This window comes from Ursus americanus, chromosome 14 (assembly GCF_024610735.1).
Source record: "Ursus americanus isolate L20-20 chromosome 14, mUrsAme1.1.p, whole genome shotgun sequence".
NCBI lineage: Eukaryota > Metazoa > Chordata > Mammalia > Carnivora > Ursidae > Ursus > Ursus americanus.
In genome coordinates, this window is record NC_142140.1 from 55,203,860 (window position 1) to 55,348,038 (window position 144,179).

Consider the following 144,179-nt stretch of genomic DNA (forward strand, 5'->3'; position numbering starts at 1 on the left):
ACATACAATGGGGAAAAGAAAGAATCTTCAATAAATGGTGCTGGAGAAACTGGACAGCTACATGCAAAAGAATAAAACAGGACCAGTTTCTTATATCATACACAAAAATAAACTTAAAATGGACTAAAGACCTAAATGTGAGGCCTGAAACCATAAAACTTCTAGGAAAAAACATAGGGAGTAATTTCTTTGATATTGGCCATAGAAACATTTTTTTTCTAGATATGTCTCCTTTGGCAAGGGAAACAAAAGCAAACATAAACTATTGAGACTACATCAAACTAAAAGCCTTTGCACAGCATAGAAAACCATCAACAAAATGAAAAGGTAACCTACTGAATGGGAGAAGATATTTGTAAATGATAGGTCTATGAAAGGGGTCATATCCAAAATATATAAAGAATTTATGCAACTGAGCACCAAAAAGAAAACAACAAATAATCCAAATAAAAAGGCAGCAGATTCAGGGGCGCCTGGGTGGCACAGCGGTTAAGCGTCTGCCTTCGGCTCAGGGCGTGATCCTGGCGTTATGGGATCGAGCCCCACATCAGGATCCTCCGCTATGAGCCTGCTTCTTCTTCTCCCACTCCCCCTGCTTGTGTTCGCTCTCTCACTGGCTGTCTCTATCTCTGTTGAATAAATAAATAAAATCTTTAAAAAAAGGGCAGCAGATTCATATAGATATTTTCCCAAAAAAAGTCATAGAGATGGCCAACAGACACATGAAAAGATACTCAACATCACTAATCATCAGGGAAATGCAAATCAAAACCACAATGCAATATCATTATCTTGCACCTGTCAGAATGACTAGCATTTCCATGATTCATTAGTTGCGTATAACACCCAGTGCACCATGAAATACGTGCCCTCCTTACTACCCATCACTCTTTACATCAAAAACCAGGGATGTACTGTATGGTGACTAACACAATATAATAAAAAAATATTATTATAATAAAAAAAAAGAATGACTAGCATTAAGAAGACAAGAAACAAGTGTTGACAAAAATGAAGAGAAAAAGGAACTCTCCTGCACTGTTGGTTGGAATACAAATTGGTATAGCCATTGTGGAAAACAGTTTAGAGGTACTTAAAAAATTAGAAATAGAATTACCATATTACCCAGTAATTCCACTAAATACTGGGTATTTACCCACTAATTCAAAAGGATATATGCACTCCTATGTTCTTTGCAGCATTACTTATAGTAGCCAAGATATGGAAACAACACAAGTGTCCATCAGTAGATGAATGGATAAAGATGTAGGGTGAAATATTACCTAGTCAAAAAAAAAGAATGAGATCTTGCCATTTGCAACAATATAGATGATGGACCTAGAGGGTAGAATGCTAAGTGAAATAAGTAAGACAGAGAAAGACAAATACCATATGATTTCACTCATGTAGAATTTAAGAACTAAAACAAATGAACAAACAAAGAAAAAAGAGGCAAACGAACAAACAAAAAAACCCAGACTCTTAAAAACAGAGAACAATCTGATGGTTGCCAGAGAGGAGTGCGCGGGGAGATGGGAGAACTACAGGGGATTAAATACAGTGGTGAGCACAGCGTAATGTATACGAACGTAAAATCATATTGTACACCTGAAACTGATATAACACTGTATGTTAATTATGCTTCAATAAAACAACAACAACAAAAATAAAGGCAACGTCATTAATACAAACCTCTATAGGCCATTGATAGCCACATCATGCTCACTATAGAATTCTCTGGTCACTTAGTCACCCATCAGACCCAGAAATAAGGACAAAGGAGTAGGACGTCGCTGACTTTGGGGCACTAATCAGCCAAGCTAGCAACCACACTGCAAATGATGCATACTTGGCAGCATTTTAAAACATACCTGCACAGGGGAAGGAAGGGAAAACTGAAGTGGGGGAAAGCAGAGAGGGAGACAAGCCAGAGAGACTATAAACTCTGGAAAACAAACTGAGGGTTTCAGAGGGGTGGGGTGGGGGAATTGGGTAGCCGGGTAATGGGTATTAAAGCAGTGCACGAATTGTGATAAGCACTGGGTGTTATACACAACTAATGAATCATTGAACACTACATCAAAAACTAACGATGTGCTATATGGTGGCTAACTGAACACAATAAAAAATATAAATAAATAAATAACACACACACACGCACACACTAAAACATATCTGCATTACCGTGTACATTGCAGCATCCTTTACCATAGCCAGGTATGGAAGCATCCTAAGTGCCTATCGAAGCATGAATGGATAAAGAAGATGTGCCAGAAATATATAGGCATATATATTATCCAGCCTGAAAGAAGACGGACATGTTGTCATTTGTTAATAACATGGATCAATCTGGAGGATGTGATACTAAGTGAAATAAGCCCGACACAGAAGGACGCATATGGCATGATCTCACTTATATGTGGAATCTGAGAAAGCTGAGTACATAGCAGCAGAGGGTAGAATGGTGATTGCCAGGAGCTGGGGGCAGAGAGGGATGTGAACTTCCAGTTGTGCAAGATGAATGAATCTGGGGGATCTGGCATACGGCATGGGGATTAGAGCTAACAATATGGGCTTGTATACCTGAAATATGCTGACAGCGCATCTTCAGTGTTCTTGTCAGAAATAAATGGTAACTATGGGAGGGGATGGGTGTGTTAATCAGCTTGACTGTGGTGACTATTTCACAGTGTCTGCATCTATCAAAACATCACATTGTATACCTTCAATATATACAAATTTATTTGCCGGTCATACCTCAGTAAAGGTTGTTGGGGGGAGAAAAAAATAAATCGAATCAAAACCACATAACTGGTTGTTAAATATTAATGTGTGCAGCTCAGTGTAAGTAAATGAGAGAATGAGTTAACATATAATAGTAAAATAGGAACATTTCAGGTCTACACTTCAGACTTTCAGGATTTGATCTGTGATGTTGAGAAGTTGCTTTTCTTCCTGCTTTTTATGCTATTTCTGCCATGCAGAAATTACTTTGAAGTGGGTTTTCTTATCTCTCCCTTACTGACCCTGACCCTGCCTGTTGCAAGCAGACATAGAAATACCAGCTATCTTATTTCTCAGTTTCTTAGCTTCTAAGGGCTCACTTCTTAGAACTGCTCCCTGTTTGACTCACCTGCTCCCCAGCCCAGATCCCCATTAGAGACGCCCTGCCTCCAGCATCCACTTCTGGCTGGAGAATGGATGATTCTCCCAATAAGTTAAACGAAGTCAATGTCATACTTAAGGGTAGGGATTAAACTTCTTATCTATTTCCTAGATAGTGGATTTGGAGTTCACATCAATATTAGGGAACACTGTGCTATTCCAAGAGGAGCAGCAAGAACCTAGAGATCTCACACATTGTGGCAGGAGGGTGGGGGTTGGGAGGGTTGAGCCACGTGCCCAACCCCACTTGGGTCCCTCTGACCCTCAGCTCTAGCCATTAACCTCCGTGCTATAGAATCACATAATTATTATTCCTTTTTCCTACAATGTGGTTCAGTCTGTCCTCTTTACTCTGTAAGCTGACTTTCTCTAGCTGGTAAATAGGGTCCCTTATGGCCATCTCAATAGGACCTCTGACAAAGACTCTCGCCTTGGACTCTGCTAGACTAGGTTCAACCTTGGCCTTTCCTTTCTATCCTTGTAGAATCCATTTTGAGCAAGAATCTTGCTAAATCAGCTTAGCAAAAGTCCCCCACCCTTGGTATCTGAACACTCTCCGTACCTTACCAGACTGGCTTCTTTCAGTAAGAATTCTCCTGGTTCTGGGGCACCAGCCTACAAAATACAGGGTAAGTCAAGTCATACGGATGATAATAGAGCAAGTAGGGGAGATGGATTTCAGAGAACTAGTAGAAGAAAAGGCTCTTGAAGGATGTAGAAGTTCGTTCTTAACGAAAGCGAATGGGTGAGAGAGGCAGAAAAGAGAAAGAAAGCATACTTTGTGTTGATGGGTGTGTGGGGTGGGGCGGTTACTGACAGCAGTCATTAAGTATCTGCCTTCGGCTCAGGGCATGATCCCGGCGTTCTGGGATCAAGCCCCACATCAGGATCCTCCGCTGGGAGCCTGCTTCTTCCTCTCCCACTCCCCCTGCTTGTGTTCCCTCTCTCGCTGGCTATCTCTCTCTGTCAAATAAATAAATAAAATCTTAAAAAAAAAAGAATTCTCCTGGTTCTGATGTTTCCTCTAGGTGATTTTACATCCCCTGACCCCCACCTTGCTCCCTTGATATAAATCCTCGATATAAATCTTGTCACTGTTCGAATCAGAACTGAGTCCAATCTCCTCCCTGACTCCAAGACCCTATTGTACTGGTCCCTACACCCATCGCGATGTTCCCCCGCTTGAATAAAGCCTGCATTACTGTTCTCTAACAAGTGCCCTTAAATCACATTTCTCTAGGAGTTCGAATAATATTTTTTCTTGAACAGCTGCCAGGTCCATTCTGGTCCCTTAGTTCAAAGGCTTAAGAGAGAAAATCTGGTGGGTTAGAGGACAAGTGAATGAACTGACCCTTCCTGGGTGACCACACTGTTGCAGTCAGTGATGGCCAGTAGGTACAAAGTTATGTGGCACATGGGGTGCGCCTTCTACACCAAAGGCAAAGGTATCATGGAAGACAGCTGACACCCTGGCAATGCTGTCTTCTAATTGTAGACATAGGCGAGGCTTCTGTCTTTTCTACTGAGTGTTTATCTGTATGTATGCATAAATATAGCAAAAATATAAGGAGGCGTGGGGGTGAGAAATGATGACCAAGACAGACAGTAGCAGAGAGTGTAAGAACTTAACCAGGAACAAGAAGGACCAATCAGCAAGTGCATCATAAAACAAGAATATTTATTGAGCACTTACTATGTGCTGGATATTATTCTAAACACCAAGATTACGGTGATGAATAAAACAGACAAAAACCCCTGCCCACGTGGTATGGACACTCCAGTGAGAACACAAGAAGTAAACCAAATAATAAGTAAATGTCTGTGCAACAGTGCTGAGTACATCGAGGCTGATAAAGCCGGGAAAGGTGATAGAGATCGGGGACAGCTTCATTGCCAAGGTGGTGTGTGAAGAGAGTGTAGTGTGTGAAGAGAGACTAATGTCATGCAGACATTAGGGATAAAGAGCACTCTGGGAGGGAACACAAGCTCCCTGCCACTCCTGAGGCAGGAGTGGGCCTCTTCTGTTCTGTGCTGCAATAAAAGAAAACCTTGAGAGCTCCCAGCTTGGAGACCCTTAGTTTTCTTTCCTCTCCTCTGGGGCACTAACCCAAGCATGGGCCCTTCTAAGCAAAAGTGCATGTTGCATAGAAGCAGAAGTGGGTTTTGGTGAATGGCTTCTGCCTCAGTGGGGTGGGAAGTTCCCAGAAAAGAAAAGCTGGGCAGACAACACAAGAGGTATTCCCCACATATACCACCACCTCTGAGTACAGAGTAGGCTCTAAGCAACTACGTTCTGGTCTCTGGTCGATTATTCATTTCCTGGAACAGCTGGTTGATCACAAAGACTTTTCAGCAGTTGCCTGTTCACTATAAACTAATGCCTAGACCAGTGATTCTCAACCTTCCCAGGCGGCAACGTCTGGAGACATTTTTGATTGCTGCAATGGGTGTGTGGGGTGGGGTGGTTACTGACAGCTGGTAGAGGCCAGGGATGCTGTTCAACATCCCACAATGTGCAGGATAGCTGCCTACAACCAAGAATTATCCAGCCCAAAATTCAACAGTGCGGACCTTGAGAAGTAATGCTCTAAGTGGAGGCAAGGAACATTTCACTTACCACCTTTTAAATTTATCATTAAAACATTTATCATTCTGGCCTTCCAGAAGTTTATGATCCAAGCAGGCATGATTTACAAGCACACACATCATGTGTGAAACAGCCTACAAAATACAGGGTAAGTCAAGTCATACGGATGATAATAGAGCAAGTAGGGGAGATGGATTTCTGAGAACTAGTAGAAGAAAAGCCTCTTGAAGGATGTAGAAGTTCGTTCTTAACGAAAGCAAATGGGTGAGAGAGGCAGAAAAGAGAAAGAAAGCATACTTTGTGTTGAGAGGGAGGAAAAACATTGAATAGAGAGGTCCAAACCCGCAGCACCTAGAACATTCGGCTGGTTTATCCTCTTCTGGCAACTGTCTGGGACACAAAAAGAGCAGCAACACTTGTGGGTCTTAAGTGCAAGGATTTGTCAACTGCCCGGGAAGTTTCATTCATGCACATCTTCTGAAACCATGTGAATCTCCCAAAATTTTAACTATTCAAGAGGAATCACATAATTTTAAGGCCAGCAAGTGGAGTGAATCATAGACTGGTTGCATCGTTGCCATGTGGAAGAGACACTTGAGCTGATTAAGCAGTAAAGGGACACAGTTTGGTCCACCACCTAAACATGCACATGAAACCTCTTCAAATGAATCATGGCGACTCTCGGCTGCCATTTTTTCGTTTCCTGATGTTATCATGTAAAATTGGTTTTAAAACACCATCTAGTAACAAAGTTAGCTATGCATTTATTAGTTCCAGTGCTGAAAAACACTCCTAGAATCCAATTACTTTGAAAAAGAAATTAGAAATATTAAAAGAAAACACATAAGGCCAAACAACTACTGTGATCTTCATGCTGTTGGTTTGGGAGCATTTCCACAAAAACACATTCCAGATGACACTAAGAAAACAAAATTAACCCAATAAATGGGTAGGTTTGAAAGTCATCAAGCGAAGAAGACAGTGCTGGTCTCCTGACCACAAGATCCTTCCTGTTGACAACACACTCCTAAGCGGGATTGTGGAATCTTGCATCACAAGAATGCAACCCCCTTTTTTATATTAATTCACAGGGGAATTATTGAATTCTGAAAATGTTGAGTTTGCAAAATCTTCAGGAGCATAAAATGCAACCCAATGCCCAGAGAGAGAAACCTGCTGGGTGAATCTAGACGTCGATCAAAAATCCTGGGCAAGATAGTGATACCTGGAAGAAAATCCCCATATTTCCTTGATTATTAAAAATTATTCTTTGAACATTTAAGGGCACGTGATATACAATACTGGGTATGGGTCTCAGAGGTCTCCCCATGACCCCTTTTTTCCATGGAGCAAGAAGCCAAAATAGAGAAAAGCCTCAGCTGCTTTCAGGAGGAAGATACAGATGGTGGCATTTGTCTGATCCATGTGTGACCACAGGGGGCGCTGTTCAGAAGCAGCTTAGTTTTCCGCTCCTAGCCAAAAGGCAGAGACAGGAGTCTGAGGCTGTGGTTGCATGGAAGCCGCGTCTCTTCTGCGAAAGACTTCTGATGATGTCCCTGGTTCCTCCTATTTGGGGGAGATAATATGTAGAACAAGCTGAAGAGAAATTAACACCTCAGGAAATGACAAGCCAGAATCTCTCTAAGGTCCAAAGCTCAGTAAAGAGATCCTAATCTCTGACTCTAGAGCCTTTCCTCCCCCCAACACCATCTATGATGGTCTTTTTATTTATCTGATCTTTTCACAAACATTTACAGGGTGTTTGTTTACTGTGTGCCAAGCAGCATTCGAAGTTCTTAACACATATGGCCTCGCTTTCTTCTCATGAAGAGACAGATACTATAACCATCCTCATCGTACAGATGAAGTCCTGAGGCTCAGAGACACTAAGTGGTTAGAACAGGCTCATGCAGCCTGGAAGTGGTGGAGTTGGGACTTGAACTCAGGCATGTTGGCTCCTTTCAAACAGTGAGGGATCACTAAATGCTACAGAGGGTCAGTGAAGACTGTAAGGTTGAATATCTGCTTTTTGTTGTTCATTTTTACATATTTAATTTTTCAGAGAGAGAGTGTGAGAGCAAGTTGTGGGAGGGGTACAGAGAGAGGGAGAGAGAGAATCTCAAGCAAATTTCATGCCGAGCATGGAGCCCAACGTGGGGCTTGATCTCACAACCCTGAGATCATGACCTGAGCTGAAACCAAGGGTGTGACGCTACACCAGCTGAGCCACTTAGACACCCTGAGTATGTGCTTTTTGGAATGTAAAGTGTTGTCCAAAGATAAGGGGATAGGATTACTGTTTGGAGCCCTGTATATAGTTGGTTCTGATAATGCGGTGTTCACACAAGTAGTGTTGACGTGGTTCAGAGTAGAGCAAAGTGCTTTCATGTACATTGTTTAGTTCCTCAGTCAATCAGACATTTCAATGACGAATGAATCAAGGCCCAGGGAGGTTAACCTACTTGCCCAGCTGGAACCTGAAAGAATCAAGATTCAAACTCAAATCGGGTGAACCCCAGAGTCCATGCAATGGATTCCACTATGCAACATGTTTTTGGAGACCACATGTGTTGGGACAATTCTTTGACACAGTTCAGGTTGACATATCCTTTGGCTGCTGGCGGTTTCAGCCAAGGGGTGAACAAGTGACATATACTGTTAGGACACAGTCAGCAGCCAGTAAACAGAATTGTCCTCGGTCTGAAAGTGCATGTCCCAGGAAGCTGGTCCCAAAAGTTGTTGACAATCTGGAGTGACAAACAACTCTGGTGACAACCAAGGAAAGCTGTCAACTTTCAGAGGAAAACAGACCTGAGTCTGAACCCCGGTACCCAGCTGAGTAGCTTCGGGCCAACCATGTGGACTTTCCCAGGCTGCATCCTCATCTATAAACAAGGATCTTAGACACTCAACAAGTGAGCATCTTTTGTGGGCCAGGCATTGCCCTAGGTAGAAGGAAAATGATAGTAACCACAGCACTAAAACTTACCGGGGGCAGAGACTGACCAAAGGTAAACACTTTCATTTTTTCAGAGTAAGACAGATATCATACAGAGAGGCACATGATGCAGAGAATTAAAATAGAAGGTGATGATAGATAGTGAAAGACTGTCACCGTGGCCACCTTACTAGAAATAAAAGGCCCTCCACCTCATAAGTCCTGATTTCTCTTTGCTGCTCTGTATTTTTCCATAGCCCACATCACTTTGTGAAATACTGTATAATCCATGTTTGGGAGTTTATTGTTGGCCTCCCCCTACCAGAACATCAGTTCTGTGAGGGCAAGGATTTTTGTCAGTGTATCCTCTGCTGTTTCCCCAGCACCTAAAACAGTGTCTGGCACATACTGAATACTCAGTAAATTTTTGTTAAATGAACATTGTTAAATAAATTTAATTTTTTTGATAAATATCATTTGAATATTCATGGGAAGACTGAAGAGAGAGAGGGAGAGGAAGGAAGGGAGGAAGAAGGAGGACAGGAAGGGAAAGGAAAGGAAGGGAAGGGAAGGAAAGGGAAGGGAGGGGAGGGGAGGGAAGGCAAGGCAAGGCAAGGCAAGGGAAGGCAAGGGAAGGGAAAGGAAAAGGAAAAGGAAAAGACAAAAGAAAAGAGTTCCACTGGTTTTGGTTTCAAAAACCAAAACCACCATCATAATGGAGGAAGTAATGCAATTTCTCTTTTCCTTCAGATCAAGAGACCAGGAAACTCCTGGCAGTACAAGAGGTTGGGTTCAGCCAGTACACGGCATTGCAGAGAAGCTGGTCTTACCATTTTGGTTTGGGTCGTAGAGCGCGTTACTTCAAAACTTTCAGTTTCAACCCCTTTCCAGATTCCACTAAACCACTTCTTGTATTCCATTCGCACCTGAGGAATATAGAGGTTTGTGTCACATCAGGAGCTTGCTTAGGGGGATGGGACCCTGAATAGGAGGCTAGAGATACACATGCCAAGCCCCACAACTATCCTCTCACTGGTTTGCTGTATAGTCTTGGACATCCTTTTGTTGATTCATTCTAAAATTCCACTTCCTCGTTGTAGAAAGGGTATTTACTTAATGTGGGGCATCACAAAGTCTCTATAGAGTCTATAGAGTGGTGGTGGTGATGATGATCCTGACAATGACAAGGAGGAGGAAGGTGAAGATGATGGTGGTGATCATGGAAGTGATGATGGTCATGATGATAATGATGACAGTGCAGGTGATGGTGGTGGTGGTGGTGATTATAACAATGGTCATCATTTCTTGAACACTAGCAATCTCAATACACTTTATTATACACAATTTATAGTATCATCCCTAAATAAACCAAATGACAAAGGTTCTTCTCTTACTCCCAATTAAAGGTAAAGAAGCTTACACTGTTGGAAGTAAATGGACTTGTCCAAGGTCATACAGCCAGCATTCAGCACCTCCTCACTCTCACATCAGAGCCCCGATACTAACCACTATGCTGAACCACTCCTTGTGATTGCATAGATTCCTTCCTGAAACCTGCTTAACATGTTTTAAAAAGACATTTTAAATATGTAATCTTCAACATTATTTCACCAAGGCACTTAGTTGTACTTTATTTCTGGGTATGAAGAGTACCAAGCATTTAGAAGGCACTAGAACATGAAAGAGAAATTAATGAAGTATTATGATGTTCTCTTCGCCACCAGCATCTTAACTGATGGTAGTTCTGCTCAATAGCAAAGGGGGAAAAGCCAGGAAAACTGTTTCCAATCTTCTAAGTGGAGTAAAAATAGAATGATGACCCTTACAAGAATTTAAGAATTTAATGTGTGCCAAGGACTGTGCTAGACATTTATTCTTTTACTTCTCAACCCTGTAAGGCAGATATTTCCACGTACACAGGTGAGAAGATTGAACCTCAGAGAGGATAAGAATGCTGGCCGAGGTCACACAGCAACCTACTTAGTGGATAACCTGACATTAGAGCTATAGTCTTTCTGTTTTGGGAATATTATACCCAATTTTCCAGTGCCCCTCCCTAAAGTTAACTTCACTATAAGAGGCTTATGTATCCTCTTTCTGGTGAACTCAGGTATGGCCAAGCAACTTGCTCCACCCAATGAAAGAGAGCTAATTAAGCTACACTTCCCCAGGATTTCCTTTCTCTTTGCCACAAGAAGTTCTAAATAAGGGCTGCCCTTCAACCTGTATCCCAGAGTAAAGACATTGTAGATCAAGCCACAGCTATGTAGTATGAGCAAGAAATAACCATTATTGTTATGAACCATTGAAATTAGGGGGCAGTGGCTATTTGTTACTGCATCAGAGTCTCCCTTACGCTGACTGATACATGCTCTGCTATGGACTGAAATATGTCTTCTCAAAATTCATATGTTAAAGCGCTAACTTCCCAGTATGACTGTATTTGAAGATATGATGATTTTTATAGATTAAATGAGGTCTATACTTATTTTAAGACACTCCTAATTACAAGCTGACAGTAGTTACCATTTACTGGCATTTAAGTGTATCAGTTACAAGCATTGACTCAAGTCCTACATTTTTAGACAATATATTATTTTAATCCTCATTTTACAGAATTTATCCAGATCGCACAGCAAGGAATTAGTGGAGTTGTAATCCACTGGTCTGTCTGACTCTAGAGCCTGACTTTATCCTGCTTTCCAAAATAAAAAAAAAATTGCAACAAATATAAAAAAGGATAAATATCCCCAAGTATATTAAAAACTCACATAAAAAATAAAATCATAAGACCCCAAGGATAATAAGCAAAGGACATAACATTTCACAACAATGGAACTGTAAATGACTAGAAAACATTTGAAAAGATGTCCAACCTTCAAAAATATCAATTCCAGTTTTATGAACACATCCAAAGGCATATCCTGAAATGAAAATAAAAACATATCCTCCAAAATTAAAAAAAAAAAGATTAAATGGGGTCATAATGGTAGAGCCCTGATCCAATAGGATTAGGGTCCTGATAAGAAGAGGCATAAAAGCTCTCTCTCCTTCTCTCTCCCATGTAAGGGTAGAGCAAGAAGGTGTCCATCTGCAAAAAAGAGCAGGTCTCACCAGAACCCAATCGCACAGGCACCCTGAACTCAGATTTCCAGATGCTAATGAAACCCAGAGCACACAGCATACCAAATCATCACCTAAACCCTTTTACCAGAATGAAGGCAACCCCAAATACAAATATACAAGGTCAGAGAAGGGTGAGAATGGGAACAACCATTCAATAAGACTTTGGGAGTTGGCTGGTGAAGACAAAATAATTGATCTTACCTGGCGATTAAGGAGACAGTGTACCACAAAGAGCAAAACACCCTGCAGGACATTGATGATGGTGAATGTGTATGCAATGACTGATCCAATCACCTTCCCGACCTCTTCAACCATAAAAAGGCCAAGGCCCCAAGAACAGCCCAGGATAAATAGCTGAGCAATGGCTTTAAATGTCATGACTCTGAAAAGGAACAGGAGCTATAATAAGTATCATTCGTTACTACGTGCTGGGGACTGTGCTAAATGCTTGGCCCACATTACCTGATTTTAACTTCACATCTACCTCATGTGTTAAGTGACCTATGCAGTCATACGACTCAAAGATGAAGAAGAATCTATGCTTTCAATGGTTGCTTCTGAGAATAATGCTTTCTCCTATTCTTGGAAGTGATTTATCTGCAAGTCTTTTACCTGGATCTATTGGAAAATGTGTGGAAGTGCCTTCTAGAAATTTGTATTGGAAATGTGTTGATGATGCTATCATGACTTCAGAATATAACATGCTGTTGTGTTTCTTCAAATGACAATTGTGTTTTATAAAACAGAATGGGGTTGTTAGTAGCACCTGTCTGGGAGAGCTGACATGTGTGAGTGTGTGAGTGTGTGTGTGTGTGAGTGTGTGTGTGTGTGTGTGTGTGTGTGTGTGTGTACGCATGCACACAGGGGTGTTAGCCTGCCCTCATCCAACCCATGTAGAGGGATGAAGAAATGCCAAGAAGGGTGAGGCCATGACCCTCCAGGATGGAAAACACTAAGGCGAAGAGATGTCAGATTGGTCTGGTAAGTAGATGAGATCAAAGCCAGGGTCTGAAATTGGAAAGATATTCCTTTAAATTTTTTCTACGTGACTCACCAATACAAGGTTTTTGCTACTTTAGGGTAAAATAAGCACTTGCTCTTCTTATCAATGGGGGATGGTAGTCATGCCCACCACATAGATTGGAGTTATGCGCATTCAGTAAACGAATATTGCTAAATTCCAAATATCTACTAAGTTCCTAGTTAATGTTAGTTGTGCTTTTCATTATTTTTAATCATTTAGTTCAGTACAGTAAGAACTGAGCATCTACAGCCAAGGATAATGGAGTTCCCAGAAGTGGGTGGACTCATGGGGTGGGGGAGGGAAGATAATGTTGATACGCTTGGCATGAATTTCATATGAAGAGTGTGCTACACAAAGGAGCCATTCAATGAATATTTGTCGAATGAAGAGATCAAGGAGTACAGTAAGCTACCTGAAAATTATAATTTTTACTTCTAGAAGTTGTACCTCACACACCCTTTATCCAGTACCATGAAATATTACATCAGATTTTTGTATAGGGTTTTCTTTCCCAGGCACAAAGAAAAGTAGTCCCATAGGAAGAATCTGCAGATACCACTGATTTTGGGACCTTCTTACCTGGTGTCCTGAATGGTGGAAACTTCTTTATTGAGGGATGAAAGTTTGCTTCTCAAAATCCACAGAATTTGGATGTAAAACACCAAGTTTATCTGTGGACACAAAATGAAATATTGACTTGGAATTTTATTTTGAGGCCATGCAATGCAACCTAACTTGAGGTGGACCTAAGTATCTTTTCCCAAAAGATACAGGCTTCATAGGATGCTATGCGCATATGCTCTAGTCTTTGATACAGCACATTGTGTGTATGCATACCTGTGGCACTTGGTGCTTGATAAGGGTGACTATATAATGTATCCTTCAAATCAAGACACCTTGAAAGTGAAAGGTTACTATTAGTGTCTATATCAGGACAATGGATGTGATCAGGAAGTTGCAAGCAAAGAGGAGAACATGTCACTCTGTGCGGAGTAGATACTTGCTAAATAATTGTTGAATGAACAAACATGGGATTTTTAGGATACCCAGGAGAGTTATATTATATCAAAGCAACAAGTGAATCATAATGGAGCAAGAGTAAAACATACGAAGACAGTATTTCCAGGAAGAGGAGTTAATCACATTAGGCTCTATTTTCTTACCTTCACTTCATTTCCATCTCTGCAGAAAGACACACTCCATGCTTGGCCAACCCAGGGCAGCCACACCCATAAATAACAATCACTAGTCACTCACCAAGATAATGACTGCCACTGGCCCCATGAAACTCCAGATGAACCCTTTATCGAGCTTAAGCCAGCAGCTGTTGAGAGAAAAGTATATGCATGAGCTGCCTATTTCTCAGAGGGCAGAGAGCTTGAATTCAGACTCCTGTAGCAAGATCAAACCAGCGCTGGGAACCATTTAGTTCAGAACCTAGATTTTAGATACAATCAGACATGGGTTCTCATCTGATAGAAGCTGTATGCTCAAAGCCTCAGTTTTCTCAAGTGTAAAGTGGGGCAGACAGAAGTATTGAAAAGATGAAATGATTACAGTGGCTATATGCCAAGACTTGAAGTCAGGGAGGGTCAGTCCTCTGACTTTGTTTCTCTCATTCAATATTGTGTTAGCTATTCAGGATCTTTTGCTTCTCTATATAAACATTAGAATCAGTTTATCATTACCTACAAAATAATTTTTTGGGATTGTGATTTCAAAAGCATTGAATCTATACATCAAATTGGGAGGAACTGACTGACTTCTTGACAATATTGAATCTTCCTATCCATGAACATGGTCTATCTCTCCATTTATTTGAATCTTCTTTGATTTCTTTCATCAGACTTTTGCCGTTTTCCTCATATAGATCTTGTAGGAAAGATCTAATGAGATAATGTGTATATAGTTTTTGAGTATGGTTCCTGGCAAAGAGGTAAAGCTCAATAAGTAGTACCCCAAAATAATGACTGCTATCAGAAAGAGAGTAAAAGTAGTTATTTAACTGCAGCAAGAAAACCTACCAACATTAACTAAGCATAGTCCATGTACCAAGTACTCTGTTGCTCAGACACTTTATTATGTCATGCCTTATGTTGGCAAAGAGAGTATAAATTATTCTGAACAACGACCTGGCCACGTAAAACTAGTAAATCTAATAATCAATTGCCAACACTCAGTGAGCAGAAAAGCTCCCATGCTTACGTTCTATTCTAAGTGTTACAAAGGATGGCCCAGAAGCCAAACCCAGTCCACCCCTTGTTTCTGTAAATAAAGTTTTATTGAAACATAGCCGTACCCATCCATTTACATGTGGTCTATGAATTGGCCGCTCTCCCACCACAAGGGCAACATTGAGTAATTGCCACAAAGACCATATGGCCCACAGAGACAGAAGCAGTTAACATTTGGCCCTTTATAGAAAGTTTGCCAACCCCTGATCTATGCTACCATGAGATCTCCGGAATCATTCTGGCAGGACATAGGGTTCTGGCTGGAGACAGGACATCTTTTTTTCCTTCAAGAGAGACTCCTTCATCATGTTGTTTTAGCACATGCACGCCTACTCCCTAACTGAAGCTCCATTGCCAAAATACTAACATCTTCAGCTAACTTTGCAGAGCTTTGCAAACGTCTTCAGTGAGGCAGAAATTCCTTTAGTGGGGAATTCTGACTTACTCTCTTTTTAGCTGAGACCATAAGAAAGTTCCTTAGATGCACTCAGACCAAGATGTCCTGTGTATGAGATGCTGACCCCACAGGATCACAGGGAAGATGAGACATAATATGCACTCTCTCTCATGCACAGAGGTCACAGTTGGGCTTTTCCGGCCCTGAATTTCCTAAGTGTACTTTTTTGTCCTGAGTGTCCTGAAGTTGTATTCAAATTTTTATGTGTAAGTACATTTGTCTGAGAGGTACATTTCCCTATTTGGGGAAATAGGCTCAGGATCTCACCAAAAGTCTCAAAAGGATCCTACCCCACACATGCTGAGAACCATTGTTCTAGGAATTCCTGCTTAAAACGGGACTGGTTTTGTGAAGTATAATTCACAAAAGGAAATGGACTGAAATGGACACCACTTCCACCATAAAGGCACACATCATGCTTACTAAGTATGTGATCCATAGTTTTGGTGTCCTACTATTGCAGACACAGCCACAGTGAGAGCTGGAATCCCATAGCCTAAAGGGTACATGAACTTCTTCTTGAATTTGCCTGAACTGTAGTTGGCCACTTTGAGATTCCTAACGGTGAGGAAGAGATGCAGCCCTTCAAGGAGCATCCAGGTGAAGGAGGCCAGGTAGAGGTAGTGCAGCAGCCCTGCAATGATGGAGCACAGCACCTGGAGGGGAGACAAGAGTGAGGAATGTGGTCTGTACCTCGTCATGTCCTTAGCACTTAGCATTTCCTGGATGTTGGCCTGCATTTTTAATTCTAACACCTGTGACTATATGCCTGGGGGCAACACACTTTTGTGGAGCTTTCACCGACCCCATCCTTACCCCACGTGTGGAGCAGGCCAGTAATGCAGAGGAATGAATGCTCTGGGAACAGTCCTCAGATCCGTGACAGACAAGAGTTGGTAGATGAATAGTCCATGTCCCTTGCCCTTTGGGCAGGTGTGATGCTTAATTTTATGTGTCAACTAGACTGAGCTAAGGAATGCCCGGATAACATGAAAACATCATTTCTGGGTGTGTCTGTGAGGGTGTTTCAGGAAGAGATTAGCATTTGAGTCAGGAGACTGAGTAACGATCACCCTCACCAATGAGGCCGGGCATCATCAATCCACCTGAGGGTCTAAAAAAAACTTATATAGAGGAAGGGAGAATTTGCTCACTCTGCTTGAGCTGGGACATCCAGCTCTCAGACATTGGTGGCTGTGGTTCCAATAAACAAAACAGACTGTTGTATAAAACAGATTTTTTTTTTAAACTGAAACAGAGGGTGGGCCAAAATCAGCATCAGCACTACTCTGCCAACCCTGCCCATTTCCTAATGAGGAAACTGGGGCCCAAAAGGTAAAATCTCACCCAAGATCACATAGCTAGGAAAAATTAAAAATGGATTTGAAATCCAAACTGTCTCCAGAGACTATACTTACTCTTAACCCTAGCAGTGTACTGTCTCCCGGGGCGGGGGGGGAGTAGTGCTTTCATAACCTTCTGGCTGTGAGATCATAGTCTTTTAGGGTCAAAAGGGGCTTTGGAAAACATCTAGTTCCAATTCTTCCTGGATATGCTGATGACTGTGATCATAATGGAGACAAAAGCTAAAGTCATTAGTGTAGCAAAGGCACTGTCCACCCAGAATTCAAAACTCCCTCCACCCCTGATTCCAGACTATAGACCTGTCACTAGGATGGGACTTCCCAGGCAGAGACTACATCTCGCTGCTCCCCTTGCTGTCAGGTGGGACCACTTTACTGACTTATAGCCAGTAGAACGTGAAGGGACATGATGCGCACCACTTTCTAAGATGGCCCATATAAACTTTCCTTTTGGGACTCTGCCATGTTCTTATTTCAGTTAATGAAAATAGAAAGGACTCTTGGATGACCTCAAAAGCTGTGCATACAAGACAGAAGGGCTTCCATCAGCCTGAGGTTGGAGGATAGACACCCTTCAAACCTATTTGTCCACCCTCTACTGATGCAGAAGGGGGAAATTAGCCACTCTTGTGCTTAGTCGATGATATTTTGGAGTTTATTTGTTATAGGAATTATTGTTACCTTACCTAATGCCATCAGTCTGACTCTCAGTAAGCTTGCTAAATGACTTCTCAAAAAGTACAGGTTTTTTTTTAAATGTTTTTTTATTATATTATGTTAGTCACCATACAGTACATCCCTGGTTTCCGATGTAAAGCTCGATGCTTCATTAGTTGCGTATAACACCCAGTGCACCATGCAACATGTGCCCTCCTCACTACCCATCACCAGCCCATCCCATTCCCCCACCCCCACCCCTGAAGCCCTCAGTTTGTTTCTCAGAGTCCATAGTCTCTCATGCTTCATTCCCCCCCATATATACTTATTATATATAGTCTGATTACCCCCCTTTCTTTATCCCTTTCTTCCCCTACCGATCATCCTAGTTCTTATGTTCCATAGATGAGAGAAATCATATGACAGTTGTCTTTCTCTGCTTGACTTATTTCACTTAGCATTATCTCCTCCAGTGCCGTCCATGTTGTAGCAAATGTTGAGAACTCGTTCTTTCTGATAGCTGAGTAATATTCCATTGTATATATGGACCACAACTTCTTAATCCATTCATCTGTTGAAGGGCATCTTGGTTCTTTCCACGATTTGGCTATTGTGGACAACGCTGCTATGAACATTGGGGTGCATATGGCCCTTCTCTTCACTACGTCTGTATCTTTGGGGTAAATACCCAGTAGTGCAATTGCTGGATCATAGGGTAGCTCAATCTCTAACTTTTTAAGGGACCTCCACACTGTTCTCCTGAGTGGCTGCACCAACTTGTATTCCCACCAACAATGTAGGAGGGATCCCCTTTCTCCACATCCTCTCCAGCAATTGTTGTTTCTTGCCTTGTCTATTTTTGCCATTCTAACTGGCGTAAGGTGGTATCTTAGTGTGGTTTTGATTTGAATTTCCCTGATGGCTAATGATTTTGAACATTTTTTCATGTGTCTGGAATTAACTTAACTAGAGACGTAAAGGATCTATATTCTAGAAACTATAAATCACTCTTGAAAGACATTGAGGAAGACACAAAAAGATGGAAAAATATTCCATGCTCATGGATCGGAAGAATTAACATAGTTAAAACGTCCATGCTACCCAGAGCGATCTACACTTTCAATGCTATCCCGATCAAAATACCGATGACATTTTTCAAAGAACTGGAACAAATAGTCCTTAAATTTGTATGGAAACAGAAAAGGCCCTGAATCTCCAAGGAACTGTTGAAAAGGAAAAACAATGCTGGGGGCATCACAATGCCGGATTTTGAGCTGTACTACAAAGCTGTGATCACAAAGACAGCGTGGTACTGGCACAAAAACAGACACATAGACCGATGGAACAGAAGAGAGAACCCAGAAATGGACCCTCGGCTCTTTGGGCAACTAATCTTTGATAAAGCAGGAAAAAACATCCGGTGGAAAAAAGACAGTCTCTTCAATAAATGGTGCTGGGAAAATTGGACAGCTACATGCAAAAGAATGAAGCTTGACCACTCTCTCACACCATACACAAAGATAAACTCCAAATGGACGAAAGACCTTGATGTGAGAGAGGAATCCATCAAAATCCTAGAGGAGAACACAGGCAGCAACCTCTACGACATCGGCCAAAGCAACCTTTTTCATGACACAGCTCCAAAGGCAAGAGAAACGAAAGTACAGGTTTTATTCAGAGTTACAGCTGAGGAGAGTTGAAATGGAAACTTGCTTTTTCCCCCTAACACCATCACTTCTGACTCTATTTTTTAATTTTTTTATTTGTTTAAAAAGATTTTAAGTTAAATTTAATTTACTTAATATATAGTGCATTATTAGTTTCAGGGGTAGAATTTGGTGATTCATCAGTTGCATATAACACCCAGTGCTCATTACATCAAGTGCCCTCCTTAATGCCCATCACCCAATTACCCCGTTCCCCCACCCACCTCCCCTCCATTAACCCTCAATTTGTTTCCTATAGTTAAGAGTCTCTTGGGGTGCTGAGTGGCTCAGTTGATTGAGCAATCAACTCTTGGTTTCAGCTCAGGTCATGATGTCAGGATTGTGGGATCAAACCCCGAGTTGGAGGGAGTTGGCTTGGGATTCTCTCTCACCCTTTCCTTTTGCCCCTCCCCCTGCTTGCTCTCTCTCTCTCAATATCTCTCTCTCTCAAAATAAACAAATAAATCTTTAAAACAAATCTGTGATTACCAAGACGGCATGATACTAGCACAAAAACAGATCAATGGAACAGAATAGATAGCCAGAAATGGACCCTCAACTCCATGGTCAACTAATCTTTGACAAATCAGGAAAGAATATCCAATGGAAAAAAGACAGTCTCTTCAGAAAATTGGACAACTACATACAGAAGGATGAAACCAGACCATTCTCTTACACCATACACAAAGATAAACTCAAAATGGATGAAAGACTCAATGTGAGACAGGAATCCATCAAAATCCTAGAGGAGAACATAGGCAGTAACCTCTTTGACATCAGCCACAGCAACTTCTTTCAAGACACATCTCCAAAGGCAAGGGAAACAAAAGCAAAAATGAACTTTTGGGACTTCATCGAGATAAAATCTTCTGCACAGCCAAGGAAATAGTCAACAAAACTAAGAGGCAACCCATGGAATGGGAGAAGATATTTGCAAATGAAACTACAGATAAAAGGTTGGTATCCAAGATCTATACACTTCTCAAACTCAACACCCAAAAAACAAATAATCCAGTCAAAAAATGGGCAGAAGACATGAACAGACAGACACTTCTCCAAAGAAGACACACAAATGGCCAACAGACACATGAAAAAAAGTGCTCAACATCACTAGTCATCAGGGAAATACAAATCAAAACCACAATGAGGTGCCACCTTACACCAGTTAGAATGGCAAAAATTAACAAGGCAGGAAACAAATGTTGTCAAGGATGTGGAGAAAGGGGAACCCTCTTACGCTGTTTGTGGGAATGGAAGCTGGTACAGCCACTTTGGAAAAGAGTATGGAGGTTCTTCAAAAAGTTAAAAATAGAGCTACCGTATGGCCCAGCAATTGCACTACTAGGTATTTTTTTATAATAATTTTTTATTATGTTATGTTAGTCACCATACAGTACATCCCAAGTTTTGATGTAAAGTTCCATGATTCATTACTTGATTTGATTATTTGTTTCACGTGTATTGGGTTTGAGAAATTCTTTGAAGATCTTAGATACAATGTCCACAATAGCCACACTGTGGAAGAGGCCAAGATGCCCTTCAACAGATGAATGGATAAAGAAGATGTGGTAAATATATACAATGGAATATTAGCCATCAGAAGGGATGAACACCCACCATTCGCACTGACATAGATGGAACTGGAGGAGATTATGCTAAGTGAAAAAAGTCAAGCAGAGAAAGACAATTATCATATGGTTTCACTCATATGTGGAACATAAGGAATAGCATGGAAGACCACACGGGAAGGGAGGGAAAACTGAAGGAGGGGAAATCAGAGGGGGAGATAAACCATGAGAAACTATGGACTCTGAGAAACAAACTGAGGTTTTAGAGGGGAGGGGTGTAGGGGGATGGGGTAGCCAGATGATGGGTATTAAGGAGGGCATGTGTTGTGATGAGCACTGGGTGTTATACGCAACTACATCATTGAACACTACATCAAAAACTAATGATATACTATATGGTGGCTAACTGAACATAATAAAAATGTGATGGCTTAAAAAAATAAATAGAATAAATTAAAAATAAAAAAGTGTCACTTATGGTTTGTCTCCCCCTGTTTTTATCTTATTTTATTTTTCCTTCCCTTCCCCTATGTTCATCTGTTTTATTTCCTAAATTCCACATATGAGTGAAATCATATTGTATTTGTCTTTCTCTGACTGACTTATTACGCTTAGCAAAATACCCTCTAGTTCCATCCATGTTGTTACCATTACTGCTGACTCTTGCCTTCTCCCCATCCTTCCCCAAGACAAGATGGCTAGATTTGATTATGACAACAAGGTGATTTGGTTAAATCACCTACCTTGGGCTCTGTCTGGTCAATGCCCGTGAGGAAGAGCAGGTGGGCCAGGAAGAGGCAGATGGAGAGCTGCAGGTGGAGGGAGGTGCTGGTGTTCTGGATGGGTTGGCACAGGAGGAAGGTGAGGGCTGCCAGGAGGAGGCACAGCAGAGAGAGGCTCAACCCCACATATGTGATCATGGTCAGCACAGGATCCACCTATGAGCCGCCAAGTGAAGAATCCATTATAGTTTCCAGTTCTGCATTTATGTTTCTGATGGAGAGTCTGATGGGCTTCCCAGTTCAGTCCCTTAAACAACTGACTTAACCTCTCTGAGATTTGATGTTCTCATCTTCGAAATGAGTGCACTAATAGCACTCACCACACAAGGCTATTGAAAAACCAAAACTACTAGCCTGGTGCTGTCCAAAAGAAATATGTGAGCCACATGTGGAATTTAAAATTTTCTAGTAGCCATATCTTTTTAAATCAGGTCAAGTTAATTTAATAGTATACATTCAAAATATTATCAGTCCAAAGTATTGAATATAATATAACCAATATGACAAAACTGCAATCAGTTCAAATTACAATCAATGTAAAACAATTATTAATGAGCTATTTTATATTGTTTTCATATTAATCCTTTGAAATCTAGGGTGTATTTTATCCTTACGACACATCTGAATTCAGATGCTTTTATTGTCAATGATAAAAGTGAAATGAAGTCCTACCAATGAAGTTGTATTTAATGGAAAAATAATTCACACTGCTTCTTAATTTAAATAAATTAAAATTAAATAAAATTAAAAAGTTGGTTCTCAGCCACACTAGCCACATTTCAAGTACCCAATAGCCAGATGTGGCTGGTGATCTTATTGGACAACATAGCTCTCCAAAGTCATCTCCACGAAGGCTGGGATTTCTTTATCTGTTTTGTTCTCTGTTGTATCCTCAATGCCTAGAACAGCATCTGGCATATAGCAGGCAGTCATATGCAAATTTGTTAAATGAATAAAATGAGGCTATGCATTTAAATGTGTAACATAATGATTGTCATACAGTAAATGTTCAATAATTGAGAGCTTAAAAGAAATAGGGGAAGAAGTTAGGTAAATTTCTTTAAATCTGGCCTATCCTAGATGTAGTTGGGACCTGGGAACTTCAAGGACCTATACTTTTTCATTGGTGACAGTCAGTTGCCTTCTTTCCCATCTGACCAGTTATAACTGTCTCTCGCAGAGTAACAGATGTTCGATTCCAGATCATCTTAGACCCCACCACTGTAGGGGCTGACAACCCAACTTTCCAATGTTTGGGGGCTTTCTCTGCTAGCTTGAGCTTACTCTGCCCATGCCCATGGACATGCCAGAATCAATAACCCCTCCCCCCTGGATGCAGTTTTCGACCAACGCCTGAGAGGATGTGGTGTATACATAGCCTAGCTCTCTTGCAGTTCAGTTAGGATGACTCAGGTGCATCTCCTACGCTGACTCCCAGAGTACCCTAGAGGGAATTAAGTTCCAGATGCCCAAAGTGGTGAGTGGCTTGATAATGCTCTCTGCATTAGCTTCTGTTTTTTCTTGTTTCAGTTCCCAGCCCCTTACTGGTGCTTCCTGGAATTACCTCTCAAGTAAACTACTTCCACTTGACTCCTTATCTCAGAGTCTTTTTCTAAGACATGGAGAGTTTCTTGAACACAATCAGATACCAGGAGTGGACTGTGAATCTTGGTACCTTGGGAACAAGGGCCATGAGGACAGCAAAGCTGGAAAGGTGGAAGCACTTGCATTCGGTGTGTGAATCGTTGCTGCCCACATGATAGCAGCCGTCTGTTGACCAGGTGCCCCCCTCCTCTGATCCTTCCCAGTAGACACAGAAATATTTTGTTCTTGCACCACCAGGCTGAAAAGAGAATAGGATGAAAGTGGGGGCTCTTTCTGGTTTTATTATCTCAATTTTATAGGTTAGTCATGGATGCATTGCATTGGAAACTGGAATGGGAAAATCCCATTATCTAGAACACTTGTGGGGAAGAGTTTCATATGACCACACCTGCTGTGGAGTTTATTCTTTCTTTATTCTGCCCTTCTCTGGTCATCTCAGAGCCTCAGGGATTGAGCCTTATGAACTGCTTTACCCAGGCTCCTTGTCATTGGGACAACCGATGAGAGGAACTGGTGAGAAGTCCTTAGATGAGAAGAGGAGGAAGTCAGGTGTTTCTTCCAGATGCTTCTTCTCCTTCAGGATATCTCCATCTCCAGCAGGGCAACCTTCTTTCATGTCTCCAGCTGTCACTGGGCTCAACAATGCTCATCACTCCAATGCCTTTTTAGGCTTAAATGTGATAATAGCTTCCCTTGGTGGCAGTCTCTGTGTGCCTCAACATTTCTTATTGGTTCTGTTAACTCTGAATGAGTAGAGTTGGATTCAGTTTCTTGGCAGGACCCTCATAACACATCCTTTTGAGGTAATGCACAGAGAACCAGCTCTGGATTTTGCTCACCTGAATATGTTGGAAGGTCAGGAACACAGGTTCAGACAGAGATACTTTTTTCTTCGTACTAATGGCTCCACTCACGACACGAGAGTTCAGTTTCACTTCCTGTGTCCCTCTTCCATCATTAAAAAAGGATCCATTCAGAATATCGCAAAGAAACTGGTAAGTGATAAGTGCAACTGCACTTCTTTCTGAGAAAACAGAAGAGAAGTCACTTTAGAAGGCATCTGTATTATGGGAAATCAGTATGCTAGTATCTTGTGTGAGAGTCATAGGGCAAACCTTACGTATAGTCAAAATCGCCCTTGGAAATTCCTTATGTTGCTCCATCAATACATTATATGTGGTTTGGGGTGCAACATTTTGTATATGTAATACATACTATAATGTCCCACACATTATAGTGGAAATATGTATGCAAAATATCCATTAATGTATTGTAAAAATATATACAAGCCCTTAGAGCCATGAGGCAAGATGTTTGTCCTCAAAAAAGCAGGTGGAACTCAGGTGGAAAGAGGAAACCACACATTCCCATCCTTCATCTCAAGCTCACTCTGGGGTGTCTAATTTAGAAAGGTATGCAGGATGACACATTCTTTTAATTCATTCTCTCATTCTCCTTCCCTCTCTCTGTCTTTCTTTGTTTCTCTCCCTTCCATCCTTGTTCCCTCCCCTTTTCACACAAGATTAATTTAATTCACAGAAGGTAAATTCACATTAGATGCATGTAGGATGATATAATATTTCTTAAACTGCAGTTATTCATGGGCCACCATCCCAGTTTTAGCCAAAGCCACTATCTGCCTATATTATTATTTACTCCATTTAAAAAACCAACTCATTTGCAGATCTTTTCCCTCGCCCTTCTCTATCTGACAGCTCACAATAAGGAGTGAAGAGTAATCAGTAACTGGGAATTTTCTGGAGAAAATACAGCAGGTATTTCACTCTCACCAGAGAATTAGGTCTTTCTCTTTGAGATATTTTTCATGTACTCTTTCATTAATGTTTATTCACTCTTTCATCAAATAATAAATAGTGTGTGCCAGGCAGTGTTCTAGGCATTGCAATACAAAAGTAAAAAAAACAGGCTAAGTTCTTGCCATCAGAGAGCTGATATTATAGTGGGAGAGATGGACAACAAACAAATTAAGAAAAAATGCATAGTGTACGTGCTGTGCAGAAATTTAAATGAGATGGTGGAATAAAGCAGGGGCAAACTATGGCCTGAGAATCAAATCCAGCCCACCACCTGTTTTTGTACATAAAGTTTTATTGGTGCACAGTCATGCCCCTTCATTTACATATCATCTATGGTCCCCACTACAATGGTAGAGCTGAGTAGTTATAACAAGCAAGGCAAGGAAAACAAAAGCAAAAATAAACTATTGGGACTTCTTCAAAATAAAAAGCTTCCTCACAGTGAAGGAAACAATCAACAAAACTAAAAAGCAACATTTGGAATGGGAGAAGATATTTGCAAATGACATATCTGATAAAGGGTTAGTTTTATAAAGAAGTTATAAAACTCAACATCCAGAAAACAAATAATCCAGTTGAAAAATGGGCAGAAGACATAAATAGACATTTTTCCAAAGAAGACATACAGATGACTAACAGACACATGAAAAGATGTTCAGCATCACTCATCATCAGGGAAATACAAATCAAAACGATGATGAGATACCACCTCACACCTGTCAGAATGGCTAAAATTAATAACACAAGAAACAACAAATTTTGGCAAGGATGCGGACAAAGGGGAACCCTCTTACACTGTTGGTGGAAATGCAAACTGGTGCAGTCACTGTGGAAAACAGTATGGCAGTTCCTCAAAAAGTTAAAAATAGAGCTTCCCTATGATCCAGCAATTACACTACTATGTATTTACCCAAAGGATATAAAAATACTGATTTGAAGGTATACACACACCCCGATGTTTATCAACATTATCCAAACTATGGAAAGAGCCCAAATGTCCACCAACCGATGAACGGATAAAGATGTAAGATGTGGCGTGTGTGTATATCTGTATCTATATCTCTATCTCTATCTATCTATATCTATATCTACATCTATATCTATCCATATCTATTTAGCTACCCATGTATCTATCTATAATGGAATATTACTTAGCCATAAAAGAGAATGCAATGACATGGATGGAGCTACAGTGTATTATGCTAAATGAAATAAGTCTGTCAGGGAGAGACAAATACCATATGATTTCACTCCCATGTGGAATTTAAGAAACAAAACAGATGAACATAGGGAAAAAAAGAAAACAGAGGGGCAAACCATAAAACAGACTCTTAACTATAAAGAACAAACTGAGGGTTCCTGGAGGGGAGGTGGGTGGAGGGATGGGTTAAATGAGTGGTAGGTATTAAGTAGGGAACTTGTGATGAGCATTGGGTGTTCTATGCAAGTGATGAATCACTAAATTCTATATCTGAAACTAATATTACACTGTATGTTAACTAACTGGAATTTAAATAAGAACTTGAGAAAAAAATTACTATCTGGTCCTTTCATAGAAAAAGCTTGCCAATTCATAGGACAGAGGAAGGCTAGGGATATTTTAAATAGGGCGATCGTAAAACACTTCTCAAGGGAAAGAGTGTTCAAGGCAACAATCATCTGCTGCTTTCAAGTGCTGCCTTTTCAGACCATCACATGGAAACAGAGCATGAATCAGCCTGTCCCTTTTAAGGAAGCATGCCAAGGGATCCCTGTTTGAACCTCAGCGTGTCACAAAGTACCCACTAACTGTGTCCCCCAAATTGCCTGGCTAGTGGTCACCATGTAGAGTCCCCCCTGCCTTGAAGGCTTTGTAAGTTGGCCGAATCACCTAGAAATGAGACAACAGTGCCTAGGATTTACAGGTCAGGAGAATCCATCTTAAACACAGTACCTTCTATGGTTCCTTTGAAAGCATCAGTACAGTCGATATCCATAGTGTTATTTCCAGCTTCCAGAACAGTCTTCTCACTTGTCTCATTGCACCTCTTGATTTCATAGACTGGAAACATTAAGAAAGTGAGTCCTGCTTTGCTCACTTCTTGTGTATAAGAAATCTGTTGAAGAACTTTCCTCTTTGAAAGTCCCCCTACTGGTGATTTCCTTTTCTGCATGCAAGGTAGACCAGATGGCATTCCCTTCCACATCTCTGGCTGATGGAGATGAGATGGTCAAAATGGTCTAAGCAGTATCCATTGGTCACATCAACCCAGGAGAAGAGAGGGGATGGCCATGCTTCCTGGAGCTGAAACCAGGGTGGGCAAGCTCAGCCTTTACATATAATATTTAAAGATCAAAAAATTTTAAATAATGTATACTGGAGTACCTGGTGAGGGGATAACTTAAGTTTTTGAGCACGAGAAGCTAAACAGTTAAAAGTTTTCCAAGGAAAGTCACCTGGGAGCAGTTCTGCATTTGGGGAGAACCCCTTGAATGAATTCTCCATGTCACATAAATGTATAAACACAAGGTCTGACAAAAGATCATCCTCATAAAGTGTTTTGGTCATAAGGAAAGTGCTCTATGTTTCTTACCTATACCAAGTGTAGAATTCTCATGCTTTCCTGGAGAAGCTAAATCCTCAGTCCATATGATCACTTCTATTTTTTGAAATATTTGGGTAGCCATTTTTGCAATGTGTTCTTTGCTTCCATTGTTTCTCAAAATTTCCTTTCAAAGAAATAAAGCTAATTAGGTAGGTTCTTCCTGAAATTTGAGAAAGCAGGAATATACTTGTCTGTCATTGGGTGAGCCCAGAAGGCAATAACATTGATTAAGGTGTAGGCTCTGCACTTTCAACCTGATATGTATCTTCTCATTGACCACACACAGCCCTCTGAAGGGCATATCATTCACTACATTGTATTTATGGGAATATGAGGGCCTAAAGGATGAGGTGTCTGGAACCCATGAAGAGTGCCTTACAGAGGAGGACAGAAGATGGGAAATGGTGACAGGGGTGGAGTGAAGCTCTAGATTTCTGGTGCTGGTCTTTGAACAACAGCTGAGGCACTAAAGACCTTTCCCACCTTTTCTCAATGTCTATTGAAATTTGAGACCAGATAATGTGGGAGGCTGTCCTCGGGCATAATCAAATATTTAGCAGCATCCTCGGTCTCTACTCACTAGATGCCAGTGACACCCTAGTTGTGACAACCAAAAAATGTCCCAAGACATTGCCAGATGTCCCCTGGGAGAAAGGACAAATCATTCCTGCATGAGAGCTGGTGTGTCCTAAAAGGCAGAGGGAGCCATGGTAGTTATTTGAGCAGGAGAATAACATGGCAAGACTGGTCTGCTGTCTCCCAGACCTAGGCTTCACTTCACTCACCTGAATGTTCCCTGAGAATGGTGTCTCCTCACCGGCACCCTCTGGGAAAGAAAAGTAGCCATTGAGTGGAATGTGGGAGGTAACATGCCTGGCCCATAGCCCTTTCCAATCACTCTTGGGTTGGGTCTTTCCCTGATACTTCCCATCCTTGCCCAAGTCCCCTCCAAGAAGTCCCAAATGTCTTCTACAGTAAAAATTTAAAAGGGGATTAGGGTGGGGCCTCCAGTTCAATAATTCAGTCAATAGTATTTATTGCACACCTACTAAAAGCCAGGAACAATACTAAACCTTATGAAAGTAAGTTGACAAAGAAATAAAGGGTATTCCCTTGTGGAGTTTTCAGTCTGGTGGGAGAGCCACTAGGTAAATAATGACAAATAAATGATTAAATGATTGCAAGGGTCCAGCATGTTCTTAATATATAGGACAAGATACCTTGGGAGCACAAGGAGAAGCCCTAGAATATGGAAGGTGTAGAGGAGGCTTCCTGAAGGAATAGGTGTTAATTGGGTTAATAATACAGAAGCAGGGGCTCCTGGGTGGCTCAGCCATTAAGCGTTGGCCTTCGGCTCAGGTCATGATCCCGGAGTCCTGGGATCGAGCCCCGCATCAGGCTCCCTGCTCAGCGGGAAGCCTGCTTCTCCCTCTCATACTCCCCCTTGCTTGTGTTTCCTCTCTCGCTGTCTCTCTGTCAAATAAATAAAATCTTTAAAAAATAATAATAATACAAAAGCAGTAATAATACCTGCAGTTGTCTACACAACATGACATAAAAAGTGCCTTAATACACACTATCTCATGTAAAGAAACACAGAAGATTCTAGAACGGGGTTATGTAACTTAATAGCTAATATTTATTGAGCCTTCCGAGGTGCCTGGCACTGTACTGAATATTTTACACAGCTTAATAATCAAAATGGGTAGGTGAGGTGTATGAGATTCCTAAGGCTGCTATAGCAAACTACAACAAACTGGGTTGCTTTGAAACAATAGACATTTATTTTCTCATGGTTCTGGAGGCTAAAAGTCCAAAATCAAGGTTATTGGCAGGGCCACCCTCCCTCTGAAGGCTCTAAGGAAGATCCTTCTTTGCTTCTCTGAGCTTCTGGTGGTTGTAGGCAATCTTTGGTGTCCCTTGGCTGGTGGCAGCAGAACCCCAGCCTCTTCGTCAGTCCTTGCATGTCCCTCTGTATATGTGTGTGTGTGTCCCTAAACCCAACTCCCCTCTTCTTAAAAGGACACTAATCATATTGGATTGAGGGCCTACCCTCATCTGGTATGACCTCCTCTTGATCTTAGTAGCTCTGCAAAGACTTTCTTACCAAATAAGATCGTATTCCCAGGTTCCAGATCGATGTGAATTTGGGGAGACTCTGTTCCACCCAGTCCATGAGGTAAGTAGGTTTCTGAAGTGACTCTCAGTGTCCCTGCCACTTGGAACCCTCCTCCCCCTGACTGGACCCAGTGACTCACTGCTAATGAATAGAACACAACAAAAGTGATAGGATGTCACTGCCGAGACTGGGTTTTAAAAGACTACAACTTCTATATGTTTTTCACACCCTTTTTCTGGCTATTCTCGTGTGCTCGCTACAACAGAGCAAGCTGGAGAGGCTGACATATCTAAGAATTGAGGGTAGCCTCTCACCAACCACCAGAGAGGAACTGAGGCCTTCAGTCCAGTAGCTTTGAAAGAACTGAGTCCTGCCAGCAACCACGTGAGCGAGCTTGGAAGCAGACCCACCCAACACTTTGACTGAAGCTGTGAGAAACCCTGGAGCAGAGGATGCAGGGAAGTTACACCTAGATTCCTGACCTACAGAGACTGAGACAATATTGTTGTTTTAAGCCACTACCATTAGGGTAATTCGTTATGCAGCAATACGTAACTCACACGGTAGATGCTATTATTATTCCCACTTACAGGTGAGGCATATAGAAGCTGGGTCATTACCCAAAAGTCAGCGGATAAGTTGTAGAGCCAGAAGTTAAGTCCAATCTACTGAACTCAAAACATGGAATTATACTAGGAGTGAGCAAATAGGTAAACGTGCTGTGGTCTTTGGGAGCCAGGTTCTCAGTGTCACAGAAGCAGCCACAAATAAGGACAGAAGGAAGGTAAGAAGGAGCCCTGGTGTTGGATGGGAATCTGAGGTAGCAGTGTGAACTCATAGGGTTTAGTATATAGACAGATAAATAGATGTAGAAACTGAATTTAAAGTGAGAGAGGGAGAAACAAGTCGGGAAGTCCAGCAGAAAATCTGAGATGTCATTTTGGAAGCCCGGGAATGAAACCCAGACAGGAGGCCTACTCTTGCAAGGCAGCCACATAAAGACAGTGATTGGTGCTGGGGGCTTGGGTGGTGCCTTCTGGGAAATAGATTACCGGGGACAATAGTAGGATGCAGGACAAGGGCCTGGACAGATCTTTGCTCTCTTATCCTCTCCTGGAATCAATGAAGCTCTCAAAGTCTCCCCCTACCTCCTTTTTCATGGTGGAGAGCATTTGGAAATCCTTACCATAACACGCTTCACGATCTGATTTAATGAAGCTAGCCAGCCAGTTGAAGAAACGATTTGAGAAACAGCTGCAGTAGTAACTTCCAATTTTATTTCTGCAGTATGATTCCTTTTTGCACTTTGCCAGCCCAGTCTTACACTCATCAATATCTGCAAATCAAGAGAAAACATCATTTTTCATTCTCATCAAACTAGACCATCTTCCCTTGCACAGGGAGTCTTGAGTACCCACCATCATTCATAAGCATCTGTTCTTGGATAAGATGACTCAATATCATAGTGATAGTTCTCCTCCAGTTAATTTATAAACCCAATACAATCCTAGTGAAAAACATCTAGCCAGACTTTAAGGAGTAAAACGGTGGATACAATCATGTAAGAATAGCCAGAAAAACTCTGCAGTGTGGACTCATCTTATTAGACACTGAAACGCACTTCAAAGCCTCAATAAAATGAGTGCTGGCATATGAATTGAGGCTAGTGAAATAGACTAAAAGTCCAGAATTAGACCCAAGTACATATGGAGCCTTAGAGTATGATGATGGTGGTATGTCAAACCACTGAAGTTAGGACAAATGGTTCTTTCAGTATTTGGATCACATGGTTTGTTTAATCAATTTAAAACACATAGCAAGTAGCAAGGAAAGAGATAGGGCAAGTTCATATACCCTTAGGAAATGGTACAAGTGAGGCAAAAGGCTCCCACCATCTAAGTCCTGGCATGTGCAATATTCATGTGTTCTACACCTATCTGCCACATCTCTCTGGTGGACCAGAGTTGAGGTTCAAGCAAAGGAACCCACAGACAGAAGTTGCCCTGAGCCAATGACTCACACTTATTCTCTCTGTTGGACGAGTACATTTAACCAATAGTTGCAATTTGCCTATTAGTCTATGGGTTATATCAGGCTATGGGTCTGTGTTTTGGGTAGAGGGTTATATGGGCCAGAATGGTTATCACCAATGAGTGACTGAATTAAGACCTCATAAATATGAACTGCTTGTGTATATTTTGTTTATATTGTGTGTCTTGGGCATTAAATGCCTCTCATTTATTTGTCATGAGCATTTAGCACCTAGGTGCCTTGTGTATATTAATTGCTTCATGAATATTACTGTTGGTCTCTCCATTCCATTCTATGTTTAACACACACATGCTCTACCCACCAATGACTTACCTATTTTAACACATCTTATACATTTCATATATCCCATTGGATTTTCTTTCTTCTGCAGCAGAACCAAATAGTCTCAAGCAGTATAACAAATGCACATTACACTTCTGCACAATTCCCTTCTCTAGAATGGGGTTCGCCTTTATCCTGGTTCAGGATGGATTTTTTTAATAAGATAAAATGAGACCCAGATCTCACACAATTCTTAAGAATAAACTCTACAGTAATGAATCGTTGAACACTACATCAAAAACCAATGATGTACTATATGTTGGCTAATTGAACATAATAAAAAAAAGAATAAACTCTACATAGATCAGAGATCTAAATATAAAAATGGAGCCATACAAGTACTTGAATTAAACAGAGGTGAATTCTTTGAACTCAGTGTAGGGAAAAACATTTTATTTTTATTTTTTAGAGAGCACAGGAAGGGTAGGGGCCAATGGAGAGGGAGAGAGAGAATCCCAAGCTGGCTCCATGCCCCAGCATAGAGCCCAGGGTGGGGCTCGATCTCATGACCCCAAGATCACAACCTGAGCCAAAATCAAAAGTCAGGCTGATGAGCCACCCAAGCGCTCCAAGGAAAACATTTCAATGATGACTTAAGCACCTTGATAAATTTGCCCACATAAAATTTTTTTTTAATTAGTTGCATGGCTAAAAAAAAAATACAAGCAAAGTCTAAAGACAACTAACAAACAGAGAGAAAATATTCTCAATGTATACTACTAACAAGGGACCAAAATCTCTAACATATAAAAAAATTTAAAATGGGGAGAAAAAGAAACAAATGCTCAAAAAGAAAATCGGGAAAAGACATGAACAGACAATTCAGAAAGAAGATATAAAAATGATTCTCTAATATAAAATGTTCAAAATTGTTCATAATTAAGGATGTCTGGCTGGCGGGGCGCCTGGGTAGCGCAGTCGTTAAAGCGTCTGCCTTCGGCTCAGGGCGTGATCCGGGCATACCGGGATCGAGTCCCACATCGGGCTCCTCCGCTATGAGCCTGCTTCTTCCTCTCCCACTCCCCCTGCTGTGTTCCCTCTCTCGCTGGCTGTCTCTCTGTCACATAAATAAATAAAATCTTTAAAAAAAAAAAAAAGGATGTCTGGCTGGCTTAGTCAGGGGAACACGCAACTCTTGATCTCAGGGTCCTGAGTTCAAGCCCCATGTTGGGTGTACAGATTACTTAAAAAAATTGTTCATAATTAGATAAGATCATGAAAAATCTACTGATAAACCATTTCTCACCTAGTAGACTGACAATGTGTTCTGACAACGTATTCTGTAGGCAAGACTGTGGGGAAGACTGGTGCTTTCATGCATTGCTGGTGGGAATGTCAATTGGTACAACATTTCTGGAATTAAATTTGGGAGAGCTAATCAAGCTACATATGGATTTACCTTTTAACAAAGGCACCTCACCTCCAGGAGTCTACTCTAAAGACACATCTCCCACAAATACTGGAAAGAGCCTAAGTATTCAAGTAAAATGTCCCTCTGCAGAAGAAGGTTGAATAACTATGGTTCATCCACACAGCTATATAAAAGAGTGGGGAAGATCTCTACGTGGTTTGGAATAATTTATAGGAAATACTGTTCCGTGAAAAAAGCAAAGTGCAAAAGGGTATCTCTGGTGTCCTATCAAAGATGTCTAAGTCACAGAAAACAAGAAAAGACTAAGGGTCCATCACAGATTGTCAACTCAGGAGCATGGCAACTAAACGGGACCCTGAAATGGTTCTTGAAGGAGAAAAAAAAAAAAAGGGAGGGGGACATTGGGGAAAAAAACTCATGAAACTGTTTAAAAAAAGTGTGTTGCTTGTTTAACATCTTTATACCAATATTAATTCCCTAGTTTTCATCATTGTAGTATGGCCATGCTGTTGGTGAACCTTAGGGGAATTGGGTGAAGGGGTAACAGAGAATTCCCCAAGCTCTTTTAAAAAGTTTTAAAAATAGATACATCCAATGTTGTATGATTCCACTTATAGGAGGTCTCTAGAGGAGTCAAATTAACAGAGAGAGAGAGAGAGAGAGAGAGAGTAGATGGTGGAAGCCAGGGGCCGGGGGAGGGAGAATGGGGAGTTAATGTTTAGTGGGGACAGAGTTTCAGTTTTTTAAGATAGAAAAAGTCCTGGAGATAGGTGGCGGGGATGGTTGCACAACAGTGTGAGTGTGCTGGATGCCACTGGGCTGCACACAAAAAATGGTTAAACGTCAATTTTACGTTATCTATATTTTGCCATGATAAAATAAAATAAATCCTCAGTAGTTCACCATGGTCCTCTTTGCCTTCCGAATCTACACAACTCCACCAATCAGATATTCAGGAGTGGTTTTTCTCTTTGGCAGTCAAATGGACCTTTAGAATTTGTGGAAATGGACAAGGATTTTGGCTGGAGCAGAAAGGAGTAGTGAAAAGGGACACCGGAATCTGAGTTGGAATACTCAGATCATGGAAGATACTGAGTGTCAAGATCTGGGTTGGGGCCAGATCATGGAAGATACTGAGTGTCAAGATCTGGGTTGGGGCCAGATCATGGAAGATACTGAGTGTCAAGATCTGGGTTGGGGCCAGATCATGGAAGATACTGAGTGTCAAGATCTGGGTTGGGGCCAGATCATGGAAGATACTGAGTGTCAAGATCTGGGTTGGGGCCAGATCATGGAAGATACTGAGTGTCAAGATCTGGGTTGGGGCCAGATCATGGAAGATACTGAGTGTCAAGATCTGGGTTGGGGCCAGATCATGGAAGATACTGAGTGTCAAGATCTGGGTTGGGGCCAGATCATGGAAGATACTGAGTGTCAAGATCTGGGTTGGGGCCAGATCATGGAAGATACTGAGTGTCAAGATCTGGGTTGGGGCCAGATCATGGAAGATACTGAGTGTCAAGATCTGGGTTGGGGCCAGATCATGGAAGATACTGAGTGTCAAGATCTGGGTTGGGGCCAGATCATGGAAGATACTGAGTGTCAAGATCTGGGTTGGGGCCAGATCATGGAAGATACTGAGTGTCAAGATCTGGGTTGGGGCCAGATCATGGAAGATACTGAGTGTCAAGATCTGGGTTGGGGCCAGATCATGGAAGATACTGAGTGTCAAGATCTGGGTTGGGGCCAGATCATGGAAGATACTGAGTGTCAAGATAGTAAGTTATTCATTTGTTCTCTTGGACAACACATTGTTATTGGGCCTCTGTTATGTGACACGTTCTCTGTCCTCAGCTTACAGTAATGAACCAAATAGACATGGTCCCCACTCTTGTGGGATTCTGAGACAGACCAACAAAAACTGATGCTTGAAACTTCAAGGGTCCTGGGAACTCTACCTTGCTCTAAAGAAAGACATCAAACCAGCTTCAGAAAGAACGAGGGGGACACAAGGGACAGGGACTTCTCAAAGGGCACTGAGACAGCTCGGACATGTTCTATCTTGAAGTACAACCACGTCTTTGCCTCACTAGTGCCCCACACATGCCCCCACCCCATTCCAGGTTTCAGGATGTCCTGGAGGAGTCCCTACCTTCACATTTCTCATGGGGCTCGATATACCTGCTCCCAGACGGAGACTGAAATCCATCTTTACACGCACAGTGGGTGCTGTTGGAGCAGCTGGCATTTTCAGGGCACATGGGACAGAAAGCTGCAGAGAACACAAGATCCTTTCATTAATTTACTCATTCATTCAAGAAATTTTTTTTTATTTTTCATAATAATATTTTTATTATATTATGTTATTCACCATACAGTACATCCCTGGTTTCCGATGTAAAGTTCGATGATTCATTAGCTGCGTATAACACCCAGTGCACCATGCAATACGTGCCCTCCTTACTACCCATCACCAGTCTGTCCCATTCCCCCACCCCCCTCCCCTCTGAGGTCCTCAAGTTTGTTTCTCAGAGTCCATAGTCTCTCATGCTTCATTCCCCCACGATGTCCCAGATGCTGTAGTCAGAAGAATATCCTTTTGGGAATAGCTCTGTTCCCCTCCACCATGCACCCCTCCCCCTGCTGAACACAGATGCTTGCGTGCCTGCCCCACCCACATCCAGCCTGTGCCACCAACTCCGCTTCCGCTTAACAGTAGAACTTCCAACTGTCAGCACCTGTGTGTCTTTCCCTGAGGGTTTTCTCTGGCCACCAGAGTCCTCTGAGCTCACCACATGGTGGGCTAGCTAGCCATGGAGCAATTCACTCAATCAATGACTGACATGAGTCAGCGTGTTAAAAAAAAAAAAAGGCTTTTTTATCATCAGAAAAAAAAAAGAAAACAAGTATTGGCAAGACGTGGAGGAACTGTAACCCTATGCACTGCTGGTAGGCATGTAAAATGATTGTGGAAAACAGTTTGGCAAGTCTTAACAATTTTTTTATTAGAAATACCGTATACCACTTTTAGGTGTATAGCCCAAAGAATTGAAAGCAGGATTTTGAAGAGATAGTTGCACACCCATGTTCCTAATAGCATTATTCATAGTAGCCAAAAGGTGGAAACACCCCAAGTGTCCACTGACAGATGAATAAACACAATGTGGTCCACCCATACAATGGAATATTAGCTTTAAGAAAGAAGGAAATTTCAACACCTGCTTCCATAGTGTCTGAAGACATTACGATATGTAAATAAAGCAGTCACAAAAGGACAACTACTGTTTGATGCCACTGGAGGAGGCCACTGGAGGAGTCAAATTCCTAAAGACAGAAAGTGCTTGGAAGATCCTGGGGCTGGTGGGAGGGGAAATGGGGAATTGCTGTTTCATGGGGGAATGTCAGTCTGGCAAGAGGAAAAAAACATTCTGGAGGCGGATGGTGGTGATGTTTACACAATAATGGGAAGGTACTTGATGCCCCTGAGCTGTGCATTTAGAAATGATGACAATGGTGAATTTTATGTTATGTATATTTTACCACAAGTTTAAGAAGGTAAACGAGAAGATAACAGCTTCCTTGCCCTTGGAGGGGAATCAGGCCGGGATGCTGGGGGGCATGCTCCTTACTACGTCCTCCCCACCTCCCTGCTTGTAATCTGATTGACAATGGATCCTTATGGCTCCTCACCTTCCTGGGTAATTTCCCACTCCCAGCTGGTACTTCCCAGGATCACCTCCAGGATAAAGGACTTGCTCTCAGGTTCTTTTCTCAGGGTGTGCTTCAGGTGGGGGAACCCGACCCAAGACATGGGGTAAAAATCAAAGTATCTCCTGCCATGACTTAGACACAGGCTCTGGGAAAGACACAGGTCCACCGTCCACCAGCTGTACCACCTTGAGCCAGCGACTTCCCTAGAGGGCTGTTGGTCAAATGAGGATACTGTCCAGACCTTCTTTGGAGAAATGTTGGGACCGAAAAGGATGTGTGTAGACTTAGCATGGAGCCTGGTGCAAAGCAAGAGCTGCCTAAGTGCCAGTGATGATGGAGAAGGGGTTAGCGGTTCTTGGAAGCTGCAAGGAAAAGGCAGAAGGAGGCAGAGATTTCTCTTGTCTCCCTTGAAAAGGGCCCCTTCCCTCCCCTCAAGGCAGATTGCTGATCCTAATTGCCTTTCCCTGGCATTTGGTAATGAGTAAACTCACCTCCAGAATTCTTGGCGTCTGATCCCGACAGAACCAGCAGGACACTGAGACCTGGCACAGAGAGAGGGGGACAGTTCAGCTTGGCTGAAGCCCACAGGGGTTAGGGACTTCGTCTCCCACTGCCCGGGCATGTGTGTGCTAACTTCACTGCAGGCCCTTCCAGGCAGGCTACAAACACGAGTTACAGAGGGTATTATATACTACTGAACACGCCAGGTTCATCTGGTTGCAGCCGTAGGAGGGTCTGCACCCAATTTCAATGTGGGGGGGGGGGGGCAGGGTGTTCCCCACACCAAGAATCAGTGCTCTGACACCAGCTGGGTGTCCTACCTTTCAACTCAATTCCAACACCACCTACCCAGAGACTATCAGATCCCACAGTTTAAGGGCTCGCTCCCACAAGCCTGCCCCCCTTCTTAAAAGCCATGGAAAGCCTAGGTTATCACCACCTCCTTGAGTTGCATTAATTAGCTAGAGCAACTCAGGACGCCAGAGAAACATTTCAAGTACTAGATTGCTGGTTTATTAGGGGAAGGCATCACTTGGGAACACCTGAGGGAGGTGAGGTATGGGGCAAGGTACAGGGGTAGCGCGCAGAACCTCCATGCCCTCTCTGGGTGGCCACTCTCCCCAGACCTCCAGCTTCACCAGCCCCAGCAGCCCAGACTCTCCCGGCTTCAGGAGGCCACCTCACACAGCCAGGGTTGATTAGATCTTTGACCCTTGGCCAAGGATTTGTTCTCCAGCAGCTCTCCCTTCTCTTGAAATCAGGGGGTGGGGCTGAAAGGGCCAACCTTCGAATCACATGATTGGCTCCTCCCCAGCCCCGCCCCTAGTGTTCCCCCCACCCCGCCCCCGCCGTGAGTTTCCCAAATCACCTCATTACCATAACAGAAGACACCTTTATCACTCTGCCCTCGGGAAATGGGGAAATGCCAAAGATTTTAAGGGCTCGGTACCCCCTGGGTGGCTCAGTTGGGTAAGCGCCTGCCTTTGGCTCAGGTCTTGGTTCCCAGGGGTCGTGGGTTGGGGTCCTGGGATGGGGTCCTGGGATCCAGCCCTGTACTGGGCTCCCTGCTCAGTGGGGAGTCTGCTTCTCCCTCTGCCCTTCACCCTGCTCATGCTCTCTCTCTCTAATAAATAAAATCTTTCTTAAAAAGGGGGGGCGCTTGGGTGGCTCAGTTGTTGGGCGTCTGCCTTCGGCTCAGGGTGTGATTCCGGGGTGCTGGGATCAAGACCCGCATCGAGCTCCCTGCTTTGCTGGGAGCCTGCTTCTTCCTCTCCCACTCCCCCTGTTTGTGTTCCCTCTCTCGCTGGCTGTCTCTCTCTCTGTGTCAAATAAATAAATAAAATCTTTAAAAAAAATAAAGAAGAAAAGCTCTGTGCCTGAACTGGGGACAAAGCCCAAATATGCATTTCTTATTATAAATCACAATATCACAAGCTGTGTGTCCCGATTTCTGAAAAACCAGTGGCTCAGGAAGCTTTTTCTCCAAATCTAGTACCAAGAGGCCAAGTGCCAGCCTCCTTTCCATATGCAGTGGTCCATCTGGACCTATCCAGACCTCTACCCCACACTGTCTGATGGAGACATAGTGCAAGCCACATAGGTCCTTTTAAAATTTCTAGTAGCCACATTTTTTAAAGGCAAAGAAAAACAGGTGAAATTAATTTCATCATATTTAACCCAACAGAGCCAAGAGGTGATCATTTCAACCTGCATTCATATGACAAATTATTCATATAGTATTTTACGATCCTTTCTCTGTGTAAAATAGTCTTTGAAACGAATTTTGCATTTTGCATGTGCTGGTAATCTCCACTTGGGCTGGCCTCATTTTAAGCGCTCAGGAGCCACACATGACCAGCGGCTGTGGTCCTGCACAGCACAGGTCTGACCCCTAATAACTTGTGTTTCTCTGGAGTAAGAGGGGATCTGAATAGCACAGACCATAAGAATCCCCGGAGTCCAGGACTATGGCAGATTTGGAATGCATGAGTATGTTTGGGGCATGGTCCATTTTGAGAATGATCTAAAAATATCTCCCACATTTTTAAATGAAGCTTTATATTAAAGTTGGGGATGAAATCAGAAATGCAGAAAACTTTCCCACATATTTCCTAGCATCACTTCCTCAAGGTACATAGGTGGCAAATAACCAGGCACTTGAAAAATGGATTTTCCTGCATCCCTTTCATTGCAACCAGGTTGTGCTGGGATCCTTTGCTAAAATCTGGAGGCATCTACAGGCACTTACGTGGCTTAGTCGGTTGAGCATTGGGCTCTTGGTTTCCGCTCAGATCATAATCCCCTGGCTGTGAGATGGAGCCCCATAAGGCCTCAGCACGGAGTAGGCTTCAGATTCTCTCTCCCTCTCCCGCCCCCTCTACCCCTACCCGCTCCCCATTACTCACACGTGCAAGCACTCTCTCTCTCTCCCTCAAATAAATAAAATGTTTTATTTTTTGTTTATTTATAAGTTTTTAGATTTATTCATTTGACAGAAAGAGAGAGAGAGAGCAAGCACAAGGAGGGGGAGTGGCAGGCAGAGGGAGAGGGAGAAACAGGCTCTCTGCTCTGTGGGGTCAATCCCAGGACCCTGGGATCATGACTTGAGCCCAAGGCAGTGGCAGGCAGAGGGAGAAGCGGGCTTCCTGCTGAGCAAGGAGCCGGATGTGGCACTTAATCCCAGGACCCTTGAGATCATGAGCTGAGCCGAAGGCAGACACTTAACCGACTGAGCCACACAGGTGTCCCAAATAAAATCTTTTTTAGAAAAATCTGGAGGCATCCACTTTCACAGCTAACACTAGCCCCCAGATGGTTTAAGTATGACAAGTAAAATCGAGGTAATTGGGATTTGTATCACACAGAAGAGGGAGGAGTAAGAAATCTGCCTATGGCCCATTTGGATTATCACAGACCAGGACAAGTCCCCGGGACAAGGTCAACACCTGCTCTTCCTATGCCCTCTGTAGTATTTACTGTGCTCTGTATCATGGGAACTGACAAAAACATCACCTTTAGAAGGATTCATGATATTGGGCTGAATCCTATGACATGGCCATTTCTGTAAGTCAAATGATGCTCAAACATCCGTACTTTCCCTGTGAATGCCTTCTCCACAAAAAGAAGTATTTGATTCCTATGGGGCGAGGGTCAGCAAACTAGGGCCCTCAGGCCAAATCCAGACCAATGTTTGTTTTTATATGGCCTGTGAGCCAAGAATGGTTTTCACAGTTCTTACATGGCTAAAAACAGTCAAGATTTCATGGCACATGAAAATGATACGAAGCTCAAATTCCTATGTCTATAAATCAAGTTTTTTTGGAACACAGAGATGCCCGTCCGTCTGAGGAACGCCTGGGGCTGCTCTTACGTGGCCGTGCAGAGCTGGTGAGTTCAGAGAGAGACCAAATGCCTACAGAACTGAGAACAGTCCTTATCTGGCCCTTTATAGAAAAAGTTTGCCCGTCCCTGACATAGAGCATTGGACGTCACATGCTTGCTCATACGATCTCCTTAACAAACCTACCTTAAACTGTATTTGAGTCCTCCTGTGATATTTTTGTATTACCTTGAAGACCCAAAATTCCAGAGCAGAAGAGTGGGTAGATCCAGGTCATTGGCTGGATAAGCTACAGTACTCCAGACGCGGACCCTCTGGGTGGTGGTTGATCAGTGTAGCAGACCCTTGAAGTGTCCCCTCTTGCCTTCCCCAGAGGGGGTTCCTGTGCATGCAAATAACTGTCTCCCTGTAAGAGGGCATTTTCTGCAGCCTGTGGGGGGCAAGCCTAAAATATTTGGGAGTTATGCTGGAGTGGCTCTCTAGCAGCAAGGGATGAGGACCGCCGGTAAATAGCCCAGCCTCCTTGCCCTGCTAAGGCATGTAAGGTGTTCCCTCCTGGAGATGCCCCAACAGGATTGAGTACCACTTACCCACAGGGTAACTCCTTGTTAACACACACCCATCTGCTCTTGTCTCTTCCCAGTCTGGCATCCTCCACTCCCTCCCTTGTGCCTCCTGGGATCCCTTCCCAAATAAACTACTTACATCCAAGTCTTTGTCTCAGGTCTGCTTGGGGAGAGCAGCTAAGAGACTCAGCGTGAGAGTTTCTAAATAGGACTGGTGCACACAGTCATTTCTGTACAAAGTGCCAAACCGGGGGGAGCAACCCAACCTAGGATGCTGGCGTCATGGGCAGAAGAGAGAATTCTTTGTTGGACTCACCTGAGAGCAGGGGCAGGCACCTGCTTCCCATTGCACTGAGATACCAGGAGCGACAAGAAGCGCTCTCAAGCAGGATGTGGCAAGGATGTCTGGAATGAATAAGCCCCATGAAAGTCAATTTCGGATGGTCACAGACTTCGGAGGGCAGGTGGCCGATGCTTCTCAAAACCCTTTAATTTCTGCCCATCTTTTGACCCGACAAGTCCACTTCTGGGAAATGATCTCAAGGGAAGGATGATCAAAGGAAAGCGGATCATAGGAAACACGATTACAACCCATCAAACGTGGAACATATATCCTGCTGGAACTGAAACCCCCAGTCTGGTGCAACCAGCAAGATTCAGACTGTAAGGAATTCCACAGGACATACTATCCAATTTCTTCACCCTTCTCAAAAAATTTAAGAGATGAGAAACATAGGGGAGATCTAGATTTTAGAAGACTTAGAAATACATCAACCAACTGCCATGTCTTACTGGATAGCAAATCAAACAGAATTTTTTAAACATGTTTGAAGCCTGGCAATGTGACAGCATTAAAGAATGGTGTTCATTCTCATGAATATGATACTTCAACCTCCGTTTCCTTATCTGTCAACTCAGACAGTTGCTCCAGAGGAAACTGTAGGAATGATAAAGTAGTTATACACAGAGTCCTGATATTTTGGAGAGATATACTAAAATTTTGCAGGCAAAATCATATGATATGTAGAATTTATGTCAAAATAATTGAAGTGAGGGAATGGTTTGGGGAGCAAGAGGGAATACATTTGATCCAAGTTTGGGCAGGTATTGATCATTGATTACTAAAACCGGGTAAAGTGTCTATGGGATTTCTGAGGCCATTGTCACTATATTCGTGTATGATTGAGAAGTTCCACAATAAAAAAGGGGGGGTTATCTTAAAGATATATTGTTCATTAAGTGGATGGATAGATCCCAAGGGGCAGAAGCATGTACGCCAGCATTTGTGAAAGATGGGTAGATGATAAGGAAGACGTTAGCACACTATACACAATTAGAAACACGCATACATACATTTATAATATATTTACACAACAGGGAAACTAGGCACAAATGTAAGCTATTCTCTATACAGTTATGTATGTGTGTACTTACACCTGCACAAGGTCATACATGCCTAAGCACAACATATAAATGCATATGCATGTATATACAAATTATGATTTTGCATTTGCATAAAATTTTCCTGGAAGCCACCTAAGGAACTCGTAACACCTGTTGGTTGCCTTTGAAAACTGAGCCACTGGGAAGCAGGAGCAAGGAGACTTTTTCACATTTCACCTTTTGGTGTCATTTGAATTTTGAAGCAAGTGAAGATATTTTATATTCAAGTCCTTTCTTGGAGAAAAAAATGGAAGTGCTGCACGTCACAAAAATGAGACTTTCAAAGAAGACTCTAAGCTGTTAGTGTTTGCTCTGTGAATATCATTTTGAAATGTAAAAAGCACTGTCCTCAGGTAATGCCATGAGCACTGTCCTCAGGATAAAACCTCCAGTGCACGTTAGCAAAGACTACCTGCCCTGCAAATCTGTTAAACCATCAGATGTGGGGCCAGTGAAGACAAAGGCACCAATGAGGAAGATATAGCTACAGAATTTGAAGAAAACAGTTTCATAAAATGTAAGTGGGAGCATTTAAAGATAAAATGCTTTCTTACATAAGATGTAAGAGAGGCAGCCTTTAAAGATGTGTAATGCAAATAATTAGATATTATCAATAAAAATCATGTAGGAGGCTCCGACATGACATGGAAGGTGATTGTCATCTAGCATGGGGATAAAAGCAGGTAAAAGAGCAAAATATGTGATCTCACGTGTAAAGGAGTTTCTATAAATGTTAACGGAATGGCATTGTGAGTGATTTAAATTTCCTTTTACTTAACTAGCTCTACATTTTATACATTACTTTAGCAATAAGAAAATAATAACAATAGTGAAGTATTTTCACAGAAGATGAAACTAAATGGCTGAAAAATGGATTCTCTTGGCAGGTCCTTCCCTTCTCCCTGCCCCTACTTTCATACGTAGGTTCTGCTTTGATCTCTGAGTTTGGAATCTTTAGGGGTCTGCCTGTGGGGCAATTCTCTCAACACGTCACCCACGGCTAGCTGTTGGCCATAGGCCGTTAGATGAGAACATAACTCAGTGCCCAGGAAAACCCGAGTTTGGATTACAGATCGGCAGGTACTACTAGTCCAATCACTCCGAGGTGGTGACTTTGTCTCTGGGCCTGTTTTCTCATCTGCAAAATGGCTCTAAGAAAGAGCATATACTTCCTAATAATGTTGTGTCGATGCGGTGAAGATGACCTTTCATAGCATGTGGCACCTCCCTGGCATGTGACAGGGCTGGATAAAGTTAACTGTTATGGGGACAGAATATGATGATGGTGGTGGTGGTGGACGTGATGGTGATGGTGAAGGTGGAAGTGACAGCAATGATGGTGATGACAGTAATGGTGAAAATAGTATAAATGGTAGTGGGAGTGGAGGGAGTGGTTTTGGTGATGACAGTGATAGTGGTGATGATGGTGGATGTGATAATATCATAATCTTGATGATGGTAGTGCTTATGGTGATGATGATGATGGTGGTTATGATGATGGTGGTGGTGATGTGATAGTGGTAATGGTGGTAGTGATGGTAATTATGATGGTAGTGATGGCAGTGGTGGTGATGGTGGTGGAGGTGATGGTGGTGGTGGTTATACTGATGATGGAAATGGTGGGGATGGTGGTGATGGTGGTGGTGGTGGTGATGATGGTGGTGGTGGTGGTGGTGGTTATACTGATGATAGAGATGGTGGGGATGGTGGTGGTGGTGATGATGGTTATAGTGATGGTGGTGATGGTGGTGGTGGCGATGATGATGGTGGTGGTGGAGGTGATGGTGATGGCAGTGATAGCGATGGTGGCAGTGGGGATGGTGGTGATGGTGATAGTGGTCATGATGGTGGTAGTGATGGTGGAGATGGTGGTTACAGTGATAACAGTGATGATGATGACAACTGTGGCCATGGAGGTCTCCCATGCCTTTCCTGACTCTAGTTATAGCATGACTTTGTGTGTTAAGGACTGACCGATCCATTATCAAGTGGTGTTGAGAATTAACAGGGTTCTGTGAAGCTCCCCCCAAAACAAAGCAGTGGCCTGAAAAGGCCCATCCCAGAAAAATCTTAGTCCCAATGGCCTGAACAGGCTAGTCACACGTTATGTATTGGCTTCTAGCATGTAAATCAAATTTTGCACAGATACTTCTCTTAACCTTCTATTCTCACTTCCAAAAAACATTCATGGATTTTCTGTGGTGGGCCAAGTCCCTTACTAAGTGCTTTGACACTATTGTTTCATTGAAAGCTCACAACTGCCTTATAATGTAGATCGAAAAGTATCTTCCCACTTTTCAGAGGATGAAATTGAGACTCAAAGAGATTCTATCACTTGCTCCAGGTGACGCTGCTAGCAAAAGGCAAAGCTAAGACTGGAAAAGTCAGGCTGAGTCCAAAGCCTGCGTATAACCCTTGCACCATGATCCTAAGCCCCACTGCCTCACGGGTGCAAAACATGTCAAGAATAAGCAAGGCCATTTTGGGGAAGCAAGGAAGACTGTGGAGAACTGAAAACCCTGGGCTCCATCTAGAGATATTCAATTCCACTTTTTCCCCAAATGCAGAACCACTGAGCCACCAGCTTGCAGTCTCTGCAATGGACAATACCACCTAATTGCAAGTCAAAATCTGTACGTGGGCATCTTCGAGAACTTATGCTTGATCACTTCCTGGATGCACTCCCTTCTTTCAACATCCGTTTCCCTGTTTTGATTCTTGGTTCTCTTCCCTTCCGAAAACCTATTACAGAATATACTGCAAAGAGATTGTGTCCAGGGCTCAGTAGGTAGCATATGTGACCCTTGATCTCAGGGTAGTGAGTTAAAGCCCCATGTTGGGTATAGACATTACTTGAAAAATTAAAAAAAGAAAAAGAAATTGTGTCTAGGTGAGGATGATTTTTTTCAGAGGCCTGTTTGGAAACTGGTTTAACTAAAGTGAGTATTTTTTTTCTCTTTTTTTTTTTTAATAATTATTATGTTATGTTAGTCACCATACAGTACATCCTTAGTTTTTGATGTAGTGTTCCATGATACATTATTTGCGTGTAACACCCAGTGCTCCATGTTTTTTATGAAAGAGGTGATGATGTTTTTCAGAACTGCCGAGACCTCTAGCAATGCTGATTTGGTCTTTTAGCTTTGTAAAGTGAGGTATGATGGGCATGTAAAAAGCTGTATATATTCAATGTGTACCACTCTATGAGTTTGGACATAAGTACACACCATGAAACCATCACCACCATCAAGGCCATAAAGATATTTATCACCTCCCAAAGTTTCCTCCTGCCCCTCTGTGGTTAGTTGTGTATGTGTGCAGTAAGAATATCTAACATAAGATCTATCCTCTCAGCAAATTTGAAGTATACAATTACAGTAGGATTAGCTATGGGCTTCGTGTTGTATCGTACATCTCCAGAACTTACTTATCTTGCGTAACCAAAGCTTCATACCCTTTGACCATCACTTCCCATTTCCCCTAACCCCTGGCAGCCCCCATTCTACCCTCTGCTTCTATGAATTTGAGCACTGTAGTCCCACATATAAGCGAGATCATACAGTATTTGTCTTTCTGTGTCTGGCTTTCATTACATATCTAGCAATGCTGCCTTGGCCAGATTTTTGAGGGTGACCCACTGTAAGAAATACATTTTACATCCGAGAGAGAGAGAGAGAGAGAACTCAACCAAGTTTCACAAATCTGTATGCTGCATTTGATATTTTATGACTGTAGTCCCTTTAATTTATTTTCAAATACTAGTTATTACCCATCAAGTTGGTTTCATGACCCTGCTCCCCCACCAGCGGGTCACAGCAGCTGGAAAAACCCTGACCTGGACAGTAGGTCACTTTGGCCAAAATATACAATCCTTTGACAGTGAACTGTGCTGATGTGTTTATCATGAGGGTGAGGCGTGTGGTGTATGACAAAGCTTGTCAATTCACCGTGCAACCTTGGTAAACCTATTCTCTTTCTAGGTCTTGTTTTCTTCATTTTTAATAGCAAATTGGTTCTATGCTACATTTGCTTCAGACTCTGTTTCTTGAAACTTTATTACAGACACACCTCAGAGATATTGCAGGGTTGGTTCCAGACTCCCTCAATATAGCGAATCACATAAATATTTTGGTTTCCTAGTGCATATAAAAAATATGTTTACATTATACTGTAATGTACTAGGTATGCAATAGCCTTATGTCTAAAGAAAATGTACATCCTTTAATGAAAAGTTGCTTCATTACTGAAAAATGCTAACCATCATCTGAGATTTCAGAGTCATATCACTGATCACAAATCACCAAATATAATAATAATGAAAAGTTTGAAATATCACAAGAATAACCAAAATGTGACACAGAGACATGAAGTGAGCAAATGTTGTCAGACAAATAGTGCCAGTAGACTTGCTTGATGTAAACCTTCAATTTGTTAAAAAAAAAAAAAAAAGGAAGAGAGAAAGAAATGCAGTATCTGTGAAGTACAGTAAAACAAGGTATGCCTGTACTTTAATTCACCTTAAGCTCCTTAATACACAATTCACCATCTCTGTCAAGAATACCAAAGCATTTCAGTGTGTTCTGCACCACATAATACCCACATTGCCCAAGCAGAAGCTGTAAATGATGCCCATAGAGCAGCTTTCAAAAACAAAGCCACAGGACATAAAAGGAGGTCCCCTTGAACATTGTTACAGTATCAGACATTTTTCTAGACCCAGCATCACACATGAAACATTTTCTATTTTCTCTTGAAAGACACTAATCCGTTCTTACCCACAAGATGAAAAGTTCTTGCTTCGTGCCCAGTTCAGTAGCTTCTCAAAGCTAACAAAGAAGGAAGTACATCACTTCTTATCTTGAGCTCCACTTTCTCAAGGAGTCTTGTGAGTGCATGAGAAGACTTAGGGTGTTGATTGGGCAGTTTGCAAAATGCAGGGTCCCTTAGTTCTCTTTTCATTTGGGCTACTTAGTGCATTACATTAGGGTGGATCACATTAAAGTGCCTCAAAGAGTGAATTTGGAAATGCCGACGGTGTTCAGTGCAGAAAATCCCTTAACGGAGAGTGCCGCCAACTTCTTTCTACATCAAGAAAATGGATCCGGGGCGCCTGGGTGGCGCAGTCATTGGGCGTCTGTCTGCCTTCGGCTCAGGGCGTGATCCTGGCCTTCTGGGATCGAGCCCCACATCAGGCTCTTCCGCTGGGAGCCTGCTTCTTCCTCTCCCACTCCCCCTGCTTGTGTTCCCTCTCTCGCTGGCTGTCTCTGTCAAATAAATAAATAAAAATAAAATCTTAAAAAAAAAAAAAAGAAAGAAAATGGATCCAACATTGGGCAGGCTCCTTTAGTTGGTGAACTTCTTAGAAAGAAAGTTGAAGGCCAGACTGTGAGAGAGCGTATCCCACTGTGCTAGTGTTTCTATGTATCACCCAGTTCCCTATAAAGGTATCACTTCTCAGTTTACCGTCTTGAGAAAACAACATATCCACATTCTTGGACTTTGAGATAGGGTCACCCAACATAATTACACTCATCTACTTGGCTGTTGAAATTCTTCATTTGTTCCATTAGCCTGGTGTCCCGAAATTTTCTTCTTGCTCATATTAGAAGAATCTCTGAAAGAGCCAGCACAAATACGGCTCCTCCCCCCAAAACCCTAGTTTATCAAGTCCAAATACACCCCTAGTGATTTAATCCTTATCTCGGTTTTGTTGCATTTATGAGGCATAGCTTTATTATCCCTAACATAAATATTTTCCTTTTTTGGTGTCCCATTTATTTTATAAATTAATTAGAGCCAGTGCAATAAAATATTCAAATAATCACTTAGATATGGTGTGCAGGCAGTTAGCCCCTCCATGTAAGACTCAAAATATTTGCTCACGTGATACTCAAAATGTTGCTTCTGAATGACAAATGAAAGAGGGTGTAGGCCTATCACTGTCAGCTGAGCTGAAGTGAAAAGTGTCTGAATGTTAAACTGAAATCCTGAATCCAAGAGACGTCCCTGAAATTTTGAGCATTTCATGTGCCCACAAGTATTCTGCAAGTGACAGAATATTTGCACAAACAGATGCAAGAATTCCCCCATCTTGGTGTGTAGTCTTCCCATGCTGACTCTAGACTTGACTGTGTGGCTGGCTTTGGCCACTGGAACGACAGCTAACAGGATGGAAACAGAGATTTGAAAAGTGCTTGCATATTGGGGCTTGCCCTCTTTTCCTGAACTTGAGCCCCCAAGGTCATCATGTGAATGAGCCCAAGCTAGTCTACTGGAGGATGAGAGGCCATGTGGAAGAGAGCCAAGGCTCACCAATCAACAATCCACCACTCTGGTTGCCAACCTTCCAGATGAGGAGTGAGACTATGCTAGATCATCCAGCAACCAGCTGACCCACCAACTGTCCACAAATGCATGAAAGAGCTCACCAGAGACCATCCAGGCTGGACTAGACCAGAAGCAATGTCTAACCAACCCACAAAATCATGAACAAAATAATATAGTTGTTATCTTAAGCAAATGAAATTCGGGAGTGGTTTGTTACACAGCTAAGGCTAACTGATACACACCACAAAGTGGACTGAAAGCCGATCTTTACACACATGTTGTCAGGCATGGTACCATGTGACTTCCCCTTCTAACCACAATTGATGGGACCATGGTTTGGTCATTTGGCACCAACAATCTATGAGGTGGCCCAAGCAGAGAAATCTACCTTAGAGTACTTCTCCATATTGGATGCTGACTGGCCAATCCATTCAGCTTGTTTCTCTCTTGGAGAGTCTGAATGCAAAGCCCCAGAGAGGTGCACAAATAGACAGTAGAGTGGTCCTTGAGACAGTGAACAAGCTGAGAAATAACAAAAGCAGGTGCCATCAGAAGGAAGAATCCATTGATGATCTTCTTCTTTAATCCCTACTTGTTTATCTCACCTCTCCTTGATGGAGCAGTAGACTGTCACCATAAGAGAATCCCAGTCAGTTAGGGTTAGGGTTAGGGTTCCACAATCCAAGGAAGCAAATGCCCAATCTAAGGAGCAGTTCAATAGCGTATGGCTGCTTCTCAAACTTTAACAAGCTCATAGCAATTCATTTTGGGTGACTGTGAAAGAATCTGTTTTCCATCCTTCTCCATCCTGCTGTGTGCACTGGGAGGTTGTCCTGTATGGACTGCATTATCAGGCTTCTCTTGTGCTCTGCCTTCCAACCTTTTTTGACCAATAGTAGCTGTGGAAGGAAGGAATAAAGCTGGAGGAGAGAGAGATGGGGATATTCATTTTCTAAGCTCCTCCTTCCCTGCAGGCACTGCACATTTGGGCAGTGATTAGATTCTTCTGTCATAGGCTAAGGCATTTTCCAGGTTCCTATACCTGTTCCATTCCCTTGCCCCTTTAAGACTAGGACTGATAAGAGTTACCCCCTGTTGCTACTCCCTCCCTCTCCTCTCCCCAACCTTTCTTGGTTTCCATTAGCTCTGCTGTGATATTGTTATTTATAATAAGAACTATATATTTGGCATTCATCCTGCTTGTGGCACAGAGCTCCTAAAACCCTTGGAATTTCCTGAGCAGTGAGAGCAATGGGAGCATCTTTTGTTATAGTATTTGGTCTCTTGTGACATTGAAGGACAGTATCATAAGACACTGAAATGGGTAACCAGCCCCTTTTCACCACAACTGGTGAACTATTAACTATGTTAATGAGGTAACTTTTGGAAAGCTCCTAAGGATGGGGGCTGGTTGCCAGGAGGAACCAAACAAAAACGGAGAGTTGGAACTTTCAGTTCTACCCCCTGACTTCCTGGGAGGGAAAAGGGGTTGAGATGGCATTCAGTCACCAATGGGCAATGATTTGATCAAACATGCCTGTGTAAAAACCCAAAAGGATGGGGTACAGGGAGCACCTAAGTTGGTGAACATGTGGAGATTTGGGGAGGGTGGTGCACCCGCAGAGGGCAGGGATGCCCCACGCCCCTTCCCCACACTTTGCCCTGTGAATCTCTTCCATCAGGCTGCTCCTGAGTTCTATCCTTTCATAACGAACCAGTAATCTAGTAAGTGCAATGCTTCTCTGAGTTCTATGAGCCACTCTAGCAAATTAATCAAACTCCAAGGGGGAAATTGTGACCACCTGGGCTTTTCTGGCTTCAGAGGTGGGGTGGGGGCAGTCTTGTGGAACTGAGCCATTTCACCTATGGAATCTGACATGGTGCCACTCCAGGTAGATAGTATTACAACAGAATTGAATTGTAGAGCACCCAGCTGGCATTGGAGTCTCACTTGGTGGCGAGGAAAAAACCTCACTCACACACTAGAATTGGGTTCAGACCCCCTTTACTTCCACACACCTGTATAAATAGTCTCTTTGTTAAACCCTCTTCATTTAATTCCTTTGGCTGAGCCAAGCTGCTTCTCACCAAGCTGCCACCCAAACACACCCTGGCACTTACACTGGCTCTACCCATTCTAACCAGAAACCAAGCCTTTCTTCTTAACTGTCATGCAAGAGGAAACCACATTTCAAGAGAAGAAGGAAACATCACCCTTTACCGACGTGTGCACTTGAAACAAACACAAACATCACTTCCTCTTTTGCCTGTCATTTAACCACTGGTATTTTTTTTTTATTTTAAATATTTTATTTATTTACTGGAGAGAGAGAACATGAAGGGGGGAGGGGCAGAGGGAGAAGAAGAGAATCTCTAGCAGACCACCCTGAGTGCAAAGCGCAATGCAGGGCTCGATCTCGAAACCCTGAGATCACAACCTGAGCAGAAACCAAGAGTCCAACGCTCAAGTGACTGAACCACCCAGGTGCCCCTATTTTTTTATTTTTTTATTTTATTTTATTTTTTTTAATGATTTTTTATTATATTATGTTAGTCACCATACAGTACATCCCCGGTTTCCGATGTAAGGCTCGATGATTCATTAGTTGTGTATAACACCCAGTGCACCATGCAATACGTGCCCTCCTTACTACCCATCACCGGTCTATCCCATTCCCCCACCCCCCTCCCCTCTGTAGCCCTCAGTTTGTTTCTCATAGTCCATAGTCTCTCATGTTTCATTCCCCCTTCTGATTACCCCCCCTTTCTTTATCCCTTTCTTCCCCTACCGATCATCCTAGTTCTTATGTTCCATAGATGAGAGAAATTATGATAGTTGTCTTTCTCTGCTTGACTTATTTCACTTAGCATTATCTCCTCCAGTGCCGTCCATGTTGTAGCAAATGTTGAGAACTCGTTCTTTCTGATAGCTGAGTAATATTCCATTGTATATATGGACCACAACTTCTTAATCCAGTCATCTGTTGAAGGGCATCTTGGCTCCTTCCACGATTTGGCTATTGTGGACAACGCTGCTATGAACATTGGGGTGCATATGGCCATTCTCTTCACTACGTCTGTATCTTTGGGGTAAACACCCAGTAGAGCAATGGCTGGATCATAGGGTAGCTCAATTTTTAACTTTTTAAGGGACCTCCATACTGTTTTCCAGAGTGGCTGTACCAACTTGCATTCCCACCAACAATGTAGGAGGGATCCCCTTTCTCCACATCCTCTCCAACAATTGTTGTCTCTTGCCTTGTCTATTTTTGCCATTCTAACAAAAACAGACACATAGACCAATGGAACAGAATAGAGAGCCCAGAAATGGACCCTCGGCTCTTTGGGCAACTAATATTTGATAAAGCAGGAAAAAACATCCGGTGGGAAAAAGACAGTCTCTTCAATAAATGGTGCTGGGAAAATTGGACAGCTACATGCAAAAGAATGAAACTTGACCACTATCTCACACCATACACAAAAATAAACTCCAAATGGATGAAAGACCTCGATGTGAGACAGGAATCCATCAAAATCCTAGAGGAAAACATAGGCAGCAACCTCTACAACATCGGCCAAAGCAACCTTTTTTATTTTTTTATTTTTATTACATTTTTTTTTACAGCAGGCTCCATGCCCAACATGGAACTCAAACTCACAACCCTGAGATTAAGAGTCACATGCTCTACCAACTGAGCCAGCCAGGGGCCCCTTTTTGCTTGTCATTTAAAAACAGTTATTTCTCTAGAACGCCTGGGTGGCTCAGTTGGTAGAGCATCTGACTCTTGATATTGGCTCAGGTCATGATCTCAGGGTCCTGAGATGAGCCCCGCCTCCCACTCCACGCTGAGCACAGTCTCCTTGAGATTCTCTCTCTTCCTCTGCCTCTGCCCTCCCCACCACCACCCCCCAGCTTGAGTGTTCTCCCTCTCTCTCTGCCTCTAAAAAAACCCAAAACACAGTTGTTTCTCAGCAAACTTCCTACACTTTGAAATGGTGGTATTCCACAGAAGCACCGGCTGGAAATGGAAAATACGGTGAAGGTGTTCCACCCTCCAGAAACAGGACGCAAGAACCAAGCAGAGTCCAGTGTTTATTGCCTATCAGAATGGCAGCTTAGACTTAATACTAAAACAATACTAGTCAGCACCTTCTTCCCTGGAAACCAACTGAACCTTGCCCTTGGAATATACAGTTGATCCTTGAACAACATGGGTTTGAACTGTGTGGTCTACTTACACAGAGATTTTTATACATAAATAAATACTGTCCAGTACTGTAAATTTATTTTCCTTATGATTTTCTTAACTTTTCCTTTCCTCTAGCTTACTTTACTGTAGGAATGCAGTCTATAATGTATATAATATACAAAATACGTGGTGATTATTTTATCAGTAAAGCTTCAAGTCAACAATAGGCTGTTAATAGTTAAGTTTTGAGGAGTCCAAAGATACGCACGGACTGTCAACTGTGCAGGGCATCAGTGCCCCCAACCCCCGTGTTGTTCAAGGGTCAACTGTACTGTCACTTTTGTTTCAAACAAATCTCTCATGCAAAGTGTTCTTGCCACCCGGGATGGTATAACATGGCCCCACGAGGTGTGTGAGCAGGACGCGGGACAGAGGGAGAGAGATAATCTCAAGGAGATTCCCCACTGAGGATGGAGTCTGACGCGGGGCTCCATCCCATGACCCTGAGATCATGACCTAAGCCGAAATCAAGAGCCAGACGCTCAACCGACTGAACCACCCAGGTGCCCGATCATTCTGACTGTTCTAAAAGCCTTTGAACTGTACACTTTTAAAACGGCTGAAATGATTAATTTTATGTTATGTCACTTTAATCTTAATAAAATATAAAGAAATAAAGAAATTACTGGTCCCATTCAAGTTTAAACAGGGAACTTGGTTGATCTGTTTGGATTTCAGCAAAATCATATTTCTTACCCAGTGGATTTTGTTGGACATTATTTTCCATAAAATCCAGACAACTTTGGCCTTTTGTTTTATCTTTATGGTGATCAAGTAGTGATTGCGATGTGTGGGAAGAATAGGATGTGTTGTAATTCATGCAAAAATATATAAATATTAATCCCCACATTTCATAACTGAAGCTTTCTAAATTTTCTTTTTATTTTGTGTAGAAATAAAATCACAGGATAAGATGAGGAGGTTTCAGAATTACATGTAATGCTCTTGAGAAAATTTCAGCATGGACAAGGAGTAAGAAACTGTAATTGGTAAGAGTTGGTGTACTAGCGTATGGAACGGTGGTCTTCATTCAACAAACAGACAACCTGTGGTGACCTGCAGGAAAGGAGCTAAGAGAGCAAATACTCTGACCTCACTCTCCTCCCTTTTTCCGATATCCTGTTGGTGTTCCCCATTGGCTAAAACCAACAGGAAGCCAGAGGCCAAGGAAGATTATCGTTATTCTCCGAAGATGTCAGCATTCCAGGCAGACAACTGGGTGCATTTGGAGGCATCAACAGAAAGCACCCAGAAAACAGAAAAACAAAAAGTTTTTTAAAAAATCTAAAAAGTTTGATGCACTGAAAAGATGTTCACACTGTGACAAATGCAAAACTAAAGATTTCAAAGATTTCACTTTCTTGTTTATTGAGTCGCCCCCTGCCATCAGAATGCAAGTCTCATGAAAGGAAAGACAATGTATGTCTTGCTTACATTGCTCCAGTTTCAAGAGAGTAGAGACTTAGTAAATATTCGTAAGATGAATAAATGAATTTGTGCAAATTCCTTAACATCTCCAAAACTACTGAGTTTTCCTATCTACATGTTGCTCAGTGTTTGGGCTGGAAGCGAGGTAGAATTTAGATGCTTTTGGCAAACTATCAGGATGTACCCTTACAACATCTCCAAAACACCTCCCTGCATGAGTTGATATTCATGGAGGTTTTGAGAAGAATCCGTGGAAGAAAAAAAGACAGAAGACAAAAAGGTAGACAGTGTCTGTGTGTCCAGCAAGCAGACCTATGTGGCTACTTGGAGATCCCTTAAGTGAAGGGATAGAATGAGAGGTGGTGCCATGTTTATGAGTCAGAAGTGACTCTCTGCCCAAGTACAGCAGCTCTGGGGACCAGGACACAATGGCAGTGCCACGCTGGGGACAGAACCTATTTCCTACAACACAGGTCAGGAGGAGTCTCAGCATTCTGTGGACGGGACCTGGCCATGCGTGAGGATCACTGTGCTGGGTGGAACAGATGCTTGGAGAAAGCCTCTGAGGAACTTGGACGAGGAGATCGAAGTAAAGATGGGAGAAACACATCCGAAGCAGAGACCAGAGGCCATTTCAGCAGCACCCACAGGCTCCCAAGGAGGGATTTCCTGAGAAGTAGGGAAGAGGAAGAAGCACAATCTGAGACCCCGTGGTCAAAAACCTAGATCTGTAAATCGAGCCAGCCCATATTTGTAGCACAGGAAGATGCAGCTTGAGGGCTTCAAATCACACAGAGTGGATGATTTTATCAAAGTGAGGAATTACTCATGAAGTGAGGTCACAGAAATGAGACATTACAAAGGTTAATACTGATTATAAAGTGATGTAACATTCAGGGAGAAAAGTGGCAAGTTCTCTCACTCGTTGTACGTTATAGGATTTCAAAGAGAAGGCATCCCCCTCCCAGGATAAGCTCTTAGAAATGTCTCCTTCTGGGGTAATGAAGCATGAGAGACTATGGACTCTGAGAAACAAACTGAGGGCTTCAGAGGGGAGGGGGGTGGGGGAATGGGATAGGCTGGTGATGGGTAGTAAGGAGGGCACATATTGCATGGTGCACTGGGTGTTATACGCAACTAATGAATCATCAAACTTTACATCAAAAACCAGGGATGTACTGTATGGTGACTAACATAATATAATAAAAAATATTATTATAAAAAAAAGAAATATCTTCTTCTGAAGCTTTTCATATTTTTTAAAGAAGAAAGCACTTGATTAAAGGTATATTTAGAAATATAAACACCATTACATTCTAGGCTCAAGAAAGCCAAATGATAATGGTAAGCAATCCCTAAGATCGTTAAGTAAGAGGAAGGTTTTATCGGAATGTCTAAGGAGCATCATTTGAAAGAAACATTTTAAAAATGCAGTTCATGAGAGACTATGGACTCTGGGAAACAAACTGAGGGCTTCAGAGGGGAGGGGGGTGGGGGAATGGGATAGACTGGTGATGGGTATTAAGGAGGGCACACATTACATGGTGCACTGGGTGTTATATGCAAGTAATGAATCATGGAACTTTACATCAAAAACAGGGATGTACTGTATGGTGACTAACATAATAAAAAATATTATAAAAAATAAATAAAAATGCAATTCAAACTCTCATTACAATGAGCTGAGAGCAAGTATCTACGTGATTAACACAACTTTCTTTTTCATAGCTGGTGGTCATGGGGGTGGGGCAGAGTAGTCAATATTGTTGATGTCCGTCGTTAAGCTCCTTTTTGGGCCAGCTGTCCCTTCTCCAGATTGGCCTCACACAGGTGAGCTGCCACACACCTTCCCACCACCACGAGGGCAACACACAGCCAGAAACTGACTGACACAGGGGTATGAAAGGCTGGTCACCTGCCTCAAAGGGGGACTGACGCTGAGGTGCAATCCAGACATCAGAGATCACCAAGGGATCTGGCTGAACCCACGTCCTTCTCCTACCACATCCTCCTTCCCTCACTTTCTCTTTTCTCAGAGCATTCTCTCAATAAATCATGGGCACCAAAATCCCTGTCTCAGGCTCTGCCTTTAGGGAACCTGCCCTAAGTCACCCATTGTCATTTTAGAAATAGTAGTGTTTGTAATGGAATTATCACGGACTTGTTCTTGGAAATGGGAAAGGAGCCTGTTTCGGTCGCAGGGCAAGTGCAGGACGTGATTTGGAAAACCAGGAGAACTTGTCCTCCAGGGGGCAGAATATCATCAGAACACTGTTGCATTACTGAGCAGCAGACTGACACAGCACTTTCTTAATGCATTCATTCCACAAACATCACAGATTCCATCTGTGAGCCCAGTCTTCTGCTGGTCATAGGCATACAGAGACAAATGAGATAAAACACACAAACATTTGATGATAATCCAACATGCTGAGTATTACAAATAAAAGGTTGATAGCTTTAGGCACAATGGAATGGAAGGTTAAGGCAGGGCGGTGACCAGAGGACTCAGAACTGATGATGGAACTCTTCTCTTCAGCTCTTCAGTACACCTTAAGTAAACTTCAAATTACTGTTTCTAATGGTTTACTTTCTTTTCTTTTCTTTTTCTTTTTCTTTTTTTTCTTTTTTTTTTTTTTTTTTTTTTTTTGCCAGTTTGGGAAAGTTTTGACAGCTTTGGTACAGTTATGTGTTTCTTCAACCAGACATTAAGCAAGACATACAAGCTACTTCCCACTCACAGCCTATAACTGGTCTCCAAAGCATTTAAATGGTAGAGTGGTTGAAATTTAGCTCAAAGATGTTCCTTACAGTGTTGTTTATACTGAAAAGTTGGAGATGACACAACTCAGATTAAATACATTATGACACACGTATACCACAGACCACCACGCAGCCGTCAAAACGAAACAAGAGTTTTAAAAGGTTTAAAGAGTTGAAAAGATGTTCACAATGTGACAAGTGCAAAAAACATGATCAATTTCAGAATAGCATAGGTATGCCTGTTTTAGGTCATCCCCAGGTGGGCATGACATATCTGGCATTGTCACAGTCTGGTTTTCCCTTTACGTGTAGACAGGTGTGACTAACAGAGTATTATTAATAATTAAGTGTTTTCAGGAAAAGGGCGCCAAGAATGTTGTGCCGTTTCCTGAAAACCTAGCTGTAAATCTTCCCCCAAACAGTCATGTTCAGAGCTGGCACAAGGACAAGGAGAAGGAAGCACCCACCTCAGGCACAATATAAAAGGAGGCAATCCCTTGAGTAATCAAGATAAATACTGTATCAATGCAACATTTCAAAACATCAAAAATCAATGCAAGAAAACGCATGATAAACCAAACATCCAGAAATATCCAGTGCTGTGCCAGGTTACCATTTTTTGCCCGTGGCAAAAAAAGAAAAATATGCACCCTTACATACACCTTCTTAATGTACTTTTTATTTATTTTTTTTTATTTTATTTTTTTTAAAGATTTTATTTATTTATTCGACAGAGATAGAGACAGCCAGCGAGAGAGGGAACACAAGCAGGGGGAGTGGGAGAGGAAGAAGCAGGCTCACAGCAGAGGAGCCTGATGTGGGGCTCGATCCCATAACGCCGGGATCACGCCCTGAGCCGAAGGCAGACGCCTAACCGCCGTGCCACCCAGGCGCCCCCTTAATGTACTTTTTAATAGCTAATTTTTTTCTAGAACTTGATTTTGAAAATATTATCGATTGAGTTTACTTCCATTAAAACCGAGAAAGTAAAATTATAATAAATTCTGGTTTGGGGGAAAAAACAAGATATTTAAATTTGAAATGTTTTCCATTCTAATATCCTTAACTTCAATTTTTCAATATTTTTTCAATTATTTTAATGTTCTGGGGGAAGCGCATTGTAGGTGGTCAACAAATATTTCTTGAATGAATGGATCTTTATATTTATGGGATTGGAGAACGATGTAGTTTTTATTCTGGGTCTCTTTTCTCCCTCTAGTGGAGGCACCGGAGGTGGCGGGATTGAAGGACCATACCCAACGTAGCTCGATGCTTACGGTAAGAAACATTCTTGTTGTGGAGGCCACAACTTTTACTTACCTTAGAAATATAGAGTTCCTGGGTTGCCTGGGTGGCTCAGTCACTTAAAACATCTGGCTCTTGGGGCGCCTGGGTGGCACAGCGGTTAAGCGTCTGCCTTCGGCTCAGGGCATGATCCCGGCGTTATGGGATCGAGCCCCACATCGGGCTCCTCCGCTATGAGCCTGCTTCTTCCTCTCCCACTCCCCCTGCTTGTGTTCCCTCTCTCACTGGCTGTCTCTATCTCTGTCAAATAAATAAATAAAATCTTTTAAAAAAATAAAAATAAAAAAAATTTTTAAAAAAAGCATCTGGCTCTTGTTTTCAGCTCAAGTCATGATCTCAGGGTCATGAGATTGAGCCCCGAGTCAGGCTCTGCGGTGAGCACAGAGTCTGCTTAAGATTCTCTCTCTCCCTCTGCCTGACCCTTCCCCTACTTTCTCTCTCTCTAAAAAAAAATAAAAAATAAGAGCATATGTCCCTTTAATATGTATATTAATAACATATATATGTTATATATATATATATATATATATATATATATAGTTCCTTAAGGCAACTGTATTTTAGACCAATGTGCAACACTGTTGTGAAGACAAGACTTTGTGCAAGTCTTCTATCAGGAAGAAAATTAATTATTACAAATTTATAGATCCTGATAGCTAAGAGGAAATGAAGACCCCAATCATTCTTTTTACATATTGCAAATTGTTACAATTAAATACGAAATGTTGATGATCCATTGGTTACTCTATCAGTTAGTAATTGCCGCAAATAATACTTCATAGCAAACCTCTCTTGAAACTCAGGGCCTAAAACAGTGATACTTGATAGCTACTCCTGAGTCTCTGCGTTGGCTGCGCGGGTCTGCTATCTTAGCTGGGCTTGCTCACCTGACCACAGACAGCTACAGATCCGCCAGGTGGCTGATCGAGGACAGCCTCAGCTGGTATAATGGGATGATGTAGCTGTCCTCCATGTTTCTCACACCCTCCCTCAGGTTAGCTGGATATGTTCTCAGGGTGGAGGCAGGGATGCCAGGGCAAGTAAGACTAATCTTATACAGGCCAAGAAGAAATGCACACCCAAGGGTGAAACCCTCTACCTTTGAGTCATTCTATTGACCAAAGCAAGTCTCAAGGCCAAGCCTGAGTGGAGCAGTAAGAGGTCACAGAGTGACAGGGAAGGGGTGTAGAGAGATGCAGGCCACCTCCCAGGGCCATTGATGGCATTCAATCTACCACAGCTGGTGATGGGTAAGAGCCGTGCCATCTCTTGCTTTACTATCCCTTAGAACTGTGGCCTCTGTATTGAACACTCTGGACAAGCCAAGCACCGAAGACCAACCTATCATAAATTAACTCATGGGCCAGCTTCCCTCTCAAGCTGTGGCTGCCACAAATAATAGAGACTGAGCCTCCATCAGCCAAGTTTAATGTTGTTATCAAATTGTCTAAACCATGATCATTACTGAGCTAACTGAATCTAAGATGGTAAGTGGACTCAAAGTAAATATTTAGTCTTTCCTCTGTATCCCCAAACTAAGAATTCCTGGGGCTAAAGGAAGAGAAGGAGAAAGACACAGACACAGAGTCTGGAAGAGGAGCTCTGTGATTAAGAGCTCACAGCCTAGCTCAGCCACCTACAGCTGTGTGATGCTGGGGAAGTTACCTAACCTCTTTGAGACTCGGTTTCCTCATCCTCAGAATGGAGAACAATTATTCATTTACTCATTCATTCAACATATTTATGGAGAATCTCCTAGATACAATTCCTTGTACTTATAGAGCTCACAGTCTAAGCTGGAGATGCCTAAGAAAAAGAGAAGTTATAATACGGGGTTAGAAAGCATGAAGCCCTAGGGACACACAGAGGGACACCTAATCCTACTTCAGGAGATTCAAAGAATGCTCCCTGGTGGAAGTGATGACTGAGACTCAAGAAAAGGTAGAAATTAGTCGGATTTTGAGGAAAGGTATCCTAGGAGGAGGGAATGGCAGATGCCAAGTGCAAAAGTCAAGAAGATATTTTCCTTTCTGGTTTTAAAGACAAGATCTGCTATCAGCATGACAAATAAAGAATATTCCAGAATATTCTAGAACATTCATTCATGTGTACAACACAAGTCCCCTGGGGTTCTCATTAAAATTCAAGTTCACTGGGTGTTATACACAAGTAATGAATCATGAAACTTTAAAAAAATAATAATTAAATTAAATTAAAAAAATAAAATTCAAGTTCTGGTTCAGCCAATATGGGGTGGGACCTGAGATCCTGCTTTCCTAACAAGGTGATGCAGATGCTTCTGGTCCATGGACCTCACTTTGAGTAGGGAGGTATTAGAGTGGCCATGGAAGGGAGGATAGATACATTTTATCGTTCCAATTTTAGTATATGTGCTTCCAAAACGAGCACAGGGCATATCTACATTTTAAAGTCTCATCTCCCTTTTCTCTCCCTGGCAATCAAGATTTTATGCAGGATGGAGGGCCAGGTGGGGTGGTGATAACTTTGTGAGCAGTGTGAATCGTAGCCAAGTCCCAAGAAAGTTCCTGGAAGGAAGAGAGATGTTGGTTCCCTGAAAGGTCCCAGGAAACCAAAACACTTCCCAAATGGTGTTGTCATCAAGCCCTGCAACCCTCCACGAAATGCTAGGATTCTGCTCCATCCACCACTCTTACTCACCAACATCACTGTTATAAGTGTTTGTGCAAAAGTAGCCTGTAGGTCTGTGTGTTTTATTCATCCCCTGGGGCCATGATTACTGTTTTTACTGACCATTTCTTTAAAAGCAGGAGGAGGCTTTGTCAAAGGGTGAGTCAGTCAGTCATATGACAAATCATTTATTGAGGGCTGCTCTGTGTCAAGTGCATGATAGGTGCCGGAGAGGCTTGCTTGCAGCCACGCACCAACGAACTTAGGAGAAACCAAAATGGCAGCCAGATAACCTTGGTCATGCCATTGCACTGGGATCTGTTACTTCCACAAAACTCTAGAAACTCGAAGAGCAGAACACGGGAGATGAACTAATCATCTGTAACAGAAATTCTTGTTTTCCAAAGAGTTCTGGGACTGGCAGGATCCTACTTCTGTGTATTAGGCTGTGAAGAGGTTTCAGAGTGGGCTCCTGTAGGCATCTGCTTTCCCCAAATGTTGCTTCATAGCATATTTGAAAGTAAGAAAGAGCTTTAACCCTGTGAGAAAGAAATCAGAATTAGAATCAGCATTCTAGAGGTCTTATAAATACATGGGTCTTATAAATACAGAGAGAGAAATACGGCAACAAACCCCGGAAGGATAAACATTAAAATGTTGACAGTGATGGTCTCTAGTGTGGCAGGCACTAATGGCAAATTGAAAGCTGTTCTCAACCTCCTCACCATTGATAGCTTCCACTCTAGAAGCAAAGAAGCCAAAGACTTGCTTTGTCAAATTCCTTTGTAACTATGTGTCATCACATGATATAGTTCTGACCAACTAAGTGAAAGGGAAATCGACCCAGGGGTTCTGGGAAAGCTTTTGTTTCCTGTGAAAGGGAGAAAGTGTTCGCCACTTCTGCCCCATTTCTCTTCTTGCCTTCAACATGGTCATGATGTCTGGAGCTATGGCAGCCATCTTGCAACCATGAAAATTGTTTGTTGAAGTCAACATGTTGTTAGCGGAATGGAAAAGTAGGGAAAACCTAGATCCTTTGTAACACCCCTGAGCAACAGAACCAATACCAGCAGCACCGAACTCTGAGCTTCTGTTCTTGCAAAAAAAAAAAAAAAAAAAAAAGGAAGAATAATTTCCTATTTAATTAAGCCACTGAATCTTAGTTACTCGTGTTTGGAATAAATCATTGAAAATATAAAAAATTCTAATGGGGGATGGAAGAGCCATGTGTAGAGCAAAGTTTTACAACTTTGTAAATTTTATTTTTTTAATATTTATTTATTTATTTATTTATTTATTTATTTATTTATTTATTTGTGATAAGCACTGGGTGTTATACTCAACTAATGAATCATTGAACATTATATCAAAAACTAGTGAGGTACTATAACCTGGCTAATTGAATTTAAATACAATTCTGTAAATTTTAAATAGTGATGATAGCAATGCAAAATTATGTGGAATTATGTGGAAGAAAAGGAGTGTTGTCTCTGTTTGCACATTCATTTCAATGTTTCTGAAATTATATATGTGTAATATAATTCATATAATTTATATGTTAATATATTTTTAATTCATTTTTAAATACATAATATGAAATTTTATGTATTGTGTATTTGTAAAATAATTATATAATATATAGCTTTATAATTATATGTATATATTGTATATATACATATACATATATTGTATATATACATATAATATATATATATATGTCTATATACATATAGTCTCATATATATTTATATATATCTGTGTGTGTATGGGTATATATATATATATATATATATATATATATATATATATATATATATTATCAACCAGAGAACCTGGCGGATATTATAACTGGCTCAGAAAAGAATGCAAAGTACAGACATATGTATGTATTACATAATACATATATTATATACTATATATAATTTATACGAAACATATAAAACATTATATAATTTGTATATAATGTGCACAATATGAGATATATACGATACGTGTTACATAATACATAATATATATTACATAATATATATATATGTCTGTTCTGTGCATTGTCTCTTGAGCCAGTTTAATAGCCACCTCACTCCCTCACTGACTAATGAGCAGAATAAAATCCTTAATGTATGCTTATGTTATATCTGTATGAGTCATGATTTTATCTTGTTTCGTTCACACAGCTACTAAGGGACAAAGCTGGGACTTCAGCCCAGGAAGCCTGGCTCCTGACCCCCAACTCCTGAACACCACACTTTATCAAATGTGCTAATAGACATGGACACACTTAGCTCTCAGTAGGTACTCAGTACCCAGTGGTGTCTGGTATCGCTAAGAAGTAGTGGTTCCATTTGAACAGAAGCCACATAAAACACAGAGGGTCTCACCGTTTTAGAAGTGGAGGGGACAGAAGACAGTAACATCCCTGAAGTCTGGGACTCGGAGCTGGGTTTGATCTTCCTCGTAATCCATCTCCTGTATTCTTCCCGTACCTGGGGGAAGAGACGCATCACAGGGAGGTGAATTATTCCCAGATGCAGGGATGTGGGCCGACACAGGCATGCTCCCCGGAAGAATGAGACTGGGAAGGGCAACAGCTGTGTACCTGGCGGTTGAGCAGACAGTGAATGATGAAGAGGAAGGTCCCCTGCAGGCTGTTGATGATAGTGAACAGGTAGGCCATGATACCAGCCATGGGTCCAATCTGGAAAACGCCCAACACCCAGGAGCACCCCAAGATGAAGAGCTGGGCAAAGGCCTTGAATGTCAGTAACCTAGGGGAGAAGATTTAGAGGATAAAGTTCTGGGTAGTGGCCAGAGGCAGAGGCCGCCGTCCTTGTGGACTGTTCTCCCACCGCAAAGTCTGAGGGTGCCACCATGTCACCTGCCACCTGAGTGGGAATAAACGTGCAGTGGAGTCTCCAAGCCCAGAGGCAGGGAAATCGAGTCCTGTTGGCATTTAAAAGGCAGTTGGGGGGCGCCTGGGTGGCTCAGTCATTAAGCGCCTGCCTTCAGCTCAGGTCATGATCCCAGAGTCCTGGGATCGAGCCCCACGTCGGGCTCCCTGCTCAGCGGGAAGCCTGCTTCTCCCTCTCCCACTCCCCCTGCTTGTGTTCCCTCTCTCGCTGTCTCTCTCTGTCAAATAAATAAATAAAATCTTTAAAAATAATAATAATAAATAAATAAAAGGCAGTTGGCCTACAGATACACATGGCACAAGGATGTGCGGACACACATATTTAATGTCATAGTGTTCATAGTGATGAAAAGGCTCAAAGGACCTGCAGGTCAAGAACTGAGGACACGTTAAATGAATGGGAATGTCATAGTATGAAATACAAGGACATTTTTTTTAAAGATTTTATTTATTTATTCGACAGGGATAGAGACAGCCAGCGAGAGAGGGAACACAAGCAGGGGGAATGGGAGAGGAAGAAGCAGGCTCATAACGGAGGAGCCTGATGTGGGGCTCGATCCCACAATGCTGGGATCACACCCTGAGCCGAAGGCAGACGCTCAACCGCTGTGCCACCCAGGCGCCCCAAGGACATTTTCTTTAATAGAAGAGAAACTCACATAATATAAAACTCAGCATTTTAAGCATTTCAAGTGTGCAATTCCGTGGCATTTGGCACATTCATGATGCTGTACAAACATCATCACCACCTGGTTCTAAGACATTTTTATCACCCCCCCTGCAAAAAAAACCCATACCTATTGAGCATTCATTCCCCATCCTCCCCAACTAAAACAACCCCAGGGGAAACTGTACCTCAGTTTCCTCAAATCGATACAGGGACAATAATACAATTCCTACAGGGTGCTATTACTTGTTTTACAGATTAAATGAGATAACAAAGCTCTAAGGTGCTTACAACAGTGTCTGACACAAAAACATTTTTGTTACTTGTTTTTAACCATAAGTATTGATATGAAACCAGTTATGTATTATGCGGAAAAAAACCAAAGTTCAGAATGATATGTATAGTATCCTATCACTTATGTAATAGAAGGTGGATGTGTAGGTATAGAATATTCTGGAAGGTTAGAATGGCAAAAATAGACAAGGCAAGAAACAACAATTGTTGGAGAGGATGTGGAGAAAGGGGATCCCTCCTACATTGTTGGTGGGAATGCAAGTTGGAACAGCCACTCTGGAAAACAGTGTGGAGGTCCCTTAAAAAGTTAAAAATTGAGCTACCCTATGACCCAGCCATTGCACTACTGGGTGTTTACCCCAAAGATACAGACGTAGTGAAGAGAAGGGCCATATGCACCCCAATGTTCATAGCAGCAATGTCCACAATAGCTAAATCGTGGAAGGAGCCAAGATGCCCTTCAACAGATGACTGGATTAAGAAGTTGTGGTCCATATATACAATGGAATATTACTCAGCTATCAGAAAGAATGAGTTCTCAACATTTGCTACAACATGGACGGCACTGGAGGAGATAATGCTAAGTGAAATAAGTCAAGCAGAGAAAGACAACTATCATATGATTTCTCTCATCTATGGAACATAAGAACTAGAATGATCAGTAGGGGAAGAAAGGGATAAAGAAAGGGGGGGTAATCAGAAGGGGGAATGAAACATGAGAGACTATGGACTATGAGAAACAAACTGAGGGCTACAGAGGGGAGGAGGGTGGGGGAATGGGATAGGCTGGTGATGGGTAGTAAGGAGGGCACGTATTGCATGGTGCACTTGGTGTTATACACAACTAATGAATCATCGAGCCTTACATCGGAAACCGGGGATGTACTGTATGGTGACTAACATAATATAAAAAAAAAAAAAAAGAATATTCTGGAAGGAAGCTCAATTCAAGTGATAACTGTTGCTTAAGGTGGGAGAGATCTGGGGACCTGGGGCTCAGAGAAGTGAGAAGAAATTACTTTCCATGTGTTCCCTTTATCGCTGCTTAATTTTTCTTACCATGGCATGTGTTAAGTTTGTTTTATACTTTTTTGCATCAACTTTTTAAAAATAATTTTTAGGAAAAATTATTTAGGATGGATGAGGGATTGGATACCGAAAGGAAAACAAGAAAAGGACATCATATGGTTCCTGACAGTAAAACCTAGACAATGTCTGGTAGGTTCTTAAAATGAAGATTATTTGAGGGGCGCCTGGGTGGCTCAATCGGTTAAATGGCTGCCTTCGGCTCAGGTCATGATCTTCAGGTGCTGGGATTGAGCCTTCCTCATCAGGCTCCCTGCTCAGCAGGGAGTCTGCTTCTTTCTCTCCTTCTACCCCTCCCCCACCACTTGTGCTCTCTCTCTCTCTCAAATAAATAAAATCTTTTTTCAAAAAAAGATTAGTTGAGTGCTGAAGTTAAGAAACACAAATGGCCTATAAAAGTATGAAAATGTCCCACATCTGTAAGATAAAATAATATATACAAAACTGAAATAATAAGATAGTATCTTTCACCTATTAAATCAGCAAAATGACACAACAAAAATGATAAATCCCAGTATTGGCAAAGCTGTGGGTAAAAAAGTACTCTTGCAAATGGAAAAAAGTTTTCTGGAAAATAATTTGCAATATATACTAAAAGTGTAACAATCCAACCTGCCATTTGACTCCAACAGTTTCATGCCTACTGTTATGATTCAATAACCACAGATGTGGAAAAAGATCTATCTACAAGGGTATTCAAGACTGCATTGCTTATAATAGCCCTCCCTGCCCCCAAAAATCAGAAACAACTTGAATGTCCATGAATAAGGCATGATTTAAGTAAGTTGTGCTGCATTCTTACAATGAAATGTTCTACAAAAAAAAAAATATTGTAATAGAATGGTCTAGATAAATTGAAAAATATTCATGACATTATTAAGAGAAAAAATGGTTATAACACCCAGTGCTCCATGCAATACGTGCCCTCCTTAATACCCACCACTGGGATGAATCATGGAACACTACACCGAAAACTAACGATGTACTGTATGGTGACTAACATAACATAAAAAAAAAAAAAGAATTGAAAAAATATATAAATAAATAGAGAGCACACACACATACGAAAAAAGAAATGTTAATAAACAATAGTGTAAAATTTAAAAAGAGAAAAAATGGTTATAAAAATAAAGGAGATGGCATGGTTCTGTTTTTGTAAATACACACATATTGTTATACACAGTAGATGAGTTAGAAAATGTATTAATAGGTTCAATATAGGAAACGGTCTTCCTAGTAACTGTGTTACTGCTTCATAAGCCAGATAAAGTGTGCAATGTTAGTATCCCTAGCGTACAGATGAGGAAACAGTTTCAGAGAGGTTATGTAACTTGCCTGAGGTCACACAGCTTATAAGTGGCAGACCTGGCATTTGAGATCCCAGATCTAGACACTGTGCGTTTCTGTCCTGGGCACAGGACCAGGCATATGAAAGGTATTCAGTGAATGTTTGTGGGAAGAATGAAGGAGACTGGAAAAGGAGAGAAAAGGAAGGAGGGTCTGCACCTGGTGTCTTTGAGCGTTGAGACTTCGGCATTGACGCTGGAAAGCTTCTGCCTCAGGACGCACAACGTCCAAGTCAGGAGGATGGAATTGACCTACAAAGTCAAGCAGAAAAGACTTAGAGGTTGGATATACAAATGGACAATGGCCAGACCCCCTGTAAAAGACCCATAGTCTGCAGTAACCACTCCAGGAAGCAGTTCACCCTAAACAACCAGCTCTTGATTGGTAACTGACAGCCTCCCTAATTTCCGCCCTCACTTCCAACTTGGGACCAGAAGGAAAAAGCCAATGCGCTCCCCTAAGCATTCTCGTAGGATGTCCTGCTTTGAGTTAGCCTGCTATAGGGTCCCCGAAGCCTTCCCTTTTTTACCCCTATAAAGCTTTCCCACTCCTCTGCCTGCTTTTGAGTCTGAAAAATCCAAGCGATGGTGGCTGATTCCCTCACTATAGCAATAAATGGCCTTTGCTGGTTCTCATTTGGTGATCACCACTTATTCCCACTGGATACCTACGGAAAGTTAGAATCAAGATTGGTGCCCTGCTTGGGTTGAAATATTGAAACTTTTTTTTATTATAATAATATTTTTTTATTATATTATGTTAGTCACATACAGTACATCCCTGATTTCTGATGTAAAGTTCGATGATTCATTAGTTGCGTATAACACCCAGTGCACCATGCAATACGTGCCCTCCTTACTACTTAACCCCCAGGACCTCGAATGTGATCTTATTTGGGGTTAGGGTCTTTACCAGAGGTGATCAAATTAAAATGAGGTCATAGGCCGGGCCCTAATCCCACATGACCTTATAAAGCAGGGAAAGTTGGACACAGGGGGAGTCGTGCACAGAGAGAAGCCAAACATTTGCAAGCCAAGAAACTCCTGAGGTTACCAGTCTTCTTGGATGGAAAACTGGAATGGATCCTTCCCTTGCGCCCTCAGAGGGGACATGGCCCTGCTGACCCCTCGATTTTATACTTCTAGCCTCCAGAGCTGTGAGACGATAAAATTCGGTTGTTCTAAGCCACCCCGTTTGTGCTACTTTGTTATGGCAGCCTAGGAAGCTAATACATGCCCCCCCCAAGTCTTACAGAAGTCAGAGCAAAACCCCTCTGGAGGAACACAATCTCAAGATAGGAGCTCACAATTAACAATTACAAGTGACACAAGGAAAAGAGCCACCATGAGTGAGAGTCAGAAGAAACATCATCTTGCAGGACTGTTGAATCTGGGCTGGAGGTAAGAAGGCAAGGACATGGTGAACAACACCCCCAGGTTCCCAGAGAGCAGAACAGTGGGTGCTGGGGCTGGGGGAGTGGATGGGGAAGATGTTGGTCCAAGATTACAAAGTGTCAGTTACACAAGGTAAGTTCTAGAGATCTCATGTACGGTGTGGTGACTATAGTTAACAATACTGACTTGCATACTTGAAATTTGCTAAAAGGGTAGGTCTTAAGTAATCTCACCACAAAAAAAAAAAAAAGAAAGAAAGAAAAAGAAGAAAGAAAGAAAGAAAGAAAGAAAGAAAGAAAGAAAGAAAGAAAGAAAGAAAGAAAGAAAAAGAAAAGAAAGAAAACCAGTAACTAGGTGAGGTGATGGATATGGTCATTAGCTGACTGTGATTATTTCATGATGTATACAGAAGTCAAAACATCGAGCTGCACACCCTAAGTATATACAATTTTATTTGTCATTTACACCTCAATAAAGCTGAAAAAAAAAAAACAAAAAACGTGAGACTTCCCTTTGCTTCCATCCCACTGTTTTCTTCTCCTCCATGACCACCAAATACTCTTAATTTCTTTCTGCCTTTTTTCTCATTCAATGTCTATCCTCAGAAGCCATCAATAGACCCATTCCTACTGAAACACAAAGGACAGATAAGTTTGTGGTCCCTTCCAGGGGATTTGCATGTTGGCAGAGAAAAAAAAATCACAAGTCAAAGCAATTACACTCTAATTTGGAAATCTCAAGAACCGGGAATCAGAAAGGAAAACGTTTGAGAGGAATAAGTGACCTCGGCTCTGCCACTTCCACTGGCACTTCCCAGTCCCCCCGGGGTCTCCTTGTTCCTGCCCTGGAACACTGTGCCAACAATTTGCTTACCATGATGATGGTGCAGACTGGCCCCAGGAAACTCCAGATGAACCCTGCCTCTAGATTCAGCCAGCAGCTGTGGAGAGAAATAGGAGTCCGCGCTTGTCTCAGTCTTGACCCTACAATTCCTCATACCCCAACAAATGCACTAATGGAGGAGAGTATAGGGAGCTGACCCTGAGATGAAAATTCTCATGATGGGACAGGTTACAGCTCAGTTTTCTTTGGGCCACAGCAAGTCTTCTTTCAGACCTTCTTCTTGGGTAAATATTCCTGAAGTATTCACTTGGTGCCCTGCGTAGAGCTCGTCCTCAATTCATAACCTCTGTAACCCCTTCCCCTCTATTCAGACCTCTTCACTGGGACACCTGTTCCTTCAAATCTCAGTTCAAATGTCACCTCCTCTGAAAAGCCACTTCTGACCATCCCTACCCCTGGTCTGTCTCCAGCAGAACTTGCTGCTTTTCTTTATTATGGCATCTATTGGTATCATAAATCATGGTGGTGTTAGTTTCCTTGCAGATTGTCCTTCTCTCCCTACAAGACTATGAGCTGTGTGAGAATTCGGACCTTGCACTTTGGTTCATCTCTGAATACCCAGCACTCAGTGCAAAGCCTGGCATGGATGAGGCATTCCATAATTATTTTTTTTAAGAAATGAAGGGAGAAAAGGAGGGACGAATGGAAGGAGAGAAGGAAGAGAGAATTCATTGCCTCTTTCCATCATGTCTCTAGTAATTTGTTGGTTTCACCATTGGATAACCATTCCACCATGTTCAGTAACAGCCCAAGGTTCCTTTAGCAAAAGTGTGCCTCCCCCCACAAGAGAAGGAAAATAATCAAGTTCGGCCAAGCAGGCGTTCTCTCCCTGGAACGTGAGTCCCCACGGAGTAAAAGCTGTAAAGTGCATAGAAAATGCCGTCCCTGCTCTTTCAGGAACAACCACCTCAGTGACACTGGCCAATTCCCTTATCCGCTTCTGCATCTCTGGCTGGAGGCATCAGACTGAAAGCTCTGAGAATTAGTTCTCCAGGAGCAACCCTCAACCAATGGCTGCTGGGAGGGAGATGGCGGACAAATATGCCCCGTGGGTGGGACATCAGAGGTACATGTCCTCCGCAGTTTCCCAGAGGCACCCACTGGGATGGAGCCTATTACCTGCAGCCACACCTGCTCAGAAATGCACCCCGTATTTGCTCCTTCTCTTCCCCACGCCTAGTGCTTCTTCCCAAGGCCATCTCAAATCCTTGTCAATACTACTCCTCTCTTCCAAAACTTTCTGTCGTTCTCACCACCTGGAAGGTATTCTCCAAATTCCATGCCCCTCCCCCAGTTTCCCCTTCTTTCAGCCCAATCCATCTGTTCTCCAACCACACCTTGAGCCCTCCTTTGGGGAGCTATTGCCCTCAGTTATGTTGCCACCCCCTTTCCTCTTTGCCTATGTACATTTCAGGAGAGCTTTCAAGAATTGTTCAAATTCTACTTCCTCCAGGAAGCCTTCCATGAACTTTCCCACTCCCCCATGCTATCATCCTTCTCTTGCCTGTTTCAGTACTTATATTACCTACACCAACATCAGACACTTCATCATGGTGGCCTTGCATTGTCACTACCACCTCCTGACAAGACAGATCTGAATTCAGTTTGGACACTTCCTAGCTATGTGGCCCAGGGCAAGTTCTGCAACTGTGCTGAGCCCCAGTTTCCTCTGAAGTACCATTTATCAAGCTGTTACTTTATGTATCACCATGTGCAGCAGCACAGGTTGTACACTGCTCAAACCCAGGGGACGCTATTCACACAGTACACAATGGAGACTCGTAGCCCTCACACAGAGGATTTCTCTTGAGAAATACCAGAGATAATACACATTTGTAAAGCTTGCAGGATTTAGGTTCGATGAATGCTCACTTAACTATGGATTCCTTCCCCTCACCTCTTATCTCATGACCTCACCTGAAATATAAACCATCAGTAGCAGTCAGGCAGAAAGCCTGGATATTTAGTACCCTAACCACAGCTCAGTAGTGCTCCTAACACAGAGTGATGAGCACGGGCCCTGGGATTGGAAAGGGCCAGATTCATGTCCTCACACAACCCCTTTCTCACTGCAATGGCAAAAAAAGCCTGGCTATCCTCATCTGTAAATTAGAACAGCACCACTATCTCAAGGATGGTAGAATTACACGACATGATGCAGTGAGTTCCAATCTCTGCCCTAGCCACATACTGCTTGGGCTGTCATTTACAGAGTTGACTCACCTTTTTTTTACTTATACAATGGAATCATGTCTATGATATCATGAGTTTAGTTGGTATGCTGGCAATTTTTTCCTAATGTCTTAGAAGATAAATACAAAAATATTTTAAAATTATATTCACCAACATACTACCCAAAATCCTCCCACATGGAACCATGTGATAAAACTTGCTTTAAAATAGACAATGGTAATGATGATGATGGTATGTATAATGCTTTACCCTGTGGTGCCAGACACTATTCTAAATGTTTTTCAGATAATAACTCATTTAACCCTCATAACTATGATGTAGGCATTGCTGTCAGCCCCTGTTGCATGGATGAGGAAATGGAAGCATATAGAGGTTAACTAACTTGCCCAAGGTAGCACAGCTAGAAGGTGGTGGAGTGAGGATTCGAACCCAAGCAGGCTGGTTCCAGAATCCATGATTTAAAAAATTACAACCAAATTCATGGTTTACAGCACCACCATTCATCTATACTATAGCGCAAACCATGGCTCCTGTATTTGTGCAGTGCACAACCTGTGCTACTGTACATGGCAGCCCTGAGACCAACAAAACATAAAGAGCTCGATAGATGGTAGATGCAATTACCACTACTGTTTTTGCTCTTTTTGTTGTTTATGTAAACACCATCATGAACCCTGGCAGCAGGCCCTTCAGGGAGACAGAAGGGTATCACTTACCGATTGTGCATCCCATAACCTTTAGGTTGCACACTGGCAGAGACAGCCACCACCAGCACTGGGAGCCCGTAGCCAAAGGCACAGAGGTACCACATCTTGATGTTGCGAGAGCTGAAGTAATTCACCACTTTCAGGTTCCTGACCATAAGGAAGAGCATCACAGCCTCTACCAGCATCCAGAAGAAACAGGCAAGGAAAAGGTAGTGCAGGAAGCCTGCAATGATGGCGCAGCCCATCTGGAGAGGAGAAGCATGCACACTCAGGATCCTCCCACTACCCTGCCCCCACCCCCGCCCCAGAAGCAGGTTCAGACAATAGTGAGAGTACACTTTGATTGGAATTCCCCAACCACAGCCCATTCATTCATTCCACAGACCTTTAGAGAGATATTCTTCCCTACAGGTGCTATCATCCCTCTGGTAGGGGGACCAATGGTCCTGGTTTGCCTGGGACCGGTGTTTCCCAGGACATGTGACTTTCAGAGTTAAAACTGGGAGAGTTTTGAAAAGAACGGGGAGTCGATCACCCTACCTCAGAGGGTGTTTGAAGCTATGGGGGGGGGTGTCCGCAAACTGTAGCCATCGGGCGGGCGGGCTGTTTTGTAAATAATGTGTCACTGGCACACAGCCACATCCATTTTTATATTTTCTATGGCTGTTTTCATGCTAAAACAGCAAAGTTGAGTGGTTGCGACAGAGACCCCAGGATCTGCAAAGCTGAAAATATTGATAACCGCCTCTTTACAGAAAAAGTGTGCTCACTCCGGGTCAAACGGTGGGAGTGACATGTGCTACCGGCATTGAGCTCTGGGAAGCTAAACATTCCACAGTGAGGGACAGCTAAAATGTCACTAATGCTCCTTCTGGAAAAATCCTGAGAGCCTACTATGTTTCTGGTGTAGTTATAAGGGGTAAATTGGCCAAAGTCCTTGCTCTCATGGGGCTCATAGTCTAGTGGGGGAGGGGAGGTAGATACACAACAAGTAAAACAACAAGTAATCAATATGATTTCAAATAAATGCAGGGAAAGAAAGCAAAAAAGACTGGTAAGGGATAGAGTTTCTCAGCTGTAACATTATTGGCATTAGTAACACTACTGCCAGATTATTTTCTGTCATGGGGGCTGTCCTGTGTACTGTACGGTGTTTGGCAGCATCCTTAGTCTCCACCGGATGCCAGCCCACCAATACTGTCCCTAGATACCACCGAGGGTCCTCTAGGGGGCAGAATCCTCCAAAATAAGAACCAATGGTTTAAACAGTAATAGGAGGGACCACCGCGATATATAACAGGAGCAGGGAAATGATTTTAAACCGAGACTTATCACAAGAAGGAGTCAACCAGGTGAAGAACTGGGAACAAGTATTATCAAAAGAGGGCACAGCACATGCAAAGGTCCTGAGGTGGGAAATAGCATAGACGTTGTTGGGTAGGATAAGCAGGGGCAGATGCAGAGATGGGGGGGCGGAGTGAGGACACAGTCTAAGGGATACGGGACCTGGTTGTCCGTCTTGTCTATACCGACGATGAAGAGAGTCTTGGCCAAGAAGAGGCAGATACAGAGGTTCAGGTGGAGGTAGGTGTTCTGGTTGCGAATGGCACGACACAGCAGGAAGGTGGCAATGGCCAAGACGAGACACACCAGGGAGGTGATCATGCCCACGTGGCTAATGATGTACAAGGAGAAATCCCTCTGTCAGGAAGGAGATACACCGCTCAGAGAGGGACCGACGTCCCTCTAGGAGGAAAAAAGAATTATCCAGACTCCTGACTGGGGCAGAAAGGCCTCGGGGACCTTTTCTCCCTCTGACACTCGGAGTGAACTAGATCTTGTCCATCATCATCCTTTGGAATCCATCAGCACCCATTCCCACCCCTGTCCTGTGCCCCATCTCATGCTATACTAGAGCAGGATGTCTATAAACTACATTGCCCAGAATCCTCTGGGGCTTGGGTCCTGGACATCATTTAGGTTCTCCAGTGAGATATATGCACAGAAGTTTTGGAAGGCAGAATGGAGGCAGATACCAGCTTTCTGCAGACAGGAGCAAGCTATGGCCGGGCCCCACATTCCAGCTGTCCCTTCTTCGATCGCATGGATGTGGGGTGATCTGACAGCAGCAATTTCCGACCTCTGGATTACAGCTGCAGAGGGGTGATCTTGAAGCCAGACCCCAAGTGGCAGTCCCTGACTTCCACTCCTCCATCCCTTCCCGTGATTTTGTGAGCATCCCATTCCCTGTGTGAAATACCTGGAGTGGTTACCGTTTCCTGCCTCGAACCAGGGCTGCTACACAGGTGTTCAGAGGTGCCCCACCTTCTGAGAGCGGAAATGGCAAGCCGAGTCCTTCCCCTAGTCACAGTTATTTTTATTCACAATTCCTTTTAAATTTTTGAGTTCCTTCTGGGTATTAAAGATGTGCCAAGGTACCGTCTCACCAGCTACTGCCTATGATTTTGTGATGTGGTGGCTAAGAGAACGGACTAGAGTTCTGCCAGTTCCCAGTTTATGAGCTTGGCCAAGAAGACACTTACCTGCTCTGTACCTCGGTTTCCTCATCTGTTAAAAGAGGATACTAACAGAAACGACCCTGTAAGTTTGTCGCAGGAGGATTCAATGAAAATCCTTAGAGTGCCCACAGCTGTGCCGGAAATGTAATTCGTGCTCTGTATGTCTTTCCTCTCCACTGAATCCACCCGCTCATCAAGGCTCACTTCACAGCCCATCCCCTCCCTGATTGCTTGCTGGCTCTCAGCAACGCCCATAGCACTACTTCTCACACATGGTTTTGTGGGAAGAGACCTCTGGAGCTAGACTGTCCTGGGTTCGAGTCTCGCCTCGAGTTTCCCAAGTAGGTGGGCTACGGAGCCTCAGCCCCCATCCTGTACAAGGGCCTGAAAACACTTAACTTAAAATAAAGGGTCCAACACAGTAGGTGCTCTGGCAATGGGATCTGTGATTATAATTATCCCAACATCAGCTCAGGGGCATTTCTCATTTTATATGTGAACGTCATGGCTTCTCAGCCAGACCCTGAATTCTCCAAGGGCAGAGGTGCTCTGTCCCCCTCGACTCCCTCCCGCAACACCCAAGGCCACGAGAGACACACCATGGATGTGTACTCAATAGTTTCCCCTTGAGTCTGGGGAGCCAGAACACAGAGAATCCGTACTGACCGTGAGCTCCCCAGAAGCCATGATGATGGCCAGGTTCATCATTTGGTAACAGCTGCAGACGGTGTGCGTCACAGAAGCTTCAAGGACCACACAGCCAGAGGGCATCCACCTACCACCCTCTGCATCGGTGTCCCAGGAAACGCAGATAGGTCTCTCAAATTCCTGCTTTGGCTGAAAACGGAAAAGCTCTGGTCACCTGAGACTCTCTTTCCAATGGATTCAGTACAACCAACTTCAAGAGTCATTTGGGGCAAGAAGATGGAGGTATGCTAGGGAAGGAACTGCGGTATTTCAGCGTGCAAGGAGGGAGAGAAAGATCTCAGATGCCAGACCTGCTTCTGGCACTGCCTTGGTCATAGCCAATGTACATACCATCCCTATAAATGTTCCTGCATCAACATCACTTAATCTGAGCCCAATCTTGCCCAGTGATGGATGAAAGAATAACACGTAGAAATAGGAGAGCCCTCTCCTCTGGAGGTGGATTTTGGGCATTGACTTGAGTTGCAAGAGACTGTGGGAGCTTGCTGCCTTCGGGGGTCCCTCTCAGAAATGAAAGTTAAGCCCGCTGGGGAATGGGGCATTCTCAATAGGTAGATGGGGGCTCAGCAGGGACCTCTTCACAAACCTCAATGTTCTCCAGTGTGTAAATGACTGGTTCAGAGAAGCCAGCTTTCTTCACCCCAGTCATGATGCCCTGTACGACGCGAGACTTCAACTTCCTCTGGGAGTTGGCCAAAGGGGTCTGAGGGTCTTGGAAGAAGCTGTCATCTAAAAGAGACTCCATCCCCGAAAAGGAGACAAAAGCCACTCCAGTGGTCCCTAGGATTTCCCCCAAAGGCAAAAAAAAAAAAAAAAAAGGAATCATTTGCTCAGTAGTCATTATAGACGACCCAACATGTACACACACATACACGCTTTAACATCCCATGCATCTCTCTACCTCTGCTGGCCTGCTCTGAGGATTGCAACGCCAGTGCAACCATGGACTTGTAGATTGGTGGCCCTCGCGGGAACCATTAAAAAAAAAAAAAATCCTGAGTTGCTACCACCTGGAGAAATGCTGGCTACATTTAAAAATAAATTTGAATTTGTATTTTTAAGGGACAAACTGAGCAGTGGGAAATAATTAATGGTTATTAGCCTCCCCTTCTTGCTCCATCTTTTTGGTGGGCTTCCCCTTTCAACGTTGGTGGTCTTCAGGGATGTCCCAGGCCTGCTCCCTGAGCCCTCCAGACCTCAGGTAGATTGGGGAATGGCCAACAGTGGCCCACAGGCCAATCGGGCCATTGCATCTTTTGTATAAATAAAAGTGTTACTGCAACATGGCCACGCCCATTCACACAGGAATCCCTTTGCACCTCAATGCCTAACGTAAGTACTAACCCGCCCTCCACAGGACAAGTTCGCCAACCCCGATGCAGACTAGCACCGTCCACTACCAATAGCACATGAACCCAGGTAATTTTGAATTTTCTAGTAGCCACATTTTTAGAAAAATCAAAAACAGGTAAAAATTGATTTTCATGATATATTAACTCAATACATGCAAACTATTATCATTTCAACCTATAATCAATATAAAAAGTGTGAATGAGATTTTTCCATCCTTCATTTTTGTACCAAGTCTTTGGAATCCGGTGTATATTTTTACACTCACAGCCTGGCCACGTTTCAAGCGGTCAATGACAAAAGGGGGCCAGTGGCCGCTTTACTGGGCAGTGAAGGTCTTGCTGCATTATTGGGAGAGTATCTATTCATTTAATATCTGACTTCCCCAGCTGATGGGAAACTCCCTGAGGACGCGGACCTCACCTCACTGATCCCCTCACGAGTCTTGGCACCTACGAATTGACTGAAAAATGTGTGTGATTGAATGTACCGTAACCACCCTCCTTGATTCCCAGGAGCACGTCCGTACCTCTGGATTCAGATTCCTCAATGGTGGAACACCCAATCTCCATCGTGTCCCCTTTGGCTTTGAAGTGAAAGGTCACATTCTCTTCGGTGCATTCTTCCTTGATAATTTTGCTTTCAATTTCTAAAACGAGACAGCAGGACACGTGGGTGGCTCAGTCGGCGAAGCGTCTGCCTTCAGCTCAGGTCATGATCCCAGAGTCCTGGGATCGAGTCCCGCATCGGGCTCTCTGCTCAGCAGGGCATCTGCTTCTCTGCTGCTCCCCCTGCTTGTGCTCTCTCCCTCTCTCTCTCTCTCTCTCTCTCTCTCTCTTTCTCTGACAAATAAGTAAAAATCTTTAAAAGGAAATAGGGAGACTTTGCCCGAGGTTACTCAGAAAGTGAGTTCTGAATTAGGTTTCCGTCCAAAAAAGTTATACATACCTAGTTGCAAGCAAAGACTAAAAGACCAGTTCATCATGGGGGAGACCTTGAGCCCCTGATGAGTGACAGGAGGATGGTAGCAGCAGACTGCCAAAAAATCCCAGCTGCAGCTGCGGGGGCGAGCTCTCGCCACACAGGGGGGCATCAGGGAAAGATGGGGTTGAAGTCAACAGTGACGGAAAGCAACAGTACCCTCTGGCTACTCTACATTTAGACAAGTTTTCCGAAGCCAAAGGAAATAGGAAGGGGCTGGGGCGAACCCGGCAGAGTGGACCAGGGCTCTGCCACCCACCAGCCGTTCCAACCTGAACTATGACCTCAGGTCCCTCACCTGGGGCACGGCAACAATTACAGGGGTCTTGGGATAACGGAATAGGTAATGGAACTAGAGGTATCCTTTTCCTTCCTTTTCTTTTTTTAATTTAAATTTAATTAATTAACATATAATGCATTGTTTGTTTCGGGGTAGAGCTCTGTGATTCTTCATTCTTATATAACACCCAGCACTCATTCCATCACCCAGTTACCCCATCCCCCCACCCCCCTCCCCTCCAGCAACCTTCGGGTTTGTTTCCTCTGATTAAGAGTCTCTCATGTTTTGTTTCCCTCTCTGGTTTCATCTTGTTTCATTTTTTCCTCTCTTCCCCTATGAGCCTCTGCCTTGTTTCTTAAATTCCACGTATCAGTGAGATCATATAACTGTCTTTCTCTGATTGACTTCTTTCGCTTAGCATAATACTCTCTAGTTTGGAAGTATCTTTTTAAAATATAAGCCAGGTAATGCCACGCCTGTTCTCAAACTCTCCAGTTCCGTACCCCGCCTCCAATCTCACTTCAGATAAAATCCTGAGTCCCTACATTTGCCTGCAAAATCCACCTCTCCCCTCCTTTTCTGCAGGCTCTATGATTCTCTACTCCACTTTGGCCATGCTGGCCTCTAGATTGTTCCTTGAACTCACCAGGTATTTCTGTACCTGATCTTTCCCCAAATACGTACGTGGCTCCCTTCCCCTGTAAGCCAGCAATGCTCCCCCAAGCCTGACCCTCTCTCGCTGACTTAGCCGGCTGTACTCTTCTCCATAGCACTCTCTGTGTTTCATATACTAGGTGTTTATTTATTGTGGGACTCAGAGAGTTGTTGAATCGATAACAATGTCAGCCACTCGGTAAATGGGAGATGTTGTTCAAGTCCTTGGACTGACTTTTCCGTGAGTTCAGAGGTTTGAAACAGTTGGGGAAATGGGATACAGGGAAGCCACGGAGAATCGCATCACCCAAGGTCCCGCCTCAAAGTCAGTGCCCGGGTGTAACCTTGCCCTGTTACCTAAGCGTTCAGTCCGAACAGTCTGACTGGCATTTGCTGAGGGTTTCAGGAAAGCTGCCAAGGTGGTGCTTTTCACACTCTCCAGGACCACAGTGGCCAGCGCGGAGGTCTCTTCTTTGGTGAAGTTGGACCACGTGGATGTTCGTTCGAGCACAGAGGCAAAGCTCTCAACTGTGTTCTGCAAGGAAAGGTGTTTGCACACTGTGCACCCTCTCCCTCTTCCCCCGCCCCTGAGACAGCAGCTGTTCCTTGTTCCTCTCTCAACCCTGTCCCTCTCTCTCCCTCCTTCTCCCTCCCTCCCTCTCCTCCTCCCGCTCCCTCTTTCCCTCCCTCTCTCTCTTTCCTTTCTCCCTCCCACCCTCCCTCCCTCTTCCTCCCTCCTTCTCCCTCTTTCCCTCCCTCCCTCTGTCTCCCTCCCTCCTTCTCTCTCTTTCCTCAAGAGAGTGGGTTGACAGTCAAGGCCACTGAAGAATTAAAAGGGCATCTACTGAGCTTCCTCCTGAACCCAAAGGCCCCCTTGGGATGAAAAATGGTGTAACCTTTAAATCAGCACCTGGAATGGCATTGCTTGCACATAGCTCTGACCTAGCGATTTCCCCTGCTAGAATTAATTCTTCCAGAAATGCTTAAAAATCATGCAAGGATCTTGCCCAGTGATGTTTATTTCAGTATGGCTTGTGATAGCAAGAAGTCAGAAAGTCTTAAAGTCTAACAGATTGGCTAAATAAATGATGATGAAATCAAATCATGGGATAGTATGCAGCTGTAAGAAAAGAATGGTGTTATATAGATATATACACACATATACATATATACACATATATGTACATATTTAATATACATACACGTGTAAACATAGATAGATAGATGTATTAACAAGCGAAAAGGTCCATGAGCTATTAAATAAAACAAATTGCAGGATAACATGTATATGATATCTCATTTCACTTAAAAAACAAGCACTTTCATTAAAATGTTTCTACTTCTGATTCTACTGTTTCTGGCACATAGACATAAAAAATAATCAATACTTATTATAAGCTAGGTGTTAAGTGTCTTACCTATGTTAATTTTAGGAAGATATCTGTGAAGTAGAGACTGTGATGCCCATTTTTGGATGGGGAAACAGGACACACATCTAGGAGGGGGCAGAACCAAGATTTGAACCTTGGCAGGCTGGTATCAGAGGCTGAATCCTTCTGGTAGGTGCTCACTAAATGGCGTGTGTGTGTGTGTGTGTGTGTGTGTGTGTGTGTGTGAGAAAGACAGGCATTCACGAAGTGAAATGGTATGGAAAGATACATATCTAAATGTTAACATTGATTATGTCTGAGGAATAGAGTTAAGGAAAGAATAACAATAATAATATTACTATGAATGTTGATATGATTCCCTTTACTGATCATCAATAAATTGACTTCTGCAAAGTGACTCTGATCCCCCCCAAAAAAATATTCACAACCTAATAAATACAAGGAAGAAATTAATTGACTCCAGTCAGATGGGGAAGGAAATTAACTGAAATCCTAGCAGGAATACCAATTTCTATCTATCCAAATTGGACAGTTAAAACATGAAAAGAGGGGCATCTGGGTGGCTCAGTCAGTTAAGGGTCCAACTCTTGATTTCTGCTCAGGTCATGATCTCAGGGTTGTGGGATCGAATCCTACATTGGGCTCCACACTCAGTGGGGAGTCTGCTTGAGATTCTCTCTGTCCTTCTCCTTCTAACCCTCTCCCCTGTGCACACTCTCTCTCTTTCTCCCTAAAATAAAGAAATAAATCTCTTAAAAAAAAAAACTACACAAAATTTCAGTAAACACTGGATGAGGGCACAGCTTGTTCCTTCTGGAAACAGGACGCACTGAGTTCTGTAACCATATCCCAAGCACAAGGCATGCGTGTGGGGTCCCTCCCCACCAAGATACACAAAAAAATCTCAGGTAGAATCATCCTGCAAAAATGTGGTCCTCAACTCTATGGTTGAGGAAACCTCATTAAAACTCCCTTTGAAATGTGAAATATAGTCTTAGCTGGGAACGCTGTTTTATTTCCTTGGGGAGGTAAAAAAAAAAACAATCGGTAGGCAAGCTAAGACTCCATAGTGTTAACACTTTTGTGTTCAATTTAGAAAGTTTTGTGATCTTTGGCATAATCTGGAAAGTGGTTGTTGAAAGGGTTTGGAACAATTCAACACATTAGAGAAGCTGATTAACCACGTGATTTCACTGCCCAAAGCAATTAGATGTGCGGTAAACGTGTATTTAATATGAACACTGTAAGAGAGCACAGCTGTGGATTAATGGTTTTGAACATTTAAAAAATCTGAATTATTACATTTACACATCTGATCGATTGGATTTATGAATCCCTTGAAGGCGTAGTGACTTTGCCTTTTAGGTTTGTAAATCTTCCTCATTAGGTATTTGAAATTTGAAGGGAAATAAGAATATTCGTATACATAGTATAAAATGAAGGAATCTAACTAAATTTGTAAAAACGGTTTGTTTATGGAAATTTAATCTGAAAACCCTAAGTGAATGTACTTATTTATGGAAATGTAATCTGAAATTTAAATCTGAAAACCCAATGAGTGAATGTACACTTAATGAACAAATATGTTTTACCAATAAATTAATTTTAAATCAAATTACAAATGAAAGCATTATTCTTACTTTGGTACGAAACCAACCAAATTTATTAATAAACTAACAACAACTGTAAGTTCAACTGAAAGTCTTAAGAAAAACCGGGTTTTCAAATCTACAATTGTAATGACCAAGTAATCTCATCTCTAGGTATTTACCCTGAAGAAATGAAAAATTGGGGACATGCAAACATCCCCCCCAGACAGACACACAGACATACAAACTGTATGTAAATGCTTGCTGATTACTGCCCAAAGCTGAGGTGGAGTCAGGGGAAGGGGGAGATGTTGGTCACATGTGCTTTAATGTGCACGAACCCTAAAAATATTACACTCAGAGTAAGAAACCAGACACGAAAGACCATATTTTGTAGGACTCTTTTTTCATAACATACCCAGGACAGTCACGTCTACAAAGACAGAGAGCAGATCAGTGGTTGCCAGGGCCTGAGGCGGGGGCGGGGAGCAGCTGCTTCCTGAGTACAAGTTTCCTTTTGGGGGGATGGCAGTGGTGGTGGTTACACGATGTTGTGAATGTAGACAATGTCACTAACAGTTATAAAAAAATAGGAATTGGTACTATTGATCACAATCTTGATGACTCAAAGGCATTATGCTGAGTGAAAGAAGCCACATCCTGGGGCGCCTGGGGGCCTCAGTTGGTTAAGCGTCTGCCTTCAACTTCGGTCATGATCCCGGGATCCTGGGATCGAGCCCCACCCGGGGCTCTCTGCTTAGTGGGAACCTACTTCTCCCTCTCTCTCTGCCCCTCCCCCTTGCTCATGCTCTTTCTCTCTCTCCCTCTCCAAATAAATAAATAAAAATCTTTTAAAAAGAAAGAAAAGGACCCATATCCTGTGTGATTCCATTTATATAATATTCTTGAAAAGACAAGACTAGCGACAGAGATTTCCTGGGGCTGGTGGTGGAGGGAGCATCTGACAATAAAGGGGAAGCCCAAGGGAGAGTTTGGAAAGGAAACGGAACTGTTCTATGTTCTGGTTGTGGTGGTGGGTACACAGATCTATTCAGGTAATAAAACTCCTAAAACTGGACAGAGAAGGGTAACTTTACTGTATGTTAAATTTTAAAAACTTGCAACTGTAATAAATTACATGATAACTGAGCCCATTAATTATATCCAAAGTGTCTCCCAAGATGTTCAAAACACAATTACGAAAACTTTGTCGTTACCTTCAGAGACACCGTGGCCGTTCTGTTTCCGCAGGCATCGTCCAGAACACCGAAGGTGGCATTCAGTAGTGTGCAGAAGGAGCCCTGTTCCCCAGAGAAAGAGCACGAGTGAGCCACAGACCGATCAATCCCCCAGCATGTCAAGTGCGCGTTGGCCATCCAGTCCACCGTAAGAGTGGCCCTAAACTCCTAAGGTGCCAGGAGGCTCTGGAGTTCTCAGAAAAATAGAAACTCGCCATTTGAGCAGACCTGGGGCCACAGCACCTTTCTGTTCAATGAATAGAAGAAACAAATGCAAAGACACAGCAAAACTACTTCGTGGGGTCAAAGATGGGGGAAAGGGTGGAAAAAATCCAGGGGTCCAAATCGAGTATTATTCAGCCACAAAAAAGGGTAAAGCCTTGGCACCTGCTATAATGTGGATGAACCTTGAAAACATCGTGCTAGTGAGAGAAGCCACACGTGCGCGCACGCGCACACACACACACACACACACCACGTACTGTATGATTACATTTATATGAAATATGCAGAATAGACCAATTGATGGACACAGAGAGCAGATCAGTGTTTACCAAGGGCCAGGGGCAGGGGCAACCGGAGGGCAATGTTGTTGGGGATACGGTTTCTTTGGAGGGGACGAAATGTTTGAGGGCTAGAAGTGGTGATTGTATACCATTACAAATATACTAAATGCCTCCGAATTGTGCACTTGAAAGTGGTTAGAACGGTGAACTTTTAGGCGTATCTCACCACAATTTTTCAAAAAAACAACAGCAGTGGTCCAAGGGAATTCCCAAGCTAATTCATAAGCGCATATTGAAAATCATGACATCAATCCCCGAAGATGGAACAGCCTCATCGAGAATCACGACACCCCAATTCCTCCTTGCCTGGCCCAGGGGCTGTGTGCCACCCCTCCCACATCACACAGACGCAGTACCAGCACCCTCACTGGTAACGAGACTTCAACATCCTTTCTTCTTTTAGTGAAAGAATTCCCAAGTCTTAGACAAATGTTCTCTCTTCTCAGCTTTCCTTGAAGCCAGGTATAAGCAGAAGTGATACTGGGTTATACTCTTAAAGAGAAGAACTATGCCCTTCACTTCCCCTCCTCCCCCCCTGCCCACCAACCGAAACGCAGACGTGATGGCAGGGGCTGGAGCAGCCATCTTGGACCACAAAGTGGGAGACTTGTGTTGATGATGGCAGAGCATTTACGGAGCCAGCACATCAACTCTCCACAGCTGACACTCAGATTGTTTACAGGGAGAGAAATAAACTGCTGTACAATTTAGGTCACCGTTCTTTTAGCCTTTGTTAAAGCTGCAAAACATCATCCTACCTGAGTGGCTTCTAGGAACCTTCTAGGAACTTCTAGAAGTTCTTCTAGGAAACTCAAGAGCTAGGAACCTTAAAAACACTTACATATTCAGGCTCCACTGCTCCTCCCACTTGGCAGAGCTGGACCCACTCGTTGTTGGGTATCACATCTTCTTTACACTTGAAGGGAATCCCTAGGAAGAAAACAAAAGCAACCAAATTAAAGCTCAACCACAGGAAGCTATGATTAAAAGACAGGTCTGATTTCATTATCCCCTGCTTCGAATCCATCCATTACCAGATTATATGGCAGCTACACACTGAAACACTGGGGACTCTGAGAAGCAAGAGACCGAGGGAAAAGAACAGGTAGGAAAAGACTATACAGAGCATGATGCCATTTTTATAACGCCCCAAAGCAAACAAAACTAAGTGAAGTATTGTTTAAGGATACATACATGGGGGGCACTTCTTTTTAAGTAGGGGAATTATAAACACGAAGTTCCAAGTAGTCTCCTCTGGGAAGAACTAAGAGAGATGCAATGGGGAAGGAACATGCAGGAAACACAATGGCATCGATGATATCCTAGTTCTCGTGTTGGCAAGGGCCTCACCGGTACTCATTTTATTATTATGCTTCATTGCCTCCATATAAGCTACCCCTATTTTTAATGTATCAAGTCATCCACAGTTCTAAAAAATTTAAACCATTCACTGTTCCCTATTGTTCCCGGGCGGAGGGGGGAACCCATCTCCAAAATTCCTCACATGGCTCACCAGTTCCTGCAGGATCTGACCTCTGCCCATGTCCACAGGTGCACCTAATGCCATTTCCCCTGGTCCTCACTCTGTGCTAGCCTCAGGGCCTTTGCACATGCCACAACCCCCCACACTGAGATCTCCACTCTTCATCTGGATAATTCCTACTCTTCCATCAAGCTTCAGCTTAAATGTCACTTGCCCAGAGTATATTAAATATCTCATTACTCACTCTGAAGTGCACTATGATTTTTCGGGGGTCACACTCGTCGTGCTTATTAAATAATTATGTGTGTGTTCTCTACTTCCTTCCCTACACTATAAACTACATGAAGGCGAGTATCACGTCCATCACATCCAGGATTGAATCATCAGTACCTAGCGCAGGGGCCTGTTTGACTAATTAATTAATAGATGCCCCAAGAATAATTTAATGAATGAGTGAACTAATCAATTAGTGAATGAACACATTAGAAAAGAGAGAATTGTAGATGAGGTAAAGGTAAGAGGAAGATCCAGAGTCTGAGTAGATTGAGGATTTCACAACCAAACCAAGACACAGATTCCATCACTAAGAGACACAAAGAGATGATTACTTTTGCAGCTGAAGTTCAAGGAGCCTTCTGGATTGGGTTCAAAGCCCCCAGGGCAGCTACAGCTGTAGGAGCCCAGGACATTGGTGCAGACAGAATTGGGGCCACATGGTGATGGATCTTGGGAGCACTCATCAACATCTGCAAAGAACTTGAGAATATCAAACAACCCGGAAGAACCTGGAGATACTTCTTTCCACGGGTGTTCAGCCAACCCTCTTCTCACCTCTACATTCGACTTCTTGGTCTGTGAAGCTCAGCTGTCCATTGCTTGGTGCAAAGCCAGGAGAGCAGGTGCAGAAGTAGCTCCCAGGGGTGTTGGTGCATGTTGCGTTGGAAGGGCACATGTGAAGGCACTCATCGATATCTACAGCGTAGAGAATGGGCATGAGGCCGAGCTGGCTAGCAATCCTACAAAAGTCATGCTTCCAACGCAACGGTTTGTCTCTAAAAAAGGTAGCCCAAGCACGGACATTTCCCAGAACACTCTGCATATAGGTGGGGCCATGTGACTAGTTTTCACTTACAGAATCTGAGCGGGTATGACATTTGTCACTTCTGAGACAAAGTGGTTGCAAAATGGGTGTGCCTCCTCTCTCTTTCCTCACCACTGGCTGAAGCAGGGATTCCAAAGCCCCAAGGGGTATGAAAACCAACAGATGCAGGGGAATTGATCCCTATATCACCATGTGGAGAAAAGCTGCCCCCTGGCCATGTCTATATGGTACGTCTATATTGGATGGTAATGAGAGTAAGAAATTTCTTTTTTTTTTTTTTAAGATTTTTTATTTATTCATTCGACAGAGAGAGAGATAGCCAGCGAGAGAGGGAACACAAGCAGGGGGAGTGGGAGAGGAAGAAGCAGGCTCATAGCGGAGGAGCCTGATGTGGGGCTCGATCCCACAACGCCGGGATCATGCCCTGAGCTGAAGGCAGACGCTTAACCGCTGTGCCACCCAGGCGCCCCATGAGAGTAAGAAATTTCTATCATGTTAAGCTAGTGATTCTCAACTGAGGGCAGTGTGTCTCCTCTACCCCCAAGTGACATTGGGCAATGTCTGGAGACATCTTTGGTTGCCGTGACTGGGCTAGGGGTAGGGAGTGACCTAGTAGGCAGAAGCCACAGATACTGCCAAACATCCTACCGTGCCCAGGACAGCCCCCCACCACGAAGAACTATCTAGCCCAAAATGTCAGTAGCACCAGAGTTGAGGAGCCCTGGCCTACTAATATAGGGTGATGCCAGGTCACTGTGGCAATATGGAATTACTGCTCCCTCTGGGGGGTTCTGAGCCATAGGGGATATACGGAATAGAATGTCCTGGGAAAAAATAATCAGGAGAGAGGTAAGGGCAAAAGTCGTCATATTCCTCTGTCAATTCACAAAACACAAGGAATAAACAGGCAATATCCATTAGCAGCCTGTGCAAGTATACAGTATATTGTACCATGGAGTGTTGGGAGAAGTCCTTGGGATACGCATGTAGACTAATTTGGAGGTCTCACAGGGCAGGAGGATGACCCACAGTTGGAAGGTACAGGGAAGTTGTTATCTTCTTGGTATCGCAGAAAAAGTCTCTAACCAAAGAGTGCCCTTCTGTAAGCTCCCCACTTACAAACATATTTAAGCATCCCCGAGGAGAACTCTCAACAGAAATAGCACAGGGGCACCTGCGTGGCACAGCGGTTAAGCGTCTGCCTTCAGCTCAGGGCATGATCCCGGCCTTATGGGATCGAGCCCCACATCAGGCTCCTCCGCTATGAGCCTGCTTCTTCCTCTCCCGCTCCCCCTGCTTGTGTTCCCTCTCTTGCTGGCTGTCTCTATCTCTGTCAAATAAATAAATAAAATCTTTAAAAAAGAAAAAGAAATAGCACAAATGGTGGGTGCCTCGGTGGCTCAGTCGGTTAAGGGTCTGCTTTCGGCTCAGGTCATGATCCCAGGGTCCTGGGATCGAGTCCCGCATCAGGCTCCCTGCTCAGTGGGGAGCCTGCTTCTCCCTCTCCCTCTGCTGCTCCCCCTGCTTGTGCTCTCTCTCTCTCTCAAATAAATAATATGTTTAAAAAAAAAAGAAAAGAAATAGCACCCACTGCAACTCTATATGCAACCAATGAATCATTGAACACTCCATCAAAAACTAATGATGTGCTATCGTTGGCTAATTGAACGTAATAATAATAATAAAATAAATAGCACAAGTGGAATTCACATTTTGCATATAGAGCTGGACTAGGTGCGTGGTTTTCAAAACTGTTTTGACGGAGGGAAACTTCCTTCCTGCAAAGTGAAACCTACGAGTAGATAAACCAAATAAAAGCATTGATAATCCGACTGAAATGGGGTCCTGAAAAGATGCCTAGGGGCCTGGAGTGCTGTATTGGTTTATCTCTAAGGTCCCTTTCATATTTGCCTCTCTATTGTTCTGCCTCTAACAGCATCAGCAGCTGGTGAAGATCAATGAGTGAAAAGAAATAGAATATTTTTAATGAAAAGAACCATGCGTTTCCCTGGGGGGGGTGTCAAAGAACATAAGATATGTTCTGCAGTAGAGTAGATCCTCCAAAGATGGCCGCCATCAATTCCTCCATTTCCTGTGTGCATGTGTTGCTCGGCCAGCGAGATAGGGTGTTAATTTCCCCTTCCTTGGCTTCTAAGCTGGCCCCATGACTTTGGCCAGGAGACTGTGGCAGAAGTAACGTTCTGGGACTTCCAAGCCTAGGTCTTATAAGAACCCGCAGTTTCTGCTTTCTTCCCCTTGCAACTTCCCTTCCTGGAAACCAGCTGCCATGCTCTGAGGAAGCCCAAGAAGCCATGAGGATGGGCCCATGAGGGAAACTGAGAGACCCAGCTGAGCTCACAGCCAGAGACCAGCACCAGCTACCAGCCATGTAAGCAAGGCCATTTTGGACCTGGCAGCCATCCTAGTGCCCCAGATACACCATTCGGTCAACCCACAGAGTCAAGAGCAAGCACGAAGCATTGTTTGTAAGCCATTACATTTCAGGATGGTTTGACATCCTTTGAAAGGGCTCAGCATGCCTGGGAGCATTACCTGCACATCTGAAATCCTCCGGTTTCTCAGGGGTCCAAACAGCAGGTGAAAAGAACCCAGGCAGGCAGGAGCAATTGTATTTTCCCAGGGTGTTGATACAGACGGAGCTGAGGCCACAAAGAGTTGAGTTCCTGGCACATTCGTCCACATCTAGGCAGAAAACCCGTCTAAGTCAAAAGGATGAAGGACGCCGAGGCCGTGGCAGTGCACAGCCCCACCCAGACCGGAGCCAGTGAGTCTTCCGGGCTCTGCTTGCACCCCCCCTTAAACTCTACTGAAAGGAAGTGCAAAGAGGCAGGTCTATGACTCACACAAATCTCCAGATGAGGCTCTCTGCAGCTCGGGATAAAATCCAAACTCCTCATTGGAACACATGAGACCCCAAGAGTCTGGTCCCACCTAAGCTCACTTACCTCATCTTTCTTTTCTAATCCCTCAGCAATTCCTGATCCAGATTATCTGATGACCTGTAGGTTCTTGAAGGTGTATTCTCTGCTCCCTCAGCGTTTGAACTCACTTGCCTCGCTCTTTCTTTGATAAATCTCAATTGCTTTCCAAGGAATCACTACTTTATCAAAAAATAATTGAGACGTGTCTGAGTGGAGGGGTGGAGAGCATGGAGAGTCCGGGCTCAAAGTCTGGCTCTGTCCCTATAGGCTGTGTGTTACTGGGTGCTGTGGACTGAATGATGTCCCCCGCCCCCAAATTCATATGTTAAAGCCCTAACACTCAGTGGTGGGTGGACATGGGACCTTTGCAAGATGATGAGGTTAAGAGGAGATCTTAAGATGGGATTAGTGCCCTGAAAAGAAGAGGAAGGGACACCAGAGCTCGCTTTCCATGAGGATGCAGAATGCAGGCAACGTCCAGAAGCCAGGAAGAGAGCCCTCTCTGACCATGATCTCAGACTTCCAGCCTCCAGAAGAGAGAGAAAATAAATCTCAGTTGTTGAAACCACTCTGTCTGCGGTGTTTTGTTCTGGTGGCCCCAAGCTGACTAATGCCTGGGCAAGATAATTCACCTCTGTGTGTCTCGGCACCATCATCTGTCGGATGGGGATAATGATAGTACTCACCCCATAGGGGTTTTGGAGCATTAAATAAGGTGGTATCTGTGAAGGACTCAGAAAAGAGCCTGGAGAACAGCAAGTATGAGGGAAGTATCTGTTAACTAAAATAAAAAACTAACTGGTGGCATGTTGAGCTTCTTTGTGACAGGTGCTAAGGAAGGTCCTGCATGCACCTGTTTAAGGAATGCCTCATAGCAGCCCCTGTGAGTGCACATGAACATTATTTCTGTTTTTCAGATAAGGAAACGGAGGCTTCACGATAGTGCAGGGTCACGCAGCCTGGGAAAGGCACACCCAGGATTTAAAATCAGGCTCTATCTGCTTCTGGACTTGTTGGAGGACAACTTCCCAGGCTGTCTTGAGTCAGAGTCTGGGAATTTGGGGATTAAGTCAACGCTGGCCCTAGGCGAGGCCCCACCCTGGGTTGTCGGAGGTCCCAGCCTCATTTGGAGGCAGAATAGCCTGATAGTTAGAACACAGGGTGTGACGTCACACTGGGCACAGTTCGGATCCTGACTCTCCTACTTCCTATCTATTGGACTGTGGGAGAGCTGTTCCATCACAATGGAGGCTCAGTTTCCTCATCTGTAAAATGGGTACAAAATACACTGATACCATCAGGTTGTTGAGAAGACAATGAGCACATGAGTGGAAAAGCTTAACATCCCTTGGCTGGGATCCTGCCTCCAGGCCTCTGTACCTGCTGTTTCCTCCACCTGGAACACCCTTCCCCAGATACCCACTATCTCACTCCCTCACGTCCTTCACATCTTTTCTCAATATCAGCTGCTCAGCATGGTCTTTCCTTACTACTCTATTACATGGAGACCCCCATCCCCAGCTCTCCCTATCCACCTTCCCTGCCTTATTTATCTTTATCTCCTTCAACTATTCCTGACACACAATATGTTCATGCATTTATGTTTCTCTCTCCCTCGACACTGGAATGAGTTCCAGGAGAACAAATAATTTTGCCTCTGTTAATCACTGCTGTATCCACCAGCCCTAGAGTAGTCCCTGGCATATAGTAGGTTCTCAGGAAGTATTTGTTGAGTGGGTGCATGAATGAATGAGTAAGTGATTATTGGCTTCCGCTTAGCAGGTGAGGGTGCTCAGCCCAGACTCCTCCTGACCCCTCCCCTTCCACTGCTGTCTTTGCCAACAGACTTGGATCTTGTTCCCCAACAGATCTCTCCCACCTACCTTCACAGGTCTCTCCTGGGCCCTGGATGTTCGTGTTTCCACTGCTCGACTCAAATCCTAGGTTGCAGACACAAGAGTAGCTTCCAGGACTGTTGTGGCAAGTCGCGTGCTCTGGGCAAATTCCGGGATCGGCACATTCATCCACATCTGATCAGTGGAAATGAAAACCCAAGTCAAAGCCGATGAAGAAATGAGAACAGGAGACTACAGAGATGTACCGTGCATGTTCTCCCCTTCCTCCTCACCTGCCTTGCAGTTGCATGGCCATGAGAATTAATTCTGGCCCAACATGTATAAGGGGAGAGTGGTAAATAGCTCCACAACATAATGACCATAGAAAAGGCTGCCCTCCTTTACTCTTCCCTGTACCTACAACATAGGATGCAGACGGTGTGGTGCAATGTGACTTTTTGCCACTCCTCTTTTAAGATGTGGGGCTTGTTTCCCCACCCCTTGAATCTAGCCGGCCTATGACTTTCACTGGCCAATAGAATGCAGCAGAAATGATGTGGTGCCAGTTCCATACTTAGACTTCTAGAGAGTTATTTGCTCCTGCTCATTCTTTGGGGACCTTGCTTCTTCCATAGGAACAAGCACTAGACTAGCCTAATGAAGAATGAGAGACAAAGTAAAAGAGAGACGGATCATTCCACATGACCCCCCAGCCCAGCCAAGATGAGCAAAGCTGACCCACAGCTGACCACAGACACATGAACAAGCCCAATAGAGACCCAAGGAACTGACCAGCAGAGCCCAGCCTAAACTTTCAATGAACTAAATAGAAAGCCAAATAGATGGTGTTTGTTTCTAGCCACCAACTTTCAGGGTGATTTCTTACTCAGCAATAGCTAACTGATACAAATGGATCAGAAAAATCAGAGAGGACTTCAAATAGCTCTCACTTCAAGCCAAGAGGATGTGATAAGGGCTTGATCACTGCATACCTTGCTTGATGGGGTCACCCTCCCTACAAATGAGCACGGAGAACACTAGCACTGCACCAGACACAGGAAGATGGAGCCCTTGCATCTTGTGAGAATAGTCTGGCTATGGTTTGGAGGATGGATTCAAGGGACAAGACTGGAAGAAGGGAAAGTTCAGTGAAGAGGCTGCTAAAATAATAGTGAAGCCCGAACCAAGGTTGGGGAAGAACAGAGAGATTTAAAACATATTTAGCAGGTGAGTTCCCCAAGATATGATGGCTGATTTAATACAGAGGTGTGGGGAGGGGGGTCAAGAATACCTCTCAGGTGTTGAGTCAAATACCGTTTTGGAAAAAGTTCTGAAGTTTGAGTTTGATCTCCCCCTAGGACGGAGTTTCTCTACCTTGGAACTACTGGCATCTGGGACCAGATCATTTTTGGTTGTAGGGCAGCTGTTCCATGTATTTCAGGTGTTTAGCAGCATCTCTGGCCTCTCCTCCACTAGATCACAGTTGCACCCACAGCCCTCCTTCCCCACCAGCAGTCGTACAATCAGAAATGTCTCCAGACATTGCCAGTATCCCCTGGGAGGATCTCACTCTAGGGACAGAGCCCTTCATTACTCTCAAGCACTACCTGACCCACTGCTTGACTCATGGTAGGCCCTCAGCAGGAGTTCAAATCCTGACTCTTCTCTGGAACAGCTGTGTATCCTTGGGGAAGTTACTTCAATGCTCTGAGCTCTCATTTTCTTATCCCCCAAATGAAGATCATAATCCCTACCTCACAGGATCATTAAGTGAGGTGGTTCTTAACTAATTAAGCAGGTAAATAAAGAAAAACAGGTCCTCTCTACCTTTGCAGATGGAGTTGTGAGAGATGAATCCAACCCGGCAGCTGCAACTGTAGCTTCCCAAGGAGTTGATACACTCAGCGTGCTGTGGGCAGACGCCGGTGGAGAGGCATTCATTGACATCTGAGGAGCAGTGGAGGGGAGTGAGCAGACCAAAGATGGTGTGTCTGAGGTGAGAGACACATGTACCCAACTCAAGTGGTCACTGTCCACCAAAGACCCATGCCTGAGAGCATTACCTGTGCAGGAGAAACGACCTGGCATTCCCAGGACCCAGTCATTTCCGGTGGGAGAAGAGAAGCCAGGGACACAGCTGCACCTGTACCTCCCCAGAAGGTTTCTGCAGATGGAGTGGGGACCACATGGTGGGGGGTTTTGAGAACATTCATCTATATCTGGACACAGAAAGAGTTGGGAGTTACAAATTCGCCTCATGCGTAGCGGGTTGCATTTTCAAAGATGGCGGAAACGGTGTCTTCCACGCTTCTCCTCTTCGTTGTATGTGAATCTGTATTCCTTCCAGCAAGCAGTGGGGTCTATATTCCCTCCCCTGGAATCTGAGCATGCTGCGACTGTGAGGGTGGTGACACTAAGTCATAAAGATACCATGCACTCCCTCCTTGTTCCCTTGGAACTCAGTCCCCGTACTGTGAGGAAACCCAACCAGCTATGAGGAAAGCAGCTCGCATGGAGAAGAACCAAGTCCTCCAGCCCACAGCCCTGGTGGAGCAGCTAGCCTAAGGCCAGCGCCAGCTCATGTGAGTGTGCTCTCTTTCAAGTGGATCCTCTAGCCCCCACTTGAGCCAACTCAGCTGACACCGCAGGCAACAGAGATGAGCCACACTCACCAAACTCAACCCAAATGACAGATACATTCATGAACAAGATAAATGATTGCCGTTACTTTGAGGTACTAAGTTTACGGGTACTCTGCTACCCAGCAGTAGATAAAAAAGAACAATTTGCAAAGCCACGTAGAGCAATTTACTCATGGGAGGACCCATAAAATTGTGCAGTCGTGGTACCATGGGGGGGTCCTGCCCAAGTCTCCTTCAGCCCTGGTCTGCCAAGTCATCCTAAACCCTTGCTACATACTTATGCAAGTACAGCTTCAAGGCAAGTCTCTTACAGCTCCTACCAGAAAATTGTGCCTCTCCTACACAGAAATCTGGAGCTACCCCGCTGCATCAAGATCAGACCACAGGAATGTTCATTCCACCTGCATTTGAAGTAGTAAAACATTAGAAACAGCCGATTAAGGCTGATTAAATCTGTAGCTGACATAAAGAATAAGGTAATGTGTTCCTTCATTCAACAAGTATCTACTAACTACTCACAAGACGTCAGGCACCATGGGGGGGGGCGGTCAAAGGCATAAAGGGGATGAAATCCTTGCTATAGGAGCCATCATTTTCTAGATGGGGAATGTTGATTTCAACCCAAATTTTGAAACCGGGGCCCATCAGGACTACCGAAATTGACCAAATACCCCATGAACTGTAACCCAAAGACAGAGAAGGATTTGGGGGCACCCTGGCTACTACAACAATAGAAATGAATTCTCTTATTCAGAGCCCAGCAAACTACGGCACATGGGTCAAATCCAGTCCACCACCTGTTTGTATAAATAAGGTTTTGTTGGAACAAAGCCACATCCATTCATTCGTGTATCATCTATGGCTCTTTTCACACTACAACTGGAGTATTAAGTAGTCATGAGAGAGATCATTTGGCTTGCAACCTCCAAAATATTTACTCTTTGGCCCCTTGCATAAAACGTTTGCCGACCCCTGGTCTTATTCAGAGACCAGATCTTGACTGTCAAAGATCTTGACAGATTGTGACTGTCTAAGGGAGAATTGGGATCTAAGTATAAGAAATGCAGACAAAGACCTTCGCTCACTCTGGGGGTTATTTCCGTTTATATTACTCCCATCAGTAGTCCTCTAGTACTGCACCTAGCACGCTGCATTCCCACGAGTGCATTTAATTTTCCCAACTATCCTTTGAGGTAAGTACTCTTATACACTCATTCAACAGATGGAAACATGGAGGCTTGGAGAGGGTAAATACATTTCCCCAACACCTCACAACTAGGCGACGTGATTCAGAAACTGCTGTGAGAGTCGGAAAGATGTGGGTTTGGAGGCCAGTTCGACCGCACGCCTGTGAATGAGTCATTCCAGTGCCCCAAGCAGTTTCCTCATCTGTGCAGTGGAGATCATCATAATGACCGAACTCAGTTTAATGTAAAAAATGCGTAGAGAGGGGGCGCCTGGGTGGCACAGCAGTGAAGCGTCTGCCTTCGGCTAAGGGCGTGATCCCAGCGTTATGGGATCGAGCCCCACATCAGGCTCCTCCGCTATGAGCCTGCTTCTTCCTCTCCCGCTCCCCCTGCTTGTGTTCCCTCTCTCGCTGGCTGTCTCTATCTCTGTCAAATAAATAAATAAAATCTTTAAAAAAGAAAAAGAAAAAGAAATAGCACAAATGGTGGGTGCCTCGGTGGCTCAGTCGGTTAAGGGTCTGCTTTCGGCTCAGGTCATGATCCCAGGGTCCTGGGATCGAGTCCCGCATCAGGCTCCCTGCTCAGTGGGGAGCCTGCTTCTCCCTCTCCCTCTGCTGCTCCCCCTGCTTGTGCTCTCTCTCTCTCTCAAATAAATAATATGCTTAAAAAAAAAAGAAAAGAAATAGCACCCACTGCAACTCTATATACAACCAATGAATCATTGAACACTCCATCAAAAACTAATGATGTGCTATCGTTGGCTAATTAAACGTAATAATAATAATAAAATAAACAGCACAAGTGGAATTCACATTTTGCATATAGAGCTGGACTAGGTGCGTGGTTTTCAAAACTGTTTTGACGGAGGGAAACTTCCTTCCTGCAAAGTGAAACCTACGAGTAGATAAACCAAAAGCATTGATAATCCGACTGAAATGGGGTCCTGAAAAGATGCCTAGGGGCCTGGAGTGCTGTATTGGTTTATCTCTAAGGTCCCTTTCATATTTGCCTCTCTATTGTTCTGCCTCTAACAGCATCAGCAGCTGGTGAAGATCAATGAGTGAAAAGAAATAGAATATTTTTAATGAAAAGAACCATGCGTTTCCCTGGGGGGGGTGTCAAAGAACATAAGATATGTTCTGCAGTAGAGTAGATCCTCCAAAGATGGCCGCCATCAATTCCTCCATTTCCTGTGTGCATGTGTTGCTCGGCCAGCGAGATAGGGTGTTAATTTCCCCTTCCTTGGCTTCTAAGCTGGCCCCATGACTTTGGCCAGGAGACTGTGGCAGAAGTAACGTTCTGGGACTTCCAAGCCTAGGTCTTATAAGAACCCTCAGTTTCTGCTTTCTTCCCCTTGCAACTTCCCTTCCTGGAAACCAGCTGCCATGCTCTGAGGAAGCCCAAGAAGCCATGAGGATGGGCCCATGAGGGAAACTGAGAGACCCAGCTGAGCTCACAGCCAGAGACCAGCACCAGCTACCAGCCATGTAAGCAAGGCCATTTTGGACCTGGCAGCCATCCTAGTGCCCCGGATAAACCATTCGGTCAACCCACAGAGTCAAGAGCAAGCACAAAGCGTTGTTTGTAAGCCATTACATTTCAGGATGGTTTGACATCCTTTGAAAGGGCTCAGCATGCCTGGGAGCATTACCTGCACATCTGAAATCCTCCGGTTTCTCAGGGGTCCAAACAGCAGGTGAAAAGAACCCAGGCAGGCAGGAGCAATTGTATTTTCCCAGGGTGTTGATACAGACGGAGCTGAGGCCACAAAGAGTTGAGTTCCTGGCACATTCGTCCACATCTAGGCAGAAAACCCGTCTAAGTCAAAAGGATGAAGGACGCCGAGGCCGTGGCAGTGCACAGCCCCACCCGGACCGGAGCCAGTGAGTCTTCCGGGCTCTGCTTGCACCCCCCCTTAAACTCTACTGAAAGGAAGTGCAAAGAGGCAGGTCTATGACTCACACAAATCTCCAGATGAGGCTCTCTGCAGCTCGGGATAAAATCCAAACTCCTCATTGGAACACATGAGACCCCAAGAGTCTGGTCCCACCTAAGCTCACTTACCTCATCTTTCTTTTCTAATCCCTCAGCAATTCCTGATCCAGATTATCTGATGACCTGTAGGTTCTTGAAGGTGTATTCTCTGCTCCCTCAGCGTTTGAACTCACTTGCCTCACTCTTTCTTTGATAAATCTCAATTGCTTTCCAAGGAATCACTACTTTATCAAAAAATAATTGAGACGTGTCTGAGTGGAGGGGTGGAGAGCATGGAGAGTCCGGGCTCAAAGTCTGGCTCTGTCCCTATAGGCTGTGTGTTACTGGGTGCTGTGGACTGAATGATGTCCCCCGCCCCCAAATTCATATGTTAAAGCCCTAACACTCAGTGGTGGGTGGACATGGGACCTTTGCAAGATGATGAGGTTAAGAGGAGATCTTAAGATGGGATTAGTGCCCTGAAAAGAAGAGGAAGGGACACCAGAGCTCGCTTTCCATGAGGATGCAGAATGCAGGCAACGTCCAGAAGCCAGGAAGAGAGCCCTCTCTGACCATGATCTCAGACTTCCAGCCTCCAGAAGAGAGAGAAAATAAATCTCAGTTGTTGAAACCACTCTGTCTGCGGTGTTTTGTTCTGGTGGCCCCAAGCTGACTAATGCCTGGGCAAGATAATTCACCTCTGTGTGTCTCGGCACCATCATCTGTCGGATGGGGATAATGATAGTACTCACCCCATAGGGGTTTTGGAGCATTAAATAAGGTGGTATCTGTGAAGGACTCAGAAAAGAGCCTGGAGAACAGCAAGTATGAGGGAAGTATCTGTTAACTAAAATAAAAAACTAACTGGTGGCATGTTGAGCTTCTTTGTGACAGGTGCTAAGGAAGGTCCTGCATGCACCTGTTTAAGGAATGCCTCATAGCAGCCCCTGTGAGTGCACATGAACATTATTTCTGTTTTTCAGATAAGGAATCGGAGGCTTCACGATAGTGCAGAGTCACGCAGCCTGGGAAAGGCACACCCAGGATTTAAAATCAGGCTCTATCTGCTTCTGGACTTGTTGGAGGACAACTTCCCAGGCTGTCTTGAGTCAGAGTCTGGGAATTTGGGGATTAAGTCAACGCTGGCCCTAGGCGAGGCCCCACCCTGGGTTGTCAGATGTCGCAGCCTCATTTGGAGGCAGAATAGCCTGATAGTTAGAACACAGGGTGTGAAGTCACACTGGGCACAGTTCGGATCCTGACTCCCCTACTTCCTATCTACTGGACTATGGGAGAGCTGTTCCATCACAATGGAGGCTCAGTTTCCTCATCTGTAAAATGGGTACAAAATACACTGATACCATCAGGTTGTTGAGAAGACAATGAGCACATGAGTGGAAAAGCTTAACATCCCTTGGCTGGGATCCTGCCTCCAGGCCTCTGTACCTGCTGTTTCCTCCACCTGGAACACCCTTCCCCAGATACCCACTATCTCTCTCCCTCACGTCCTTCACATCTTTTCTCAATATCAGCTGCTCAGCATGGTCTTTCTTTATTACTCTATTACATGGAGACCCCCATCCCCAGCTCTCCCTATCCACCTTCCCTGCCTTATTTATCTTTATCTCCTTCAACTATTCCTGACACACAATATGTTCATGCATTTATGTTTCTCTCTCCCCCGACACTGGAAGATGAGTTCCAGGAGAACAAATAATTTTGCCTCTGTTATTCACTGCTGTATCCACCAGCCCTAGAATAGTCCCTGGCATATAGTAGGTTCTCAGGAAGTATTTGTTGAGTGGGTGCATGAATGAATGAGTAAGTGATTATTGGCTTCTGCTTAGCAGGTGAGGGTGCTCAGCCCAGACTCCTCCTGACCCCTCCCCTTCCACTGCTGTCTTTGCCAACAGACTTGGATCTTGTTCCCCAACAGATCTCTCCCACCTACCTTCACAGGTCTCTCCTGGGCCCTGGATGTTCGTGTTTCCACTGCTCGATTCAAATCCTAGGTTGCAGACACAAGAGTAGCTTCCAGGACTGTTGTGGCAAGTCGCGTGCTCTGGGCAGATTCCGGGATCGGCACATTCATCCACATCTGATCAGTGGAAATGAAAACCCAAGTCAAAGCCGATGAAGAAATGAGAACAGGAGACTGCAGAGATGTACCGTGCATGTTCTCCCCTTCCTCCTCACCTGCCTTGCAGTTGCATGGCCATGAGAATTAATTCTGGCCCAACATGTATAAGGGGAGAGTGGTAAATAGCTCCACAACATAATGACCATAGAAAAGGCTGCCCTCCTTTACTCTTCCCTGTACCTACAACATAGGATGCAGACGGTGTGGTGCAATGTGACTTTTTGCCACTCCTCTTTTAAGATGTGGGGCTTGTTTCCCCACCCCTTGAATCTAGCCGGCCTATGACTTTCACTGGCCAATAGAATGCAGCAGAAATGATGTGGTGCCAGTTCCATACTTAGACTTCTAGAGAGTTATTTGCTCCTGCTCATTCTTTGGGGCCCTCGCTTCTTCCATAGGAACAAGCACTAGACTAGCCTAATGAAGAATGAGAGACAAAGTAAAAGAGAGATGGATCATTCCACATGACCCCCCAGCCCAGCCAAGATGAGCAAAGCTGACCCACAGCTGACCACAGACACATGGACAATCCCAATAGAGACCCAAGGAACTGACCAGCAGAGCCCAGCCTAAACTTTCAATGAACTAAATAGAAAGCCAAATAGATGGTGTTTGTTTCTAGCCACCAACTTTCAGGGTGATTTCTTACTCAGCAATAGCTAACTGATACAAATGGATCAGAAAAATCAGAGAGGACTTCAAATAGCTCTCACTTCAAGCCAAGAGGATGTGATAAGGGCTTGATCACTGCATACCTTGCTTGATGGGGTCACCCTCCCTACAAATGAGCACGGAGAACAGTAGCACTGCACCAGACTCAGGAAGTTGGAGCCCTTGCATCTTGTGAGAATATTCTGGCTATGGTTTGGAGGATGGATTCAAGGGACAAGACTGGAAGAAGGGAAAGTTCAGTGAAGAGGCTGCTAAAATAATAGTGAAGCCCGAACCAAGGTTGGGGAAGAACGGAGAGATTTAAAACATATTTAGCAGGTGGGTTCCCCAAGATATGATGGCTGATTTAATACAGAGGTGTGGGGAGGGGGGTCAAGAATACCTCTCAGGTGTTGAGTCAAATACCGTTTTGGAAAAAGTTCTGAAGTTTGAGTTTGATCTCCCCCTAGGACGGAGTTTCTCTACCTTGGAACTACTGGCATCTGGGACCAGATCATTTTTGGTTGTAGGGCAGCTGTTCCATGTATTTCAGGTGTTTAGCAGCATCTCTGGCCTCTCCTCCACTAGATCACAGTTGCACCCACAGCCCTCCTTCCCTACCAGCAGTCCTACAATCAGAAATGTCTCCAGACATTGCCAGTATCCCCTGGGAGGATCTCACTCTAGGGACAGAGCCCTTCGTTACTCTCAAGCACTACCTGACCCACTGCTTGACTCATGGTAGGCCCTCAGCAGGAGTTCAAATCCTGACTCTTCTCTGGAACAGCTGTGTATCCTTGGGGAAGTTACTTCAATGCTCTGAGCTCTCATTTTCTTATCCCCCAAATGAAGATCATAATCCCTACCTCACAGGATCATTAAGTGAGGTGGTTCTTAACTAATTAAGCAGGTAAATAAAGAAAAACAGGTCCTCTCTACCTTTGCAGATGGAGTTGTGAGAGATGAATCCAACCCGGCAGCTGCAACTGTAGCTTCCCAAGGAGTTGATACACTCAGCGTGCTGTGGGCAGACGCCGGTGGAGAGGCATTCATTGACATCTGAGGAGCAGTGGAGGGGAGTGAGCAGACCAAAGATGGTGTGTCTGAGGTGAGAGACACATGTACCCAACTCAAGTGGTCACTGTCCACCAAAGACCCATGCCTGAGAGCATTACCTGTGCAGGAGAAACGACCTGGCATTCCCAGGACCCAGTCATTTCCGGTGGGAGAAGAGAAGCCAGGGACACAGCTGCACCTGTACCTCCCCAGAAGGTTTCTGCAGATGGAGTGGGGACCACATGGTGGGGGGTTTTGAGAACATTCATCTATATCTGGACACAGAAAGAGTTGGGAGTTACAAATTCGCCTCATGCGTAGCGGGTTGCATTTTCAAAGATGGCGGAAACGGTGTCTTCCACGCTTCTCCTCTTCGTTGTATGTGAATCTGTATTCCTTCCAGCAAGCAGTGGGGTCTATATTCCCTCCCCTGGAATCTGAGCATGCTGCGACTGTGAGGGTGGTGGCACTAAGTCATAAAGATACCATGCACTCCCTCCTTGTTCCCTTGGAACTCAGTCCCCGTACTGTGAGGAAACCCAACCAGCTATGAGGAAAGCAGCTCGCATGGAGAAGAACCAAGTCCTCCAGCCCACAGCCCTGGTGGAGCAGCTAGCCTAAGGCCAGCGCCAGCTCATGTGAGTGTGCTCTCTTTCAAGTGGATCCTCTAGCCCCCACTTGAGCCAACTCAGCTGACATCGCAGGCAACAGAGATAAGCCACACTCACCAAACTCAACCCAAATGACAGATACATTCATGAACAAGATAAATGATTGCCGTTACTTTGAGGTACTAAGTTTACGGGTACTCTGCTACCCAGCAGTAGATAAAAAAGAACAATTTGCAAAGCCACGTAGAGCAATTTACTCATGGGAGGACCCATAAAATTGTGCAGTCGTGGTACCATGGGGGGGTCCTGCCCAAGTCTCCTTCAGCCCTGGTCTGCCAAGTCATCCTAAACCCTTGCTACATACTTATGCAAGTACAGCTTCAAGGCAAGTCTCTTACAGCTCCTCCCAGAAAATCGTGCCTCTCCTACACAGAAATCTGGAGCTACCCCGCTGCATCAAGATCAGACCACAGGAATGTTCATTCCACCTGCATTTGAAGTAGTAAAACATTAGAAACAGCCGATTAAGGCTGATTAAATCTGTAGCTGACATAAAGAATAAGGTAATGTGTTCCTTCATTCAACAAGTATCTACTGACTACTCACAAGATGTCAGGCACCATGCGGGGGGGCGGTCAAAGGCATAAAGGGGATGAAATCCTTGCTATAGGAGCCATCATTTTCTAGATGGGGAATGTTGATTTCAACCCAAATTTTGAAACCGGGGCCCATCAGGACTATCGAAATTGACGAAATACCCCATGAACTGTAACCCAAAGACAGAGAAGGATTTGGGGGCACCCTGGCTACTACAACAATAGAAATGAATTCTCTTATTCAGAGCCCAGCAAACTACGGCACATGGGTCAAATCCAGTCCACCACCTGTTTGTATAAATAAGGTTTTGTTGGAACAAAGCCACATCCATTCATTCGTGTATCATCTATGGCTCTTTTCACACTACAACTGGAGTATTAAGTAGTCATGAGAGAGATCATTTGGCTTGCAACCTCCAAAATATTTACTCTTTGGCCCCTTGCATAAAACGTTTGCCGACCCCTGGTCTTATTCAGAGACCAGATCTTGACTGTCAAAGATCTTGACAGATTGTGACTGTCTAAGGGAGAATTGGGATCTAAGTATAAGAAATGCAGACAAAGACCTTCGCTCACTCTGGGGGTTATTTCCGTTTATATTACTCCCATCAGTAGTCCTCTAGTACTGCACCTAGCACGCTGCATTCCCACGAGTGCATTTAATAATTCCCAACTATCCTTTGAGTTAAGTACTCTTATACGCTCATTCAACAGATGGAAACATGGAGGCTTGGAGAGGGTAAATACATTTCCCCAACACCTCACAACTAGGCGACGTGATTCAGAAACTGCTGTGAGAGTCGGAAAGATGTGGGTTTGGAGGCCAGTTCGACCGCACGCCTGTGAATGAGTCATTCCAGTGCCCCAAGCAGTTTCCTCATCTGTGCAGTGGAGATCATCATAATGACCGAACTCAGTTTAATGTAAAAAATGCATAGAGAGGGTGCGCCTGGGTGGCACAGCAGTGAAGCGTCTGCCTTCGGCTCAGGGCATGATCCCGGCGTTATGGGATCGAGCCCCACATCGGGCTCCTCCGCTATGAGCCTGCTTCTTCCTCTCCCACTCCCCCTGCTTGTGTTCCCTCTCTCGCTGGCTGTCTCTCTCTCTGTCGAATAAATAAATAAAATCTTTAAAAAAAAAAAATGCGTAGAGAGCCCTCCACAGGAGACCTGGTACTCAGTGAATGTTAGAAATTCTTGTTTTCTGGGGCGCCTGGGTGGCTCAATCCTTAAGCGTCTGCCTTCGGCTCAGGGCGTGATTCCGGCATTCTGGATTGGAGCCCTGCATCAGGCTCCTCCGCTGGGAGCCTGCTTCTTCCTCTCCCACTCCCCCTGCCGGTGTTCCCTCTCTCACTGGCTCTCTCTCTCTCTCTCTCTCTCTGTCAAATAAATAAATAAATAAATCTTAAAAAAAGAAAAGAAAAGAAAAGAAATTCTGGTTTTCTGCATGGAGAGACAACCAAAAGGAGGTTACCTGAAAGGAAATCGGTGGTTATTTCTGGATATTGACAAATAGCACGGTTTTCTTTTTTCTTTTTTTCTTTCTTTCTTTTCTTAAAGATTTTATTTATTTATTCGACAGAGATAGAGACAGCCAGGGAGAGAGGGAACACAAGCAGGGGGAGTGGGAGAGGAAGAAACAGGCTCATAGTGGAGGAGCCCGATGTGGGGCTCGATCCCAGAACGCCGGGATCACGCCCTGAGCTGAAGGCAGACGCTTAACCGCTGTGCCACCCAGGCGCCCCAATAGTACGGTTTTTACTTTTATTTTCATCCTCATGCTAGCTCTCAATTGTCGGAATGTGGAGTAAGCAGGAATCATTGTCATTATAGAAAAAGAAAGCAAACAATGATGTTCTGTGGGCTAATTGAATTTAAATTTTTAAAACATTAAAGAAAAGAAAGAGAAAGAAAAGAAGGATAAGGGAAGGAGACGGGGAGGAAAAACGTTTGGGAAAAGATAAAGTACTACGAAAAGTACACGCACCACTCAGCAAGCTTCGGTCTGATCTCCCTACAACATACCAGAGGGTTTTGAGGGGCTGCGTACTTACCTTCGCATGTCACTCCTGGGCCCCTGAAATGTGTCAGTCCGTTGCTGGACAGAAAGCCTCGTTTGCAAGTGCAGTAGAAGCTCTCCAAAGTGTTGGTGCAGGTTGCGTAAGCGGGGCACGTGGTGGTATCCAGACACTCATTCTCGTCTGGGAAGCACAGAGGGAAGAGGTCAAGTTAGAGCCCCAGGGTGGGCTTCAAAGGGAGCCAACATGAGAGCGTGAAAGGGACTGCTGTGGGCTGAACTGTGCCCCCCACAAGAAATATGCTGAAGCCCTAAACCCTGGTCCCTGAGAATGCAACCTTATTTGGAAATAGGGTCTTCGTAAATGTACTTAAGACCTCAGTGAAGGGGAGGCCTGGGGGGCTCAGTCGGTTAAGCGTCAGGTTTCGGCTCGGGGCGTGATCCCAGGGTCCTGGGATTGATCCCTGCTTTGGGCTCCCTGCTCAGCGGGATGTCTGCTTCTCCCTCTCCCTCTTCCCCTCCCCTGCTCATGCTCTCTCTCTCTCTCACGCTTGCTCTCTCTCTCAAATAAATAAATAAAAATTCTTTTGAAAAGACCTCAGTGAGGATGAGACCTTACTGGAGTAGGATGGTCCCTTAATCGGATACGACTGACGTCGTTTTAAGAAGAGGTGAAGAGGCACAGAGACAGGCTCAGGGAGAACCCCACGTGGGCGACAGAGGCAGAGACCGAGTGCGGTGCCTACAGCCCAAGGAACACCAAGGATTGCCAGCCACCCCAGAACAAACACTCCCTTAGAGCCTTCAGAGAAAGCATGGGCCTGCAGACACCTCGATTTCAGACTTCCGGCCCCCAGAACAGTGAGAGAATAGATTTCTGTTCTTTTAAGTCCCCCGGTTTGTGGCAACTGGTGACATCAGCCCTGAGAAAGTGCTCAGCGCTGTCAAGTGGGAACGTCAACACTGCCTGGGAGTTTGATGGAAATGCAGTATCTCAGGCCCCACCCCCGAACTGATGAATCAGAATCTGCATTTGAGCAAGACCCTGGGTGAGCCGTGTGCACAGGAAAGTGTAAGATGCACTGACATGAACACTTGCTAACCCAGGTGTGGTCCTCAGACCAACAGCCTCTGCCTCACGCGGGTCCCAGATCTGGGAAAAGCAGATGCTGATTTCGCAGGTCTAGGAAGGGGCCCGACATGCTGTATTTCTCACCAGCCCCTGAATGATGCCGATGCTGGCCCATGGACCACACCGCACCGTAAGCACCAGAGCTCTAGACGCAAGAGTCTGAGACTCGACATTTCAGCCTTTGGAGCGCGGAAGACCCAGGTTACAGTTCCAGCAGCAAACCTCCAAGCAGAGAACAGCAGCCCTTCCCCCAGAACCATCTCTCCTGCTTCCCTTTAGTAACATGACCATCCAGTTAAAGACTGGAAAAGGCAAAAAGACAGATTATCCCGTAGAATGCCCAGAAAAGAACGCAGCCCTGCTGACACCTTGATTTTAGCCCAGTGGGACCCACTTTGGACTTCTGACCTCCAGACCCGTAAGGTAATGTTTTTGATGTTTGAAGCTGTCAAGTTTGTGGTAATTCGCTCTAGCAGCCGTAGGATGCTAACACAATTCCCCTTACACAGATGTGGACAACTGAGGCTCAGTGAGGTTAAGTAACTTGTCCAAGGACACACAGCTGGTAAGTGGCAGCTCCAAGCCTGTCGGAACCTGAAGTGAGTGATTTTCACTACTGTTACCCAAGAAGAGGTAGATCTGGCTGGAAATGGAATCAATGTTCAGGCAGTTTCTAAGACAATTCTTTGTAAAAAACCTTTTGCGACTGATTAAGTCTGTTGCCCTGATGGACTTTGAGCTCCTGGAAGGCAAGGATTTGTGTCTGTGTCATTCACTGCTATGTGCTGAGTGCACACAACAGTGCCCAGTACGCAGTCGGTGCTCAATAATAAAGACCTCACTGAGAAGCTAACGTTAGAACGAAGACCAGAGGGAGGTGAGTGAGCTATGAAGGTTCCTAGGGCAGAGGAAAGAGCAAGGGTATGAAGGGGCAGGACCGCACCTGAAGACCTGGTGGAGATACAAGGAGGTCGGTGCGGTTGGAGCAGAGGGGGCGGGGGGGTGGGGGAATGGGAGGCCCGGACTTGGCTAGGTCATGTTAGATCTGCTAGATGCCGGCACACCTCGGCTTTCTACGGAGAGCACTGGGAGCCACAGGCAGGACGCAGCAGGACCGAGGTTTTAACAGGATCCTGTGGCCCCTGGCTGGAAGATGAGCTGTAGAGGGACAGGATGACCTGGGAGGCGGCACCTCCACCTGTCCAGGTAAGTGGGGATGATGGATGCAACCCCACTGGGAGCCGTGGAAGGTACAAGATTCGGGGTTCAGGGGTGCCTGGGTGGCTCAGTCGTTAAGCGTCTGCCTTCGGCTCAGGGCGTGATCCCGGCATTATGGGATCGAGCCCCACATCAGGCTCCTCTGCTATGAGCCTGCTTCCTCCTCTCCCACTCCCCCTGCTTGTGTTCCCTCTCTCGCTGGCTGTCTCTATCTCTGTCAAATAAATAAATAAAATCTTTAAAATAAATAAATAAATAAATAAATAAATAAATAAATAAATAAATAAATAAGATTCGGGGTTTATTCTGAAGGTGATGTTAACAGGATTTGCCAACGGATTAGACGTGGGGCGTGAAAGAAAGAGGAGTAACAGTAATGCCAACATTGGTTGGTAGAGTGGGAAAGCACTTTACAATGTGCTGCAAAAACTTTAAGGGATGGTTTATTTTCAGGGCGTTGAGAGCCAGGCTCTTCACTTCCTGCAACATGCCTTGTTTATTTCTTTTCCCTGCAGGACATCTCAGTTGTGTCTTTTCTCATTAACAGTTTCCTCTTTCAGCTGCCGAGGCAACATTGTTCTCTGCAAACTTCCGGCACATTGCCAACTTGCGGTCTCTCATCTGAGCTTCCCATTACCCTCTTCCTCTGGCTCAATTGCTCACAACTCCAACCCACCCCAAACCACAATCGCAACCCAGTCCTGTGTGACTCAGCACCTGCCAACCTCTCCAGCTCATCTCCTACCTTGTCCCATCAGCCATGCTCACCTTTGCTCAGTTCCCCAGATTCTTTCTGGTCTCAGGACTTTTGGATGTCACCCCAAAGATCTTAGGACTTGCTAGCCGCCGTAATTGTATGAACCAATTCCTTATAATAAATTTTTTATCTCTATGTCTCCATCCTATTGGTTCTGTTTCTCTGGATAACTCTAACAAATACAAACACCTGTTATATGTCAGGCACTATTCTAGACCCTGTGGATTCAGCAGTGGAACAAGACACACAAAATTCCCCACCTTCACAGAGCTGATAACCTGGAGAGGTGAGGGTGAGGGATACAATGTCAAAAATACAGTAGTCACTGAGAAGATGACGCATGAGCTGAAACACGAAGAAGGGGAGGGAGAGAGCCAAGTGTGTATGTAGGGCAAGAACATCCCAAGCAGAGGGCACAGCTCATGCAAAGGCCCTGGGGTGGGACAGGGGTGGGGTATTGGAGGAACAGCAAGGAGGGGTGTGTGGCTGCAACAGAGTGAGCAAGGGGAAGAGGGAAGAGGGCAGGGCAGGGAGGGTACAGGGCCTTGGGGGCCTCCGGGAGGATTTGGGCTTTAACCCCAGGGGGGGTGGGAGCCCTGGAGGGCTGTGGGCAGAGGAGGCAGAACTTGACTTGGGCACTCCCTAGTGTCCTCTGGTGGCCACTGCAAGAGCAAGAAGCCAGGAAAGCCCTTCAACAATCCCCCGAGACAGACACATGATCCTCGATCGTGAGCCAGACAACTTAGTGCATGACCACCTAATAGACCCAAGCATAGAGATTCCAAGGGGCAAAAAGACTTTTAAAGATAGAACTAGAGCTTCCGGTTCATTGGTGCTTCCCTAGCACCAGCCCCTTCCATGCATTTTCTGCAGGCCCCAAAATAATGCTTTCAGATGGGTTGACCTAGTAACCCTGGTTTTTCCAGAACTTTCCTGGTGTTAGCACTGGAAGTCCAGAGTCCCGGGAGCCCCCCTCCCGTTCAGAGGCAAGCCAGGACAGTTGGTCACCCTACATCACGGGGCCGTATTAGGACTCCGTTTTACAGATGTGGAAACAGAGGCCCAAGAGCATTGGCGTAGCCTCCCCCTGGTCACACCACCAGCGAGAACGCAGGAGAAGAGAAAGTAGAATGGGTGAAGGTTGGCAGGGCGTCCAGGGGTCCTGCGCATTGTCCTGACTGTGCTCGCTCACTACAGCTTTGGCCCAACCAGTACAAACCGGATAACTTAGGTTTCTCTGGGGAGAGGGAGCGTAGACATAGCTGTGCACCTGCTGTGTTCCAGGTACCATTTGAAGCACTGCCTGTATCTTACCTCATACAATGTTCATCAAAGCCCAGTTGGATTAACCCCTCTGACCCTCATTTTCATAGAAACCAAAGTTTTAGGGAATTTACTGAAATACGTGAGTGCTGGAACCAAGATTCGAACCCAGGAAATGTGAGTCCACAACCCACCTCTTAACAACTGCACATGGAATCAAATCCTCACAATTATCCCATCAGGTGTGTGTGTGGGGGGGGGGTCATCGCAATACCCATTAATCAGATGACAAAACTGAGAGCTGAGGGTGCTTGCCCAAGGTCTGATCGCCTTCTGTCTGGGAGGTCGGTTCCCAGAGCACGTGCCCCGCAGCTGCCACCAGCCCACAAGCAGAGCAATGAGAAGCCATCAGATCCCTTTGAAAGTGGCCGTGAGCCAGCCCGTCTCCGTATTTCCCCGAGCGCCAGTCATTACAGCAGCAAGTTGCAAAAGCGGGAGTGGGTATGTGAAGGGGAAAACCCAGTCTCCGGCTGGGGATTCTCCTACCTCAGCTCATGAGCCCTTCACAACTCGCCAGGTAAGAAGGGGTGGGACAGTGGCCACTCTTGGCACCCACCACCCCCCATCCGCTTTACCGGACGGCATACCCATCCCCCAGGCAGACTGGCAGACAGGTGCAGGTGAGTTACAGGACAGCCTCTGCCTCGCCTCTGAGCAGGTGAACCTCTGCGAGGCACTTCACACTCCAGGGCTCTTGTGAGACCAGGCTGTGGCTGAAAGTCTCTAGAAACACCTTCTGGGAGGCTGGTTTCTCCCCCGCCTTTGTCCTGCTTCCCTCATTCCCCTGCAAGCGTGTCCTGCGAGTTCTCCCTCAATAAATGACTCACACAAGAATTCTACCAGGCTCTGCTTCCTACAGAAACTGACTGAAAGGGGCGCCTGGGTGGCACAGCGGTTAGGCGTCTGCCTTCGGCTCAGGGCGTGATCCCAGCGTTCTGGGATCGAGCCCCACATCAGGCTCCTCTGCTATGAGCCTGCTTCTTCCTCTCCCACTCCCCCTGCCTGTGTTCCCTCTCTCGCTGGCTATCTCTATCTCTGTCAAATAAATAAATAAAATCTTTAAAAAAAAAAAAAAGAAAGAAAAAAGAAACTGACCGAAAGCAGATGGTCATCCTGATTTTGGTGCATTTTTGTTTTGTTTGTATCTTTTTAAGAGAAGGGAATAATTGCTTGTTTAAAAAAAGTTCAAACAATGCAAAAGTATATAAAATTAAAAGCGAAGATCTCTCAGTCTGCCATCCTTTTACCCAGAGGCAACCACTGTCAAAAGCTTAGAGTGAATCCCCTCCAGCCTAGTCCTACTCACAGGCTCAGTCATGGAAATATATTATTAAATATGAATAAATTTACGAATTCACACAATTTTTTAACACAAGTGAGATCATGCAATACACAATCTACTTTGCTCTCCAAACCAGTAGCTACTAATCATATGCGGCTGTTTGCTTTTAAATCTATGAATATTGGGGGGCCTGGGGGGCTCAGATGGTTAAGCATCTGCCTTCAGCTCAGGTCATGGTCTCAAGGTCCTGGGACTGAGGAGTCTGCTTCTCACTCTCCTTTTGCCCCTCCCCCTGCTCGTGCACGTGCACTCTCTCTCTCTTTCTGAAATAAATAAATAAAATCTTTTTAAAAACAAATCTATGAAAATTAAATAAAATGAAACTTTCCATTATTTGGTCCTGTTAGCTTTATTTCAATGGCTCAGTAGCCACTGACTACTGTGGATCGAGAACACGTCCATCATTATAGAAAGTTCTGTTGGACAACTCTGTCGTACTCTTACTTGCTTTTTCACTTAGGAATACGTCTTGCAAACCAAGAGCAGCAAAATTTGTCAAGCGTGGAAGCTGGGTAATGAGTACATTGGAGTTTGTTGTACTGTTTTCCCTACCTTTGAATGTTTAAATATTTCTATAATAAAAAGTAAAGAGAAGGGGCACCTATGTTTGGGGCACCTTTCCCAGTCAGTCCATACAGACCCAACTCATGCTTTTGAACAGCTGCGTGGTTTCCACTGTGTCCATGGGCATTAACTGCGCCAGGGATTGGCTTGGTAGCCAAAGGTCAAGCAGAAAGTCCACACTCCCCTTTCCATGGTATGGAACTGTCACTAGCAGGCAGCTTACCCACCATGGACTACATTTCCCAGCTCACCTTGCGTCCAGCTATGGTCCTATGAAACTGAGCAAATACCGCATGCCTCACTGCCAGACCTGGGTTTTTAGAAAGTGGGTGTGCCTTCTCCACTGTTTCTTTTCCCTTCTGCCAAGGTCTGCAGAAGACTCCGAGACCCCAGCATGGCTGAGCCACGAGACAGAAGAAGTCTGGGTCTCCAAATTACCATTTGGAGGAAAGCCACCCACTGGTCAGAAATATCTGCATTGGACTCTTAAACAAACAAAAATTAAATTTCTGTTTATTAAGCCGTGGACAGTTTAGGGTTTGTTACAGTAGCTAGGGTTACTCTAACAAACAACGTTTTATCCAACCAGTCCCCCCGTGCAAACAAACATTGTTTAATTCCAAGTTGTTACCAGAATAACATAAGGAACACCTCCTTGCGTGTACGGTGAGGTATCTCTGTGCACTTTACAAGTATCTCTTTGGAATACATTTCTGGATCAGGAATCTCTGTTTCAAAGCGTATGGGCATTTTCATAGTATTTTATTAAGTATGATATAGAGAGAAAAGCACGAATATTGTAAGCCTGCACTTTGATGAATTATCACAAAGTTAACATCCCTGTGTTTGTACATTTTTAATTCCAATGGTGCTCAGTTTTTTCAAATGTTAAGCGTTTGGAATTCCCGCTTACAAATTCCTTGTACGTGCCTTGACTGTAACATCTCTCCCACTCTCTATGTGAGGCAGATTCTTTCTTTTATTGATTTGTCTACCTAACTCTCCTGCACAGTGTCGGGCCCAGGTCCCAGAGCTGTGGAGAATGACTTCCTCACCAGCCAAGGGCTTTCTGGAATCAATAATAATGATCAATTTTTTTTTTATCAAGGTGACCATTTTGGAAATATAGTGAAATGATTTTTCTCTTTTCCAGTTATATGGATGTGAACCCGCCTGCCCCAACACATTCTGCTGAAGGATTTACTCTCATTCAGAAAAAATTAAGATGTCTCAGCAGCAGACACAGATGAAAGCAAAACAGGAATGTTCAGGTTTTAATTACCAGACTGGATGTTTGGGTTCCCAGCAAAACAATAGCCTTGAAAGCAAAGCCTTATGAGATGAACGAGTTTGGGAGATCAGTGTACAGCATGGTTACTCCGGTTAACAATACTGTATTATATACTTGGAAGTTGCTACGAGTAAATCTTAAATATCCTTACCAGAAAAAAAAAATGGTAATGATGTAAGGTGATGAAAACATTAGTGAACACTACGGTGATAAGCATTTCTCAGTATATGTGTATCATATCGACACGTGCACACCTTATTCTTGCACAATGTTATACGTCAGTCATATCTCCATAAAAAGATTTTGCAGTAGCCAGGCTTGAAGGACTGGAAGCTAGAGTCTTCATTAAGCCATGGTGTAAGGGAAATACCCATCATAAGGGAAGAGAAAAAATTGTGGGAAGCTAATAAAGAGAGGAGATGAGAGGGACCCACAAGGAGCCCTACTCCTCTGCCAGTGCACCTCAGAAACTTCCAGATAGGAATGGGTGAATTTAGGGGTATCAAGGCTAAGGGCTGACTTCTCCCAACAAAAGCCAGGTGGAGTTTCCCAGTCTAGAAGAGAAGTTTGCTTTCTGCTGTTGCCACATCTAGCAGGGTATGAGAGCCAAGGATTAGAACCCACAGAGGGAGGTAGCCAGTAGGTGGTCCATGAAAACTCTTCTGGGTTCCCATAGCCTGAATGCGGAAATCAGAAGTCCCTGCGTGGACCCTGGGGTGTACAGAGCTGCTGAGAGGACTACCAGACAGGCAAGGTGGGGCCATGCTCTGCCGGTAGACAAAACATCCCACCCAGAATCCACCCTGGACAGCCGCAAGGTCCCATAAGTTGCCCCTACACCCACACCCAGCCACCATCTTGGGAGGACCAAGAGTAGGGTAAGAAATTTGAAAGATTAACTCTGTACAGTATGGACTGAATTTCCCAAATAAGGCTGAGCCAGGAACCTGAGACACTGAGAACCCGAAGAACTGGCAATGTTGTTCCTGTCCAACCAGCAGCAGCTCGTGTAGAAGATGAGAACACTTAATACATTTTTAAAATGCACTTTTCCCACATTGAGTTGTAATTGGAGTAAATTCCATCCCCATGCCCACCACACTACCCTTTATGAAGTTCTTACCACACATACCAAGTGGTTAAAAGTTACCTCTTTTGATTTCAGCTTCACAATGTCCCCGTAGGATAGGAACCTGTGTTAACTGTATTGCACAGCTGAGGAAAGTGACGATCAGAGAGGTTTTGTGTGACTCACCTGAGGTCACACAGTGAATCCAAGGCACAAAGGTAAGAGCCTGGAGCAGGAACCAGGAGACCTGGATATTCTTTATCCCTTGCTCTACCACTAAGCAGCTCCCAGCAAGTGTTCGGCTGTGGCTCAGCCTCCTGGGACAGAAGGCTCTCCTCCCCAGAACCCACCCTCCCGCGCATTGAGTGTATGGATTCTCTTTGACCAACTTACCATCTGTAATTGATTCCAATGGGAACATAACCCAGCTGAGTACACCACACTCTGTGATGAAAGAAAAGAAAACACGATGAACCACCAAGGAGCAATGGGAGCTCAACCTGAAAAAGTATCTCTGGAATGGCCTCCTAGAAACACGTTTAATGAACCTAGATGAGAAATTGAACCAAATGACAAACACAATATTTCACCTAATACTCACAGCAGCCATTCCTGCTTTTCTGCACTTTATGTTTTTCATTTTGTTTGTATTATCTTAATTTTCTCTTCAATTACGAAGTTCCAGCTGATTTTCAAAAATATACACTACAACATGTATTCTCAAAAGAAATGACATCTCCCCCAAGAGGGCAAAACTTGGTTCTTAGGGAGAGATGGAAAAAAGTTTCTAAAACGCAGTGAAGTTCCCCCCCCCCAGCACTTAGCTCTTCTCTGACACTATCACCTCCATAACCCCACCACCACCACCACCCCATCTTCACCCCACCCCCATCCTTCTCATGACTACCACCCCCACCCTTACCCCCATCACCACCCCCACGACCACCACTCCGACCCCCCACACTCCCACCACCCAACCTCCGCCACCCCAATCTTCACCCCCACCATCCCCATCATCAATGTCATCATCACTACTCTGCTAATTAACTTCAGGGCAAAATAAGGGGCCCTAATAGCTAATACCAGTGCTGACACCCAAAGCAACAACCCGGCATTCCTGCATTTGGGGTCCATGAGTTACCTGCTCCTTCTAATGAAGGCTGCCAATCAACAAGTCCCACAGACCCAAACTCCTGACACTCCCATTCATTATCACCAAACAAAATTCTTTTGCTCGTTAATCATTTTAGAGGCAACAGAGCACTGTTTTTAGGCATACCAACTCTGGAGTCAAAATGTTTGGGTTTGAAAATCTGGCTTCACTAATTACTGACTGCGTGGCCTTGGAAAAGTTGTTTAATTTCTTTGGGCCTAAGTTTTCTCTTCCACAAATAGATGGACTAGACCACAGCCAAGGAAGCCCACATTTGTTGTTCAAAACATTGTCCCTCATTCATAGATTTGTTGTTTTTATTATGTTCAGTTAGCCAACATGCAGTATATGATTAGTTTTTGATGTAGTGTTCAATGATTCATTATGGCATGTAACACCCAGCGCTCATCTATCTCATTCATAGATTTGAACCAGTGAATAAAATTTGAAAGACAGGAAGAAAACCACAACATAGGCCATATATAAGACCAGTTCAAACTGACGCCTGAAGAAAGGGAAATAAGAGAACAGACAGGAAGGCTCCATCTCATGGCTCAGGCCTCAGCACAAATGTCACCCCTTCCAAGAGGTCTTCCCTGACTTCCCCCTTCAACATGACCCCCAGTCACTCTCTTCTTTTGTGGCACTTCACTGCCTGAAATGCTTTTTGTCATTATTTGGGACAGCATAGCATAGTGATAACCAATAAAGCGTAGAGACTCTGGGGCTAGACTGCCGGCTCGACCCCTTGTTAGCTACGTAGTCTTGGGCAAGTCATCTAATCTCTCCTGCCTCAGTTTCCTCCTTTGTAAAATGGGGCTATTAGTGACACAGTATTTGGAGGAATTTTGTGAAGATATTTGAGGAACTTATAACTAGTGCTAGATGGGTGGTGGCAGTTATGGCCAGTGGCTTCTTTTCTGTCTGTCCCTCCTATGAGGATGTTAACCTCATGACAGCAGGAACTGCTTGTTTACTACTGCTCTCCCCTCACTGCCTACAACAGCACCTGGCACATAGTAGGTGTTCAGGAAATACATGCCGAATGAATAACTATAAAGAAAGTCTACCTTGACAGATGGAATTCCCTGTGCTCAGGAATTTTTGTCAAAGGTCCCCCAATGAAGGTATTGGCAATATCCAACTAGAATTGGGGTCTCTGGCTAGACACCCCATGGCCTTCCCTTTTCCCTACAGTCTAAATCCAGTGTAGACTTCCCCCAACCCTCCCATCATCGTTCAGCCCCACACTCACCCCAGAAGAGGAGCAAGCTGAAGCTCCACATGGTGCTGTGTTTCTCTCATTCGAAGAGGGAACCTCTTCTTCGGTCTTGGGGTTTTCAGTAAATAGAATGTGTGGGAAGAGGGGAGGGGTGGAGCCAGAATTGCTCAATGCCGCAGAACAAGACAGCCCTTTAGCCCTTTTTGCTGAATTGCCGCTGGATGAGGACAGTGTGGCAAGTCCCTAATTTTCTCTTTCCGCCACAGTGAAGAGAAGTTGGTCTAGCTGATGTGTCACTGTGTTCTCTCTCTCTCTCTCTCTCCAATCGCTCTCCTTCCCTCCATTCTTGCTTTTTTTTCCCCACTAACACCTATCTCTCAACCTTCTTTCATTGCCCCCAACTATAAATAAACTACCACAACTTGTCCCCAATGAAGCAAATCCTAGGCTCAAAGGTCTCTTCCCAGCACACCCCACACAAATAACCATCACAACCATCATGGACCAGGTGCCATGCTAGACACATTACCAACAAAATTTAATTTCATCACATCAATATCATCAAATAAGGATTCTGACCCCCACCTATTTTACTAAATAAATAAATAAATTTAAAAAATTAAAAAGGAAACTGAGGCATGGAGAGGGGATAGGACTTGTACAAGGTTATTTGGAGTCAAGATTTGAATCCAGGACCCTCTGGCTCCAAGGTCTAGCACTTGAACCATCCCATCTGCCTCCAGCTCTCCTATATCTGACCCCTGCACAGCAGCACTCCACCACATTCCCAGCCTTAACACACCTGCACACACAATCTCACACACACACAGAGGTCTAGTAATGGCTTGGCCAGGGTCCCCCGAAGCAGATGCTGAGACCAGGATTCTAGTGAAAGTAGTTTATCAGGAAGGTGACCTCAGAAAACTCCAGTTATGGGGGGGGAGCAGTGAGATGGGGATGGGAAGTGGTCCCAGGTGGCCATGCCATCTAACAAGTTTCACTAGAGCTCGATCTCACTGGGGACTTCTGAAAGGCAGCCCAGAGTAGTCTTCAGTTACCCCAACAGTAGGGCGAGGGAGCTGGGGTATCTATCCACCAGCTGCTGCCAGTCATGCGTTGAGGCTTACATCAACCCACAACACGTTGGGCCTGGCCTCCAAGCAGAGAGAATGGGTATAACCAGAGTGTAACTCTGTTGATAACAAAATGCAGCAGCTGATAGATATCGGTCTAGTGTGACCCAAGGGGTTGAGGGTCACAGGTGTGGGTAGGCACCAAAAGCATCTGCCACAAGCTAAAAATGAGGCACAAAGTCCAGCCTCAAGTTCTTGGGAAGAAAAGCCCCCACGTGTTTCTGCGTTCTCTCTTTTGCTCTGCACAAAGCAAAATATCCACCTTGCAATTATGATCACTGAAGAAGATTCATCAGTGGTCCCCCATGTGTGCGTCAAGACACCCTACCTGGTGAGGTTGCAGTTAAGAGACAGCACAAAAACACAGCAAGTTCCACCAAGAAAGAGGAGAAACAAAAGCCGTGTTGTGCTAAGGAGAAGCACTGGAGGATACACAGACTCTAGAACCAGATCACCAGGGGTTCAAATCCCATCTCCTCTGCTTTCTAATCATGTGTGGTCCTGGGCAAGTTCTTAATCTCTCTGTGCCTCAACATTCCCATTTGTAAAATGGGCCCAATGATAATAACAGGTCTACTTCATAGGGCTGATGTGAGCCTTTGAGGAGGGGACACACATGACGTGCCTAGAACAGAACCTGGCATGCAGGAAAAACTCCGAGTGTTGGCTATTATGGCCCCAGGAGCTGGAATCAGACCTAGGATCAAATCCTGATTTTACAAGGTAGTATCAAAGTGACCTTGGAAAGTGACTTGCCTCTCTGGGCCTCAGTTTCTTCATCTGGAGAATGAGGGTAACAGTAGGCCATGTCCCAAAGGATCGCTGCAGAAGGGATTCCATAATGTGGGGTAATATTGTCAACTGGAAGCAACTTGTGGAATTTGCACTTTCTTCTATAATCCTTGTTCAGTGCATCCAGGGTGTGGACACTAGAGGCAGAAAAACAAATGCAGTGGTTTTAACTTTACCCACAAATTCTTTGATACTCTTCCCTTCAAGAGGCAGGGCCTAATCCTGCTCTCCTTGAGGGTGTGCTGGACTTGGTGAACAGGAAAAGGAGGATGTGACACTGTGCCATCTGAGACATCTGAGGTACAGAGGGTCACTGTGGCTTCCTGCTTGCCCTCTCCTTCTGGGATCATTCACGGGGGGAACCCCATCACTGTGTTGTGAGGACACTCTGCAGCACTGTGGAGAAGCCCACACGAGGAGGAACTGAGGTCTGCAGCCAATGGCGTGACTGTGACCTCATGGGGAGACCCTGATCCAGAACCACCCAGCGGAGCTACCTCCAGATTCCTGACCCTCAGAAACTACTAGAAAATAAGACCTGGCTGTCTAAAGCTGTCCAGTTTTGGAGTAGTAGGGTACGCAGCAAGAGACAACTGGTATACCTAGAAGCCATCTTCCCCATCAGCAAAATGAAGACAACACCAGCTTCATAGGGATTGAGATTTAATGTAATAAAATCACAATATCCTGCCTGACACAGATTAAATGCTTGATAATATTCATTGTTATTACATTATTCTTTTGCTATGCTAATTGTCATGGTTACTCAAAGAAGGTCTGGTACCAGCAATGACTCAACTGGAAAAGCCAGCAAAGATCATTTCATGCAGAACTGTCTAAGGTGGGTGGGTTTGGACTTGATCTTCAGGGCACCAGAAGGGATTTCAGCAAGGGAGTGAGGGGCAGGTTGGGTTTTACAACTGCTGCACGCTGGACCAGGCGGGGCCATGGAGGAGGCTGGGGCTGAGTCCGGGGGAAAGAGAAAAGCATGGTGGTCTGGTCTAGGGCAGGGGCTGTGGAGACAGGAGTTTAGGAAGCAGGGCAAGCAGAAGTAGGGAAATGTCTGGTGAGCAGGGAGTCTGAGACGGAAGGAATAGCAGATATTCAGAATGGGGATGGACATGGGATGAGAACGTGTGACTTTCCTGCCCCCACCATAATAAAGCACCACAAACAGCCACTTAAAATGACACAAATCCATTACATTATAGATCTAGAGGTCAGAGTCCCAGGTGAGTCTTACGCGACTGAAATCAATTCATCAACAGAGCTGTGATCCTTCTGGGGGCTCCAGGGGAAATCCATTCCTTGTACTTTCCAGTTTCTGGAGGCCCCTTCCTCTGTCTTCACAGAGCAGTGAAGACATCCTTCAACATCCTTCAACATCCTTCTCTCATTCTCTCTCTGACCCTCCTTCCTCCCTCTTAAAAGGGTCCCTGTGATTACATTAGACCCACTCAAATAATCCAGAATTTCCTCGTCTTAAAATCCTTAACTTAATCACATCTGCAAAGCCCCATTTACTATGTAAGGTCACATATTCACAGGTTCCAGGGATTTGGATGTGGACAACTTGGCAGGGAGATATTGGGGGAGTCTTATAATTCTACCTATACATGGGTCTGGGGTCCTGGTCAGGGATGGAGGATCACAAGATGCCTGCTACCCTTTATTAAACCCCAGACAGTTAACCAAGGCTATAAAATCTACACTTCAGAGATCCCGCCAGTCAGAGGACAGGCTTAGAGGGAGAAGACGAAGGATAGAGTAGAGGAAATGTGGTTTCTAGCCCTGTGGCTTGGTAAACCTAACCTCTTATGTCTTTCCCAGCAAAGGGGAAAATAAGAGACATTCGAGATTGAAGAAATCAGCCTGGAGAAGCCCTAGAGGTGTCACTCTTCCCCATGCTAAATGTGGCAGGGCTATTCTAGGACAGACTTACTCAACTTGACCATGTTCCTCCTACACTCTAAATCCTCCCATGGCTCCTTATTATCCTCAGGATGAACTCCAGGATCATTAATATGGCACTCAAGACCCTGGCTAGGCTTACACTGGTCTCCCCTGCTGGCCTCATTTCTCCCCTTCCCCCTAAAACCATAGCCATCCTGTATCAACTGAAGCCCCCTAGTGGATGCTGTTGATGCCCTACGGCCACCCTGTAGCAGGTGGAGCGCCCATCCCCCAGCTGCTGTGAGCAGTGCCTGCTAACAGCTCCCAACTTCCCCTTCCCTGGTGCCTGCACAAACCCTCAGACCCCACCCAGCTAGTAACCCACGGTCACAGAGCTGCAGAAGGCCAGCCCCACAGTGAGATCCCTCATGATGGTATTTAGGTTCCGGGCTCCCCATGGGATCAGGATGAGGCTAGATTCCAGCGGAGACCACCTCCTTGCTTAGCTCTGTTTCTCTGTCTCACCCAGCTTCCCCCACCCTGCCACCCAGCAAACCCGGTGCACAAGAGTCCTCACGGCAGGGTCCAAGCTCCTAGACCCCAACCAAGGGCCAACTACGTTAACATTTTTCTAAACAGGTGTGTTAGAAACTGGAGGAAAGTCAGTAATGTATCCTCTAGACCAAGAAGGGACTTCTTAATTTATTTTTTATTGTGTTCAGTTAGCCCACATAAAGTACATCATTAGTTTTGACATAATGTTCAACTATTCTTTAGTTGCATATAACACCCAGTGCTCATCACATCACGTGCCCTCCTTACTGCACATCACCCAGTTACCCCATCCCCCCACCCACCTCCCTTTCCGCAACCCTCAGTTTGTTTCCCGGAGTCAAGAGTCTCATTTCATTTGTCTCCCTCTCTGATTTCTTCCCACTCGGTTTTCCCTCCCTGCCCCTATGGTCCTCTACGCTCCTAAGAAGGCACTTTAAGACGGGAAAACAAAGCAAGCCTCTCCATAGCACTTGCACAGGGCTGTGTTCAGGGTAACTTACGGACAGGGGGATTGGGCAGATGACTGCCCACGGGGTACATAGCCATTCTCCACAGCTACTCTCCAGCCAGTCCAGACGTCATCCCCAGCATTTATGGAGCAACGGGCATGGCAGTGAGGTCACAGGGTAGTTACCGAAAGTGGGGTCATCTGTGCGCCGGAGAATATTTACTGGTTGCCTGAAGTGAGGCCTTCTCTGCATCACTTTAGGGAAGATCAGAAGAAGCCTTCCCACTCTCCGGTCAGAGCACACATTAACCTCCATGGGGCCTGGAACACATAGTCCCCAGGAAGGTCAGTGCACAGGCAGGAGCAGGGCGGAGGACCAGAGAAGGAGTCAGTGCTGTCAGCACGCCTACAAGGTGATATCCAAAGTATGAGATACCTGGTCTAAGCAGGGCACTGTGTGGTCAGAATCGATGCTGGCTGTGAACCTCAGACAAGATCCAGGGGCCAGCTCTGGTGCCAGGCACTAACCCATCAGCAGCTGGATCATGGGGTATCTTAAGGTAAAGGCTAGATATGCAGTTGGCTTGCAGTCAAGACTACTTACCAACTAGAATGGAAATATTTCCATATCTTCTTAAGCGTAAGGGTTACAACATGTTGATTTGATATGTTTGTATATTGCAATCTGATGGCTGCCAGAACATTAGCTAACACCTCTATCATGTTATGTAATTGCCAGTTTTGTTTCTGGTGAGAACGTTTAAGATTCAGTATCTCTGCAACTTTCAAGTCTAGGATACCGTACTGTTAACTGTAATCACGTTGCTCTGCATTCGATCCCCAGAACTCACTCCTCTCCTAACTGCAAGTTTGTACCCTTTGGCCAATGTCTCCCCAGTTCCCCCACCACCCCCACTCCTGGTAATGGCTATCTTATGCTGTTTCTACATGTTTCACTTTTTTAGGTTTTACATGTTAAGTGATATACATCGTTTGTCTTTCTCTGTCAGACTTCTTTCACTTAATGCTCTCAGGGTCACCCACATTGTTACAAATGGCAGGATTCTCTTCTTTCTCGTAGCTGAATAATATTCCAGTGTGTGTGTGTGTATGATATGTTCTTTATCCATTCATCCACTGATGGAGGCTTAGATTGTTTCCATGTCTTGGCTTTGTGAGCAATCCTGCAATGGACGTGGAGGTGCCAATTATCTTTCTGATATCCGGTTTTGATTGCCTATGGTTATATACCCAGAAGTGGGATCACTGGACCATATAGTGCTTGTTCACAACTGCTTTGCTCACATTTGCTGAATGCTGGACAGAGTTCGGACGTCCGTGGACAGGGGATATGTCTATGTAATGCAGGCAGGAACTACTAGGACCCTCAACAGCATGGATGAATCTCAAAGACTTTATGATGAGGAAAAGAAGCCAAACATAAAGGACACAAAAGAGGAAACACTCGAAGAATTCTGTATTGAGGTTCTCCAGAGAAGCAAAAGCAACAGGAGAGGGATCCCAAGGAATTGGCTCTCCTGATTGTGGGAGCTGTCAAGTCCAAGATCTGTACGCCAGCCATCTTATCTGGGGACCCAGGTAAGAGTTGATGCCGCCATCTTGAGTCGGAAGGTTGGAAACTCAGGCAGGATTTCCAGATTTCCATGTTCCAGTCTGGAAGCAGAATTCCTTCTTCCTTGGGAAACCTCAGGTTTTGCTCAAAAGACCTTTGACTGATTAAATGATACCCACCCACATTATGGAGGGCCATCAGCTTTTCTCAAAGTCTACTGACCTCAATGTTAATCACATCTTTAAAATACCCTCACAGAAGCATCTAGACTTGTGTTTGACCATGCAACGGATCACCAGACTCCAGCCAAGCAGACATATAAGATTAACCATCACACAGTCCAATAACGGGAAGTTCTAGAAAATTCTGAAGGCAGGCAAGATGGCAGAAGAGTAAGGAACCTCATTTCATCTGGTCCCCTGAATTTAGATTGTAGAAGGGAGGAGTGGGAGGTGGGGTAACTGGGTGATGGGTATTAAGGAGGGCACGTGATCTCGTGAACACTGGGTGTTATATGCAACTAATGAATCATTGAACACTACATCAAAAACTAATGATGTGCTATATGTTGGCTAATTGAACTTAACAAAAAAAAATAGATAACTATCAAATCATTCTGAATACCTATGAATTCAACCTGAGAGGTAAGAAAAGAATTGCTGGACTTCTACAAATAGAAAAGTGACCACTTTTTGCAAGGTAGGAGGTAGGAAGAAGTGAATCTGAGGGGATATATCAGAAGATAATTAGTGGGGGAGGGAGCCTCCATAAGCTGGCTACCGGAACGTGCAAAATCAGAACCTTTAGAAATCTGCTCCAGTGAGAGATGTCCCTGCCTGAAAGGTGCTCAGGTGGTGAAGTGAGGCAGAATCCTTGGCGGGACAGTGCGGTCTCAGGTCCACCAGGGTCACACAAAGAATGGGGGTGCCTGAGATGGCAGAGTTCCCAAGCATTGAAGCATGGAAACCCATTAGGGTCAGCGAGACTGGGAGGGGGCTCTCAGCTCATCTTGCCATGAACTGCAAGCCACAGCATGATGGAGTGAGAGCTCTCTTGCAGGGTCCTGTAAAGGACAGACCCGCGGACCTCCGCCTTCCCCAGGAAGGGCAGCATGGGAGTTCGTGTGACCAGGCAACCATTTGCAATGTGGGCGTACTGCAAAGGACCAAGACACGGGGACCCTCTGCCTTTCCCCAGAGGATCGGTGCCGGCGCGCACTGCAGGAGAGTGCAGAGTTTGGCACACACAGAAGTGAATACCGCTCGTACCTAAGGGTTCGCTGAGGAGAGGGGACCTAGGTCTTTCAGCTCCAGGACCCGAAATCGTGGCGCAACCATTTTTGTTTTCATCCTCTAGAGAGGCGAAGGCCTGCAGGGAACAAAAGTCACCTAGAGCAGCCAGAAGCGGTTTCCGCTGAGCCCAGTCCCCGGGCAAGGGGCCGTGCAACTCCACCCAAGCGAAGACACCTGAGAATCAGCACCGCAGGCCCCTCTCCCAGACCAGCTGAAACAACGGAGGAAAACCAAGTTTACAGAGCATGCAGGACTGCAAAACTCCAGGGCTAGGGGAAAATAATATATAGAATTCAAGAGTTTTTTGTCATGATTTATCTTTCAGTTCAAAATTTTCCTTTTCTTTTTCTCTTTTTTTCCTTTTCAACTAGTTTCTTACTTTCTCAACTCTTTGTTTTTAAGTCTTTTTTTAACTTTCATTTTTTATATTTACATTTTATAGATATATTCTTCATTTTTGGCTTCCTTTTACTGTATTCAATTTTATTTTTGTGTGTATATAAGTTTTGCTTTCTTTACAATGTTGGGATTTAGTGCCTTGTAACAAACAGACCAAAATACACCCAGGACCAAGTGGATCACCATGTTTCGTCCACCTGGGAGATTATATTCTCTCTCCACCCCCTCTTGTAATTTCTTTTTCTTTTCTTTTTAGGTTTCTGACCTCTTTGGATTTGTCTGGTGTGTATTTCACTTGGGTTGTGATTGATATTTTTTATTTTGTTCCCTCATTCATCCATTCTTCTCTGGGCAAAATGACTAGAAGGAGGAATTCACAACAAAAGAAAGAACCAGGGGCGCCTGGGTGGCTCAGTCAGTTAAGTGTCTGCCTTCGTCTCAGGTCATGATCCCAGGGTCCTGGGATTGAGCCCTGCATCTGGCTCCCTGTTCAACGGGGAGACGGCTTCTCCTCCTCCCTCTGCCTGCTGCTCCCCCTGCTTGTGCTCTCTCTCTCTGACAAATAAATAAATAAATAAATAAAATCGTTTAAGAAAGAAAGAAAGAACGAACAAACAAATGAACGAACCAGGGGTAATACTCTCTGCCACAGATATAATCGATATGGATATAAGTAAAATGTTGGAGCTGGAATTCAGGATAACAATTTTAAAGTTACTAGCTGGGCTTGAAAAAAAAAGACACTTGAGACTCACTTAGTGCAGAAGTGAAATTCTAATCAGGCCAAAATGTAAAATGCTCTAACTGAGATGCAGTGTAAATTGGATGATCTAACAGCTACAGTAAATGAGTCAGAAAAGAGAGTAAGTGACATAGAAGACAAGTTGATGGAAAGGAAGGCAGCTGAGGAAAAGAGGGAAAAACAACTAATGGACCATGAGGCGAAGTTTCGAGAAATCAGCGATGCCGTGAAATGAAACAGTATTAGAATTATTGGAGTCCCCAAGGGAGAAGAAAGAGAGAGGAGGGGTGAGAAGGTGTACTTGAGGAGTTCATAGCTGAGGACTTCCCTCATCTGGGGGAGGAAAGAGGCCTTGAAGTCCAAGAGGCAGAGAGGACCCCTCCCAAAATCAATAAAAATAGATCAACACCCTGACATATAACAGTGAAGCTTGCAAATTTCAGAGATAAAGAGAAAATCCTGACAGCAGCTAGATACAAGAGGTTCTTAACTTACAGGGGTAGGGACATTAGACTCACAGCAGCCCTATCCACAGAGATCTGGCAGGCCAGAAAGGGTTGGCATGATATATTTAGGGTGCTAAATGCAGCCAAGAACACTTTCTCCAGCAAGGCTGTCATTCAGAATGGAAGGAGAGATAAAGAGCTTCCAGGACAGACAGACTAAAAGAATATATGACTACCAGGCCAGCCCTGCAAGAAATATTAAGGGAATCCTGTAAGGGAAGGGATAGCCCAAGAGTAACATAGACCAGAAAGAAACAGAGACAATCTACATAAACAGGGACTTTACAGGCAATACAATGACACTAAGTTTATATCTTTCAATAGTTACTCTGAATGTAAATGGGCTAAATGCTCCAATCAAAAGACACAGGGTATCAGATTGGATAAAAAAGCAAAACGCATCCATATGCTGTCTGTAAGAGACTCATTTTAGACCTAAAGTCACCTCCAGATTGAAAATGAGGGGGTGGAGAACCATTTATCATGCCAATGGACCTCAAAAGAAAGCTGGGGTAACAATCCTCATATCAGAGAAATTAGATTTTAAACAAAACACTGTAGTAAGGGATGAAGAGGGATACTGTATCACATTTAGAGGGTCTATCTAACAAGAAGATCTAACAATTATAAATATTTATGCTCCCAACTTGGAAGCAGCCAATTACATCAACCAATTAATAACCAATTTAAAGAAACACATTGATAATAATACAGTAATAGCAGGGGACTTCAACACCCCACTCACAGCAATGGACAGATCCTCGAAGCAGAAGATCAACAAAGAAACAAGGCCTTTGAATGACGCACTGGACCAGATGGACTTCACAGATATACCCAGAACATTCCATCCCAAAGCAACAGAATACACATTCTTCTCGAGTGCACATGGGACATTCTCCAGAATAGATCACATCCTGGGTCACAAATCAGGCCTCAACCGGTACCAAAAGATTGGGATCATTCCCTGCATATTTTCAGGCCACAGCTTTGAAACTCGAACTCAATCACAAGAGGAAATTTGGAAGGAACTCAAAGAGTTGGAGGTTAAAGAGCTTCCTGCTAAAGAATGAATGGGTCAAAGATACAGACATAGTGAAGAGAAGGACCATATGCACCCCAATGTTCATAGCAGCAATGTCCACAATAGCTAAATCGTGGAAGGAGCCGAGATGCTCTTCAACAGATGACTGGATTAAGAAGTTGTGGTCCATATATACAATGGAATATTACTCAGCTATCAGAAAGAACGAATTCTCAACATTTGCTGCAACATGGACAGCACTGGAGGAGATAATGCTAAGTGAAATAAGTCAAGCAGAGAAAGACAACTATCATATGATTTCTCTCATCTATGGAACATAAGAACCAGGATGATCGGTAGGGGAAGAAAGGGATAAAGAAAGGGGGGGTAATCAGAAGGGGGAATGAAACATGAGAGACTATGGACTATGAGAAAAAAACTGAGGGCCTCAGAGGGGAGGGGGGTGGGGGAATGGGATAGACCGGTGATGGGTAGTAAGGAGGGCACGTATTGCATGGTGCACTGGGTGTTATACACAATGAATCATCGAGCTTTACATCAGAAACCGGGGATGTACTATATGGTGACTAACATAATATAATAAAAAATCATTAAAAAAAAAAGAATGAATGGGTCAACCAGGAAATTAAAGAATTTTAAAAATTCATGGAGACTAATGAAAATGAAAACACAACTGTTCAAAACCTTGGGATACAGCAAAGGCGGTGCTAAGAGGGAAGTACAGAGCAATGCAAGGGTATCTCAAGAAATTAGAAAAGTCTCAAACACACAAGCTAAGTTTATACCTAAAGGACCTGGAGAAAGAACAGCAAATAAGGCCTAAACCAAGTAGGAGAAGAGAAATTATAAAGATTAGAGCAGAACTCAATGCAATAGAAGCCAGAAGAACAGTAGAACAGATAACTGAAACTAGAAGCTAGTTCTTTGAAAGAATTAATAAAGTCGATAAACCTCTGGCCAGACTTACCAAAAGAAAAAAGAAACAACCCAAATTAATAAAATCATGAATGAAAGGGGAGAGATCCCGACTAACACCAAGGAAATAGAAACAATTGTTAGAAATTTTTATCAGCAAGGGCTCCTGGGTGGCTCAGGTGGTTAAGCATCTGCCTTCGGCTCAGGTCATGATCCCAGGGTCCTGGGATCGAGCCCCACATCGGGCTTCCTGCTCTGCGGGGAGTCTGCTTCTCCCTCTCTCTCTGCCTGCCACTCCAACTACTTGTGCTCTTTCTCTGTCAAATAAATAAATAAATAAAATCTTAAAAAAAACACACGTTTTTATCAGCAACTATATGCCAACAAATTAGGCAATCTGGAAGAAATGGATGCATTCCTGGAAACCTATAAACTACCAAGACTGAAACAGGAAGAAATAAACAAGCTGAGCAGACCAATAAACAGCAAAGAAATTGAAGCAGTAATCAAAAAAACAAGAGAAAGACAATTATCATGTAGTTTCCTTCGTATGTGGAATATAGGAAACAGCACAGAGGATCATTGTGGTAGGGAAGTCATCAAAGAGGGAGAAAAACCATGAGAGATTCTTAACTATAGGAAACAAACTGAAGGTTGCTGGAGGAGAGGTGGGTGGGGGATGGGGTAAGTGGGTGATGGGCATTAAGGAGAGCAGTCATGTGATGAGCACTGGGTGTTAGACGCAACTGATAAATTGTTGAACGCTACATCTGAGACTAATGATGTACTATATGTTGGCTAATTGAATTTAAATTTCAAAATTTTTTTAAATTTTAAAAACTTGAAACTACAAAAAAATAAAATAAGCCTCCCCCAAAAAAGAAAATTCTAGAAAATTCTAGTTGGTGGGTGGGAGGGGGGCAAATCAGTGGTTGCCTAAGGCCAGGAGCAGAGGGAGGGAAACAGGGGGCTCGAGGAAATTTAGGGAGATGATGGAAATGTTCTGTATCTTGCTTACAGCAGAGGCTTTCAAAACTCATCAAATTTTACATTGTGAAAGGAAGCAGTTTATTGCACATGAGTCACTGCTTGATAGAGTTAAGATTGACTACAAAATAAAAGTACCCACCATTCCACCAAATGATTTTGTTGTGCATCCAGAAAGGAGCTCAATCATTTTTTGCTATGTAAAGTGACGGAAAGACATGCATTTGAGTTTCTCCCGTGAAGTGAGGTCCCTTACACTTGTTTTCATATAGAGCTGATCTCATTTCACAATGATGAATACATTTGCCCTAGAAAGCTGGAAAGCAGTCTAAATCTATACTTCCTTTAAAAATTAACCATAAAACAACCAAATCGGTAAGTTTCTATTTCCTAACTGCACTTTGAATTCACTGATAAATATTTCTTGGGAATCCCTCCCCCTCAACAGTTAGAGCTTGGTCGCCGTGTTTGGAATCCACACTGCATGCCACCGTAGAAAGGGGTCGGGATTTGTTTTCTTTTCATTTTTTTTTTAAGATTTTATTTATTTATTTGACAGAGAGAGAGACAGCCAGCGAGAGAGGGAACACAAGCAGGGGGAGTGGGAGAGGAAGAAGCAGGCTCCCAGCAGAGGAGCCCAATGTGGGGCTCGATCCCAGGACTCTGGGACCACGCCCTGAGCCGAAGGCAGACGCTTAACGACTGCGCCACCCAGGCGCCCTGGGATTTGTTTTTCCGTCCTACCTTGGCACAGATACCTGGTGCTTGCAAACGTTGCTGCTCCCACCTGCTTGCTCTGTGAGTTTCTGCAGCAGCTCTGAGCCCTAAGTGGCTCCTGTGAGCTTTGCATCTCACATGGGGCAGAAGCAACAGCTGCAAGGGCTGCTACCCGCCCTGGACCTCATCCGGACCTGCCAGAAGTGGGACCAGAAGGAAATGTAGAAATGCAGAAGCTCTGAGAGGGTCATAATAAACCATTGTATTTATTCCCCAAACGCAGGGACCCGGAGCCCAGGCAAACAGGGGACAGAATTTGAGGGAAGTGAATCACCAAGAATGTCAGAAGTGGTGGCGTAAGAAAACCGTGGTGGAAACAGGATTTTTTTTTCTGCCCCTCGCCGGACACTAGGGATTCTGTGCAGTTGTGCCTGTTGGACACCCTGGGAGTGGGTCTGCATCTGCGGAGGTGGGGGGCACCTTTTCCTAATTTTCACAAAGACTTCTGGCAGGCCATTGGGGACTACCAAAGGAAGCTCTTGGAGGGGCTTTTAATATTTACGATTTTTTAAAAAATTCTTGATTTCACCAAGCTTATTCTTCAGACCTCAATAGAACGATGTTAAAAAGAGAGAGAGAGAAACCTGTCCCATGCCTGACTTCCTTGCCTGAAATTCCCTATTAGTTATTCCTTTAGATAAAGGCATTTCTCTAGGTATTTACTCCAAAGATACGGGTGTGGTGAAAAAAAGGGGCACATGCACCCCAATGTTCATAGCAGCACTGTCCACAATAGCCGAACTGTGGAGGGAGCCGAGATGCCCTTCAACAGACAATGGATAAAGGAGATGTGGTTCATACATACAATGGAATGAATATTACTCAGCCATCAGAAAGGATGATTACCGGGGCGCCTGGGTGGCACAGTGGTTAAGCGCCTGCCTTCGGCTCAGGGCGTGATCCCGGCGTTATGGGATCGAGCCCCACATCAGGCTCCTCCGCTATGAGCCTGCTTCTTCCTCTCCCGCTCCCCCTGCTTGTGTTCCCTCTCTCGCTGGCTGTCTCTATCTCTGTCAAATAAATAAATAAAATCTTTAAAAAAAAAAAAAAAAAAAAGAAAGGATGATTACCCACCATTTGCATCGATGTGGATGGAACTGGAGGGGATTATGCTAATTGAAATAAGTCAAGCAGAGAAAGACAATTATATGGTTTCACTCATATGTGGAACACAAGGAATAACTCCGAGGACCACAGGGGAAGGGAGGGAAACCTGAAAGGGGAGAAATCAGAGAGGGAGACAAATCATGAGAGGCTCAGGACCCTGGGAGACAAACTGAGGGTTTAAGAAGGGAGGGGTGGGGGATGGGCATTAAGGAGGCACGTGTGGTGATGCGCGCTCAGTGTTATATACAACTAAGGAATCCTGGAACACTACATCAAAAACTCATGATGTACTATATGTTGGCTAATTGAACATTTAAAAAAAAAAAAAGCATTTATCTTCCAGAAAATGCAGAGCACTGACTCAATGGGCTTCTGAGACCCTTTGAGTTTGCCATTTCCTCCCCGCGAAACACATTTTTCCTTCCCATTTTTGATGGTGCACTCTCTCCGCGAATTCCGGCCTCAGCACAGATATGAGGGGGGCCTTTCCCTGGCCACCCAGTCAGGAACCCAGTTAGGAACCACCCCTGGAGTTAAGATGGTGGAGGAATAGGGGACCCCTTTTTCAGCCGGTCCCCTGAGTCGAGCTGGATAGGTACCAGACCAGCCTATATAACCACGGAATCAGCCTGAGACGCAGGATGATGCATCTGGATCTCTACAAATGAACATCTCCAGCGCTGAGTATTGAGGTACCAAGAGGGGAGCTGTAAACCGTGCACGGATATCGGAAGATAAACGGAAGGGGGAGGGAGCCGCCGCGTTTGGGCGCCGGGAAGCGGCAGCCACCTGCACGGGGGAGCGGGCGGACACACAGAGGGCACCCGCGAGAGAGCGGACTGAGACCGGTGAGCCGTGAACGCGCGCGCCACCAGGCATCTCCCGGAACACCGGAATCCCGGTGTGCTCACGGGATCCAGACTGAGACCGGGAACTCCCGGAGCGCGCGCGGGGCGGCTGGCGGCTGGCGGGCCACCTGCACGGGGGAGCGGGCGGACTCGCGGTCGGCACCCGCGAAACAGCAGACTGAGACCCTGAACCGGGTGCGCACGCCACCAGGCTTCTCACGAAACTCCGGAATCGAGGTGTGCTCACCGGGCATAGACTGAGACCGGGAGACCCCGGAGCGCGCGGGGGGCCGGTGGCTGGTGGCATTAGAAACACAAAGGACAGAGACGCAGCCGGTGGCTGGCGGCATTAGAAACACAAAGGACAGAGACGCGCCGGCCCTGGAAGTGAGGGCAGGGTCGCCGAGTTGGTGGGCACATCCCGGGACGGCCGCAGGGTTGAGCAGCACCAACAGTAACAGAGTTAAAGTGGCCAGAACATCAGTGGAGAACGGGCCGCAATCCCTCTGTTCTGCGACAATGCAGCCTCTGCTGCTCTGACTCTCAGAAGAGGCATAGCCGGCCGCCAGGGAAAGCCGCCAGAGAACAAAAGCCTGGAAATACCGGCTCAGAGAGTGCCCATCCCCATCCTCCCTCGCAGGGGACACGGAGACTCTAACCAAACAGGGTTGCCTGAGTATCGGCGCGGCAGGCCCCTCCCCCAGAACACAGAAGGCAGGCTGAAAAATCAAGAAGCCACAACCGGAGGCGCCTGGGTGGCGCAGTCATTGAGCTCCTGTCTCCGGCTTAGGGCGTGATCCCGGCGTTCCGGAAAGGAGTCCCTCATCGGGCTCCTCCGCTGGGAGCCTGCTTCTTCCTCTCTCACTCCCCTGCTTCTGTTTCGTTCTTGCTGACTGTCTGTTTCCCTCTCTCAGATAAGTAAATAAATAAAATCTTTAAAGAAGAAGCCCACATCTCTAAGATCCCTATAAAACAAGGGGCACGGCCTGGGACCCAGTCAATAATTTTGGGCTCTGGAAAGCCTGCAACCTCTCTTCATCAGAATGACAAGAAGGAGAAGCCCCCCCCCAGCAAAGAAAAGACAGTGAATCAGTGGCCTCTGCCACAGAAGTAACGGATATGGATGTAACCAAATTATCAGAAATGGAATTCAGAGTAACAATGGTCAAGATAATGAGTAGACTTGAAAAAGGTATTCAGGAAAATATTACTGAGAATATACAATCCCTAAGGGCGGAAATGAGAGCGAATTTGACAGAAATTAAAAATTCTATGAGCCAAATGCAGGCAAAACTAGAGGCTCTGACGGCCAGGGTCACGGAAGCGGAGGAAAGGGTTAGTGAATTGGAGGATGGGTTAATAGAGGAAAAAATAAAAATAGAAGATGGTCTTAAAAAAATCCACGCCCACGAATGTTGGCTACGGGAGATTACTGACTCAACGAAACGATCCAATGTTAGAATCATCGGCATCCCCGAGGGGGTGGAGAAAAACAGAGGTCTAGAAGAGATATTTGAACAAATTGTAGCTGAAAACTTCCCTAATCTAGCAAGGGAAACAAAAATTCGTGTCCAAGAGGCAGAGAGGACCCCTCCCAAGCTCAACCATGACAGACCTACACCACGTCACGTCATAGTGCAATTCGCAAATATGAGATCCAAGGAAACAGTATTGAAAGCGGCCAGGGCAAAGAAATTTCTCACGTACCAAGGCAAAGGCATCAGAATTACATCAGACCTGTCTACACAGACCTGGAATGAGAGAAAGGGTTGGGGGAGCATTTTTAAAGCTCTTTCAGAGAAAAACATGCAGCCAAGGATCCTTTATCCAGCAAGGCTGTCATTCAGAATTGATGGAGAAATAAAGACATTTCAGAATCGACAGTCACTAGCCAATTTCGTAACCACGAAACCAGCCCTACAGGAGGTATTACAGGGGGTTCTATAAAAGTAAAAAGGCCCCAAGAGTGATACAAAACAGAAAGTCACAGCCAATACAAACAAAGACTTTACTGACAACATGGCAGAATTAAAAGCATATCTCTCAGTACTCAGCCTGAACATTAATGGTTTAAATTCTGGTTTCAAACGCCACAGGGTTGCAGATTGGATAAAAAGAAATGACCCATCCATTTGCTGTCTACAAGAGACTCATTTCGAACCCAAAGATGCATTCAGACTGAGAGTAAGGGGATGGAGTACCATCTTTCACGCAAATGGACCTCAAAAGAAAGCTGGGGTAGCAATTCTCATATCAGATAAATTGGATTTTAAACTACAGACTATAGTTAGAGATGCAGAAGGGCACTATATTATTCTTAAAGGAAGTATTCAACAAGTGGATATGACAATTATAAATATATATGCCCCCAACAGGGGAGCAGCAAGATACACAAGCCAACTCTTAACCAGAATAAAGAGACATATAGATAAAAATACATTAATAGTAGGGGACCTCAACACTCCACTCTCAGAAATAGACAGAACACCCTGGCAAAAACTAAGCAAAGAATCAAAGGCTTTGAATGCCATACTCGACGAGTTGGACCTCTTAGATATATATAGAACACTGCACCCCAGAACCAAAGAATACTCATTCTATTCTAATGCCCATGGAACATTTTCAAGAATAGACCATGTTCTGGGACACAAAACAGGTCTCAGCCGATACCAAAAGATTGAAATTATCCCCTGCATATTCTCAGACCACAACGCTCTGAAATTGGAACTCAACCACAAGGAAAAATTTGGAAGAAACTCAAACACTTGGAGACTAAGAACCATCCTGCTCAGGAATGACTCGATAAACCAGGAAATCAAAAATCAAATTAAACAATTTATGGAGACCAATGAGAATGAAAATACAACAGTCCAAAACCTATGGGATACTGCAAAGGCAGTCCTAAGGGGGAAATACATAGCCATCCAAGCCTCACTCAAAAGAATAGAAAAATCTAAAATGCAGTTTTTATATTCTCACCTCAAGAAGCTGGAACAGCAACAGAGGGACAGGCCTAATCCACGCACAAGGAAGCAGTTGACCAAAATTAAAGCTGAAATCAATCAAGCAGAAACCAGAAGTACAGTAGAGCAGATCAACAGGACTAGAAGCTGGTTCTTGGAGAGAATCAATAAAATTGACAGACCACTGGCAAGACTTATCCAAAAGAAAAGAGAAAGGACCCAGATTATTAAAATTATGAATGAAAAAGGAGAGGTCACGACGAACACCATTGAAATTGGAAGGATTATTAGAAATTTTTATCAACAGCTATATGCCAATAAACTAAGCAATCTGGAAGAGATGGAATCCTTCCTGGAAACCTATAAACTACCAAGATTGAAAAAGGAAGAAATTGATTTCTTAAACAGGCCAATTAATTATGAAGAAATTGAGTCAGTGATAAACAACCTTCCAAATAACAAAACTCCAGGCCCGGACGGTTTTCCTGGGGAATTCTACCAAACATTCAAAGAAGAAATAATACCTATTCTCCTAAAGCTATTTCAAAAAATAGAAACAGAAGGAAAGCTACCAAACTCATTCTATGAGGCCAATATTACCTTGATCCCCAAACCAGGCAAAGACCCCCTCAAAAAGGAGAATTACAGACCGATTTCCCTAATGAATATGGACGCCAAAATCCTCAACAAGATACTTGCTAATAGAATCCAACAGTTCATTAAAAGGATTATCCACCACGATCAAGTGGGATTCATACCTGGGATGCAAGCGTGGTTCAATATTCGCAAATCAATCAGCGTGATACATCATATCAACAAGAAAAGACTCAAGAACCATATGATCCTCTCAATCGATGCCGAAAAAGCATTTGACAAAATACAGCATCCTTTCCTGATTAAAACCCTTCAGAGTGTAGGAATAGAAGGTACATTTCTCAATCTCATAAAAGCCATCTATGAAAAGCCTACTGCAAATATTATTCTCAATGGGGAAAAGCTGGAAGCCTTTCCCTTAAGATCAGGAACACGACAAGGATGCCCACTCTCGCCACTATTATTCAACATAGTACTAGAAGTCCTTGCAACAGCAATCAGACAACAAAAAGGGATCAAAGGTATTCAAATCGGCAAAGAAGAAGTCAAAATGTCTCTCTTCGCAGACGACATGATACTCTATATGGAAAACCCAAAAGAAGCCACTCCCAAACTATTAGAAGTTATAGAGCAATTCAGTAACGTGGCGGGATACAAAATCAATGCTCAGAAATCAGTCGCATTTCTGTACACGAATAACGAGAACGAAGAAAGAGAAATCAGGGAATCCATCCCATTTACAATAGCACCAAAAACCATACGTTACCTTGGAATTAACTTAACCAGAGACGTAAAGGACCTTTATTCTAGAAACTATAAATCACTCTTAAAAGACATTGAGGAAGACATAAAAAGATGGAAAGATATTCCATGCTCATGGATCGGAAGAATTAACATAGTTAAAATGCCCATGCTACCCAGAGCAATCTACACTTTCAATGCTATCCCGATCAAAATACCGAGAACGTTTTTCAAAGAACTGGAACAAATAGTCCTTAAATTTGTATGGAACCAGAAAAGACCCCGAATCTCCAAGGAACTGTTGAAAAGGAAAAACAAAGCTGGGGGCATCACAATGCCGGATTTCGAGCTGTACTACAAAGCTGTGATCACAAAGACAGCATGGTACTGGCACAAAAACAGACACATAGACCAATGGAACAGAATAGAGAGCCCAGAAATGGACCCTCAGCTCTTTGGGCAACTAATATTTGATAAAGCAGGAAAAAACATCCGGTGGGAAAAAGACAGTCTCTTCAATAAATGGTGCTGGGAAAATTGGACAGCTACGTGCAAAAGAATGAAACTTGACCACTATCTCACACCATACACAAAAATAAACTCCAAATGGATGAAAGACCTCGATGTGAGACAGGAATCCATCAAAATTCTAGAGGAGAACATAGGCAGCAACCTCTACGACATCAGCCTAAGCAACCTTTTTCATGACACATCCCCAAAGGCAAAAGAAACAAAAGATAAAATGAATTTATGGGACTTCATCAAGATTAAAAGTTTCTGCACATCCAAGGAAACAGTCAGAAAAACTAAGAGGCAGCCCACGGAATGGGAGAATATATTTGCAAATGACACTACAGATAAAGGACTGGTATCCAAGATCTACAAAGAACTTCTCAAACTCAATACACGAGAAACAAATAAACAAATCAAAAAATGGGCAGAAGATATGAACAGACACTTTTCCAATGAAGACATACAAATGGCTAACAGACACATGAAAAAATGTTCAAAATCATTAGCCATCAAGGAAATTCAAATCAAAACCACACTGAGATACCACCTTACGCCAGTTAGAATGGCAAAAATAGACAAGGCAAGAAACAACAATTGTTGGAGAGGATGTGGAGAAAGGGGATCCCTCCTACATTGTTGGTGGGAATGCAAGTTGGTACAGCCACTCTGGAAAACAGTGTGGAGGTCCCTTAAAAAGTTAAAAATTGAGCTACCCTATGATCCAGCCATTGCACTACTGGGTGTTTACCCCAAAGATACAGACGTAGTGAAGAGAAGGGCCATATGCACCCCAATGTTCATAGCAGCAATGTCCACAATAGCTAAATCGTGGAAGGAGCCGAGATGCCCTTCAACAGATGACTGGATTAAGAAGTTGTGGTCCATATATACAATGGAATATTACTCAGCAATCAGAAAGAATGAGTTCTCAACATTTGCTACAACATGGACGGCACTGGAGGAGATAATGCTTAGTGAAATAAGTCAAGCAGAGAAAGACAACTATCATATGATTTCTCTCATCTATGGAACATAAGAACTAGAATGATCAGTAGGGGAAGAAAGGGATAAAGAAAGGGGGGGTAATCAGAAGGGGGAATGAAACATGAGAGACTATGGACTATGAGAAACAAACTGAGGGCTACAGAGGGGAGGGGGGTGGGGGAATGGGATAGACCGGTGATGGGTAGTAAGGAGGGCACATATTGCATGGTGCACTGGGTGTTATACACAACTAATGAATCATCGAGCCTTACATCGAAAACCGGGGATGTACTGTATGGTGACTAACATAATATAATAAAAAATCATTATTAATAAAAAAAAAAAAAAAAAAGAAAAAGGAAGAAATTGATTTCTTAAACAGGCCAATTAATTATGAAGAAATTGAGTCAGTGATAAACAACCTTCCAAATAACAAAACTCCAGGCCCGGACGGTTTTCCTGGGGAATTCTACCAAACATTCAAAGAAGAAATAATACCTATTCTCCTAAAGCTATTTCAAAAAATAGAAACAGAAGGAAAGCTACCAAACTCATTCTATGAGGCCAATATTACCTTGATCCCCAAACCAGGCAAAGACCCCCTCAAAAAGGAGAATTACAGACCGATTTCCCTAATGAATATGGACGCCAAAATCCTCAACAAGATACTTGCTAATAGAATCCAACAGTTCATTAAAAGGATTATCCACCACGATCAAGTGGGATTCATACCTGGGATGCAAGCGTGGTTCAATATTCGCAAATCAATCAGCGTGATACATCATATCAACAAGAAAAGACTCAAGAACCATATGATCCTCTCAATCGATGCCGAAAAAGCATTTGACAAAATACAGCATCCTTTCCTGATTAAAACCCTTCAGAGTGTAGGAATAGAAGGTACATTTCTCAATCTCATAAAAGCCATCTATGAAAAGCCTACTGCAAATATTATTCTCAATGGGGAAAAGCTGGAAGCCTTTCCCTTAAGATCAGGAACACGACAAGGATGCCCACTCTCGCCACTATTATTCAACATAGTACTAGAAGTCCTTGCAACAGCAATCAGACAACAAAAAGGGATCAAAGGTATTCAAATCGGCAAAGAAGAAGTCAAAATGTCTCTCTTCGCAGACGACATGATACTCTATATGGAAAACCCAAAAGAAGCCACTCCCAAACTATTAGAAGTTATAGAGCAATTCAGTAACGTGGCGGGATACAAAATCAATGCTCAGAAATCAGTCGCATTTCTGTACACGAATAACGAGAACGAAGAAAGAGAAATCAGGGAATCCATCCCATTTACAATAGCACCAAAAACCATACGTTACCTTGGAATTAACTTAACCAGAGACGTAAAGGACCTTTATTCTAGAAACTATAAATCACTCTTAAAAGACATTGAGGAAGACATAAAAAGATGGAAAGATATTCCATGCTCATGGATCGGAAGAATTAACATAGTTAAAATGCCCATGCTACCCAGAGCAATCTACACTTTCAATGCTATCCCGATCAAAATACCGAGAACGTTTTTCAAAGAACTGGAACAAATAGTCCTTAAATTTGTATGGAACCAGAAAAGACCCCGAATCTCCAAGGAACTGTTGAAAAGGAAAAACAAAGCTGGGGGCATCACAATGCCGGATTTCGAGCTGTACTACAAAGCTGTGATCACAAAGACAGCATGGTACTGGCACAAAAACAGACACATAGACCAATGGAACAGAATAGAGAGCCCAGAAATGGACCCTCAGCTCTTTGGGCAACTAATATTTGATAAAGCAGGAAAAAACATCCGGTGGGAAAAAGACAGTCTCTTCAATAAATGGTGCTGGGAAAATTGGACAGCTACGTGCAAAAGAATGAAACTTGACCACTATCTCACACCATACACAAAAATAAACTCCAAATGGATGAAAGACCTCGATGTGAGACAGGAATCCATCAAAATTCTAGAGGAGAACATAGGCAGCAACCTCTACGACATCAGCCTAAGCAACCTTTTTCATGACACATCCCCAAAGGCAAAAGAAACAAAAGATAAAATGAATTTATGGGACTTCATCAAGATTAAAAGTTTCTGCACATCCAAGGAAACAGTCAGAAAAACTAAGAGGCAGCCCACGGAATGGGAGAATATATTTGCAAATGACACTACAGATAAAGGACTGGTATCCAAGATCTACAAAGAACTTCTCAAACTCAATACACGAGAAACAAATAAACAAATCAAAAAATGGGCAGAAGATATGAACAGACACTTTTCCAATGAAGACATACAAATGGCTAACAGACACATGAAAAAATGTTCAAAATCATTAGCCATCAAGGAAATTCAAATCAAAACCACACTGAGATACCACCTTACGCCAGTTAGAATGGCAAAAATAGACAAGGCAAGAAACAACAATTGTTGGAGAGGATGTGGAGAAAGGGGATCCCTCCTACATTGTTGGTGGGAATGCAAGTTGGTACAGCCACTCTGGAAGACCGTGTGGAGGTCCCTTAAAAAGTTAAAAATTGAGCTACCCTATGATCCAGCCATTGCACTACTGGGTGTTTACCCCAAAGATACAGACGTAGTGAAGAGAAGGGCCATATGCACCCCAATGTTCATAGCAGCAATGTCCACAATAGCTAAATCGTGGAAGGAGCCGAGATGCCCTGCAACAGATGACTGGATTAAGAAGTTGTGGTCCATATATACAATGGAATATTACTCAGCAATCAGAAAGAATGAGTTCTCAACATTTGCTACAACACGGACGGCACTGGAGGAGATAATGCTTAGTGAAATAAGTCAAGCAGAGAAAGACAACTATCATATGATTTCTCTCATCTATGGAACATAAGAACTAGAATGATCAGTAGGGGAAGAAAGGGATAAAGAAAGGGGGGGTAATCAGAAGGGGGAATGAAACATGAGAGACTATGGACTATGAGAAACAAACTGAGGGCTACAGAGGGGAGGGGGGTGGGGGAATGGGATAGACCGGTGATGGGTAGTAAGGAGGGCACATATTGCATGGTGCACTGGGTGTTATACACAACTAATGAATCATCGAGCCTTACATCGAAAACCGGGGATGTACTGTATGGTGACTAACATAATATAATAAAAAATCATTATTAATAAAAAAAAAAAAAAAAAAGGAACCACCCCTGCCCCCATCAGGACACTCCAGGCCTGTTCCTCAGCATTATTTTTATCCACAGAGCTGACCTCCAAACTCAAGCTGAGGCCACGTCTTGGCTCAGCTTTTTCTCCTGCCCCTTCCTGCTTGCAGAGGCCACTGGGGCCCGGGCAGGAAGAGGGGAGATGCAGATCATATGGGGCCCTGTAGGCCGTCCTACAGATCCAGCCTGATGACTGCCTGGCCTGTCTGGTGTTATCTGTGCTTTTCTCCGAGTGGACCAGAAATGGGGAAGACTGGAGACGGTGGAGGTGATGATACTAAGGATTTGGGATCAGACGTGCCAGATGTATTCATACCATGGAAATTGGCACGTGCTATCCCAGCATCCACTGATTAAATCCCCTTACTCCGTGCCCCCCACCCCCACCTCCTGCAGCTTAAAGCTCAAACCCGTAAGGCTGACTTCCAGCTGCCCTGAAAGTCTGGTCTTTTTGGAACAGTCTAGGCAGAAAGCTCTGCGCGCTGAAGCCAAATCAGCCACTAGAAGGCAGCACAGAGCTTCAGGCTGGTGCCTGAGGACGCCGTGGGGCTGGATCTTAGGTGACCCAGGACCCCAGTCCCCAACGCCAGGAAAACATGGCGTTCTGGGTCCCCGAGGAAAGGCCGTCCTCGAGTACATAGTCCCCATGTAATATGATGGGGCCCTCCGTGAAAATCTGCCGCAGGAGGAAACTCTGGGAGGTGATAGATATGTGAATGTCCTCGATACCGGTGATGATTTCACAGGCAGGTACGGTATCCCCAACCCCATCGTGACATATGCGTTCAACACGTACGGCGTCGTGGGTATTGATCATCCCTCAACAAACCAGTTTTAAAAAGGAGAAAGGAAATCTGCCCCGTGCCTGACTTCACTGAACTTCCACCATTCGAGAGTTATTCCTTTAGATTAAACATTTCTCTTCCAGAAGATACAAGGTACTGACTCCACAGCCCAAGTGCAAGCCTCTGGAAGGGATTGCAGAAATGGGAAGGGCCTTCAGACCACAGAGAAGGGCTCTGGATAGAGCCCCCCCCCCCCAATATGTTCCACCGCCTTCTTAACAGCATAAACATGAACTTGGTCCCTTGAAGACCCCGGATCCCAACTCGATGTGTCTCCCTCTTGCCCTGCCCCGGCCTCTGGAAGCTGAGGGTGCTTGTGTCCAGGAAGACCCTGAGATTAAGACCTCCGTGGGCCCCTCTGAATGGGTCCTTCCCTGTGGTTTTGGGTGAACGAATAGGGGTGTCGTAGGGCCGTGAGATGATGCTGATCAGCTGCGAGGCCAAAAGCACCAGGAGCCCTTTCTGGTCCCAAACCTGGGCTCATACAGACAGGTTTGTGAACACACACACACACACACACACACACACACACACAAATACAGACATGCACAAACACACATACACAGAGATCCACATACACAGAGACAGACACAAACACGGAGATACACACAGACATGCACACACACAGAGACACACACACAGAGACACACAGACACACACGCACACACACAGAGACACACGCACATACAGAGACACAGAGAAACAGACAAACATACACACACACAGACATGCACGCTTGCACACAGACACATACAGACACACACACAAACACACACAAACACACATGCACACACAGACACACACACTCCTTTCTCTGCCCTCTCCTGCTCTCTCGCCCAAGCAGGGACTCAGGTCCGCCGAAGAGGTTGGGGCGCTACTGCTATCGTCCACCAGGGGGCAGGCTTGGCTTTAATTTGGGGAGATCTGCTGTGGAACCTTCCCCGGCTTGTATTTTCGTGTTTACAAATGTTTCAGTCTGATCCAGGGGCTGCCTTGTCTGCCTGTTTGAAGTCCCCTCCACCAACTTCATGTGTGGTTGTCTTCATCTGAGTTTATGCGTTCCCAGGACGGGGCGTCTGAGCGAGTCTGCGTGAGCGTGTGTGTGACGGTCCGCTTCCCGGACCACCCGTTGTGCGTGGAGGTACAAGGCTCCTGGGTGTGTCCCTGTGCGGGGCTGAGTCCCCGGTATGGGTCTCCGTGCCTGTTGCAAGCCAGCTTCATACGCGTGCATACGTGTACCCACACGCCTGTGATGGCCCGTAGAAACACGGTGTTGGTAGTTCTGTATCTGGGCGTTTCCAATCATTTTTATGGTCTGTTTTTGATGATTTTGCAGGAGGAGTATTTGGGTGTGGGGTCTGCAGTGCGGGGAGTATTACTAGGTCTGCGTGTCCCTAGACCTGCCTGCCTACAGTTGTACGCGGGCAAATACTGTGTCTGCCTGTGTCCATCCGTGCGTCCATGTGCCAGGCTCTACGGGGTGCATTTGGCCATTTGTGTGTACTTGGGGGCTGTTTCTTCATGGCCATCTGTGTGTGTGCTTGTCCTGTTGTCGGGGGTTTCTTTGTGAGGGCCCTCGCCTATACATAATGTGTGTGTTACGGATTGAATTGCTTCCGCTCAAAAATCCACATGTTGAAGTCCCCAGTGCCTCAGAACACGACCACATTTGGAAATAGGGTCCTTGTGGATAGAATGAGTGAGACTGAGGTCATACTGGAAGTCGGGTGGGCCCTTCATCCAGGCTGACCGGTGTCTTTAAAAGAAAGAGAACTTTGGGGCACCTGGGTGGCTCAGTCCTTAAACGTCTGCCTCCAGCTCAGGTCATGATCCCAGAGTTCTGGGATCGAGCCCCACATCGGGCTCCTCCGCGGGGAGCCTGCTTCTCCCTCTCCCACTCCCCCTGCTTGTGTTCCCTCTCTTGCTGGCTGTCTCTCTCTCTGTCAAATAAATAAATAAAATCTTTAAAAAAAAAAAAAAGAAAGAAAGAAAACTTCGGACACAGACCCGCACACAGGGAGGATGGCGCGTGAACGCAGGGTTGTGCCACAAGCCGAGGAGCCACCCAAACCTCGGAGAGGCACCCGGACAGACCCTTTGCTGGCAGCTCCAGACCGAGCCCCGCCTCGCCAACCCCTTGATGTCGGACTTCTGGCCTCCAGTGCGGAGACGGTACATTTCTGTTATTTGAGCCACCGAATCCATGGTCCTTTGCTACAGCAGCCCACAAGGGGTGTGCGTGTGTGTTGTGTGTGTGTGTGTGTGTGTGTGTGTGTGTGTGTGCACGCGCCCCAGGCAGCCAGATGCAAGGATGGCCAGCATCAGAGAACTTCCAAGTGAGGGCACTGGGAGGCTGCTACGTGCTCCTTTCACTCTCTGTGCCGTGGAGGGGGTGACAGCCATGCCCTTGACCCCAACCCCCCAGCCATCCGCAGGCCTCTCCAGAGCTCACCTGAGGCCCCTCCTCGTCTCCACCACACGGGCAAGCAGCAGCCTCCTCCAGCAGGGGTCTTCAGGATGCCTGTCCCAGCCTCTCCCTTCCTGGCCCCTCTGAGGGGTGGATAAGAAGGCAGGTCTTGCACCAGGCCTGACCTGGGCTCCGTCTGACACCTACTCCAGCCCCGTCTCTCCCTCCCCTTTCTCAGAAAACTAAACCCCTTGCAGTTCCCAGAACCCACATAGTACACCCTCACTTCCACCTCCCCCTAAAAAATGTCCTTGCATGTTTCTTAACTACTCCAGCTCATTGTTCAGGTACCACCCTAGATGTTGCCTCCTCCAAGAAGCCCTCCCTGACCATCTCCTCCACCCCAGACTGGGTTAGGTATGTCTCTTTTCCCATAGCCCCTTGCTTCCCTCAACCTGAAACTCATCGCCGCAGGTCACCACCACCTAGCTGATTGTTAAGAGTCCCCATTAGATCATACGCACTTTGCAGGTGGGTCTGGGCCTGATTCGTTCACACAGCACGAAGTTGGTGTAGGAGTTTGCTCGGGCTGCCGGAACAAAGTGCCACACACAGGGCAGCTTACACACAGACACTTACCGTCTCACAGAGGCCGGAAGTCCAAGATCAAATGTCGTTTGGGTTGGTTCTTTCTGAGCCTACTCTCCTTGGTTCACAGATGATCTGTGAATGTCTGTGTCCCCACACTTATGAGGACACCAGTCACATTGTATTAGGGCCCACCCTACGGACCTGCTCTTAACTTAATCACCACTATAAAGACTTTATCTCCAAACGCAGTCACATCCTGTGGTCCTGATTAGGACTTCAGCCCCTGAATTTGGAGGGGATGCAGGTCAACCCCTAACAGCTGGTATGATTAACTGCTTCTCACAAACACGAGTGAATGACTCAGCGTTGAATGATACCCAGGCCTCTCCCGTTTTGACTCTGGCTTTGTTCCAAGTATTCACAGCTCTCTCTGTTTGAGGATTAAACATCCCTGCCCTGCCGATGTTACTCTTAGCCGTTCAACTTGCTTTAGCCACTGAAATGCA

General features: G+C 44.4%; 2 protein-coding genes across 5 annotated transcripts; both read right to left on the reverse strand.

The window, feature by feature from the left end:
- Positions 1 to 4,829: 4,829 nt before the first annotated feature.
- On the reverse strand, positions 4,830 to 47,850 carry LOC123777649 (putative adhesion G protein-coupled receptor E4P). The gene is made up of 17 exons (XM_045774420.2): positions 47,816 to 47,850; positions 41,914 to 42,002; positions 37,682 to 37,732; positions 35,632 to 35,751; positions 30,921 to 31,070; positions 28,401 to 28,441; positions 27,604 to 27,739; positions 26,964 to 27,071; positions 24,053 to 24,237; positions 23,284 to 23,451; positions 21,570 to 21,764; positions 15,955 to 16,187; positions 14,098 to 14,164; positions 13,420 to 13,511; positions 12,018 to 12,198; positions 9,521 to 9,616; positions 4,830 to 7,318 (listed from the first exon to the last, which is right to left on the reverse strand). Exons 2-17 carry the CDS (start codon positions 41,942 to 41,944, stop codon positions 7,211 to 7,213), a joined length of 1,962 nt encoding a protein of 653 aa, XP_045630376.2. The 5' UTR covers positions 41,945 to 42,002; positions 47,816 to 47,850; the 3' UTR covers positions 4,830 to 7,210.
- Positions 47,851 to 61,934: 14,084 nt separating this feature from the next.
- On the reverse strand, positions 61,935 to 115,956 carry ADGRE1 (adhesion G protein-coupled receptor E1). 4 transcript variants are annotated; one of them, XM_087867345.1, is made up of 26 exons: positions 115,877 to 115,956; positions 113,862 to 113,912; positions 104,810 to 104,956; positions 101,669 to 101,824; positions 101,433 to 101,552; positions 99,654 to 99,800; positions 97,380 to 97,529; positions 93,963 to 94,118; positions 93,727 to 93,846; positions 91,948 to 92,094; positions 89,676 to 89,825; positions 86,852 to 86,992; positions 86,629 to 86,766; positions 85,379 to 85,467; positions 83,951 to 84,034; positions 80,111 to 80,288; positions 78,368 to 78,487; positions 77,075 to 77,268; positions 76,447 to 76,617; positions 74,768 to 74,962; positions 73,271 to 73,506; positions 70,332 to 70,398; positions 68,224 to 68,315; positions 64,359 to 64,527; positions 64,141 to 64,245; positions 61,935 to 62,301 (listed from the first exon to the last, which is right to left on the reverse strand). In XM_087867345.1, the coding sequence occupies exons 1-26, from the start codon at positions 115,905 to 115,907 to the stop codon at positions 62,296 to 62,298; spliced, it is 3,360 nt and encodes a 1,119-aa protein (XP_087723471.1). In that variant the 5' UTR covers positions 115,908 to 115,956; the 3' UTR covers positions 61,935 to 62,295. The 4 variants fall into 4 exon arrangements, with proteins under 4 accessions (XP_087723471.1, XP_087723472.1, XP_087723473.1 ...); XM_087867346.1 differs by lacking the exon at positions 101,433 to 101,552; XM_087867347.1 differs by lacking the exon at positions 93,727 to 93,846.
- Positions 115,957 to 144,179: the final 28,223 nt, after the last annotated feature.

Bases quoted from the DNA above. Each gene is read 5' to 3' on its own strand.
- ADGRE1 (XM_087867345.1), bottom strand. From the start codon at position 115,907: ATGTGGAGCTTCAGCTTGCTCCTCTTCTGGG. The intron at 89,826-91,947 runs GTAGGTGGGAGA...TTTTCTGCCTAG, and splicing joins CCCAGGAGAGACCTGTGAAG to ATGTGGACGAATGTGCCAGG. The intron at 64,528-68,223 runs GTGCAGACCCTC...CTTCTCCCCTAG, and splicing joins TCAACGCTCAAAGACACCAG to GTTACTGACATTCAAGGCCT.
- LOC123777649 (XM_045774420.2), bottom strand. From the start codon at position 41,944: ATGGGAAGCAGGTGCCTGCCCCTGCTCTCAG. The intron at 31,071-35,631 runs GTAGGGACTCCT...CTTGATTTGCAG, and splicing joins GCCCCATGAGAAATGTGAAG to ATATTGATGAGTGTAAGACT. The intron at 12,199-13,419 runs GTAAGAAGGTCC...GTTCCTTTTCAG, and splicing joins TCCACCATTCAGGACACCAG to AGTCATGACATTTAAAGCCA.